Source organism: Adelges cooleyi, unplaced genomic scaffold (assembly GCF_023614345.1).
Source record: "Adelges cooleyi isolate 19-005CV unplaced genomic scaffold, UGA_ACOO_1.1 ACOO_flye_CR_arks_rails_tigmint_CR_PRNA_30, whole genome shotgun sequence".
Lineage (NCBI taxonomy): Eukaryota > Metazoa > Arthropoda > Insecta > Hemiptera > Adelgidae > Adelges > Adelges cooleyi.
Genome location: NW_026095971.1, coordinates 4,919,500 through 5,041,395, shown reverse-complemented (window position 1 = coordinate 5,041,395; position 121,896 = coordinate 4,919,500). Strand labels below are relative to the sequence as shown.

General features: G+C 30.1%; 1 protein-coding gene across 2 annotated transcripts; it reads right to left on the bottom strand.

Moving 5' to 3' along the window:
- Positions 1-3,547: 3,547 nt before the first annotated feature.
- LOC126838332 (acid sphingomyelinase-like phosphodiesterase 3a) lies at positions 3,548-119,718 on the bottom strand. Of its 2 annotated transcripts, XM_050572672.1 has the most exons (11): positions 119,481-119,718; positions 84,041-84,090; positions 69,227-69,330; positions 55,910-55,981; positions 51,488-51,668; positions 40,131-40,351; positions 14,532-14,692; positions 13,904-14,087; positions 11,804-11,916; positions 11,545-11,720; positions 3,548-5,583 (listed from the first exon to the last, which is right to left on the bottom strand). In XM_050572672.1, the coding sequence occupies exons 3-11, from the start codon at positions 69,285-69,287 to the stop codon at positions 5,352-5,354; spliced, it is 1,401 nt and encodes a 466-aa protein (XP_050428629.1). In that variant the 5' UTR covers positions 69,288-69,330; positions 84,041-84,090; positions 119,481-119,718; the 3' UTR covers positions 3,548-5,351. The 2 variants fall into 2 exon arrangements, with proteins under 2 accessions (XP_050428629.1, XP_050428631.1); XM_050572674.1 differs by lacking the exons at positions 55,910-55,981; positions 69,227-69,330; positions 84,041-84,090; positions 119,481-119,718 and adding an exon at positions 51,776-51,884.
- Positions 119,719-121,896: the final 2,178 nt, after the last annotated feature.

Sequence of the window (121,896 nt, the reverse complement as noted above, 5' to 3'; positions counted from 1 at the left end):
TGTTAGCCTTGATACTGAAAAGATATTGGCTATACACTAATGTGTTGTTTGTTTATTTACTCGTTGTTGATGTAACTTATATCTTGACGTAACGCAACAGTACTTGGTTCTATTTGAAATATGTTAAAATTTACATATTCCATGAAGCCGTTAGAATACAATTTATTATTGTTATATTACTTAATATTTATACTTGTATAGGTATTACAACGTTTCGTACTCAAAACTCTAATAGCGATTACTAAATGGAAAACAAAATTGTTATAGTACAACATTATTCATAATAATTGTTATTGTTTGATATCCGAAAGGTTTTAAATATTAATCGCGTTGCTGGCATTTAAAAAACAACATCTCAAATTTAAATTATAAATGATTTATGAAAGAGCGGGGCATATAAATATTTAAATATTTTTTCTCGGTACGATAAATGCAATAAACTCAAAATAGAGAAATTTTGTTTAGCACATTATAAATAAATTAAGGCAAAAAATGTCAAATAATTGAAAAGACATTTATTAGAATTATTTTAGTCAGCATGACCAAATTTGTAAAATAAATATAGTTTATTAAATACTATAAAATATAGTATGTATTTATTAGCATAAACTACAGTTTCACAAGACCTAAAAATAAAAACGTTTTAAAAATATTTTGATATGGCTTCCTTTTAAAGTTTTTCGACGGTTTTATTTTCGAAAATTGTTTTTAGGTTCTTTATAATTTTTGCAAGGAAACTAATAAAAATAAAGATCAAAACAACTTAATTAAAACTATTACATTGAATGTTAATATGTATTAGAATTATTTTCTGGCATAAATTCGATAAAAAAGTGGTACTATATTTTATTCTATTAATGTTGGATTAATAATACTTTATGATACTAATGTAATAAACCATTAATGCATTATAATAATATTTAACCACTCGAAGTTTTACAACATAATTTAATGAATGCAAATGTAATTATTTTCCGTTACATTATTATAGCGCTTGCTATTGATTTTCAAATAGTGCCTACCTAAGTGTATACGATTTAAAAAATATGTTTGCATATTCTGTAAATTAACTAAAACATTTTATACAATAATATGTTTAAACCATAATTAAAAATATATTTTTTTTAAATTACTAATAGAAAGATAATATTTAATTTTAATGTTAGATAAATTCTTGGATTTATTATTAAAATATTAAGCAAATGTTTGACACAAATATGTTGAAAACCCTTACATGTTTTTATCATGTAATTAAAAGATGTAGTCAGTAGTATAATCATTTCATTTTATAATATGTTTTTTAAAAGATTCTATTAGGGTTTAGGGAATTCATATTAATTAATAATATTATACTCTGCAATAGGGTATTATAAGCTTAGCCATAGTTTAAATGATTTGTACCATTCATTGTCAGTTTAGGGATAATGAACTTGGCAATATCTACTATACAAATCAAATAGTAAGATTATTAATTACTAAGGGTAAACTGTTTTCTATAGTTGCTAAAATACTTTACGTCAACATTAAGTATTAAGCATATAATTCCAAGAATAAGGCATCTTGTTATAATCTCCACGTTGAGATTCCTGATTGACAAACAAATAATTATTAGTTGTTTCGCTTGATCAAGGTTTTTAAACTCATAATCGGCAAATAATTGCAAGTTGTAACTAATAATTAATAAATAATTAATTATAATTATATATATAATATAATTATATTAACTATAATTAATAAAAAAAAAAATCAAATAAACCAAACAACCAATGGAAACAGAATAGTAACATATGCTCTTACAGATTGGTAGTAGAAGTTACATTGTATATTTTATTTTTAGTTCTTTGATATTCTCTTCTAAAAAACAATGTCAAATATATTTAAAAATTAGGTCGGTTTCTTCGGCAGCTGTTGTAATATTAACATAAGAATTTCTGTTGGCGAGAGATACTTTTGTAAAATTGTTTCCAGGTGGTGGTGTCTATTATGACTGTTGCTTGTTCGGAATTTGGACCATTAACAATCTCGCTTTTTAGGGAGTTATAAAAAAGGTGCGTTAATCGGACGATAAAAAATCCAATAATTTATTGTAAGTTTCTTTATTTTAAATTGTTATCATAGTGGCTAGTTCAAAAATGTATAACACATATATCTTAATAGGAACGTATATGTTTAATTACCTTTAAATAATACACTCACATTATTTTTTAAGAAAATGAATGTCTTATATAAAATAGACCACCTGGTATATTAAATAAATTAATTTTGCTAATATTTTATGTAATCATATTGTACTTCCTCACTCAAGAGTTTTTTATGGTTTTTTTAGGTGTAATTTTAGAACTGTGGTCAAACTTTTGAAACTATACTTTAACTGTAATAAGTTTCTAAGTTGCTAAAAGACAATCAACACTCAACAGGTATCCCAAAAATATTTTCATTATTTTTTAATTTTCCCTTTGGTAAACAGAGCAACGAAAATTTAGGGAAGACAAATGATCAAGCATAATAATAGAGAAATACGCATTTTTGCCTTCATAAAACTTTAAACAATTTTTAAATCACAGATCATCTACAGATTTGCATAAAAAAGTTTATTTGAAAGTAATTTTATCACGTTCTGTTACAATAAATCCAAAAAAAACCTTTGACCTCTACGGAAGTTATATGTAATAGGTCATATGTTATACTTGTAGATTTGTTATGTATTGGTCCAATTTTGAAAAATATATGTACAATATTTTACAATACACTACATAATAATAATATAAACATTTATTTTGCATGTTTCTTACCTCATTGTCGAATTTTTATTAATATACTACTAAAAATAAACTACAACCAGACGGGGATTTAAGGGTAGACTCTAGAGGGTTTAACCTTCTTTCTGGGACAATATAGTTTTTTTAAAATTTTAACGTTTATCTAGATGCTTATAAAATGTACCTACTTTTCTGTTGAGTCAAAACTACGAAGATACTCGTATAAAGAATGGTTAGCAATGTCCATGTTTAATGTCCAATTTGGAAATGTTCATGAAAGAAGTAATGACATTAATCGTCCTGGTAAATCGATATATTTGTTTAAAAGTAGTTCATAAAAAGCACAATAATATATTATACACAAAACAATATAAACATTAATAAAAAAAGATCACTCTTGAATAAGACAATGTTTATTTAAATATAATATATTAAATACAACTAATAACAACGGAAAGAATAAATATACAATAAAATAGTTTTATGACATTTGTTTGTAGTCCTTAATAAGAAAAGTACTGGCTTTATACACAAACATATTATTTGTATGAATAAATATTCTATCCGTTGTTCTGCGTCAGATTACTTCATATAGTAATAATAATATTATTATTTGTTATTATTAAAAGTTTTCAAAATTATTTTACATTATAATATATTTAATACTTCTAAAGAAAAATACACTATTACTGAATCAAAATTATTATAGTATTATTTTATTACAATTTACATTTCTTTTTAACACTAATAATATACATAATATTCTTTAAAATATAAAATTGGTATGGGCAACGATCAATTTATCAAACACATAGGGTTCGGTTAAATATGAATATAATATGGCTAAACTTCTTAAAAGTACAAATGGTAAACTATTTACATATTATAATATGTTGACTGCATTTCAAGTTAAAATGTCAGTTTGCAAGTAAATGTACATGAGTAACGTCTAAATAACTTTAAATTATTTTATAAACCAAAGACATATTTAGTTTACAATCCTAAGTATTTTGGCCTTAAATAATAAATTGTTAGGTTAGGTTTTGTATCGCAATACATTTTTTGTATGTTGTTATAAAGTAAGAAATTAAATTAGTTTGCTCCGGAGAGGAATGTTATAAATGTTTAAAAGGGAAGACTGTAGAAAAATTTTGATTTGTTGGATTATCGTGTACATACATTTTAGTTTTAATTAATTTGAATACTAACTAACTATACTAAATAATGGGACAATAATAACAAGGTGACATATATATTTATATAATATATTTGATAATATAGAGGTTGCTATAGTAAAAATACAGATTCGCTAACTATAGTATTGTAATATAGTGTCTCAATCTCAATCTGTGTCACAAAATGTTTAACATTATACCTTCACAAAAGTTTGCAAGTTATTAAATAAGTATAATTTGAAATTTTTATCAAAAAATTACGATTTTATTTTTACTATCCAATTTTGAAAGTTCATTGATTATTCTCTACTCGTTGGAAATTTAAAAAATATGATTTATTACGTATATAGTAATATACATTAAAATTGCTACGCGGATTCCGGTTAGGTTTGCAAAATTAAAAGTTTGCATTTTTACGAATTGTAAAATTCGTTACAAACGTATTTTGAGCTCTCAAATGGTAAATTTGAATTTTTAACTAGAGAGTAGAAATATATCCAGTCGTAATTATTATTTAATATATATATTATTATTATATATTTTATATAATAGGTCTGAAAAAAAATACCTGAACATTCATTTTTTATTTACTTGAGGTCTAAATGAATTCGCTTAACATAATATTATGTAGAAAAAGTTTTTGGATTTCTTTCGATTAAGTTGTTGGGAATTAATTTAAGTTTGCCTACAGCCGGTTTTTTTAATTGAAAAGTACAAAATTGTATTAATTCAATAGCACGACGTGCTTGTCAAAAGTAAAGGGTGTTCTTGAACCATCTTCGGACTTGTATTTTTTTTGTGGTATAAATAATGTTATCCTTTATAAATAACAAAAATAAGACTATTTTTTTGAATATTGCTACAATAACATAATTATTAATAAACCAAAAATTTTTGTTGTCATTTATTGTTTGGAAAAACACCTAATTAATGTGCCATGAACAACTATAAAAGCACCATTCTTTGAAACGTTTATAATTTACTGTAAAACTTGCAAGTAACTACATGTGTTTTAAAGACATTGGTTAGATAAAAAAAAAGGTTCTTCGTTTATTTGATTATTTTTTTAAATAAATAGTTTACTATTATTAATCGGGACAAATTGAACCATTCAAAATGACGTCTGTTTTAAATTTTATGTAGAGCAAGAAAAAAATAGCTTGTAAACCTCGTAGAATATTTGATATTTATCAAGCAATTATTAAAAAAATGCCAAGCATACACTTGACGAAGAATAGAATCTTTTAAAAACAACAATGAGTCGTAAGCAAACAAAAACGGGATGTCCGGACGGACAAAGTGTGAGCTTGTTCTCTTCGAGATCCATTTCACTGGTTGCTTACATAATTGTTTTCGCTGTTGTTGTTGTGTACTTATATTATTTTTTGACTTTAAAAAGGAAATGGTCGGGTGACAGTTAGTTGTGTTGACGGCGGTGAGCCAACGCAATGGCGACCAACAAAACCGCTGTAAACAGAGCGTGACCGTGTGGCGGCGACGCTGACACGGAAAGTGCTTCGGCTGCCGTTTCTACACAACTATGGAACCTACTATAGTCTAGCTCGGTTACTGCACAAAAGTGCATCCGCCGGCACTCTAAGTTGCAATCTTTCGATGGGCGTAATCGCACCGAGTTAGCCTCGAAGTATCTGAAACCAAAACGCGAATGTATCATTAATATTGAAAATCAATCAAACAAAGAAGGTCAACAAGGAATACATTTTATTTGGGTAAAAAAAAATAAACAATTTTATTTTTTATTCTCTCAACTCTTTTTTATTCTTCAATAAGGTATACTCATCGGTTGTCAATTTAATATAAATCATATGCTCTCGTACAAAATTACCCTTCGTAAAGAAGTTTCACTTCAATAAAAACTTTATGTCAATCGACAAAAGTTGCTAAACGTAATATTGTTCGTCAAAATAAAATTAAAAAAATACCATAAAAATATTATTAGATGGCCAATAATAATATACCAATTGGTAACACTGTAGTGATTAATAATAAATCCAATATAGTAATGGCGAATTCAAACGTTTGCATTTCCATCCAATAACAGCGATTCATTTAAAGTGAAACTGTTTTATTTTTGCATAATTTAATTAGTTAAGGAAACAACTTATGGTTTGAAACACAATAGAATATAAATTAATTGTAAAATATATTATGGTTTTGTACGTATCATTTTCAAAAAGCTAACATCAATCATGAACAGCACATTATAATACTATTGATCTTGTCGTCAAAAGATGAGGTCGATTTTCATTGTACGCAGGCACATTGCAAATAATGTTCAATTATTGATGTATCTGATAGATGGGAATACCATCGCTCACATTCTGTTAATGGCCCTTCATTACTATTTAACCAGGTGTATCCCAGAGTACTATTTGGTGTATGTAATCCTATCTCATAAATAAAACACCTTTTTTAAAATATTTAGAATTATTATCCTATCTCATAAAGATCTCCTATTGTCCCTTGCCATAATATGTTTACACTATTTGGAATTTTATGAATTTAAATTTTTGAATGGCTTATGTTTTGTCATTATTTTCTATGAACTATTAATTCAGTAATATCTATATTTTCGCGCTAATAAAATAAACAAAAATAATTACAAACTAAAGCATTTGGGGTAAAAAAATATCGTACAATTAAAATACAAACGAGCATAATATTACTCATACAATAGAAGTATTCCAAGACGCGTAGAGTTGGAATTATGCACAGTGAACAAAGATGCCTCTTTTAGGAGTACAATAACAATAATAATGTGAACTCGGTAAGGGCGTCAAGTATTTTTTTCAAAACTCACTAGCATATTTTATGCAGTTCACCCCAGCATTATTGATATAATATAACTAGAAGTAATAGAATTTGAAATACTCTTTTCCAATTGCTACTCGACTTATTGTTGGACGTTACAATAGGCTTTGTTTTTTTTTAATTAAAAATATATCTATTGAATACAAATTTAGTTTTAATACAAAGCAAGTTTGCTGCAGTTTAGTATACATAAAATGTTATTGATAAAAGTTGTATTTGTAATACACGCGATGCAAACTAATTATAAATAAATTACCTTAACCTTGTTTTTATATTTGTGATTTTTTTTGTATATGAATTTCTACCTTTTTACTAAGTATTGTCAGGATCGAAATTATTTTATTTTGTGTACAGTTTAACAATAAGGTAATACATATTATATTAGAATTTAATGTTAAATAAATATCACATAAGTATAGTATAAGCATAGTAAATATGTGTCAAAGTTTCAAGATTGCTATTTAAATACTTTGAGAGTTACAGGCTTCATAAGTAAAACAAATAGTGTATTTCTCGTATGACATTTTGGTCACATTTTTTTTGGTTAATTTTTATTATTATTTTATGGTTATGATAAAATATTATAAAGGAATACAGTTGCTTATAACTATTTTTTTTTTTAATAGCCTTTATTAATAAAAAATATTTGGCTAAATTTATAACTATTAATATTTATAATTTGTAAAATAAATACTTTTACACATATTTACTATCATTATACCAATATATGTTTTTAAAATTGTTTAAAACAACGGGTTTTTAGCATAAACGTCCAAAGTTCATAGAATGAAAAGCTCAAATGTATTATTTATGAATATACTTTTTCCTATAACTAGAAATTATAAGAAAACAAATCGTGAAGTTATAGCGTTTTAAGTAATTTAGAATGAGTTATAAGAGTTATGATTTTTTACAAATTATACCATATTTATTTTTATATAAATCATATATTATTCAATTATGTTCCTTTCAGACTGTCCCAGCTTAGTCGGTCGTTAGCGCTGATGACAACATTGCTGCCGAAATATGTGTACCCATATAGTGTATAATTTTTATGGTTAAGGGTTTAATTATTCAATTATTTACTATGTACATATTATTCTCATAACATTTTGATATTTTTCTTGAAATCGATATATTTGATTTTCTATGTCAGTAAAAAAAAAAATTACTATAAAATGTTTCGTCAAAAACGATGAAATGTGTATGGAATATAAAGAGAGAGATTATTGTCTCTTACTCAACAGTCCAATACAATGTGGTATGTGAAACATGTAAGCTGAATATTTTGTATAGTATATTCTTCTCCCGGAAAAACGTCCTGTAGAGATAAAAAATTAAAGTAAAAACAAAACAAAATGGTGAAACAAGATGGCTGGAATTTTAGTCGATAATTGAAATTGTGTCTTATTGTTAAGTTTACAAATAAAACTAAAGTCTGTTTTTATGTTCGCTAATATAAATAACTGCGTTTCGAAGATTGACGTTTTGTCGTGATAAAAAACCTTGGAAAGCTTATTTTTAGATAATATATTGGAAACTCGCATCATATGCGAATTCGTAAAAAGTTGTTTGTTAAAAACAGATATTCTCGAGATAATAGTATGGAGTTTACCATGAAATCAGAATATGTATTATTATTGTAGGACCTGAAATTTAAGGAACAATACGGGTAACGTCATTATGCTATCCAAAAATTGTTAGAATAAGTCAGTATTGAAAAATTGAGCATAAAGCACACTAAACGATATTTTTCTTACTTCTAAGTGTACAGCACAATAGAATTGTTGAAAGTTTAAACTATAAAGCATAATAATAATAGTTCTATTGAAAAACTTTCTTGATATATAGTGATATACGTTTTGTAACATGATTTGTAATAGACAAATATACTTGTATAAATAAAAAAAATAATATCGTGCTTTAATTTATTTCTAATAAATTTGGTTTGTTAATTTATATTTTTCATTATTTAGTTATAGTTTTTTGAAACGGTACTTTATTCAACACTAGTATTAAATAATAACAAACCTCGTAATAACAGCATACAAATCCGAGTATTGCGTTCATTCATTTTCAAAAACATGAACCCGAATAAATAATTAGGGTGTAAGGCCTGGTTTTATTATTGGTTCTCACGCTGATAAACCTATTCGTATAAAATATACAATATTTTATATTTTCGTCCATAAATAAAATAAAACTCCCGTTATTTAGATGTGTTTACTGTTCTATAGAATACAACTATTAGTTTTAGTATTTAATGTTGTCTGCCATTTAATTGTGTTAATAATTGCTACATTCAAATATTAAATCATCTTATTAAAAAGAAACAGTCGCGAGATGCATTAAGAGTCTACTGAAAAGTTCCGTTGATGGTTTTTTTTTTAAATTTAAAAATAAACTAATAAGTTGTTACGACGTTTGGAAACTTGATTCGAAGTCAACAATGAAATGTTCTTTAAATCGGTGGTGACATTTTCAGTAAACTGCGCAACGGAATGTATAAAGTTACAGGTAATGAATAAATCGATTTCAGTTAGCTTTACATATTTTAAGATGAAACTTGAATGCAAATAAAAGTTCGGATTTCGTTAGGATAATCTTCGCCTTGTTTATGTAAACGTCCAAAAACATAAACTACACTTTAAAAAATAAATAAATATGTACCTACACGCATTAGTGCGGCAAGCTTAATTTTAATTACCTTGCTTCTCCTAAAATTGTTGAGAAAAAATACCCATGTTTTTCCCTGTACTCTTTTATTTAAAGTTTTAGTTCAGTTTTATTTCATAATCATAATATATTTATTTAATACTAATTTTCTCAACAAATATGTTTTATAATTTTTTTAAAGTCCTGGCGTTTAAAAAAATCTATCCTAATAAAATTGATAAAATACTATTGAAACGCTGTTTTAGAATATAAGAGAATTTATTTGTTTATACTTGAATCATATATTTTTATCGTTTTATTTATCATTATCTTTCATTATTATTAATGTCTACCTTTAAAACCATAATTTTATATACTTAAAATGTTAAAATTAATATGTAAGTTGTGTCGACAAACAATACTTGATTGTAGACAGGTCATCAATTTGATTGTCAATACTTTGTTTTTGTACTATATTTTCAATAGCTAAGTGAGTATCTGATGTTGTTATAACATATGTTTTCTATTTAGTTGATGGATTACTGTAGAGCTTTTGGTCGGGTACTGAGAATTCGACAAGATCCTCCGGACAGCGAAAAGCCCTAGCGGAAAGCTTTACTTTGAATTGCATATTTCAAAAATTAAAAGATAGATAAATGTTCATAATTATTATTTTCATCAACATAAAAACCGAAAAACATAAAATTTAATATTATGTTAGTAAACTGTTATTAGCTTTTCATCGGTTGTCCAAAAATTACGACGCTATTATGTACAGTGTGTGTTACTCTTCGACGATATTTTTTAGTAGGTTTTTGCTTCATGTATGTAAATCAAATTTATACACAATTAGAGATTTATTTTTCATGCCTTAAATAATAATAAGCCTCTTGCTAAATAGTGTCTTTTGTAGAGTACGAGTAAAATACATGTTGCCAACGTTTAAATGCCATGGCCTTATATCAGAATTATATTTGTTCAGAAATATAGCAGTGGAGTTAGTATGTTTGCCATAAATGCATGTATGGCGTGCGTTTTTATGATGAGTATAAATTATGAAAGTTGTTAACAATATGTTTATTACCCGTGAAAAACACGAAGCACTTTTCTTTTCACTGCCGGTAGTAAGTGCACTAGTGAATGGTCAAGGTCGCATGAGATTGAAGTGGGTATCCAACTCTAATGGAGATTACATTGTATTCGTAATCGATTGGGCTGACAGTAAATACAAATAACAATAACGGGTTTTGACCGTTTATTCCGCATAGACCCTCGAAACAAGTGTCTAATATTTATATGGAACCATATCGCTGTAAGTTGCTTTACACACAATAAAAATACTGATCTACAACGATCAACGAGAAAAGCTCCACTGAAGCTTTGCCACAAAATTTGTCAGTACAAGCTCTATTTGACAATGATTTCTTCTTCTTCGTATTACATACAAACATGGTAGGTCAACTAATTTTTCTCTCTTTCTACACATTAGAATAGGTTTTCTGTCTCCTCCTCAAATATTCTCATTACTACACTTAAACTTTTAGTACTCTGTTATAAACATGCTATTTCTCAAACTATTGTTCTCTGATTCCTCCTTCCATTGCTCTAATTTAACTCGTTCAACTTTTGTATCCACTAAAACTACATCAATCGCAAAAAAACAAAGACACCAAAGTATATCTAGTATCTATATGACTTCCGAAAAAATGTTTTAATGTCTAATGGTAGTATTTCTTACTAAGTATTAAGTTCATAAGTATCAACGATTTGTCAATTTTTTAATCAAACAGAGTTGAATTTTTTCTAGTGTGGGGAAGCCGCGCTACAGCCATGAGCGTGTATTGCAAATGTCACCGCGCTAATCGCATGCTATTAGTATTGTCCAGTTCTTTGGACGAGAAATTATTGCGGTTGTATACAAAATAACAATTCATAGTAGCAGTAGTGATTTATTTCACTATTCAAAAAGCCTTTGTAAATAATCTGACGATGTAACATTATATTTAAATGGGTCTCTATTTAAATTCATCTTCCGTGTTATTATTAATAGCTAAACAAGCAAAATATTTAAATAAAACATGGAAACGCTTTTTGAAATGATCGATTATTAGTTAAGATTTTACCTGTCGAATTCCGGAGAATCACTCAACTGGAACGTTTCTGCTACTTGGTGCAAAGACCTGGCTGTGATCTCATGCAATCCATAGTAATGTGTTAAGTTATATTCGACCCTCCAGTCGTCCGGGTCCCCATTGGCCGATGTCTCCAGGTCAATGTAGTACTGTGTGTAATCTAGAATCTACAAGCAATATTTCCGGACATAAGTGGCTGCTGCCTAAAATGCGAAAATCTATATTAGTTATTTTGGGTAAGCGTTCTTACGTGGCCAGTGTTGGTGTTGAATTTATAGAGCCGCAGACCGGGGTTGTTGGATACACCTGGCGACTTGCTAGGCGTCAACGAAGGCGCCATCATCATCCACGATAACGGTCTCTCTGAAAACAAAAATAATTGTTTATTTGTTTAGTCCGAATTTTTACTATCACAAATAACTTAGGTTTAAATTTATCACTATCTCATTAAGTAATACCGCTGGATGCATATAACAAAAGTATAATATTATTAATGACCGATGAATGATGTAGACAAAAATAGTACTGGATATTAGGCATGACTGGTTTTAAATTATGAATTCAGGAGTTAGTTAAAGTGAGCATTATTCAACAACAAAATTACTTATGAAATGTCGAAAGAAAACTAAATAATTGATTTAAAGAACTACGAATTTTGCCTTTGCAGTTAGGTAAAGAACACGAAAACCACTTTGACTTCTATGCAAACCTGAGGAGTTATTGATTTTATGACGATGTATGCTGTGTTGACACTAATTTAAACGTATGAGTTGGTGTATAAGACCTGAGTTATAGGGTGTTTTAATATTATGTTGTTGTATCATTGTAGATTACAAAATAAACTTCTAATAATTCTTAGTTTCAAAGAAATGATATACTTAAAAAAAAAAAAAAAATTACAGATCATTCCAAATTAAATGCTATACAACAAATGTAGTCACGGTTTTACACGGGTTTCATTAGGAAAGAAATCATTCCTTTAAATGGTAAAAATATTAGGAAGTTATCCTACTATTTTGATAATTTAACAAGAGAGTAGAAACCTAACTGGAAAAATGTTGAAATAATACAGAATGTTTAAGACATTTCTTGTATTATATGACATTTAAACATTAGTTTTTAGGGTAAATATAAGTAAAATGAAACACAGATGTTATTTGTTCAAGGCATCTATCCTACAACGAAGTCAAATAGCCTAAAAAATAACATCTTACTCGTACTGATATTTATTATGTGTGTTTTATTGATTACAGCAAATAAATATTAAAATAAAATCGGAAGTAAAATAAAATAAATCCGTTGTTATTATTATGCGCTTATAAAACAATATCTATATTACACAATTGTATACCTCATATGGTGTCGTTTGTAATTCAATTCGGTTTAGTGAATGTATGTGGGTCCGAAAGGATCATGGACCGATATTAGTTATTTACAGTTGACATGTGAAACTTAATATCGACCGGGTTGGTTAAGCACATATATTATGGTTACTACTATAATAAATCTGTCGTATAACATATTATGGTATTAGTTTTGACCTTATTGTTAATTAACAGATGTAAAAAAAAATGAAAGAAGGTAGTAGTATTATTTAAGGGACAATTGAATGTATAAAAATATGAATGTATCGTCAAATAAAAAAGTATTACCACACAACTTTAATTAGTTAATCCGCGTTTACACAAAAAAAAACCTGTGTCGATTTTTATCAGAAGTTAGCAATTTGAAATGGGTTTTCTTTTATAGAGCAATATGGTTTATTTATACCAACCTAACCTAAAAAAAATAACAGCACCGATTATAGTTGTTAGTACGCTATTTACAGTAACTATTAATACATTTTTAATAAAAATATTTTCCCTCATATACATTAAAAAAAAAATAGTTTTGTAGAGTTATACTGTTACTGTAATGTTTAAACAGAAACTTGTCTAGAATATCAAAATAACTTTTTTCTGAAGAAAAATAAGTGTTAATTTGGTATTGTTATTTCATATTGTTAATTTCATAATTTCATAATGTTATTTACATTTCCATAAATCTGTGTATACTTTGATTATATCAATGCTTTGCGAATAAACATTGATACACTAAACTAACGTTATAACTTAAGTTATACTATGAAGGGTTTATAGTTCGAAGATACTCTAATTAATTTGGTTTTTACATTTATTGGTAAATAAAATAAAAGGTTAGAGATAACCTTTTATATTATGTCAAAATAAGTTTTAACCTATCGATAGAATATTCATTTTTACGACTTTTAAACAGAGCAAGCAAATGTAAATCTATACTATTGTATTATCTACTACTTATTATTATAACAATAATATTACAATTTACTTACTGTTGTGGTCGTAGACAATTCGAAATGTGTCCGAATGCAAATGACCGCAAAACTGACCGACGATTATGTTGGCGTATTTCCTTATCATTTGTAAATACTTAGCACTGTATTTGTCATGAAATTGTGGTGCCTCGTCTGGGTCTCTTTCGTTGGCTCCCGGACACATGTGACTAACAAGGTAAACCTGTACAATAAAATAACAATTAAACACTATGTTATGTTGACGGTTCAACACCTAAGTAATTGAAGAGCTACGGGGGAAGACGATCATTGTAAATTATACGTAAAATCGAGTTAAAAATCTATCCATGAATTGAGTTAGGGAGAAAAGATCACGATCCCCGGTAGTGATTTCAAAATACCTGTAACAGCGGCAAAGTAAGTGGAGTTCTGAAACTTTCAATTGCATTACCGAAAATTTGGAAGTATTGACTATTATTGTTTTCCTCCAAAAATAAACTGTTATTTACGATTTTTATGAGCTGGGCGAAAATTCAAATTTAGTTAAAAATTAAAATGTTATACGAATTTGAAGTATATGAAGATAAAATAGGTGAGATTTAGTATTGTTTTTATCCGTGGGCGTTTTTCGTATTTGATTATTTTAACGTTTGAGTTGGTTTTTTACCGTCTCTTTGTTTTTAGATGACTTCACGAGAATTCTATCTAGCCACGCTAACTGTTCATTAGGGTCGACATTTTGGCTTTCATCCGTGGTGGAGAATGCGTTTGAGTTAAGTGCAATTATCCTGAGCTTGTTGCCTTTTTGCTCGATAGTGTAATAGCCACCTGCAAACATTAAGCAAATTACATAGTAAATACAATCTGCTAGTGAATTAATAAATTATGCATTACACCAATATTGAGTCAATATATATATTATTAATATAATAAGACAAAGTATAAAAACAATAATTTAAAATTATTCTTCTTACGCGTTTTTAAAGAACTTTTATGCAATCAGACACTAGTGTTTAAAATTATATGCAAGACCATGCTCAACTTGTTTCCTTATCATAACCACCGACGGGAGGTTCGTAATATACCTATGCATTTTACAATGATCATGTCGTTAAATATACAGTATACGGTTTGTGGGGTGATGTTTTTATGACCGGTGCATTAAGGAAGAAACGTCAAAGAAACCGGTAGTATTTTAAAGACATGGCGTCCCCTAATATTTTTTATGTATAGGTAAATTATACCTATGCGTCGGACGCTACTTTGGTAGGCACGTTATTTACGAGCAGTATAAATATACTGCGGCCTAAATAGGCCGCCGCCGCTAAAGTGGTATCTTGTTTTTTTTTAGCAAAACCACTGGGTCAGTTTGGTTTGCTCAACTATACTATACTGTACAGTACGTTGAACCTACATTTCGTCCAGCTCGAGACGAAAACATAAAACCCTCGATGAGACCGTCTATCCGAAGGATCCTATTCGGTCTGTGTATATCCGTGTAAACCGTTGGTCTGAGCCGTCGAGGAGAGCAAAATAAGAAAATTACATGTTGTCATTGAAATGGGTTTGCGGCAATGACGTTCAATTGATATGAAATCCGCTCGTGACCCAATAAAGATTATTGTCACGAAGACTTGTCAGCAAATAAGTAATTCGTTGACAACGTTTTTATATTTGCCCATCATATTCAGACGGCCAATTTCCCCTAGGGTCGAATGCCTTTTTTCCCTGGGCGAAAAGTATAAATCACTTTAAAACGACATCTCTACCGCCGTCTGACGACAAACGGACAAGGTTTTCTCTTTATTTTTACACAAGAACTCACACATGACGTTTATATATATAAATATATCATCATATATATATAGGCAGCATACATACACACAGCAAAAAACCCAGAAGGAATATTCGACAATTTCCGAAAATGATTTATTTTTTGTAATCGTTTTTACGTTTTATCTTTATTTTAAACAATTGTTTTAATTTATATAGAGTTGGAATCAGGGTGATTTTTAAAGTGATCCACTCAATAGCTTGCAGGATTCAATTGGTAATTACATTTTTTACTTTTTATAGTGTTTTTACACAACGTGATCTCAATTTTTCACATTTTGTTTTCAACCCACTCCCAAATTAATTATTTTTATATGAACTTTTAAAACCTAAATGGTAACATAAATATTTAATCAAAGTTTAAAATAAAGATTAATTTACTAAAAATGTTGACTGTCGATGTTCAGTTATAACTTTTAAACTGTAATAATTTTAAAAGTAAAGACTCAAAACTGGTTACTGACCAGTCAAAATTTCTAGTAAGTTATTGTTAATTTAAATAGTTGATAAAATATATACATCACCATTTACGTTTAAAAAGTTGATATCAAAATAATAATTAATTTAAGAGGGGGTCTAAAACAAAAAAGTTTGTAAGCATTTGAGATTACGCTGTATAAAAAGACTACGGAAAAAAATTAATTAATTAATTAAATCCTCTGAGATATTGAGTGGATCACTTAAAAAAAGTACCTTGTATTACCAAGAAAATCGTGGAGGCAAACAAAATTACCAATAAACAGTTTTGTAAATAAACACGTATATTCACACAGCGTTATCTTATGTACCTATATCTTATGTTTACTTGAATATAATTTCCGAGTAAAAAAATGTATTCTGAAACAGTTTTTTTTAAAAATTTATATAAGTTTTGATGATAAGGCTTAACTGTTTTTTGCCTTACATTTTTATCTTTATTTAATGTTTATACCATCATTGATTTGTATCGAAGCGATGTCATCTAGTAAAATCATTCTAAGCTATAATAATTTCTATAGCCTTGTGGACTACATCCACTTCAATATGCTTCGTCCCCATTATGTCCTGACTCCACTGTACTGGTTTTTTTTATTTGTGAGATTTTACATGAGCAATAATACATTTCACGAATTAAAATAAAGAAACACTATTTCTATCATTGTAAAATTATAAATTTATATTACAGCTGTTGTTTTATTTCATAGTATCGTCAGTTTTTTGTTTGTTCCAAAAAGTTAAGAGAACTGACTACTTCGATAATCATTTTACCTAGGATCCATTAATGAAAATCGTTCTTACTTGAGAATTACGTTTTTAATATAATTTCGGACGTGCTTGAAACATGAAAAGAATTCGAGATTCCATCTTAAGTGCTGGAGGGTCGTGAAATGTATACACAGACTGATAGAAACGGATACTTTCCTTATCTGCGGCAAAGCTAAATAATTGAACCATATTTTAACGGAAATCACGTGCCGGTTTATAATAATGAGAACCCCCGAAACGGTTACTGAGCCGTTTTTAATGTGTTTCCGACGAGAAATATCGTTGTAACGCAATCTAAGGATTCAATTGTTGTGTACTCTTAATGTTTTCTCAGGCAACACAATAGAATATCCTTGCAGAAGGACAATGTATGATTTGCTCATGAGATTATGATAATTGAATGTATTCTTTTTTGTGTCTAACTTTTATTTCATCTAGGGCCATTGGTTATTGTTCACTAAATGTGTATAGTATAATACATGATAATGTAAAAAAAAAAAAAATTATATTTAACCATTTTTTTTCATTTCGAAATGAATAACATGTGTACTTTATACAAACACTAATCAATTTTATTTTTTAAAACAACTTAAAATATTAATTAAATACAACGTAGAGGACTATATATGGACTATTTAGAACTCCAACACGGCGTCTCGGTTATGCAATTTAGCATCACGAAGGAATTGCTTCTATCAGAACGTATAAGTACTTGCATTACATACTGGTTTACCATTAGGATAAAAATACTAAAAAGTAGCTTATTCTTTTTGACAAAATATGCACACTTAAACAAGAATTAAAAACCCGTATATATTACATCACCTTGATTTACCTAAAATGTAATAATAATATATCAAACCAAATGAACTGTTACAAATCTCTTGGGTGTAGTTTATAATTTTTTATTTGGTGGAGGGGCCAGTTTTTTAAAACTCGTTTATTTTAAATATTGTTATTGCGGTTAAACGCAAAACCATTTGTGACATTTTAGTTCACCCCTTTTTTTTTCAAATACAATATTATTAATGTGACATACTAAACAAATTTATAATTATTATATTACGACTTAGTGCATTTGTTCAAAAACAAATGAAAACTAATATTAACCTGATTAGCTTTAAAGGGTTTTCGAATAACTTACGCATGTAGCTCTTAAATTTTGGTAAATCATTTGACTAAATAATTGTTTATAATAAATTACGGAGGCACAGTGATATCTAATAATTGTATGTAGGTCAAAAGTAGAAATATAAAAGTTATGACGGTGTACCGACGATAGGGGTGGTTATTAGAGATTATCTTACAGTTTCGAGATTTAGAATAGTTACGGGTAATATGGAAAGGTGGTTTAGTATATAACCCCACGATAAACAGTGGTTTCGCAGTGCCACACGCAAGACGAATAAAACGCTCTAGTTTTGAAAACACCTTTCTGTGGATTTCGTGCTATTGGCAGATTGATAGAATTAGTTTCGTTCGGCGTTTAGCTGTATCGACCGATCGTATTGTAAAGCGTGTGCCAGGTGGCGAAAAATCCGTTTTCCGTTAAACGCGCCGCCGACAAATAATAATAACCCTCCCGTTTGTTATGCTCGGCATTGCGTTGAAGCTGCTAACAGCTGTCGGTGTTTAAAAAAAAAAATGTGTACACACAAGTATAATAAGCGTAGTACCCAAAGTACGGTCGTTGATGAGTTTCGAACACGGACAACAGATAAAGGTGCGAGAATATAATGGCATTACGTACGACCAGGCACCGGCACGGTTATATTATTGTATTGACAATGTGTTTTTAAGACACAAAGAGGAGGGGGGCGGCAACTGTGCTAGTCAAGAATATAGCGTTCGCAGGTGAACGTCGTTGCTTACTTCACACAAAATGCGAAATCGTTTACACTCTACCATGTTACCCGTTCCGTCTGTCAGGCGATAACTTTTTCTTTTCTTTTTACAATACATAAAAATAGTAAAAAGGCATGGTTGTTCAAACGCATGATGTTTCGACCAACATCGCTTTTCCGTAGTTAAAAAACAAAGGCATATGTGTATACAAATCGGTTTACCGTTGTTTACTGGCTAAAATCCGAAAAATAAAACATTAACATACGCTGTAGAATATAATGTAAGTAGCGCATAGATCGAGTCTTATGATTGAAATATTATTATATTACTGAAACAGTATAAAGACTTTTATAAAATAGTATTGAAAAAAATCTACTTACTAAAATATTATAATGCTGATCAAAGTTTACTTGATTTTGTATCAATAAACAAAAAAAATGGGTAAATAAAATAATAACTTGAAAAAAATGACAACTCCTGTGGAGGGGGGGGGGGTGGGGAGGTGCCTACAGGGCGGTCGAATTTTAAATTTGAGACGATTTGTGGATAAGAGCATGCCTAATAAATATTCAATAAATATTTTAACTAGACTCGACTGTTTTTTGCCAAGTTGTTGTAAGTCAAAGTTGACACTTTTCTCGAGTTTTCCCGGGTTTGGAGTTTAAATTGTGTTTTTTAACTTCTGACCTTCTCGAGGTCCAGAGGAAAAAGTGATCGTGTTTCCAAACACATATCATTGTAAAACCAATATTATTTTACCTTAGAATCGAACTTATCGAAGCTAAAAAATGCAGAAAAAATACGGTAAATTAGAAATAAATTTGCCATATTTTAGTTTAAAATAACTATTATAACTCATATCAACATTATATTGCAAACAATTTAATTCATTTCAGATCAAAAGTAAATACTATTTTTGGTTTAGTAACGTTTTTGTTACTTGATATTTATTGTGATTCTCGGTAAAGATAAAGTAGACAGTCAATTTTATGATAAAGCTAAACTTTAAACTTTTCAATGCAATTAATTGCAAAGAGGTCACACTGACTTCAAAGATAAATCGTATTCTTCCTTAAACTTCCAGAAACTAAAACATTTTAGAAACAGAGATTAAAAACTTGACAAGAATTCAGTCAATTTGATGAATAAAAAGACAGATGAGAGAATATTTAAGCATTTCTCAAGTTAAAACGAGTGGTCCTTTAATTCAGAAGATTGAAAATATTTTGGAATGTGTAATGATCACTAAATGTGCTTTCAATATATTTTCTGATTGGTTGTTTGTTTGGTTTTACAGTGTAATGTATATATGTTCAATGTGTGTAGTATGTATTTAACCTTTATACAACAACTCAATTACTTATTTATTATATCTACATTGATACAATATTTATCAAAATATATATTTGTGATAATGGTGTCCACAAATATTCATGGCAATCTTTATTACTGATGATGTATAAATTCTGAGTATAATCAATATTGTATATTTTACTTTAAAACAAGTACCTATTGTTAATTATTGTGTAATAGTTTTTCACGCCAATATATTCGCAATGTATGTCAATTAATGTGTTTTGTTAGTGAACTAAGTTTTCGTCCTTTCTAGAGGAAAGTGCCTTTTTTATTATATTTTTTTATCAAAATATATAATAAGTACTATGTATAAAGAATATTCTGTACAAATTTGCAACTATTTCGACTGGTTTTAAAGAGTAATGGCGTGCTGCAATTTTAAGTTGCAAAATATTATGTAAATACTATTTTGATTTTTTTTCGGTTTTGTATGGGAAAGAGAGAACTTTTTTAATTTTTGGTCACTTAAGCTATCTTTCAGGTACAATTTCTAATCTGTATAGTTGAACTTACACTAGCAAAAAAAAAATCAATGTAAAACAATACTTCCTTAGCTCTCTGTACCGAGAAAATTGCATGAAACACGATATGTATTTATGTTGTTAGTAGATATTTTAGAGCATGATTTTTTTATTCACTTGGCAGACTTGGAAATAGTGTTAATATCACGAGCGCACATCATGGCTGTAATCTTTTTTAACGCACCAATGAATACACCCCATTTAGAAAACATATTTTCAATCCAATTTGTTTGCTTTCATATAAAACCATACACATAGAGATACATTCATATACAGCTCTAATACACGTCATAGACATATCCGTTACTTTCTAAGAACTCCGATAGACAATGTATAACGTTATATGTCATCTTTGTATACACATAAAAAAAAGTATCCCTTTATCGTAGTTTGAACTTTTCATTTATTTTCGTATTGAAAACTGCGCATTCAAATATAAATTCTCGGATATCAATAGTACGCAGATATAAAGCTTTTATTAGAAATTCTATTTGAACAACAAAAAACAATAATTATAAAAGTGTTATGCGAGAAGCCTTAATTTTATTTTTTAATTTAGAGCAGTTATTTTATATTAAGGGAATTGCATGCGGTCGGTATTTTCAGTCAAAACACATAATTTGTATTCTATTGCACAGGCCGAACCTGTGATCCGATAAGAAATTTAAAAACAGATTTGAATTCACCATGAAGTTTACTTAGGATCGGTTAGGGGACTTTTTCAAATTTTAATTTTAACCCTTTCCAAATTTCATTTTAAAATTTGAAATTTTATTTAATGTTCAAACGTGTTTTATACATAGTAGGAATAAGATATCAAAAAAATATGCTAGCCGATCTCAAGTAAACTTCATGACAAATTTGAATCTGTTTTCAGATTACTTATCGCTGGTTCAGCCTGTGCGATGGAACAAAAAATGTATATTGTATAAACTAAAATGGCTTTTACTCATAGACAAAATTATTCGAATTAAAAATAATACCATGAAGCTTATACAAATTAACCGGTAAATTAATTGACATGGTCGAAATTTATTAAAACCACTGTTTTCTTAAATATTGCCTATACAAAACTCCTTAAAAACCAACCGCATGCAATCCCCTTAAATGTATTTTATTGTTAGTATAATTAGATAAAACTTCAAACTTGTTCGTGCTAAGTTTGGCCACGGTTTTAGTTGATGATGTTGTCTAAGTGGATGTCCAATTCATATTTTGAGTATCTAATCAGTACTTACATTCGGTGTAACGTGAAATTCACTTGCACATTTAGTGATTATTTAGATAGTTTGTATTATTATAGTTTATAGTTTACGTGGCGAATAACCGTGATTTGGACGCGCGTTCCGTAAACTAGCGTTGTTATAATTTGTCTAACGTTGCACGTTGTATTTCTTGTGGATAGTCTACGTGTAAACACATTACTTCCTATACCAAGACGTTGTGAACGGTAAACCCCTCATAAATTTCGTTACGAGCTTACTGTCATGAGATCTAGCGCGCCTCAGGAAAAGCATCCTCTTTGGTCTGTCGCGGTATTTCGCTACCTATGGTGATAAATGGGCACAGGCACAGTTTATTTACATCGGTACGTACCATATACACTTACCATGTTTACCCTAGGAACGTGTTCTACTATTATGTACATTGCACTCCGAGCTATACCTTTTACATTGGATGGACCTTTGAACGGCGTGATCGGAAAACTGGATAGAAGATTGCGCGTCAGTGCACATAACCGATGAGTCAAAGGGTTGGCCTAGCTGGCCTTGTGAACGCAATATTTAGATTAGTAAACCCGAGTGGGGGTTCGGTGCCGGGTGATGATTGCAAGTTAATTGTAAGCGATGCACGGTACGCCGGTTTTTAAATTTTGTCAAAAGGGTAGTCATAAACGAATTCAGCTAACAAAATATTTAGCTGAATTCAATGGCGCACGCGTTGTTTAAAAGATTGGTGTGACTCGGGCAACAATAAAACAATTATTTCTGAAATTACATTATTGTTCTGATCACCGTCATCGTTACAAATAATTGTTCGAAGGGTGCTAGGCGATAGCCAAAGGACAATGGTTCATCTGGTTCTGTTCTAAAAACTTGGTTATTTTTAGCTTCTCAAAATATTCATAATACTATGGTAATATACTAGTAGAGTTCAAATAATGCATTTATAACTAACCAATACTTGACAAAATCTTCAAAATACTTCCCTAATATTAGATAACGAGATTTTTTACATGAGCAACTTTGTATGTGCACAAAATGATAACTTGTACAAATCAAATATAGTCAAAAACGGCTAAATCATAAGTGTAGTATAGGATAAAACTTGGTAAATGATCGAAACATGAAGTACTTTTAAAATACCATTGTAAATAGTTTTTTCTTCGGTCTCGTCATATGATCATTATCGTCACCGTTGATTTTTTATTATAGTTTGGAAACTTCAAAGATAGTTTGCATCAAAAGTGCTGTATTATTATATTATCACTAACGCAAGGTAGTGTTCGTTTTTCGTGCAACTGACTCGCTTTAGCTTTTGTTTGCTCGTGCGTGAACAATGTTTTTTCGCTCTCACGACCGAATAATTGCGATAAAAGGGTCCCATTTTCCATTCTTGAATTGCCCTGTAATTGTGTGCATAAGGACCGAAACTTACCTGTTGGGCAAACAATTATTTCGGTGCGTACGACCGTGTATGCCATTGAGGTATGATCCTTCAAAGCAGGGTTAATGTCACCCCAAATAGTAAGTCCCGGTTGTGGATCCCGCGTAGAATGTACTTACAAGGTAAAGTAATAATAATTTAATTTCAAAAAAGTTTTGTTTCAACTTTCAAAAAGGGCCAAATGTTATTCCAAAAATATGAATTGCCAAACGAGCTTTAGATTGTTTACTCTCTACAATACATGTAAACACAAACATTACTTCAAATTGAATTGTAATTTGTTAAAAAAAAAATCTTGTTTTACATGACAAACATTTTTTTGTCGATGTGTTCTTGTATATAAACAGTCATGTACATTGTTCTGCATTATTATGGTTCGCCATAACGTTAAAAACTTGTGACAGTAAATCACCGCGTAATATAGCTATTATTAGTGTTTTACCTACTGCGTCAGTCGTGGCCTTCGTGAACTATAATTATCACAGTTAATTTGTCGTTGACGATAAACAACTAAATACGCCAACACGCGTAACTTGTGCAATCATGATTTGTTGTACTTGAACGACATGTTATGTACCCATTAACAATACACCGCAGCGGTCGGCTTGATGAACACCGCAACGTTGCCGGCCAAATAAACACCGATATAACTCCACTTGCCCGCCTGACAAATTACACACTACTCCGAACATGATAATAAGAACAATTTTTAGTATGACAAATACATTTCTGCCGAGTGAGTCCTTTTGGCAAATCTCACTTTTTCACTCACACTTAAACTAATTCCGCCGTTCAGTCGTAAGCATGTGTATTAAGATATTTGCGTTCTCGTTAAGGAAGTGTCAGATGTGTCGTTAATTTTCCATACTTCGAGCATAATACTAATTGTACACGCTTGCATATATACTGTTACACCATATTCGGCGGCTTGGCAATCATTAAGGACGCGACGCCGTGCTTGTTCAGGCGGTATTATCTTAACACGGTTTTTGGCGTCTTTCAAAAACACCAAACGCTTGTTATGAACACATCGGATCAACGTTAATGTAGCGGATATAAGTTTCGCGTTATTCACTAGACAATACTTATTAGATTTTACAACCGATCGTCTAGTTATTATCAGGTGAGATGTGTTAAGGGAAAAAATGTATACAAGTACAGGGGAAAACTACGTATTTGTCTCCACCCTTTGTGGTTTGGCAGGCATGTTGTAGAGCAGGTATAATAAGCACGGAATGGACTAAGTCCGAAAATAAATGAATACATTTTAAAGTGTTACGTGTAACATATCTTTCTTTTATTAAAAAGGGGTGAATGAGTTTCGTTAACAATAAGGTAAAAAAGTGAGTTGCATGAAAATAAAGCAACTGCAGTATATTTCGATTTAGTTTTTTTTTTAAATACGTACTTCGTTTAAGATGTTAACAATCGGTTTTGTTAGTCTTGTTGTTATGACATTAAGTTATAGTTAATTATGAGAAGTTGGTGGAAAATTGTTTACAAATGTTTTATAAAACCGAGTATAATACATCTTTAGTACAGCTGCATTTTTAGCGCGGAGCTGTTTGTTTATTTCATATTATTATAATAATTTTTTTTTTTTTGGCAAATCGAAAAACGTAAAAACAGGTACATTTTTACCAATCGAAATAGCCCTATCAGATTTATAAAGTAATTTAGCTGATAGCTTCCCATATTTGCTTTTTAGGTGATTTATTTTGTGTTGCTTTAGTCAAAACTGATAGCATCAAATGCATGTTGTATTATTTGTATTTCACAGAGTTTTGCTAAATGATAAATTGCTAATGTTTGTTTACTCGACTGTCGCATTGGAATTATGGTTATGTTCATGTGAATGAGATATGAATTACCATTAACTGTTGCGCACATAAGCTTCGTTCGGAGTTATCTTTCTGCATGGATTTTTTTAAATAAATGTAAATCTACACTTCAGTGAACGCGCACTGTAGGTAAAATAGAATTTCACGTAACACGATGAAACCAATTCACATATATTGTACTTTCTGTTTACTTAATTGAATTTTGTTGACAATTTAAGGCTTTTCAGTTTTATTCATTAAACAATAATTATTAAATTGGAAATTAAACGTAGGAATGCTAGAAGAGTATCAAATTTTGATTATTTAGTACCGTGACGAAAATAAAGAAGGAGTTACAACCGGAGAGTAGCTTCTCTTTACCGAAAATATAAAAGAAACTAAACTGACTGTTTTATACAATTCTGAGAAATAGACCGGAAGATAATTAGAAAATCATCCTGGCATTTCAACCATATAAACAGGATGAAAGTAAAACAAAAATTTAAACCTGTAATTTAAAGGTTTTGTTGTTATTGAGTGTAGTTGAAGTTTTTATGATATTTTATGTTTACAGTATAATAATAATGGTTTACTTTTACTATTTAAATTCAATTTCCGTTTAACGGGCTTGAAATCTAAGAATTGGCGCACGCTGTTAAATCATGATGATCTTGGTAGTATGAACTTTGAGTAGTTCATGATGATGTTTAATTAAGTTATTATAATAAAATGGTGTTTAATTATAATATGAATTAACATTAAAAGTTGTTGTTGATAACCTTGCTTTTATTGCCTATAAAAAAAAGTTATTTATCCGTCATTGTTAAAGTTTTAATGGACTATTGTGATAGCTCGTAATAAAACCCTTGATGATTTTTATGTGCGAATTCTTATAAGAGGTGTTTCGAGTGTTATTCAATAATGGTTTTTTGTCCTACGTAAGGTTTTATAGAGGCGTTTGAAATTAAAAGGGCTCGGCGGATATATAAAACTGCTATATTCTTCACATCGAATGTGTTTCTTTTGTATTGGTGAGATATGGTATAACCGTGAGATCGGCCTTTGGAACAAAATAAATAGGTTCTATGAATAAATGTATATTATATAAAATGTTGACACACGCAATGTTTTCTAACAAATTGTGCGCGAAGACCATATTATCCATGGACGGTTTGTGTGAGTGTGTTATTGGTGAAAAATTGCTATAACAAACGACTAATCCTGACCATAACTCGGATCGGACATTTTGAGTTCCAGATTCATTTCGATTCCAGGCCACGGATACTACTACTACTACTACTACGCGTGTAAGTTAATTCTATGTTTTATTATATCTGACCGGGGACGGTATGTAGGTACAATTCGGTGGAGAATCAAGTGAAATCTGACCGACGGACACGTGCGGCAGTCCAACGGTGCATTCGAAACGTGTCTAATCCAGAGTTAATACTGCGGTGCACCGGAAGGTTTAAGTCGGCCAAAGGATTAACGTTATTACCATCATTAGGGAGGTGAATTCCGCGAAATTCCTAGTAGGACCTACAGATGGAGTCGATTTCAGAACACGTAAACTCCCAAACCGATTGCAAATCCTATAAACACTACCGAGTTTATCGTATTCACCCCGCTCTGTTTTCATCTATCTATCTTCCGAAAGGTGGTGCCCCGTTAAAGGACAATACAGTCATGATTTCAAAATGATAGTTTTTCGATAAAATAATATAATACTGTTATTTGTCACACCCGAACAATAAGTATTCGTGTGTCACTAAATCATATTATAGTGGCTTATCCGAACAAAAGTACAAGCTGAAAATAATAAAATCTAATCGCAAAACATGTATTTTTCATTTAAATATAATCGTGTACTGTGTAAATTTGATGCATGTAAATTATAATTGTCATAAGATTCTTGCTTTGGCGAATTTGTTCGATAGCACTGTAACATATAAAGCTATATTTTTAACGAATTCATTAACATTAAAATATACATTCATATAAAGTTAAGTACACGTTTTAATGTTAATTCGTTAAAAATAAAACTTTACATGCTACGAGTGTAGTAAATTATTATAATCTTACAGTACTGGGTGAAGCGTAAAAAAAGTCAAAATGTAAATAGTTTTATCTATTTTTGATAAGATTCAATTGTAATGTATAAGTTGTGCATTGAAAGTGTACGGTTCAGTTATTTATTACAAAAGAATTTTTCGGTGTTATCAGCTGTACTGGGATTTAGTAAGCCGTAAAATTAACCAGAGAGTAATCCACAAAGATGCTTTAGTGTACCATGATGGATGATACTATTCTGAAATAGACTCTTATCTTTTATTGTGTTGGCAGATTATAAGCGCACAACTAATGATTACACTGTATATTCATCGAGTTTGTTAAACAGACCAATTAAATTCACTATCCATAGTTTAGTATTTCCAGCGAATATGATATTTTGCAATTAAATGTTGAACAAAACATTTCAATCTGTTTCAGAGAATGCATTTTTATTCCAGCATTATACGTTTTATGCCTTTTTAAGTTAACGTTTCAAACACTTTTATTTGAATAGTCATAAATCTTATGTCGAGAAAATCAACCGCACGTGCAAAAGTTCTAAAATAATAATAATAAAACAAATAATCTAATCAAAAAACTCTCTAGCTTCTTTCATATCTATATAATATATGGTAAATTAAAACTATAACATAAATCATTATTTCAATAGAGTAATAGCTGTTACTAAACTCAGTTTTACAAAATATTTAACTAGGGCTGAGCAAAATATTTACAAATAAGATGAAAGAAACTCAGTACTCCAGGTTGTATACAGGGTGATTCTTTTATCATGAACCACTCAATATATCATAGGGTTTAATAAGAAATTAAAATATGTTTTTTTCATATTGTTTTTATACTATGTGGTCTCAATTTTTCACTATTTTTTTTGTTTTTACCCACCTACCAACTTAATTTTTTTGATAGCAACTTTTGAAACTTAAATGGTAACGTATATATTTTATTAACTTTTTAAGTTGAGAATAATGTAATAAAAATGTTGACTGGTCGAAAAACCAGTTTCGGATAATTATTTTTAAAGTTATAAGAGTTTTAAAGTTAGGATGGGAGGGGAAGTGCGGTTGGGAAATGCGCGCAGATAAAAATAATACAACACTCCACCTTTCCTCCTGCCCTAAACTTGAATCTCCAATAACTTTAAAAATAGTTATCCAAAACTGGTTAACGACCAGTCAAAATTTTTAGTACATTATTTTCAACTTTAAAAGTTAATAAAATATATACGTTACTATTTAAGTTTCAAAAGTTGCTATCAAAAAAACTAAGTTGGGAGGGGGATAAAAACAAACAAAATTGTGAAAAATTGAGAACATATTATATAACAACAGTATGAAAAAAAATATTTTAATTTCTTATTAAACCCTATGAGATATTGATAAGAGAATCACCCTGTATTGTAGAGCTTTAGCATACCCCGTCTCGGCTTTTTTTTGGATCTACATAATATGTACATTACATTATATTGATGATGTCCCCCTCTTACTTAAGGGTCCCAGTCTCAGTCCAGATCCAGATTCATCACCTACCATTCGCTCGAGTACCGTGGTTACTATGGTCACAAACAAAATGTTTATTTTGAGTTAGCAACGAAAAATATTTCGTATTTAAAGTACAAAATTCGTGTTTGAGGCCACCCTTACGGGTGGAATTTTCGAAAAGTATTATGCCAGTATACCTTTGCGGGAGTGTACTCAACAACTTCCCAAAGTTTCATGACGATCGGATGAATGGTGTACTAGGACATGCATAAAGGACAAACAGACAAACATTCATTTTTATATATATATATAGAAGACTATTATCGATTGATGACTTTTAATTTTATAGTATTAAAATATATTATATACGGGGATTTCAAGTATGATACATAAGAATTGAACAGTACTTAAAAAACTTATACCCCGTACACGCCAGTTTCGTCAAGTACGAAACCGAAATGGAGTCATTTTACCGCAATGTAAATTGCTAACGAGAATACGTGTTATTATTTTTGCAAATGTTTTGTGTTTGCTTAGTGTGTTGTTCCCAAGTACACTTGAACTTTCTATAATATTTGAACATTATCCTTCTCTTCTCATCTTAACACATATACTAAATATGTTCGTTTTATACACAAAAACAAACCAGACTATAATAATAATTTATAATTCTCGATACTCATTAAATTTATGCGTTAACACACGATTGGTTATGATAAAAAAAGCGAAAAATTATTGATTCTATTTAAAAAAAAAAAATGTAGATTTTAAATTACGTTTATAATCAAATTGATAACTATATAGTATATATTTAGTTATTTATCAAAAACAACAGCTAATGGTTACTATTTTGTTTTTCGAAAACGTTTGATTGTTTATGGATGTGACTACAATGAGTTAAAATTGATTTTGTGTCTAAATAAAATATAAGGATTAGGATATAAGTCCGTTAATTCTTGTAGCAACGATTTTAATTTAACCTAAAAATCTTGCAGAGGTATGATTGTGGTTTTTTTGATTATAGATTGTTCTACTTATAATAACACCTACAGAAGTTAAGTTCATATCTATGCTGTTATTTTTATAAAACAAGTTTATAAACCGTAATGTGTCAAAAAATCATAATTGGCCAAACACTCGGTGGACGTAAACGACTTTCGATATTTAGAAAAAAGTTTGCCGGTGTCGTAATGCACGTGCCATAATGATTTTTAGAAAGCTGTGATTGTCATTGCAAATGACTTGGAAAGTTATATCTTGCAAACTTGTCCGACGTTCCACTTTTCACTTGTCACCGCTGACGCAGGACGCTGTTGTCGGTAATGACATAAAAGTGGTAGGGAAACGGTTCCTGTCGCTGCAAAAATCCCAAGAGATTCGTGTAAATTTTATCCAAAGACAATAGTTAAATGTCGAAAAATTTAAATAAACATGGTCCTTGGCACTCGTTGTAACGGATTTCTATTGTACCGTATTTTGTATATTAGACATTTAGAGAAAATTGATTACGCAACTAAGCTACCTTATAATAAAAGTACACTGTAAACTTTCATATGGTACTAATGAATATGATTGGACAAATATGTTTATAAATTAAATACACTTTTAAGTCATAAGTTAAAATACACGAAATATTTGACAATTATTATAAAGCTGAATTATATAATTTTTCAGTTTGAACAGATTTTTGCTTTATATAATATGAATATTGTGTTCTGAAATCGCCTGTTTTTTTTAATTTAACTCGTGCATTATTATTACTTTTTTAGAATTCATTATAACTACATACGGTTAATAAAATATGTTGTATTCACTTTAACCGGTATTATATAATGTATGCACATGATTGCAAATGGGCTTCCATCATACGAAGTGAAACATGTCATACCGGTAAAGCACCTGCGTCTCAAAATCCCAAAAGTTTCCATTGTTTGGCTTTGTGTTTACAGACTAAAAATATAGGTCGTTTAAAATTTACTCATCGCCCGTTGCCATACGCACAAAACCAAGTACATCATACAGGCAAACACTCTTAAGCAATGACGTGTCTGTCCAATGTGTCAACGTTTTAAAGTTATTCTTAAGACATATGTATACGTTTAGCTTGATTTTGTTACTATTGTAGTTGCTGAGCGTTTGTAAGCGCTCACTGCCGTTGAACTAAATACAAAATAATCGGTTGCTCTTTTTACATAAAATATATTACTCTATATTCCGGGTGACGAATTATAAAATTAACATATATTCACAGTATATTTTATATACCGTGCAAATAGTTTAAAAAATGCATTGTTGTGCTCTAAGCGGTATATAATTGTTTATTTGACAGGCAGTGTTAAATTTGTTCTTTCATTGGACGCTAAACGATTAAATCGAATAATAAAATATTACTATGTAGTTTCTCTTAAGACCTAAGTCTGTTTAATTATCTCAAAATTCGTATCATCACAGTGGTTTTTGAACCAAGCCATTGAATAGTCTCTTTTAATGTTTAATATTATTTGTATTTAGTTTCTCAGCTACTATTTTATTTTTCTAATTAAAGTGAACTTGACGTCGTACATCAAAATTATAGATGACAGAACACTGACTGCGCAAATCGCTGCCTTTCTTATTTGGGACAAAATATAATAAAATGATAGAATTGAAAACAAAATTTAAGAAGTACGTGCATCTGGTTTGAACCCAAGCGGTTCGCTTCAATTATCGAATTTATCAATTGGACAAGACGTGTCCGTCTCTTAAATTATTATGATGCAAGTGTTTAGATGGAAAATACTAAACAGTAAACGAGGTTTCTTTTCACCGAGCGGTGTAAAAAAAAAGTACTGAGAACTGGAAAAAATAAATCGTTAAAGACGCCCTTGATAATAATGTACGGCTAGGTAATGGTCAATGCGTCGATGGCAAGGCCGATGCGACGAAAATGGGTGGCGATATCAAAGGTTCAGCGGTGCATTGAAGTATCGACCATATAAATGTGTACTTGATAATTCGCAGATAGCGACGTTTGAATATTTTTCCAACGCTATTTTTTCTTTCTCTACGCGTTTCTTACATCTCGTTAACCGTAATTTCATTATTTCTCCGCCAGTCCTCTCCTATACTGTCCTGCCCTGCACTGTTCACCCATAACAGTTAGAGGTCTATTCACGACGTGCTATAACGAATGCGGAGAAGATAAACGCGTAGGGAAGGAGATTTGGGTAAACTTTGCGGAGGTCATGAAAAGGCAAGGCGGCAGAGAGGGTTAAGCGGCCATGCATATACAGCGATGGGGGTGCACACGCTACACAACTTGCGGCTTATTCACCTCAATGGTTACACCGCGTGTGTGTGGGGTTAGGACATTCAACGCTAAACTATGCGAGAGGATCACATGCCGATTATTTTTCGGGGCACCGTGGGCCATTAGGACACTGTAACGATAGCCTTGTCGAGCATTTACCGTCGACCATCTAACCGCATCCTGGTGGTCGAATAAATGTTTCAAACTTCCTTTCAAAAATCTAACTAGTGTGGGTTTTTGGTTGGCGCTTTTGGGTACTTTCGTTATTTTAGCTAAAAAATGGTTATGATAACCTATATCAACAATTGGAACCTACAACATTTCAAAATCCTTTTGTTACAATGTATCGACACAAGGTGTCCCACGACCTTTGCAATAACTCCTAGGAATCAAGGTTTTTTTTTTTTTTTTTAATATTGTTAAAATAGCTTAATTTTTAAAATAAAGTATCGATTTTGTAGAGTAGAGTAAATTTTTTTATATTGTTCTGTCTGGTTGATAACACGTTTTGAATAAATATTTTAGTAGTTATGATCTTTTTAATGGGTAATAGTTTAGCTAAGCCGGTGGATTATTGTCAACTAATAAAAATTATATTTCTCAGAAACTCACCATCTCACCTACTCTTTAATATGTTATATTGTTCAAAAGAATTTGGAGTTTAATAACTCCAAACGAATTTATTAAAGAACTTTGTCGACAAAGCTCATGATTTTTATTGAAATGTTTTTTTTTCATTCAAAATGAATTTCTTTCTTTATGTTTAGTTGAATACCTACTGTATATTTTTTTTATGACGAAGAGTTAAATAGTGTATGTTTTAAGATTTGAAAAATGTGGTTGAGTAATGTGCTTGGTTTAGCGAAAAAAAATATTCTTAAATATAATTACTATGGAACATACTTCTCGTAAATAGATTAATTAAAAACGTTGATTTCCATGTGATTTACGAGTATAATACAGATTACAGGATTTAGACTGTATATTAATAATAGTTGTCACCCAGTTTGGAGTGTAATGCATTTAACCGAAGTAAATTAAATCAAGCAAATGATTCGTGAATCCAATTTTTATTTCATAAACCCTTTAATTCCGGGGACTAGTGTATTGCGTTTTGCTGTTAGGTGCTTGAAATTTATTTACCCTTCCAGTTGGTATTCCAAATAACTCTTTGGTGTTCCGCTAACGTAGCTTTGGAGGATAAAGATAATTCGTTTATTTACACGGGCATTAGTCAGCTGCACACGGGGAAAACCACAAATCAGCGATCTCGAATCAAAGGTTATAAGGAGTTGTATTAGGAAAAGGACCGCTTCCGGGCCGTTAAGGACAAAATGATCCCACCGTACTTCGATACACACACAGCCACTAGAAGATTAATAGGAAAAGGGACTTATCGGGTTTCTACCCCAGTAAGAAAGTAATTCCAAATCAAGCAACCATGGCCGGACCTCTTAAGAGGCCAACTTAACATTTTCCTGGACCGTGGCGTTTTCTCTAGGTGTGCAGGTTGTGTGTTGACGCCCTACGTAATTTATGTGTCTAATACTGTAATGTATATTACATATTTTTATTTAAAATATATGTAAATAAGGTGAGCTTACCAAACAAATACATTTTTTTAAACTCAAAACGTGACCGCGCGCCGACTGCTACCACGACAGCGATCAGCGTGATCGTCTAGCATGTCATCTAAGACAGCGGATCCCAACCTTTTTGAGACTATTACCCATAAATCAGGTTAGATATTAATAAATACCCCTCCCTCCCAAAAAAAAGTTGAGTAAAAAAAAGAATAAATTATCAGTGTCATTGGGACATAAGATAAGGTAATACACATGTACCCAGGTATACATGACTGATTCGGAGTTAATAATAATAGATATAAAGTACATAAAATAAAAAAAGTAGTTTAGTCTTTACCCCTCAAAAAATCGTGTTACCCCTTTGGGGGGTAATTCCCCCAGGTTGGGAACCGCTGATCTAAGGCGTTCGATTTTTCATAAACGACTCGTAGTACCTAATATAACCGTAATCGTAAGTTGTCGTATTTCTATTAGTTAATACTAGACCAAGACATGGAAAATGGAATTAACAACTAACCGATAGTGGCCGCCAGTCGCCGGTGCCGGTCGTCATGCAAATTTAATAATTAGGTATAAGTGCCCGCATAGGTTGTGTTCTATTTTTTTCCACAAAGAGGGGTTTCCATAACTATAACACACTAACGCCTAGTGCTCTAAGTCACGAATCGCTATTATCTTGGACCATTGGTCACACCGGTACGCCAGTACGTTTCTTCTATTCTAAATACATTTTCTCACAGTTTTTTATTTATCAAAGTCGCGCATGTCATGATTTATTTATCACTCTATTTTTTGTAAGCTAAAGAAAATATCGCTATTTCCAAATTACTTTCAAAGGTTTTCAAAAATTTCGTAAGTAATACAAATATGATTATTATAATATTTGAGAACATCATTGAAATTTCAACCCTTATTGGACCGTTTCGAAATCTGTGGTGAAACGTTTCACATATTTTCCTATGTACAAATATCCATCATAACGGATAGACTATACTATTCAGTTTATTATAAACTATACTAGACACTTAATTGTTAAAATGTTTAAATTTTCACTTTACAAACTACATAATATATAACATACCACGGGAGAATAATATGTGTGTGTTTAATTGCTGTGGCAAATCATGAGTTGCGATTTTTAAGGACGCATTTTGTTTGTTTTGAAAGACAATGTTAGTATAACTAAAATATTATTTAAAAATCTATTACCAAAATTCAATTGTGTCGGTAGACATAGTTGATCAGATACTACCTACTATAATTTTTATCTATTTGTTTATGTTAGCTTGTAAACCTGAAATTTGAAACCTGGATATTATATGCAAAGGTGGTATATGACCTAATTATCTCATTTTTATTTAGGTTAAATATATAAAGTATGTTAAATAAATAACCTCAAAGTTAAGTCTTCAACTTTAAATCTTTATCAAGAAACTATTTATTATTATCTTTATTATACTATTTAATGATACCGGGTAGCATAAAAAAATTGATCAAAATGATAATACATGCAATTTTAGTGGATTGATCATGGGCCACTAACCTTTAATAAATGAGCATGCAACCCAAAATAAGTATTGTATTATTTATAACCTTGAAGTTTTGAGGTTGGTATCGTTATTAGTTGTTATTATTATTTTAATAAAAACTAAAGAGTCTAGAAAAAATATGTAGATGTATATATTATGTTATCAATTTGCGTGATATATTAGGTTTTTGTTTTTTTTTTAAATATCAGACTTATCATATTTTATACTATGCATAAATATGACGTGTCTTTATTATTATTATTCGATTTTATGGAGGACCATTTTCAATTATAAACTTCATTCTCATCTATATAAATAAAAATGAAATGTTGTTTGTTAATAAGCGTATCATTTGAGAAGGGCTGGACCAATTTGGCTCATTTTTAATATGCGTTATAAGTTATGACCTATGAGTAATTTTCTTAGAAATCAGATACTGTAATTGTATTTATTGACCTGGGTGAAGCCGGTTACATAAGAAGCTAGTTGTATATAAAATAAGCCCGCACAAGATATAATATCGGGAGGAATGTATTTATAGCAATATAGTGTTTCATTAGTGGGTTCTTCTTACAGAGGCCGTATCGACACTGAGAGAAGTATTCAAAATTCTTGTGAAAATTATGCTTCAGGAAATGTAAGATAGTGGCTATATTAATTTGAATTAATGAGGTTATACACGTATAGCCTCATTACGCACGCTTTTGCAGGTACCTATATAATAAATGGTTTGCTATCGTCATAAAACCGATATTAAAATAAAAAAATATCTTAAAAGGCTATGTGTATATAACGCACGGACTTTTATCTCAACCAACAGTCGTTTTCCTCGGGTCCTGTAATTTTTTTTTTACTCTTTTTTTTGTTTGCCCTTTCTTCATCGTCATATGATGTTTTAGCAGAGCTCCATACCATTTATTCTGAGTAAAAAATGAAAAATCAATTTTTAAAATTGACTGTACATAAATAAAGCAAAGGCCGTCCGCAGCGCATATAGCCTTATAAAAAATTCCATTATAGGGTGATTGGAAAATATTTTTGATACGCTTGCAGTGTAAAATTAATATTAAATTATTAAAATCATAACGTGCAGCAACGACGAAGTTCACGACCTCCACATTTCCCGGTCTCGGTTTATCATTATTTCGGTGTACGATTATGAAACGATAACACATTATTATGACTAAGTTTTTAATAAACAAAATTAAGAGTGATACTTCTGAAACTTTCAAGTTGATCACCGATTAGAAGACATACAGCTCGAGATGTACGCAAAAGTATAGAAAATAATTTGTGCGTAAACCATAGTAAAAACGATAAAGTCAACGGTGGACGCGTTTTTATTGATTTTAAGCGAAACCGTGTGCAATCGTCGGCATTCTTAGCCAACACACAGGCCGCCATTTGCCGACGATTTACAATAATTATGAAAGTCTAGCGTCTAATAGTTTATACCATTATCCGATGTCCGTCATTAGTCATTGGAAATTAATATTATTTACTATTATAGTGTTGTAAGTGTAACCGTTGTCGTTTTGTTGTGGTGTATACAAATAAGTAATACAATATATAAAAATGGATTCCAACAATTTTTTTTTAAAAAGTATTCAACAGCCGGTTCATTTGGTCGATATAGTTTTAAAAAATGACTTGCTTGAAACAAAAATCAAAATCTACTAAGGATATAAAAAAAAATATTACGTAAAAAGTATACTTAGTCTAATAGTACAAAACTATTGTTTTGAATGTTTTTTTTGGACCTTTAAAGGTAAAAAATAATTTAATATACAAAACTGCAACAAGCTATAACTTTTTACAAATAGTCTCTTAGAATTTTACCAACAAATTCTTCAGATAGAGCACTATCGATTAATCTAAAAATTATTCCCCTAAGGACTTTTTTTTATTTATATTTTTTAAAGGAAAAACCAAAAAAAAAACGGGAAAATCACACTGATTAAGTTTTCTGGTTGCTACGCGTAAACAAAACAACAGTCAACAGGTCTCTGAAAAATATTTTCATTATACTGTTGCCAATTGGTAACGTCAACGAACTATTAAAAAAGACGAACAATGAACTATATATATATATGTTGTTATTTATATATATATATATATATATATATTTGAGGCTAAATGTAGTTCATATTGACGAGAAATATGTTAGCTTCTATGCAAAATTGTCATATAATTGCTAAAATTAATTTTTAAAAATAATTTAATATATATTATATTATCATACCTCCTAATATAAATCTATATATGATTTAATAAAAACGATTAATAGCTTATTTGTATTTCATTCGTTTTAAAAATGCAATTTTTTTTTTAAAATTACAGGTAGACGAAATGTTTAGGTTAAACTTGTTTGATGATAAGAAAAATAGATTACAAACATCAATGGCTGTAGTTTTTTAATGGAATAGAATTAATGTAAGTAAGACATAGACTTTAAGGGGCTTCTACACTAGCATTTACTAAAGCGCATTGTACAGGCAATTTTCCGCTAAAACATAACATTAAGTTAACATTTTTAAACATACATACTACTATAGGCAAGAAGTACCTATCTTTTTTGATAATTTTTTTTTTAAAACTTTTATAACGCATATAGGATCTATTTTTGTACAAAAACACATGTTTCTACTACAAACGTACTGTCTTTAAAAATACATCGATTTAAGTTTTTAAATACATTTGAATTCTTCACAACATTTTCAAGGCATCGGTCGTGGCACAATTTTTAAAATTATTTTTAGTTAGTTAATTATTCAATATAAAAAAATGTACAACTTTTTGCAAATTAACTGAAAATAATTTTTAAATTGTGCCACGATCGATGCCTTGAAAATGTTGTGGAGAACTCAAATATTTTTTGAAAACTTAAATCGGAGTATTCTTAGGAACAGTACGTTTGAATTAGAATGAGTGGTTTTCGACCAAAAATAAGCAGGTGTAGAGGCCCCTTAACATAATCCAAAAGTATTGTACAAAGAAAAGTTTTCTCTAAATACTTCTTTAAAACTGTAGATTTATTATATTTTTCTGTTGTTTAATGCACTATTATATTTTTAAATAAAACATCTATACTCGATTTGTTTCAAACTATTGTTATTAATCAAATAATTTCATGTACAACTTCAAGTAAATAAAAAGATTTTTACCTTTAATTGTAAAAAGATAAATTGCTTACAAATAGTCATTATAATTAATTTAATAATAAATTAAGAAAATCGTGCAATAGCATTAGTTTAGTTTTGTTTAATACGAAATTATTAAGTTATACAGTAGGTCTTAAAACTTTTTTAGGCTTTTAAGAGTTGTATAAAACGAAATATAATTGAATACAGTAATGTAATTAAAACTAAGAAAATTATAAAGAATGTGTATTTACAGAATTTGCCTGAACTAAAATATTTCAAAGCTTTAACAAAAACCAGTGATTTTTATACTGAACGTATGAAATTAAAAAGTTATTGAGTAAATTAATTGAATGAAATTCCGCATGACTTTTTATTCATATTCAAAACCAACCAAAATACAGATAAACTCCGGTAAGTCCTTAAAAAAGTATAAGGAACTTTTATTTCACCGAAATGGTTTCTTTTGTTTTTTTAATACTTTATTTATAATAATTAAAAACGAAAAAATACATTTCCTGGTAAAATACAAACGTTATAATAAATAAAATAATTATGATACCTAATATTTTTTAAAATATTACTTTAGTAAATATATTAGCGTTAGATTTTATTCAGACGTTTTAATTGCTTTTGGAACCCCTTTACAAAATTAGTATAAATAATAAATAAATTGTTTTCCACTCAGAAGTTTACATTTTTTTTACGCTTTTACGGTTAACAATGGTGTCTTCGTTAGCCGCCGAACTGAGCAATAGGATTTAGAGGATTTTGATGCTGACGTTATCTAATTTGCCACGAGGGACTTTTTTTGGTAAAATATAGTGGTCGTAAAAAACAGGTTGTATTTTAATGAAATGTAGACACGGGTGTTATATAGATTTGTTTCAAACTACAATTCAAATTGATATTGATTAAAAATTGCATTATCCGTACTGAAACCCACACAATCTGTACCTATAAATACTATTTATACTTTTATAAGTATATTATTAAAAATAAACAATATTTTAATTGTTTTATCGGATATTCCCTTAAAAATATTAAGTGAATCTATAATATAGTATATAGTTATAATTTTTAGTTACATAATATATTATTATAACAACAGTAATAAAAAAATATAGTATTCGTGAAACACCCTTTACGTTATGTTAACTAGCGTGTAGTTGTTTAAGTTTGTTAAGTACATAGTAATATACTTGGAATTAAAGGAGTTAAACAAAAATTATATTTTATTCTTGAAGAAAAAAACATTAACGAATTAATGCTAATTGATAATTTTTCAATTAGTTTTTATTTCAAATCAATCTATGTAAAGGTTTTAAAAAAACATTTGTTTTGAATTAAAGGCTTATCTGGTTGTAAAATAATAGTTATCAATCATTATATTAAATTGTACATTTACGGAATGGCAAGATTTATGTAAGCTAACTGTGATTAACAAGTCTTTAATTATTATATTATTGTATTAGTCGTAGTGAAATATTTCTTTATCATTATTACTATACAACTTGTGTTAATTCTTATCTTGTCTAAATTCACTCAACACCAAAGTCCAACAGTAATATTATTTAAAATTAGATTGCAATGGTAAAGTCCAGTGTTCATAGATAAAAATACAAATATCGATAAAAGCACTATACCTAATGACAAAATAATATGCTTAAAAATTAATTTATAATGATGGGTGAGTACGATTAGTTTTTATATAGCAGCTCAGTTTAATTTTAAGTTGATTGATGTTTAGTATGACTTTTAGCAATGTTCTCAACTTAACTTATTTACACTTCTGAATTTTGGATTTAGAAATAAGTCGATATTTGATAAAATTATACTCGCTAATAAAATGTAAATTACATATTATATATTATTGGTTGTTACCTTTGTTAAATGTTTGAATAGCATCTGTAGGCAACCACTGTCGCCATAAATATCCCAATTCGGTATATCCAATTTGCTGACCAAGTAGAGCACCAGGGTCATCATGCCCTAAAACCGGGAAGACAAATTGGCTACTGAAGAAATGGCTGAGTAGATTGGTAACGTTCTGAATAGCTATCACTCGAGCTGCTGCATCTCTTACATCCAGTGATACAGAATCTCTGAAAATATAATAACTATATTATTTTTCAATATACGATTAATTTTTAACAGCCATTTTATCAAGAGCGTAAAAGACAACATGACAATACAAACGTAGAACATTTAAAAAAAAGATTTTATGCAGAAAATGTATCTAATAAAGGCAGCAATAAGTATCTAAACATTTTGTTTATAAAAAAAAATTGTTAAATAATAATAATTATATTACTTTAATTATTTGGTTGATACTAATTTGTTCTCGTATATAAAAAAAGGTAAGTTATACATATGCATTATTTGTACATGCATGTCAATAGTTTTTAATTTAATTTATAAGTGTATAAATTATGTTGAATAATTGTTATGTCTTCTCTTCGTCTTTATCTTTGCATTACACTCCCAACTACACGGTATCGGCCACCCCAGTCCTACACCTCCACAGAGCTCGATCTTCTGCATCAAGTTCAATCTCCTCAGCTATCAATATCCATTCCATCTATCCATCTTGTCTTCGATCTTCTTCTTTTTCCCTCTACATTAATCTTCATAACACCTCTCACTGCTGTTAAATATTTTTTATGCATATACGTAAAATTTAATACAAAAATATTAATCGATAATAATTATTTATTTCTGTGAAAAATATTTTATTTATATTACCACATTTTTAAAATTATCATCTTCTTTGATCCTAAATTTGTTAAATGTTTGTGATTTTTTATTTTTTAATATTTACAATTTACATATATTATTGCGCATTGGGATGGTCGTTGAGAAGTCGATTTTCGAATTTTATAGGATTTTAGATTTATAGGATAACATAGGATTTCGACAATTGTGCACAATCAAAACATTTTTTCTACTCGTTAGATTGAGCTGAAGTTTTGATGGTATTATAGCTTGAGGTATACATTTTTGTGATTCGTCCATTACTATCATAGACAATGGATAAAAATTAAAAATAGAACAGTTATGTATATTTTTACTAGTAGTTGTCGATATGGCACGTATACCGACGGATGATTAGACAAACCACCGCATTGTTAAAACAAAATCAGAACTTTCTAAAACGTGAAAGGTATTTATTCCGTATTGTACACTATACATTTTATCCAAAGCGTTATCATTGTTGTATTGACGTGCATTACGTTGTGCACGGTCAGCTGTCAAGCAGGGAATCTGTTTCGACCAAACTCTGAAGATGGTGCCAAACATTTTAAGTCTTATACCAAAAGAGGAACAGGATAAAACAATGTTAATAATACTAGAAATAAATTGAGAAATATGGTAAGGAAGCACTCAGAAGAGATGAAATGTTATGTACATGTCATATATTCGTAATAATGTTTCTTTGGAGAGAATACCTAAATTATTAGAGTTCATTGAAATTATTACAAATCAAACTCGAATGGCAGCCGAAAGTATTTAAATTTTTGTTTTTGATTACGAATTGTTATTAAATGTAAAATGTAGAATGATCTTATGTATTATACGTATTTATGTCACTAATGCATATAACACTCATATGCTATTTATTTATGTTAGTATTTGTCCTTTTTTGCAGATACTATTCACGCTTTACTGTACTTGACATAGTAGCTTGGAATAAGCAATAGTGGATACAGTTATCCTATAAATGTATTTTTTTTTTGTCTCGTGTAATTGTATTACATTTTTACACAGGAAAACATAAATTGTTGACAAGTAAGATAACATAACTAATTTACAAAAGAAAATCAGCAGGACGTGTTCTAAAAATGAAGTTTACAAAAAATTGTTTGGTCTGATTGCCTTCTGAACAACTAGGTACATAAATAAAGCAAATGTGTGCCCAATTATTATTGTAATAACAAATTAAGTTATTAAAGACATTGATTAAATGTACATAGATAGACCACGGAGTGAAATTTTATAGATAGCGAATAGATCATAAAAATGTTTGACTTTAACAGCGTCGTGTTAAAATAGCGTTACTAAAATACCATACATCATGGTCTATATATGCTTGAACTAGGGCCGTTGGTACAAACAATTTTTTGCCATCGATTTCGTATTGTTTTTATTTGGAATAATAGTAATGCTAGAAGTATACAGAACTGCAACATACGAAAATAATCAAGAATTTTGTTACGATTAATTATCACAGCACTTAGAAGCTATTACGTTTTATCGTTTGGTACTGTTTAATGTTTATTTTAGAAACACCGTGTGTTCGTGAAAAGCTAATTTATTGTCAGTGAACACAAACGTCGCGGGATATTTAGATATAAATTTACGAAAATCGTCAGTGCCTTATAATAAATCGTGCCGTCGTAAATCAGATATAAGGAAATCCCCGATCGTCTTCGAAGGGTTAAAAATATATTAATATATTACCCTTTAATTAACGGTTTGTCGTTTTAGCGAGGCGCACTCAATGGGTGCCCGGTTGTTGTGCGGATGATCGCTTGTTTTTGGCATTGTCCACATCTGTCAAATGGGCGGCAAAAGGGAACGCACGTTAAATATATATATGGCTGACTTTCGGTTCGATGAACAAAACTAGGGTTTCAATTGCTCGGTAAACCACGGCCGAATCGCATGTACTTAAATGCGTGTATTCGGTCATCGCCTACCGAGGGTTATCACTATTGCTGGCCGGTTCAACGGTTGTGACTTGTGTGTGTGTGTGTGTGTGCTTAAAAAAACAATGTAAGCGGTACGCACTTTACTGTTGTACATACGGCAAATAAATAACCGTGGAGTCCGCGGGTCTCACGAATAACTTATGCAAATGTATGCAAACAACCACGTGGAGTTGTAAGGTGAGAGCCGTCCGTAGACGCCCATCTGCGTGACCGCTGTTGTTTGATCGCGATAAAGACGATGATGTTATATCAGGTCTCTTCTTTCCTTGTCCGCCTACCTCTAGTACCGTGTCCAACTAATTGAAAATGGATATGGGACGGTTGAACGAGAACGACAAGTTGAATGAAAACGCTAACTTCCTTTGCATGTACTAAGACAACCGTATGAGATTCGGTAACGCATTATTCATTTTTGACAACAGGCCCGGTGCAATTGCCCGAGGGGTACTGTGAGAACAATGTAAATATCTTGTGTAAAAATCACAATTTAATGTAATCTAAATTATTTATTGTGTGCGATATTATTGTTAATAAAAAAATTCCTTTCTTATAACTGGAACTACTTTTTTTGTGTTCATTTTTTTTCTCAAGCTTGAATAATTACCAAATTATTCAAATCAGATTGAAGATACATGATATATTATAGATATACAAGAGAGATTTTGAAGTTTTGTCTAAGTGATCAATATAATAAATTACGATAAATAAATTGATACCGGTTACAGAAATCATTAACATGATAGTGATAATAAGCTTATTGAATATCAACTGATTTTACCATAAGGAATTACAAATTTGTCTTTTATAAGACTAATATTATTGTATTTGTTTTCATGGGTTTAAAATATCATCGGTCTAGGGTTAGTTTACTCGAAAGGGTGAGACTTTCTATGAGCTTAAATGGAATTCAGAACAAAGAAGTTTTAAGCTGGCTTTATACTTTAGCGGTTTGTATAAAACTATTATCTCTCTATAGATGATACCACGTTACAATATTTTTTATGTTAAAAGTTGTATTATTTTGAAGATGATTATCTATCTATAGTACATATTGGTTTTTATTATTAACTAATATTATTGTATCTAATATTTTTAAGTTTAACTTCTGATCTATAATTTAGTGTTATATTAGTTAAAAGACTATGTGTTACCATCCTATAGGAAATTTACACATAAGTATGAAATACATTTATCTATTTACAATAAATACTATTATAAATAATAATATAAACTTAATTGTACAAGCATTAACCTAAAAATTGTTAACTCAAAAATATAGTTATTTATTTTCTGAAGTTTCCAATTAAAATTATTATAATACGGGAGTTTTCTAATTTATAAATCGGTATACTCCCTTTGATTCGGTTCACTAGTATTAAATCCGGATTTCCTGGATTACATTACTTACTTTATTTTTTAAAATTATTTTTATATACCACGCATCTCTGAATATATTGAATTGAACAGCATTTCTTTACTATAAGCCCAATATTCTGATGGAAATTCAATTTCCGTCTTGGCACACAATACGTCATCTGTTTTATTATTAGTACCGGATGATTGACATCAATGTAGGAAGGTACACTCAACATAAGATTTATTTTTGAATTTATAACTAAGTATATTTTTTAAATCCAGTTTTCCTGTGCCGTCTGAATAAATGATTGCCATTTTTTTGCTAAAACTTTATGAAACATTGAGCAAATATTGTATGAAAACAAACTAGGTATCTAACAAATACCAAAGCGAATGAATAAAATATTTGTCAAGAAAAAAAGAGCTTCTTTAATAATTCAACTCTTTTTGTATAATAACTAATCAAATATTTGTTAATAAAATACGAGTATACGTTTTTACTTATGTTTTAGCTAGGACAAGTGAAATAGGGTGTGTGCAAACATAATAGGCCCTAAATATATAAGCTTTTAAGACTAGGTAGAGTAAACTAGTTAGGAGACTCAAGACAAAACGAATAAAAAAATTCAAGAAAAATTAGATGTTAATCTTAATCTACATAGTTTGCCGAAAGTCCAAAAGAAGATCTAAAACATAGCACTATCAGAACATAAGTGTAGTATCTCAAAAATTGTCAATTTTCAGTTACACCTAAATTCGTATGGAAAAATAACGTTCTCAAAAATAAACCAACATATAAAAAAAACCTAAAAAAAAAAAGTTAAAAATTAAAAAAAATGTTTTCTTCGTCAACAAAAAACATTTACTAATATAACATTTATTAATAAAAAAAAAGTAAATAATATGTAGTTTCTTAGCCAGAAGCTTGAGCATATAAAATAAAAATAATAAAAATTCTATTAACTATTAACTTATACTATTAATATAAAATGATTCATCTACAGTCGGTTTGGGTCGAGTAAACTACATTTTAATTATTATTGCAAGAGTATTTCTAATTTTGATTTTTATGATGATGTTTACTTAGTTTCGATTTTAAAACTGATATAAATATTCCTTGTTTATTATACTTGTACTTAGAGACTTTTCACATCAATATTATTGTTGGGATATATATATAATAACTACTCGTTAACTAAATGTATGAAAATTGAAATACAAATAAATGGTTTCTAATTTGCCCTATTTCAAAGTATTATATAATAGCATGTTTTATTAAAGTAGATTTTATTCCAAGTTAGTTAATGTCAGATAACGCCTATATGATCTACTTACTGTCGTAATTTTTGTATCGAAAATTGGTATATTACTTATCAAACTTTAATATTGTTAATTATTTGAAACATTTAAACATTTTACTAAAACCATCTAAGTAAAGTTAATGTTTTATTTAAATAGCTATTCAGTATTGTTACATTACAAAAAATAGATTAAATATTCGTTTACATTTTAGAGTACAAAACATGGTGGAAATAAAAATGGCATTATAGACATTTTAAAATAAAAATATATTTTATCATACTTGTGTCCTTAGAAAAAATTATAGATAATTAAATAAAGTGAAGCATTAGGTTTATATTAATAGCAGTATTTACTCTGTTAGCTTATCTTTAAACAAATACTATAAACAAATAAATGTTATGTTTAACAAATAGTAAAAACTAACTATACTTGAGACCTCTGGGCGTTTATATTAAATTATATATTATAATAATTAATTAATTGATTAATCAATAGAAGACTAACGAGTAGTTGTTTTGATAACGTGGCACAAGAGTGTTGGGCACCCGTTATAATTCGGGTACTCGTTAAGACTTAGTTTTTGCAATGTGTAAATATTATCAATAAACTAATTTTTAAAGAATCTAAGTTATGAACATTATAATTTATAAAATGCAGTCGTATATATATATGTTATTTTTGGTTTTTCATTATTCATTGGTAAATAAAAAAAAATTCTGAATAAAAATACTTTTTGAAATTATAAATAAAATGTATAAATACAGTTAAGAGAGCGCTACACAACCGTAATTTATCCACGAAAAATGGTTTTGCGGGGGACAAGTACCTACATATGTGAGGGCGGTATTTACAGTAACAATATACAATTTGTACAATACAAAAGAGAAGAACTTTATCTATGCCAAAGAGTTTTTATTTATTTTTTGATAACTTAACAAAATTAAAATTATTGATTTGTAAAGATTTATTTCCCCTCCTTTTTTTTCATTTGTTTATTGCATATATATATATGTATATATATGGTGGGGATTACCCACCATAAGCGATAGCTATACCGGCACAACATGTCATTCGTGTAATTTGAGTTTCACAATAAACGTCAGCGAATATCATTACTAATATTCGGTTGTCTAATTGTACAAGCATTACCCGCTAAAAATCAAGAGATCTACTAACAAGATACAAGATGACAAGTGTCATTATTTTATCATCTACAGCGCGTCTGAATGATACATACGTAAAATTATTATCGTCAAGAAATATCGTTTCGTCAACGGATCTGGCGGCAGACGTTTAGAATTGCGATAGTTAAATGAAAACTGTCCGATTTATCGTCGCAACGCTGTTACGTCGTACTGTTGTTAATTTTATAGCAGACAAAAATAAAACATAAGATTCACATTGAAATATTGATGTGAATAACCGAGATTTCAAAGGATAAGTTATCGCTCGAGGCTGTGGTGGTCGTAGTATAATGCATTGTTATTAAAAAGGCAAAAAAGTAACGCGCACGAACGAAAACTTTTCGAAATTGGCACTCGGATGTGACGGGATTCTTATCTCAAGACCGACCGAATCGGACGACTGTACTCTTTGTCACCCCGTATCTCTATCTCTCTCCCTCTACGGTTTTCACTGTCTCGCTCACACCGTCTCGTTTTCTATAATATGGCACGAGGAATAAAGTTTGCCGTGCCAAATGGAAATAAAGCTAAATACCTACACAACGTCGCGTCGGAACGTTGAGTAAGATATTAAGAGTAAAAAAGGTTTTAAGCAAAATATGAGAGAACAGTATTTAGCGTGCCGTAAAGCGGAAAGACGGATGCCACAGGGCGTAGAGATAATTATTTACCGCGTTATTATGAATATACACATTAAATGTATTTCCTACGATAACAAGACGGAGGAAATTTCTTTTATATATTGTGTCGTTTAAACGGCAGAGAGTGTATCGTTGCGCTATCCAGCCGGCCTTATTTTTTTACTCATCGATATGGCCGTAGGGATTTAAGAGCGCCACTGTTAAAGCACAAAATGGCTGTTACCGTTTCTAGGTATTCCGACCGACTTGCTCCCCTACAAACATTTCTGTGTTAACTGCAGTCGTAAACTAACATATAAATATAAAACACACATACGCATGAGATGATATCAATTTTTTTTTATTTTCTTTGTAATGAGTTTCTGAAACACTGAATAAATCCCCTCGCGCAGTTATGACACAACTTTAATATCAACCTCGTATTCATACCATGCTACCGAGTATAACCTCTATGCCTACGTTCGAATAATAATATTCATCGTTAGACTAGAATATTATAGTTAAATTATGCTTGCACTTTATAGTGTACAATGTTTACTGCAGATTTACTTATGAATATATAACATTTTTTTTTTTTTGGTACATCCAAAGCAGGGCCGTAACCTAATGGCCATTTGGGACTTGTGGTCTTTTCTAAAAGTACACTAATAAACGATAAATGTGCCAAAGATTTGGGATTTTCCAGTTTTTCTAAAAGTTCATTCCCATTGGGCAGTATCACTAGTGATATTAAGTAGCCTTTTCAAAAAGATTTGCCAGTACTGTATGGCCAAACTATTTAGGACTTGAATACATTGAATAATTTATTACTTTTAGTTTTTCAGACGGAAAAAAGTAATTAGTCCGCAGCTCGATGTACCATACAAAAGAATCATAAAAAGTAAAATTTACATTTCATGATCATGTTTAGAGTAGGTGTATTCACAAGAAGATAATAATTTGTTGAAAGGTAGAACTAATTATGTTTAGATACTTGTCACTATTTTCAGTGAAAATACAATAAGTTCTGTAGGTAACACAATATGTTTGTTGTAAATAAGTTTATTTTGTTTTGAAAATAGATTTTATTTTTTCGTAAAGTTTTCTCGCACTTATTTATTGAAAAAAATACCCAAAGCACAGGTTGCACTACGCTGGTGAATTATCAGAACATAACACCTAAACAATTTTTCCAAAACTCCCACACTCATCGTTGTTTATCGCCAGTGTTATATATTTTTTTATTTTATTTTCACTGGACCCGCTATATAGGCTTGGGCAGTATCTTTTCTTGCGCGTTGAATTCCGCATTTTTTCGGACGCATTCAGCAGGTGTATGGAAAACATATAGATATTATATTGGAGTTAGAGTGTACCGTGTATGGGTCTCTATAGGCAATCAATAAATACACAGGCGGTTTCATGGCACGAAAACAACTATTACAAGTGTTTAATGGCATTGTATATAGCGTTCAGACTCATGTCGGAACTACGATTTTTTTTTGCTATTTCCCTTTTTTGTAAGAGTAAGAGGAACTATAAAATGTTTATTGTTATTAATTCAACTATGTGGTTAGCCGAGTTGGAACGAATTTTATATTGAGCTAGTATTAATAAAAGTGAACTTTTATTAGTGTTTTTGTTTCATTTGGAAAACTACCATCAACTAAAACCACAGAACCATTGAGCGGCAAAGCAGATGTAGATTCGTTTGGTTACTCGGTGTATACATTTAAAACGTTTGATCAAACTCGCCCTTTATCAATTCGTCCTTTATCAATTCGTAGAATACGTTCATGATCATGGAAAATGTTACATTATTCCAATGAAAACCTATTTATTCGATACCAATGAAAATTACTTTCTATAGAAAAATGTGTACATCTAATAGTTGTTTATATAGTTGTTTAATACTACCTCAGCCGGCTTTTACCTGATGGGAATACTGCACAATAGTTATATTACTGACAGCTTCAGACTAAATATAATGATTAGTTATTTAAATATACAGCAGGTTTAATGTAGAAAATTAGGTAATATTATATTATGTATATCATATTTGATTGTATACTGTACGTACCAGGTATTAAAATTGTTAATCAAGTTTTAAAAGTCTCATTATCGTTAAATCTTGAAATTTTGTGTGTTAGTACTGAATACATAAAAAATTAAACGATGTACAAGATTTTGAAGAAACGCCCGGTTTTTATTAAATATGTTTAAAATATATTTTAGTAGTCCAATTTCAGGTAATACGTATTTTTAAGGCAGCTCTTTTATGATGTATGCAGCTCGTAAAAGTTTTAAATAATTTTCAAAACTCGGGTATAAATTATAATATGGCGTTGCAGTGATTTTTTTTTTTAACTACCTCCGTATGTTCTGTTGTTTATGTCCATCAAGCTGCGAATAGTGTTTAACCTAGAGTACAATAAGCATGGGTAAACATAAATCTTTGCATTGTGCTCCTTCCGCGCTTTGTTGACCTATTGAGCCACATGAGGCTTTTGTAAGCTCAAACGCAGAACTATAGTTTATGTATACGTCGAATTTTCGGATTACTGTTCATTTTTTATATAAACAAGAAAAGTAGGCATACAACCATTGCAATTCTGCGTCATATAATTGTTTTCGTAGCATTAATGAGTATTATAAATATAAATAATCGGTACATAATAGTAAAATTATTTTTTTCAGATAATTTTTTTAATTAACCTCGCTATTGGTGAATAACAAAAATATAAGCAAACACCAAAGTTTATAATTACTTAACAGTCATAAATAATGTTGGCGATAGTTTGTAGCAAACAAATTAAATGCATTAAATAAAAATATGCTCTTTTAAGAATATTGAAAAGAAATAGTTGTAAAAAAGGAATCCTTTTTAGAGCTATTTTTAAAACTATAAATACTTATTAACTTGATCATGTAAAATTGACTAATTGGAAATACACAAATATTTATCCAATTTGAACTAAATCAAACGCAAATCATGTACAACAGAACCACCGCAATATTAAGTTTAAACTTTCATATAGCTATTTATGTTCGTATTTGTCAGTCGAATTTAATGTCTAAAACTTTACATCATAACTTGCTAGTTTCACTCGTTGCCAAATATGTATACTAGTCTCAGTTTTCTACCATCTCTCGGATGTAATTTACATTAACGAAAAGTAGATATATTAAGAGGAAATTAATGAGATATAGTTGATAAGCGAAGTTTACCTTAATTGTTATTTGTAATAATACGATTTGCATCACTTATTTAATAACATGAACACATTTAATTTACGGAATGGTTTCGGTCAACTAAAATTGCATCATCTCGTTCCGTGAATTCTCATTAAAATCTGCCGTAATTCTGGTTTATTCGGTTTATACTAATATAAATTCAATCTTCGGAGACCTCTTTTGGATATTATGAGTTCTTGTCACCTGTATAATGTAGTGTACATTTCGTATCCGATTAGATTAATATACTAGTATATATATTTAATCATAATAAACTTAACCTTGTATATTTTACAATTAAAAATGTTGATATATTTAATTGAAATAATACTTTTAATTGATTATACATAGGAGAAGTATACGCACATGTTATTAAACTAAATAATGATTTTTGTTTTTATTGATTTGTTATACACCTACATACCTATATATACCTACATATTTTTTCTATCAAATATTAGCTTTTAATGGGACAAACAAAAAAGTATATAATATCACCCCAGAAGTGAACTATGACTGTTTAACATTTTAGATTGTCACACAATGACAACAAATCATAACACTAAAGATATTGGCTATAGCATCATAAAACGTGATATATTATTATGCCCGGACTAAGCGATCATAAGTGTAAAATAAAAATAAATGTACTACAATAGCAAATCAATTGAAGATATTGAAGCGTGCATTTATTTTATCGCCCTATAAAAACAACATATTTTTAGGGTTTTCCTAAAACTTGTATTTAATTTGAGCAGCTGTTGAAGTTTAGTTGATCGCTTTTACTCGTCTCGTCTGTTTGGATATGAGTTCTAAAACTATATAACACTTACCCGGACCACAGGATAAATTCGATGTTTTCGCCATGTTTGTCTTTCATGGCCCTGACAGCCGATTGGACTAGTGACCATGGCGAGTCGCATCCATAGTCACCTAATCTGCCGTTGCCGCCTGTTTGCTTTCGCTGCTCGACGGTTTCAATGAGTTCCGGATTGATCACCGTTTGTTTGCAACCTATTCAATATGACAGTCGATTAGTTATAACTTACAATGGTATCTTGTTTTCTGTTATAAAAATAATCAAATTCGCTATTTTGATCGTAAGAAAAAAAAGAAATTACAAAAACGGCAACTGTTATATGGGTTTCGAAGGCTTTATGGCAATCGATATAGAGCTAATTAAAAACAGAAACTGATTATTATCGAATGAAACTAACTCGTAGCCGTAGCTGAACGCAGAATACAATAATTTATTGTTAAACCGAAGAGAAATGGTTCTTGTTTGGAATCGACCAATCCATTGTAAAACGAACTCTAACGAACGATATGGCGAGTTAAAATTATTCACTTGGCCAGTGGCCCGTTTTCGAGTCACTGGCAAATCCACGTACAGAATATATTTTCATTAGGATTTATTATTGTCTTTGTTAAAATAAAAAACAACTATATCTTTCACAGGACTTAAGCGTGACTCTCCGTGACTTTTTACTCGGCAATGTTTTTGAATATTCAAACAATATTTAATTGCCCTATCTGTCTGTAACAGATATTTATTTAGGCCACACCACGATTCATTTGAATTGTTTTAAGTTAAGATACGTCTTAGCTTTATAATTTAAACAGAAAAAACATCTGCTCGTTGACAATTTATATATTATTATAAGTAATGGAAAATTCAATTTTTTTTTTTTTACCTAACTTGCAAATATACGGCTGAACATTTCGTAGAAAATAATATTATTGAGTTCTAACATTAGATTATTCTCTAGACGTGTATTAATTATTATACACATATTATTGCACATACAACAAAATATATTGTAATATGGGTGATATTGTTTGTATTGCGAAATTAATTTTTTTGTTGATTTCCCGGTATGTTTGTTTAAGTAACAAAATTTAATTCAATTTCATTAAACAATATTATAATTTTTAACGTTTCAACGCGTTTGACATATTTACAATGTATGATCGAAACTTGACGGTATACTATGCATAATAAATGAATTTTAGGTGCGTGTAGGCCGGCTATTTCGGCCGCAAATAATTTCTATGCCTTAATAATTTGCGGTTGTCGTAATGATATTAGTGCTATTATTATTTGTATTTTTATTATTATTGTTATGGGACGGTCGTTGTTTATTCACAGGCATTTGACTGGTTCGAAAATGAATCGTTTTAAGCTTGTATATGAAAAAAAAACACATTAAAAAGTTTTTTTTTATAAGTGTATTTTTTTTTTTTAATGAAAGGCGGTGGCGTTAAATATTTTTATTTTTGTTACTTAAATATACGATTTCTCCGTACCGACAATACAACGTGTGTCCGTTTCTCACGTGACGGTTTAAAGTTAACGACAAGTTTTGCGCTCTTGTCGTTATTTATTGGCCGTGCCGACGACGAGTGTAATCCAAATAAACGCACCGCAAATGCCAGTATTGTATTTGTGTGTGTATGTGTGTTTTCCTCCCTTACAATATCGAGGAAACCTTTACTATAGCCCCAGAGCTTTTGTTAGTTGTTGTTGTAATTCGTCTTTAGCTGGCAAAGGTTTAAGCAAAAAAAAAAAAAAAAAAATGGTACGAGTGTCCCTTACCCATTCCAACAACAAAAGTCTTATATGTAAATTTGAGAATTTATCGGTTAAAGTTCGATAACTTATCGGAGATCTCAACAAGAGCAACTCGAACGCAATCACATATTTGCACACATATAAATATATATATATATATATATATAATAATAATAGAAAAAATGAGAATGTAAACAAAAGTTTGAAACGAATATTGAACATGTGGTTTTCGAAAATAAAATAATAAACGAATAAAGTGCGTTAAAACGTTTTACTTGAATAGAACAGATGCGATTGATATATTTTGTTGGAATCTTCTTGCCGATCCTTAATGTATGTTGTTAATTATGAAATGAGCACAATTTGTGATAGAAAAGTTGTTAAATTAGAACCTAACAAACTGTATAATTATACTGGTAGTTAGATTATATTAGATAATATTTGAGGACAGGTTTAGTTGAGAATCTGATAGTAACAAAATTCTGATGTATTGAATATTTTACATATACATACATTTATTTTTAGATTAATTTGTATAAGCTTTAGGATGTTATTTTACTTGTATACAATTTACAGGTATTAAGGTGGTAAAAAAATGTCTTCAAAGGAACAAGAAAATGACTTTACAGAGTTCTCAGACTTGATAACTTTTTTTTTTTGAAGAGGAAGACTTTCTACTATGTATATTTTGCCTATGATTTTGCATTAAATTACAACAAAATTATTATTCGTTAATAATTGTACTGTTCAAACATTTATTATATAATATTATGCAAATTAAAATTTTACGTAATGGCACCAATGCCATAACGAGTTACTAATGTTATAAATTAGATAAAACGTGACATTCTTTATTTTTCCTTAAATTTGTACTTAAAAAAACACTATTTTTTATTAGTTCTAAAACATATATTTACGTACATTTTTTTGTTTTGTTAAAACACATTAGTGGAATTTTTGTCTTATATCGAAAAATAAAATATTATTTTTAAACTGAAAGGTGAAAAGAACAGATAATAAAATGTCTACAACTCTAAACTTAAGTACCTACAAATAGTGTCATTAATACTGCATTTATTTGAAAAGATTCGCAAATGCTTGTAACACCATAAAATGAATATTGGCTTTGTTTTTAAAGTAGTAACTAAAATACATATTATAGGATTTTAAATTTAATGGCTTTTCACAGAATTGAAACCTGGTGTGGTATTTTTGTTAGAGCGTTAACTTTATTTTACTTTGTTTATGAAAAAAAGTAGATTTTATCGACTCTTAACAACAAAACACAATAATGTGGAAAATATTTTTAGATTTCATTTTGTTAAAAAAAAAAAAATAATAATAATAATAAGCATAACGTTCTACAAATTATAAGAGGTGAATCAACCTTAAGAGGACGTTTACCCTTTAAAAATAATCGTAAAAAAGGGGTTTACGGTAAAGAGTGTAGGTCAAAGCGAACTGGTCATAGAATAAAAATGTTGGTACCGTTAAAAAGAGGAGAACTTTAACTAGTTCCTCTCGTCGGTTTTATGGAAAACTTTAATTTTACCCTAAATACAAGCACTTAAAAAAGTTTTAAAAATGTCAGAATTAAAATATAAATTGTGAATGTTGAGTTAATAGTATAAAAAAAAAGCCGATAAGAGAACCTAGATAAAGTTCTTATTATTTTAAATATGTAAAAAAAAATGTCTACGTTTGTTATTTAGTTGATAAGAAAGAATATGCGTAGCCAGTTTAAATTAATATTTTTTTTAAATCGTTGTCAAGGACGCTGTGACATTTCGAAAAATAAATAAACTACCAAAAAAGAGTCAAGATTACTTAGCTAGTCATTAAACATCACAGTTTAGCCTTTAAATTACGATTTTACAAAAAATGCCTATACCTAACTCCTTAATAAATAGGGGGTATAACGTCATTATAAGAAACCTAACCGTTTTGAAAAAATAAAATGATCCTAATTTAATTCAAGATTTAATTTTGAACTCAAATCATTAGCTTTGTTTAATACTAAAATATTTGTATTAATATAAGAAGCCAATTTATTAATTTAAACCTTGGATTTATATTGTCGTCTGTACGGTTTGTCAAATATTTTTTAATATTACGACTTGATAAAATATATATTTTTTAAATGTAATTCGCAATGCGTCAACTAGACGTAATTTTTTTCCATGTTGTTTTTTTCTTTTGGTTTTTGTATTTAAACTATACAATTTATACAACGTAACGTAGGTTGTATCGCAAGCGTGGAGTGGTTGTCTCGAAAAGAGAAACCGCCTACCCTTATTGTTTGAATTATTATTTGTTATGAAGGGACAAGATCTCTGCACTACTTCCTTTTTAGCCTTCTAGGAAGATTAGTGGTCTTCATGACATTAATAAGAATTATTTCGAAAAAGAAAATTTGTTTAAAAATCCATATTATAATGAAAGCAATATAATAATATAATATTGTAGTATATATAAATAAATTCAAACCTCGTTCGAAATCTCTAGAGATTTCCGGAAGTTTAATCATATCATATCATATTATTATTATTATTATAAGTACTGGGTCGATATTTCATGATGTCAGTGGATAATAATAATATTAGTTCTTACAAGGCGTATCGTTTCCCCTCGCTGCACTCTACCGCTTCCGGTCCTATTGAAATAATGATTTACGTATACTTACTTTTTGCGTAATCGCCGGTCGCCGTTACATAATTTGCGTCATACTGTAAGTCGGTGATGTGCCAAAAGTATCCTGAAACAAGAGGATATTAATTGTCATCCGTTCTGTGCTGTAGCTGCGACATAAAACTTTGGAATCCTTTGAGATTTATTCCCAGCATAATGGCGGGAAGGGAATATGGCGATACAAAGGAAATAACAGCGCTGGGAGAAGCTTCGGTATGGTTTTCCCCGGGGATAACCGGACGAGGGGCTTACAATGTGTCAAGGATTAGAGCAAATTAGTATTAATAACTTTACGGGCAATGTATATTGAACGCGCCTGGGACACACATGCTGGAAGAGCAGTCCGAGCATTGTGCTATGGAAACGGTGCATGAGAGATAGGGAGGGGGGGGGGTAGAGAGATTGCAGGAGAAGTGTGTTGCCGGGACGTTAAAGGCGTACTGTAGGGCTTTTGGCTCTAAACAATTTATAAATATCAATTATTTCGGTCCCATTTAGGCGAGAGGCGTCCGGTATTAAGTTTCGGTCGGTATATCCGCATACCTACGCTAACGATTGTCATCCCAACGACATAGAACGATAACCTACCTAGTTTTTTTATTTTATGTTTGACTAATAGTCATTTTTTTCAAAATGGTGATTTCGGTGTCAAAAAATCGTTTTGACGTACTACATTTTTGAACAAGTTCTTTTACAATTTTTTTTTAAAAATTATGTAAAAATATATTTTTTATTTAGATTTATAAAAATAGTGATCCTAGTTTTTTCCTGTACCCTCCATTTGTATAAATATAAACCACAGTCCGGAATCGTTGACACACGCATTGTTGCGTTTTGACAATTTATCACATTAGTAAATTAATGAATATGTACTCGAATAAATCCATGTAGATTAAAAATGAACGAGCCGGCGTGTTGGCCGATTACAATAATGATGAATGTATATTTTTACCCAACTGTGTAAATTGTCTCCATCACATTTACCTATAATAACCGTCCAACATGACAAATTGTTTTCAATAACAATTATCATTCAAAATGAAGAATCGACATCAATTAAACATGGTGATACCAGTTACACTGTTCTCAAGTCGGTATCAAATTAAAAAAATTGTATAAATTTAAATAGTTAATATTGGGTTTGCTTTATTTGAATTTGTTTTTACTATAAAATGACTACTTTTGCCGAGAATAAAAAAATATGTAATATTAAACAATTAATTAGTTTAACAGGAAAATATTTATCAACTTTTTTTATTGATAAACACTTGTCCGATTAGATTTTGGATAAAATTAAGCGATGTGTTAATGTATATATAATTTAAAAAGTAATGTAACAATTCCAAAATTTCAGTTTTAGAGTTAGAATAACTATGACTCAGGACCAACCAACATTTTTTTTGTAACTAAGATACTTTAACATGATAACCGACTATATTATCACAGATTAGATAATATCTATTATGGCTTGTTATGTTTGACTCTGCGGTCACACTGATTTCATAAGTGTCACGTGTCGTCTTGGTTTTTGTTTACATGCTGAATGAGCTATCTGTTTTCATATAGCTGTGACCTGTGTACTTACGTTAACATGACTACTTTACCAACGAGCGAGTGAACAACAGTATCATGATATTTTATTCATAGGGTAAGTATTGTTTCAAGTATAAGCCTGAAAACTGTACTATTGCGTTTGTATTATTGTTATAAATTATAATGTTCAAAAGTATACTAAATAATATGTCACGAATATATGGTTGAAAGAAAAGATCATAATATTATTACACCTACCGCGGAATAATATTACCGTCATTATAATTCGAAGTTTAGGGTATCGGGGCATAACAATGTGATTTTCATAGCTACAACTTTGTTGATACTCTTAGTTTTAACATAAAGTGTACTTAATCGAACCCGCATTAGTTTTAGTTATAGTGTTAGTGACAATATTATTATGCACATATTAGTACCAAGTGTTACAAAAATAAAAATTGCTACTTTCTTTTGCTCGTTCAATTATGCAAATATGCCTATAATTCATAATTATTTATTTTCAATTCTTTACATATCTAATTATAAAAAGCTACTATTTAAAAAAAATAAATGTTTTCTAAATAACTTGGTTCAATGAAAAAAGACACAAAAAGTGGAACGAGTTTTTTTTTTTAATTAAACGGGAAACAAAACGAGTTCCTTTGTAAAGGAACTTTTCCAATATCAAGTTGTAATAGTTCCTACACTTCCTTTTTAAAAAAAGTTCATAAGGATTAGGGTTTTTGAAAGTCGAAGTGATAGCAATAAGTAAAGACGGACGTAGAGCAACTGAAGTGGTTGGATCTGAACGGCCATGTTTAAGGCGCGAAATAAGAGCAATAAAGTTATTTCCGGAATTAAATTGTGCTCGATGGGGATTAGCCAAAACGCTGTCAATTCATATGGACGGTTTAATCAACAGGCACTGGAGGAATTTCGACGGAAGTGGCGACGCAATAAAAATCAAACTCGCTTAAATTTATTAAATTCCCTCAACGTATTTTATCCCACAACCAATTTCTTATCGGCGCCCGTGACTAGATTCGGTAATCGCAATACCTTTCCCTGTAGACGGAAAACTTAACGGGGATATATATTTACCACGCGTGCAAAATATAGAAAAAAACGCGCACTTACACAAACGCGAGTGTGTATAATGTACATATATTAAACATACATTTATTGACGTTTTCTTTTATCCAGGAAAATGTTTAATATGTCTTTAAGCGCCAAAATCGTTTGAGCGGTTTGGTTTTAATATTTCCAAAAAATTTGTAGTATACGCACCCGTTGAAATTTACATATATTGTACTCTTTTGTACACGAGCGGCAAGTGTAGAGGTTCTCCCCCTTTAATATACGTTTTCAATTCTTCGGGGGATTTTTTTTTTTTTGTATGGATAAAAATCGATTGTACGTGTCAAAAATAATACGACGCCCGATTTTGCTTATTCGTTTTATATTGTTTTATTATTATTATTATTTTTACTCGAAGAAAATGCGGCATTATTGTGGTTGGGCTATATACACACACAGCGGCTGAACTTGTGTTGGCTGACAAAATATTGATGATTAAATGACAATTATGAATTTTTAAATTTTCATTATAACACAATGGGCCGATGTGTTGGCCGGTCGACACATTAATGACAAAGACGGATAACGCAATAATGGGCCGTACTTTTACCGCGCGCTGTATTGCCCGAGTAATATTTCATAGTCAATAGCTTGTTTGTTTCAGAACAATTTGTCCGTAACTATAATGTAGAGTAATGTTTTTTATGATTAAATTTAGGAAACCGTCAAGAAAGTCGAGCAGAAAACGTTGATAACGTAGGTATAGTCGTCACAGGCATGATTGATGGTAACAACGGAACGTATAAATTAAGTTCTCCCCAGCAAATCTTAAAAAAGGGTTTGCACATAATAATACTCCGTACGATTTTATGCGTCAACCCATATGGGGATTTTTGTTTGTTTTACTTGTATTAAAATGTAACTAAGTGTTTTGTTTTATAATTTTTTCTCTCGACTCAAATAAAACATTGTTGAAATAAATAGTCACATTTTTTAGATGAACTAAGAAGGATTTTTTAGATGATCTGCTGCCGCACAATATCTATTTGTTTTACACTCAATTTTACTTAGAACTATGTTGGAAATGTTCGGCACTATTATGATACCTAATCTTTACTTTATGTTGGCTTTAAATATGTAAGACGTTAATTACTTTTGACGGGCTTTCTAATTAGAGTATAATAAACACAGTTATTGACCAAGACATCTGAGAAGTTTGCTTGTCCATAATGAAATTATAATCGGTATTGTTTTCCTATTTTCTATTATCGTTAAAAATGTCTTATCTTCAAATTGCACTAAACTCGCAGGAACTCGATATGGTTTTTATAGGCGTGTTTACTGCGAATTTTAATTGTGGTATCTTTTTGAAACTAAATAAATATGTTTATACTATTAAAGTTGGCCCTTAAATGTATCCATACATTTATGTCATACATAAGAATTATTGAACATGACAAAATGTTAGCTATTTTTAGTTTATAGCTGGTATACTATAGTTTATAAACGATTGAGCCAATAAAAATTACCCAGATAATTTAGTTACCCGATTTAACTAGATTTTCAACTTATTTATACTATTTATTATTAGTTGGTAAATCAAAAGAATATTGGTTTTTCAAATAAAAAAAAAATATAAAAGAATGGCTGTTAAATAAAAAAAAGCCGATTGCTTAAAAGCAAAACATCCTCCAAGACTTAGAATCTATGCTTTTTCAATGGGCTTACATAATATTAGACGGTTATTTTATGCTATGTAAAACGTTTAATAAATTTTCTTTTGCAACTATTCCATCGTTTCGTTACGGTCACAACGCATTTTTATGTTGTTTGGCCCTTTACGTTTACCGTGCTGTATAACCTTTAGGGCATTTTATTGCTGACATAAAATTTCTCGATAGTTACCTAGTAAAAATAATAATCGTATATTTTGTTTGATGTAAATTGAATTTTATATATTTCTAGTAGTGTTTCAGTGAAAGTATACAGCTCATGCCTCATACCTATATGAATTGTACTGTTTAGGTTTCATAATGAATAAAAAAAGCTAGTTAATAACTTAAAAGTTGCTTTATCTGTATATATTATATAGTATAATCCAAATTATACATAACAAGTATTTATACAACAAGTATAAATATTTTTACTTATTGATGAAAATATAGTCATAATTTATAAATACAGATATAACATATATAAGGTATTAACCATTTTGCTGTACTTTTGAATATTTTAATAAATATCATAATACTAACTACCAAACATCAATGGATAACTAGAAGTAGTTATACAACTCTGAGCCGGCATTAGACATAACTTCATTCATATTATGCTAGTAATTATGCCTATATGGTTTTTATTAAATTGTGCACTTAAAACCAGATAGAGGCTTAGTGAGAACAGGCTAGAGTTCAACACTTTTTGATATTAAAATTGTGCGTCAGCATTATTAACAGTTGTATTTTTCCTGTTTTATCTTTTCTGCTTAAAGGAAAAAATATATAAAAATGATATTACTGTGCATTCAGGAGGCATCAAAAACATATCGACGAAGCTGGAAAGTATTTTTCCCTGTCTTCCTTTATAGGTTAAATAGTGAAAACAAAATATTCAATATGTGGAGGACTACGCCGGCGACAGGAACATAGTTGAAAATACATTTCCCAGGTTGTTTTTACAACGTTGATGGAACGTGTTTAGAATGCATATTGCGTTTTAGGTATTGTATTTTTTGCAATCGACACAAAAGGTTAATCTTATCGGGTCTCGTCGACTTTAAGATCATGTTGACTACCGACGTTTCTCAGAGGTCGGCTACGTGCATATTTAAAATAGATAAACTGTAATGCCGATGTAAATTGATTTGCAAAGCTGATCTGTGATCGTCCGGTGAAAAGGAACCGCCATGCCCTCCCTTTCTCGGACTGACGACCCGTTCCGGACGGCGAATTCGTCTAGAAACCATCATTTCACGATGGCAGCGTTGGGCTTTGAAGGTCCGTTAAAGCTTGAAGATGATGATCTGTGCATGTGAGCTATTGTGTGAAAATATAATATTTAAAAAAAAATATGGATGTCCTCTATCGCATGAAAATTTGTGTGACAACAAAACAATTATTGTTTACAGTCCGCAATAGTAATTTATCGTTACACACACTCTATCCTTTCGCATTTCTATCGTTATTGTTAAGATAGTTAATATTTCAGAAAATTGTTCACATGTTAATGAACTCTCATCAATCGTTGTTTTCTTTAATCAAACTCACCCCATGTTCAGTACGAAAAACTTCGTGTTAGCGTTTCCAATTCATTAGATTTTAATCAATTAACTCCCCAGGAGGCCTTTTACTATGGAAAATCGTCAGCTAGCATATTGTACGCCACCTATACGTCAATTTGATGTTTGCATTTTATTGTGCTTAATTACAAAATGTTGTGTAAAAATATGCATTACATTTTTAAAAATATTTAAATAAATTAAAAATACCAATTAAGAAGTGCTTTGAATCATATAAAAACTTCTATAAACTATTTGTATTCTGTTATATGCCTGGCAATAAATACCTTAATATCTAACTAACGTAAATTACTTTTTTTTTATGATACCCCATAATTAAATTATATCATTCTAAAATCCATTTTGTATCCAATACTTTTTTCATTAACATCAATCACAATATGTTTGCACGTAAAATACGTACGAAGGGTCTATTGGGAACAGGTTAATGCTCCTTTTTTCCATCATTGCATACCAGTTAATATTATAGATATATATTTTGAATATATACGTATAAAATTATTTTATATTCATAAATGTATTCGACATATAAAAATTAGTATTTCATTGGAACTACGAGTATGATTTTTTGCGGGTTTGAAGTACAAATGATTTCTAATCAACGTAAAAATATTAACAGCGAAATAAATGTAATTATCGCCATTAAGCACTCTATTGTGTGGTAATATACATTTATATTCTCGGTTATTAGTTGGTATTTCCATGAAAGCCTTTGAAAATTTATAAGCGCGAGATTGTTTCAATAGCGTCGGACCTTCATTACATTTATATTTAATGTAATACCTTATATCCTTGAATAAATATGTTACTGACGGCTGAACCCTTTGATATTTGAAATCTTTAATTATTTACATAGCGCAATGCAAATTAACATTACCCGACTGGTTTTTAGATTATATTTTATTGGCTAGCTTTGGTTTCTACTCACCAAAGTATACTGTTAATTAAGAAACAATAATAAAGGTCTCGTTTGATTCAGTTAATTGTCATACTTCAAAGTAGTTGTACATCTGATTTGAGACAGTTATATTAATTAGATAACTATTGTAATACGCTCATAATTACATCGGCGTTTTGTTTTTCAAGCATTTCATAAACATGTTTTTGACGATAATCTGAATCCGTTATTTTTTAAATAACGGTCCATATATTTTAGCAAAAGTCAGCACTAGGCCATCAAAAACTATCAAAACGTTACTAACATCACAACAATAATTATCATAACCACTGTTAGAACATTTTTGTGCTTTGGATTTTACATAATATTAATATTTAATTATATTAAAATTTGATTTAGGATATTGTGATTATTAAATATGTACAAATTATTTATCTATAAGTATTTTAAAAATAATTATGAACAATAATTTAAGGTTTTCGATTACACTGCTGTGGTATTGTTGGAATTGCCATTTTCTCTTATTGTAGTGTTTTAAATCAGCGAGAAACACCACTCGTTAATTTTTATGAACATTTTTATATTGTTAATTCATGCATTTTACTAACGGAATCGTAGTAAGTGTACTACTTTTACAGATATAAAATAAATTCGTCAAATAGCTTTGACAAAATACATTATATAATATGCATAAAATTATGCATTCATTCGACGATAAAATCAATTTAAAATGTCTGCGAGACATTATGATAGCGGTATTGTACATTTTCCATTTTAAACTCGCATAAAACTTAAACGATAAAATGTGTCATTTAAATTTTCTGGAAAGCCGTATAGCGCAAAAAGAATGGCTCTCGAGTGCGTTTTACAACGATTATGTTGTCAATTTAACAACAATATTGCTATCGAATTCCTCCATTTGAATAACGGTACGCGCGTTCATAGTAGTTCATTTCACTTAATTGTCTTTTGAAAAAAAAGGATTGTTAAAAAAAAAAAAAGTTTTATTCGTATTTCAGGTTTCCGTAGAACGTTTTCATTCGGCAGTTTCCAAACTAGCTATTGAATTTCAAAGGGATCCGGATGTAATAAATAAACAAATTAAACGATAAATTAAAAAAAAAGTTACGTCGCAGTGTGAAACGCACGCACCCTCAATTTTTCAACGCACGGGTAAAACTTCTGCAACATTATTTTCCGAAACGTACAAGTCAATGAGTGGGGTACATATATTTTACTATCAAATAACCAACCACGTTTAATCTCACGGGTAGTTGTTTGCACAATATACGCTGAGTATGAAATAACCAAGCAACGCGCTACAGTTATGCTATACCGCAGAAAAACGATGAAAGAAAAACACATCATTCCGTTCGTTTTAAGTTGCTTTGTCGAATAACTCGACTCGAATTCAATCATTGAAAATGTCAATATATAATATTTTCAAAGAATATTAGTAGTTTACATAAATACGTTTGGCCCGCCACCCTTACAGTAGCAGTTCCCTTGACGGCTTTAAGAAACAAAGAGTTTATAGGAGTTATTTACCGTCCTACTAATTTTGAACCATTAGTATGTAATATATTATAGTACATATATATATATATATGTACATTTCTTGTTGAACTAAACGTAGGTGTATTTTTAAAAATATGTTCACATTGATTGATCGCCAAACTGGAGTTCTAAGATACCTGAAGTATTCTGAATAGATATTATTCAAGTAGATTATTATTTATTAATGCATATACAATATAATTTTACGAAGTGTATTTATAATTAAACAGGACTGACGGTAATTCGAGGGTTAATGATTGGAAAATAAATAGATTACTTTTATTAAATTTGAATACAACTATTTTAGTTGAAGTATCTAAATAGTTGGGAAATGATTCGAGAAGTATATGAAAAAAGAGAATCTCGTGAACGCAAGCAAATATATAACAAAAAGCATAACAGTTTATAAAGGAACGATAAAATAATGTTGTTTGTTTGTGTGGTAAAAAAAGATAAATTTCTAGTGAGAGTAAACATTTTTCAACAGTGGCACAATTATGTCCATACTGGATTTGGATTTCTAAGTAATAGATAAACTTACAAATGACATACAGGACGAGGTATCTGTTGTTATGCTTATTGTTCGTATATGATGGAGACAAATAAGTTGAAAATGAATTGGTTCAAACAGATAACTTAGAGTTTAACTTTAGTAATAAAGAAGTTTAAAACAAGTACATTTGGAGAGCAAATAGTGAATAATGTGTAACAATTAAGTATTGGTAAGTAATGTATAATGTTTAAGTATCTGGGAGAAAATATATAACAAAGTAGAGGGTTTGAAAAAAAGTTGCGAGTATAACAGTGTTTTTTTTATAAAGATGAAAAGAGGCAACGGGAAGGTTGTGGGATTTGTGTGGCTCCTCTTGAAAGGAAAATTACATACAACTACTTTGATGAGTGGAAGTAATTGTTTGACAATCAGAGAGGCAAAATGAGAATGTTCAAATGGATGTGCGTAAAGTGACTAAACAGAATTCTGACAAAACTTAAGTCACTACAGAAACGGTGAATTATCTTCTGATTACTATATTATAATGGATTTTGTATGCCCGACCCACACAAACACACCACTGCAACTTGAACGAGATATTGAAATTATAAATTTATTTAAAGCACTCGATGTCCATCGATATGATTACGTCCATTTCGAAAAATGTTTTACAATAGTGCTCATTAAATTTTCAAGTATGTCAAAACCAATTTCAGTTAAGAACCCATTAACTTCAGAGTTTCGTCTCGTTTAACATTATTAATGTTATCCGCTTGCTCGTCCAATTTTCTTTGACGAATTTCTCATGGAACTTTATCCTTTGTCTCGATTCAAGCACATAGCACGTGCAGCCATTTCACGTTATTCCATTACTGTAAACCAATTCACGTACTGTATTTCATTAATATTATCATATTATTACGTGAATTTGTACTAGCTTACTGTTTGTACCGAGGCAGTGTATTTGTCTGCCGTTCGAACCAGTCTTCAAATTAAACTCAATACTGTAGTGTGTAAATTCCGTAACCGTTAGGCTTTATGTGTAAGTGACATTGCTATTTTATCGTTGGCTACCGTTTATTGACAGCACCGGACAAAATGACTTTTGGTTTTCAAATTCCCATAGCTAACGGCCACCGCGCTGTCATCGCCACCCGTACAATCCTCTGAGGCTACTTTGATTTATCGGTAGGACCCAAACGAGGCGACGACGAGCCGACACATTGACGCCCGCCGGCGAAGGCGACTCGACTTGTTTACCACGAGCTTTTCTCATTTCCTCGTTTGTGGCGATTACTTTTTTTTTGGTCTAGTCGAAGACAATTTTTTCTCATTATCGTCACACTCCTTACCTCTAGCCTGCTGCTTAATTTCGATCAATACAATACCAGGACACAGCCAGAAAACAGCCCGACGTAGAACGTAGAGAATACATTTATTGAACAAATCAAGAGGTTTATATGATTTATTATTCTAATAAATTTGTCGTTATATCTATTCAACGGTTAGCCTTATGTGTATATAAATTGTGTAGGCGTATAATATCATATTAAGACGGTGTGAAAAAATCACCCATAAATCACCGAACGACATTTTGTTTCTATTGCTGGAATAAAAAGCGACTTCTCGCTCGTATGGAATCGGCAGCTAATAATAACTGCCTTTTTTTTGTCGTTTTAGAAGCTAAAAATGTACACTAGTGTTTTCCTTAGCTCACTTCACACAAATACTATTCCTACACGTCGTTATTTTAGATTTGCGTCAAACAATAAAAATAATATTGTTATTGTTACCGTGAAACATAATATTGTATTATGTAAACACGGTTCTAGGTAGTCGGCGACATCGAATTTCTCCGAAATACAATACTCGGACGTTGTTATTTTGCATAACCAACGCGCCGTGTCAATTGAAAAGCTTTATTAAGTAATAATGTAATGGTGTAGTGTTTTACAAGTAAATTATTTTTCAAACTAATTTCGTAATGTATTTGTGTTTTTCATAAACAAAATTTAAGCTATACAACGAATCGGCAATGCTCATGCTACCGGTGAACATTGTTTAAAATAATATAATTCTTCATGACCCCACACATTTTCCCTCACTTTTCTTATTTTTCGAGAAAAAAATACATTGACTCTCGAACACTCGCGTTTTTGGTTGACAAGCGTTTACTTCGAATTAATTATGAAATAAAAAACAAACTCATTTCTTTTATTTTGAATAATACTTATATAGTAATAACAATAATTTAAAAGAAAGTACTTTTCCGTGAATGTTTCAAATGACGTTAAGTTTTTCGCAAGGCATATAATTTGGCGTTCAACGTCGTAGTCGACAAAGAGGCTGTTTCAAAAGTGTGTATTTGGAAAAGTCCAACGAAAAGAGACGTCATAAGGGATTCAAAGCGCGTCTATAGCGCGATAGCAACTTTCACTCCATTAAAGTTCTCGTCCAAAATTTGTCAGACTCGAGGTGTCTTCTTTCTAATGTGCTTAATATGTCGCGTTGATTTTGTATACAGGACGTGCGAGTACATGGAGCCCCTCGCATTGCCTTCTTAAAATACAGCAAGTAAGTCGAAAGATTTCGTACAAAAGTTGTATAGTCTGACGGCTTGGTAAACACGCCACGACTAAACCTAAGAAAGTTAGTTGTACGGCTACAAAATTAAAATTGCAGCATTACCGAAAATTCGTATTATTATGATAATTACTGTTATCACTGTTTATTTATGATTTTTTTTTTGTCTGAGGTATCTTTAGAAGTCTGACTTTAACTGATTGAATTAAAGTACTTTATTGTAGTGTTACGTTTATTTAGATAATAAGGGGGCTGTATTTTTATTTATAAAATCTCAAAGCATTTATTATATTTAGATGCTAATTTTGTGCCAAGGAAAGTTTCCGCCACTAAATTGTTTTGTTGTAATGCGTAACTCACAGGGTTGAAACGGTTCAACAATCAAGTAACATAAACATGTGTAGTCACGCTGTCGATTAAGACACAAGACATTTTGATTAGATGATTGGATTTTTCTTAATAAAAACGTCATATGGTGTCAGTACAATATTTTTCCTCATACTATACCCGGTAAGTTTCTATACTTTAATTAATAATATCCTATTGTACTGTTTTTTTATGTTTTTTAACTAAAAACAAATGTTTTTCTTATAAAATATCTCTACGACGTATTTTTAAAATTTAAAATTGTGTTTGATAAGTATATGGAATAACAATTTTGAAAAATCTATTCGAGTCATACCGGTGAATCAGGACAACCGTGTCAACTGTAGTTCCCTGAATTTTGTCAAGGACGCAGCGTTATACCATTTTAATATTATCATGAGATAATTTGCATGGAATCACCGACAGGCGGGTCCGTTAGTCACCCCGTCGTGCCATTTCTGACACTTCACAGTGAGATGAAAAATTGTAACTTCTCTCGCAGAAGGCAAATGATTCTGGTGACATATTAAATCAGAATATTATGCCACATAATATATGCATGCTGGTCTCGAATACAACGATTAACTAATTAGTTATGTTTTTTTGTTAAGCGTTCTCCCAATGAAATTTGAGTTGCCATAATATCATCTTCTCATTTTCATTATCATCAATCTAATTTATATTCTTGTTCATAATATATTATGTATACATTAAAGTGAATAATACCAATATTCTGAATTCGTTGCGAATGTTTTAAAACTATTGTAATTTTTTCAGTGTTATTTAATATGGATTCAGTGAATTATTTTCTTGTGCGCAAGAATAAGAATATTTTAATAGTATCACTTCAAACTGTTTCTTTGTTAATAAACAAATAACTCGTCAAATTAAAATTAAGTTTGAATTATTTTGGGTAGGAATATTTTTGGTTCATATTCTGCAATTCTGGTTGTGTGATATTTCTTGAGAACACGTTTTGGATATAATACGCTTACATACCGTGCACGTATTTATTACAATAAGCCCAAATTAATTTATGCAAAAAGATTTCAGGTCGAATTTTCTTCAAATTCAATTTCTGTTTTACGAATAAATTCGGGTTTTACTCGAAATTACTTTTATAATAAGGATATAAAATAGTTTATAATATATAATTAATTGTTTATATATCTATGTACAAATATATATTTGCTATACAAAAATAATATAATATATTATACCATTCCATGCTTATGTTTAATACGGCAAGAGCGATTTTATTTTTATGAAATCTACTAAAAAAAAATGTTATTGCGTCGTCCTTCATTATAATAACCGTATGCATAGATTTTTTTATGTTAAATAAATATATAAACATTGCATTGTTTTATTTCCAATAACTTCCCGGCAACGTACAGAGGGTGACAAGTCATTGTGCAGGATATTGTTTAGCGCCAGCAAATGAATGTTAACAAAATGTATACATAATTCTAATTACAAAAAACGAAAAATTTGCTTTCCGGCTTACCTATTTTCGACGAAACTGTGTTAATGGCTGCTGTGAAGACTATTAACCCAAAAAACAGCATCACTGCCGTATAACCACCTACAGAGGTCGCATTTTATCCTTTCCTGTAACAAACAAAAACAATCAAATTGAAATAACGGCAAATTCAGGGGAAGGTATTTTCGTTTCGAGTTAATAAACGTCTGCCCTCTCTACAGCTACCTGCCATACCATTTTAGTGAACCGTGAATAAAATAAAAACGACGCCAAAAAATCTTTTATATAACATCCTATCCTCGTTCTACGCACATGCTGTACAGCTAACGTTAATGCAAAAATAATAATATAAATAAGTGTAATGAATATTTGGCGTTCGCGTTAGACTGAGGTAGAATATGGATTTTCGCAATTATTCTCTAACAAATGATTATCGCTATAACAATACTAATAATTATTATTCTGTATTGAAATATAACTTGCAGTCGGGTACATAAGATATTGTATTATGTTTTGTTACAATGGCGAGAGGGAGGAGTAATACAATTATATCTATGAGGTTGCCAAAAGACAACTCTAAAACGTATATTATTGCAAGCAGTGTAATTTTCTCAATCCTAATGATGAATCCGCAAATGATAAAATGTCAAAATTCGAACAAATTACAATATCAGAAGTTTTATTCAACATTATACAAACTTGCAAGTTGGTTGCCGACCAACTCGAAATTTTTTCAATTACAAAACAAATCGATTTTGAAAAAAAATATTACCATAATAATATTTTATCATCGAGTAAACTTGGTCGCTGTTATCATAGTATATTCATTCTCCATCTGCCAACCTTCCTTAAAAATCTAGGTAATGGCCTAGGTGATGCAATTAGAAATACTAAAATGTCATAATTGCAGTTCAATGCCATACTTATTTAGATGCTGATTAGTTTGAAAAATTAGAAATGTTAGTAAATATTAATAAGTAGTTAAAATTAAAAACTGGTGTAGACGTCATCGTAGAATGAGGAGTTTTATTATATCGCTGAAGTAAATTTGTAAAATGAAAAAATAAAAATAATGAATATAAGAGATATAATTATGTTTTCTTAGTCGTGCAAAAATGTGCGAACCTGAAAATGTAGGCAAGGAAAAGTTTAATTAAAATGTCGTCGAATATTAAATCGGTATGATAATCAGACCGTTTGTATTTGTTCTGCTAAAACGGTCAATGGAATATTAATTAACAAACCTCGCGACTCGTGCACTGAAGCGTTTAGTATGGAGTTTCAATTCCTCTGAAAGTATTATTAGTGCTGGAGGAATAGTCATGGCGCAGAGGCGTTGAAGAGATGGTGGCAGTGGTAATTAAGGTTCGAGAGAAAAAAAATGTATACGACGAATAATAATAAACCCTTGCAGCAAGAGAAGACTTAATTTTTAGCGCTCGGATAGCGCAATTTAATAAAATATTATTCTTGGCCAGTATCGTTTGTCGGTATATACAAGGGATAATGTCATGGTAGGATACTCCCCGTTCATCCGTCTATTCTTATAACCATACAGAATAATAATAATAATAAAATACATTTTTCGTCAGATTTTTATTCATTCAGCTTGAGTCGCTACTTGATGGATGCTTGACCTCAAAACACCGCAGTTAAGATACATTGAAAATAAAATATATAAACCGTTTTATTTCCCTTCCTCTAGACCTCCAACTATTTTGTTAAAACTTTTTTTTCAAACAAAAAATACCGTGACACTTGAATAGTTATTATCTCGGATGGCCTTCTGTAGAGCGTAATCGTCTGGAATAAATTGAGCGTGTTTAATAAGATAAAATAAGATTAACCGGTGATAGACGAGAAGAAATACATTCGATAAAAAAATATAGTACAACGATTACACTTAGGAGTTAAGACAGTATTGTACTTGTAACTGCTAAAACTTGTTGTCTGAAATCCCTAAAGAAAATGTTGAGGACAAAACAAAAACACTTTTACCAACGGTAAATCAACTTGAGTAAATAAATTAAATTTACGGAAATTGTTTTGGAATTCATTGTTATATTTTTATTTGAAAATAATTTTCACTGTCGAAATTGTACACTTTGTATTTTCTAAAAAAATGAAATATTATATATGTTACCATATAAGTTTCGATTGGTAAAGCTCTAGAAAATATTATAAAAGATAAAAATTGTATTATTGTCTAATATTGTAGTACAATAGATTTCGCTTATAAGACTCAGTTTTGGGGTAGGGCGTTAAAATAATCACTTGGTCTATATTATATGAAACCATATTAAATTATTTTCGGTAAATTCATATGACATTTTCTTCATTCTTTTTATTTAACTATTTATAGTAGTTTACATTTATTTTAATAAAATTAATTTTAATTTTTTAAGCTTGCTATTTTTTATTTCATAGTTTAATTTGTGTAATAACGATGTGTAAGGTTTAAATTAAAACAGTAATACATTTACTAAAAATAAAATACAATCAGTAATAGTATACTAGTTTTGTGTGGTTTTCTATAATTATATTATAACTTATTTATGTGCTAGAATTTATCAAAACAATAGTAAACATCGTTATAATAATTAATTATTTCATTTGGACTACTTATCAACGGCATCTTAAGGATTCTCCTTATTCGTGTACAATAGTCAATATACCGAAACAATAAACCTTGTACCTGTCTATATGAAATACTTGGGATTACATCCAGACAATGATTAAGTATTTTGAGATCGACATTGTTTAATGAATATTCGCAAACACTACCAAAATCTAACTATATAAATCATCAGCAGACGCAGTAAATATTATTATTTATGTAGAATATTAATAATAATATAATATAACGCAGCTCGTTGTTATTGGTTCTCGAATGAATTTAAGTAAAATTATAGTTCAATGAAGTATGCTCTTGAATATATAATATCTACAACATGGATCCAAACTCTGTAATGTCAATGAACTACAATTATTGGCTTTTATGGAATTTCATTTTACGATTCTAGTATTTTACTGCGACCCAACAAAATTATTTTGAGGATTTCCATCGTGATTCGTGTACTTCGGTGCGTTAAATTCAACTTTTTCTATCCTCGGCCAAATCCAATAACGTTTCTAGGTTACATAAAATGTTTATACCAAATACATTTATAACAGCAAAATATTAGCTACAAAAAGAACGATATTTGACAGTTTATTAGATGTAACGAGAATAAAATATTTATTTTACCTAGACGGCTCAAATGTCAAAGAAAAGCAATAAATATTTAATCAATTTTATTAAGGAGAAGCGAGTAATTGAAACGCATTAAAAATGTAGTAACTAATGAATAGGCACACACCCCGATTGAAAAACTTGTTAAGCTTAAGGTTGGTTCCAAGAAATAAGTTCTTAATTTACTCTAACAGTACGTATAAAACGGTGTAAAATACTTTAAAATTATTCTTCGTGTCTGAAATATTTATTCGTTCTGTGAATTTGTGCATCGTAACTGTTTTATAACAGAATCTATTGAATAGGTAGAATGGCCTATATTTTCCAGTCTCTAATGATTGGATCGTTATGGCCGGTTTGTTATAGTATCCGATGACATCCAGCTTCATTTATCAAGTCAGGAAAGCACGGCGTAAAGCCTCTTCAAGAATGCGTAGTTACTACATACCTACACCCCAAAACTTTCCTATCGGTCCATTCTGCTATACAGCGGAAGCAAAGTTTTTAAATTACATTTTATTGTCATTTCATGACTGAAACTTTTTTTTATTAATATATATCATTCGTGTATTATAATATGATTTCAAGGCTAAAGCCGCATGGTATTTACTTATTAGTAAATACCATGTTAATTAAATAATATTATACAAATGTTATATTACTTTACATAGTTCCCATAGTGTACTGCATCTCTTAAGCCTTATGTTAAAACATAACTGTTTTTTTTTTAATTAGCGATCATTTACACTAAGGTCACCAAGTATTTTTGTTAGGATATCAGCACTCAGTAGTTTTAGATAGCAAATATTATATTAAATAGAAATGACACGGAGAATTACTCCACTATTGAATTATTACAGAATATAGAACAAATTACCCTGTAAATTACAAATTATCCGTATAATATACAAATATATTGTAAAATAATATAAAAAAATGGTTTTCAAAAAGAAAATCTACGAAATTGCAATTATTTTAAGAAAAATGTAGTGTCATATTCTTAACGAATCATCCTGTACATAAACACAGTCGTGAGTGCTACGCTTTTTTATTTATTTTTTACCGCCACCGTGTAGCTGGATATTTTAGTTCCTCATAAGTGTTCATTCGATATTATATCAGACCCAATATATCCTTTAAAATGCATAGTAATTATGACACAACCCGTGACACATACTACTGATAGGACAACTAGTAATGTGCCACGGCCTGCGACACTCTTCTCGCCATCATCCGTCGACCGTCAGGTAGCTACAAACTGACCGCTGGCCATCACTGTTTACATTAACCCCGTCCGCCCTCGTATTCCCTAGTTATTCCCGACCCAACGGTACACGATCGCTTGAATGAAATAACTAGCCTGACCAAAATATTATATTCTCTTAATGTGTTTCGTTGTTTGTAAAATATAAAACAGATGTGAGGTTAATTTGCAGACTTGAAATATTACTCTGTTTCGATATTGAATTACAAACGTGTTTTGCTCATCATCCCGGACGAATTTTTCGAGCGCAGAGCGAAAAAGAAATAAACTATTTTCTCTAACCTGCGCCGTGCCCCGTTAAACCTAAATACAGTTCAAACATAGTCAACGACGCGTGTACGTATTTTCTGTATATATTTAAAAGAACCGAAGGTCATGGCGTGTATGTACATATCTTTTTCGTTATCGTTATGTCTGTAAAAGAGGAAAGAGACAAACGCGCTATGCACTATTCCCACTGTTATGTATTACACCAATGTGTATTGTGTGTACTATGTATTTTTATGATGCCAACCTTGTCGCTGGGGGATTCGACTTCAGTTGTAACATTGATAATTTAACACCAAAAAAAAAACAAACTTTTGAGTACGCATATATGTGTATAGAATATATAAGAAAGAAAATATGTAAATTGATATTTTTTCAAAGAATTGCAAAATGACGTTTACTGTAGTATCACGCTATAGTAACCATAAAGTATTAGATTATTATAATAAAAGCTTATCAGGTTTCGATAATATTATTTACAAGTTATTACTGTATTAGATAATACAATAATAAATTATAAATGGAGTGTCAAGTAACTGTAGACACAGGGGGCATATTTGAATGTAATTTGTAAATATAAAATTAGGTATTTTTTTCTTAAAAGAAATTAATTCAATATGATAATTTGTATTTTAATATTGTTATTTTTTAAATGCATAATCATAATAAATCTAAAATATAATATGCAATTTAATGTTGTCTTAATTGTCTATTGATCGAATTTCTTATATTGTCTCGCATACTTTCACATATTGCATGTTTTCTGTAAATTGTAAAATGCAGACAAAAGTTAAACGCTTGTATACATTTATTTTCAAACAATGTGCACGTGATCTTATCTTTATCACCGAATTACCAAAATATACGTCTTTTGCATTATTCAGTCAACTGTTGTTATATTGCCTTCCGAAGGAAGCTATGCGGAGTACTCCTTGTAAATTCGCATTTACATTATTATTCTCTCTAGTGGAATAAGTTACGGTATTAAACCTCTTGATGTTAAATATAACAACGTTGCTCATTAAAATGAGCGTTATGTTTTCAAGTAGAAAACATTTAAAATCTTCACCATATTGAACACATTACATTGACTATTCGTTTTCAACGGCGATAAAACTAAAGACATTTTAATAATTGTATCTCAACCACTTGAAAGATTTTATTTACTAAAAATTATAATCGAAAATTATTATGCGTATCGAGATTTAATAATAGAGGAGGAGTGGTCGAGTGGGTAAGGCGGAAGTGTGTAAGCGCCGCTCACTGTCGCCGGTTCGACACTTGGTCACGGGCGCTCCGTTTACCGGGCGAGCAATCGTCCAGTGTAAAGGAACTACCATCCCCCGCTCCGATGACAGACTGACGACCCGTCCCAGACAGGGAATCCGTCTAGAAACCATCATCTCATGATGGCAGCATTAGGCCTTAAAGACCCGTTAAGCGTGATGTTGATGATTTCGACTTAATGTTGATAAATATATAGGCCATATTTAAATATGTACTTATAAGAAAATGATTAAATATGAATATATTATAAACAATACACGTTCAACATGAAGAAATATTCATATTTAATGTATTATAATATCCAGGCATTAGTATAATTTATACAGTTTGTGTACGTCACAGTACTGTTATAACTTTAAAGTTATGCATAAACTTTGAAGTGTTGATAAATAAACATTTAAATCAAAATATAATTATGATATGGTTCAATAAGTACTTGAATATGTATTGTTTTTTTGGAGAAATAAAAGTAATAACGTTTAACCAACTTTCTCGTCATGAAATAAAATGTTGCTAGTTTTGACATTTTTTATTTATATAAGATAATAATAATACCATCTTCAACGTACACTTCTTTGTATTTTTTTATTAAAAATAAGAAAACTCTTATCTATATTAATCATTGAATGTAACATTTTCAAAAGGGCGATAGCTCAAACATTTTACATAAGCGGTTTTTTTTTTGCCGTTGAAGTTAAATACTAAATGCGGTTTCTTTATTTTTTTATCAAGTGTCATAATGTTTTCCGGTAACGGCACGCTGTCATATTTAAAAATTTCATCAAGTAACCAAGATCATTAACCATGGATATGGTTTTAAAACGAAAGGCCGCTTAAACGGCTGAGCTGTGGATCCCGACGATTGTCGTTATCGAGTGATCCTTTGGGTATTTATGTGGTATCTGCGAAATGAGTAAGTCTCCCGCGGGTGTGTTTTGCAGAGTTCACCATGGAAGCTGGCTGTCACAATAACGACGACGGCGCGCCCCGGTTAAGGGTTGAGCATCCAGCAGATCGCCATTCTTAACGCTATAAACAGACATGTATGTATATTGTATATGATATGCGCGGATGTATGACAATATTCGCGGACGGCGCATAGTGTGTTTCCATTAAATTTCTTGCAGTCGAATATAATTTAGAGGGTTGACGAATGCTGTGTTTCAGCAAAATGGTTATTCGGTCATAAATTATTTGCAGTAACCCGTTTCGGGGTTAGACGTTGCCGCCGTGCCGAGACCTTTTTACTTCCATACAGAAAATACTTGTGCACCGTCACCGTCATAGTCACAAACAAAACGCGTTCGCACACAGATATATTATTATTATTATTATTATTGTATGGAACGTTTTTCGGGCAAAAATAGTCGCGAAGCAAGAGTAACGTTGAATTGTTCCATTTTGTTGTTTGTGGTTGGTATTTATTTTTATTTGGTGTGTGCGACCGATTTTGGTTCGGCGCATTCTCAAGACCGCCCGAAAAAGGCATTTTCCAAATCACAAAATATAAAAAAAGTCCTTAGCGGTCCCTAAAATAACAACGATAAAAATAACTAGACGCTCTTTTTATAAAAAAAAAAAAGAGTTTAAAAACATACTACAAACGCCGTAGTCCATAATACATATGTTATATTCTTAGTTTTACTATTGTATTTTCTTTGTAAATAATAATATAATATATATTCGCCGTATTTCACTGTACTTATTCATTATTGATAAATGATAATAAATATGAATAGTACCTTTTTGCCATCAACCTTTTGTTGATTCAATATTAGCCATTCAAGAGTTATATTTTAAAATGTTCGGATTGTTTTTATTGACAAATAATATTCAATACACGTAAAAGCTAAAAATGCATTTATCACATATAAAGACTTATGCGATTTATAGTAAAATAAGTATTCTTTGCTTATTTCTTTTCGTTATTACAATAATTAATAGCTAGTTAACGTATAGGTGAAATTTAAATTTAAATTACTTAGCGTGTCGTTGTAATAGAGCATAAATTGTTTTAAGCATATCAAATAATTTATAGTATTATAGATAATAAAATTTGATTTGCTGATAACCGAATAACTATACTAATTCTTTGATAACAACTTTCTTAGTCTCTCATTTGAAGTTCAAAGTATTTATAAAACTAGTTTATTTCAAACAATAATCATGAATAACGATAAGCGTGGTCTCCGGAAAGTTATTGAATTTGTGAACTCTTAAATATATTCTAAGCTCATCCAACCAAACCACTTGCCATCTTTCAAAATATTTATAAAACTAATTAAAGTTATATAAAATAAGTCTATTTAATTACAGTTCTCCTTAGCTCAACATTATAAAAAATATGAAAGAGATAATATTTATTTTTGTTCGCAGTACAAAAAGTTGATGAAAATAGTGGATATGAAAAAAGTCTATTATATTGTACCGAGGATTTGACGATAAGTTAACCAGCATTTATTTTATTTTACCAAGTCAATCTATGCGTGCAAAAAATAATTTGACATGAATAAAATAACAAAATTATAAATTCTATTTCTTACATTTGAACTATTTACAAAATAGTTGACGTAATTTTATAGAGTGCAAAGAATAAAATGTTTGATATATTGATAATTTTTTACATAATATTGCAATAACTTGCTTATTTGTATTTCCAACATTTCAGTTGTTTACTCAGATTCTAATCAAATACATCGAGCCAACAAATTTAATTTCGACATAATCTGAAATATTTTTTGTGAAAAAGATTCGCCCCTTCACTACATAAAACGATTATTCGATGAGTATTATTAATCGGATTAAAATGTTGATTTGATTTTTTAATTTTTATTATATGATTTTACATTATATTTTCAAATGTATAAAACAAACAAAATAAACATATTTTAAGAAGAAAAATAAATAAATCATATATTTTTATAAGAGTACATTGTTATGTTAAAAAAGTGCAAGTGCTTCAAGAGGGTTATTTAGTTTCAAAGTGAATTAATCACTGTTAAATGTTTCGATGCGAAAGTGAGATCCAGTATTTACAGAGTCACATCGAAATGCTTTCTTTAATATTACAGGAATTTTGCAGCCGATGACTACAATTACTTTAGTGTGTTGGCTTCTAATTATTTAGACTATAAATTATGCTATCTTCCACAAATTTAGATATTTTATAGGCAAACGAGTTGTATAATTACTAAAGTACCAATCGCATTCGATTCAGGATCTTTGGAAGTCCTACTCAAGTAAGTCGATCTAGAGGAAAAAAAATTATCGTGTATCCAGACCAAAAAAAAAATAGCAAACATCGTTGTAAAACTAATATAAACCGTTTCTTAAATGGTAGAGTACAAAACATAGGAGGCGTAATTGTCTAAAGCGGTTTCTTTATCGTAAAAGTAAATATAGAAATACCAATTGAAGATCGAGAACTTATCTAAATTTTATCATGGACCACGTTTGGTAATGTTTTTTTTTTGGAAACTGGGTTATGGATTATTGAATTCACTAGTTTAAATGTTGTATAAATGTACTTTTAAGCTAAAACAGTTTAGTTTGTTTGAAAACCCGTATCCTGAGATGTGTTTTACACACAAACAAAAACAAGGATTTGGCGCCTTTTAAAACATTCATCTATTCCGTTTTTAAGTGTTAACCGTGAACCTTATTTACCATCTGAATAGCATGGTACTGACACGGACGGGTTAAAACTATTTGCCAAGATTCAAGTGCCGTCGTCATATTATACTTATATTTTTACTTGTAGGGATACCGGTCATATTGTATTAGTGTTTATTTTTCCATTTTGCTTAAGTTGCGGTACGGGTACAATGTTGAACTGTACTTTTTTCTCTTTTAATCGCCGTGCTAAAACTGTGTGTGAACGGCGTTCGTTCTTAGAGGTAGTTTTTATAATTATACGCCATTAAAACTGAAACGTTGGCAGTTATTTTTAAGTGGCGAGTGGAGAATTCTTTTCCGCTGTAGTCCCAACGCAAATACGATCCTCCCCTTCTCAATGCAATTTACCTTTTGCGCGTCTTATCCAACAACTGTCTTCCTCTCCATTAAAACGGTTGGCTCGCGATTCTATATAAATATAGAACACTACCGGCGCTAATGTCGACAATTTTGTAGTTGACGGTAAGAAGCTTTAAACGTATGGCCCATCAGACATTTGAGTTATTTAACCGTTAGTCACTCGATGATGTTGCTCGACATGAATGTTTTTTTCATCTGTCCTTTGTGTAATTTGAAGAAAAAAAACCAGGAACTTATGACTTATGCTAATTCCAAATTACATCCTGCTTTAACCTTGTGTTTCGTTCAATCCAAGAAAAATTTAACATTGACATAGTTTCGGTTTACAATCGACATTAATCACAAGACAATATGCGGGTAATGACCAGCTCACCAACATTCGTTTTGCCGATTACTGGTCTGGTCTACACTCAAATCGGGTTTGTATAATAAATTATTATCTATATATTATAAACATACAAATATATGCACCTCGTTAAAATACATATACTTGATTCTAGTTAGTATTAATACTAGTACGGAAAGAGAATACACTATTCCATCTTGTTCAAGTATCTGAAGATTAGTAAACAGATAAAGTACGTTAGTAATGTGTAGCATCTTTGTGAATAACTGTGTACATTCCAAGTGTAGACTTGAATGTCTGTAATTGCTCACACAAGTTGTTTTTTCAAAATTTCATATTTTTTATATGTATTTATAAAGCCTTTGGATGTGAACAAATAAAACATCTGTATGCACAAATCATATTGTAGTGTGTCCATTTTGAAAAACTTGTCAAATTATAATTTATAACAACCTATGAGTTTTTAATATAAAAATTTATATTGTTAAGTACACGCTAAAACAATAATACACAATTTGATAAATTAGTACATTATTTTATGGTTTGATCGACATACGTACAAATACTTAATGAAGGTTCAAAACATATGTAGGATCGGAACATAGATCATATTATTTATACAAAAAAAATACAGATTATCTAATGTTCACAAATCCTAAATAGTATACTCTTTAGTATAGCTAGTATAATAGTTCCTCTGTTTCGAGAAAATGGTCGACTTATGATACATTATATACATTGTATGTATTATAACCTTGGAATATTCACAATACAAGCTCACTATAATATTCTCTACCTATATGCAAGTGTTTTTTTATTGGTACATTATTAAGTTTCAATAAAATAAAAAAAAGTCACGTGCCAGCAATTCAAAAAATCTATAAGTAATAAAATAAATTGTATTATTACTAAGTAACAACTTTGAATTTGAACGTATTCAGATTAAACGCCGTATTGAAAATGTTTTATGAACATCACATTTTTGTAGTTCTTAAACTGTTAGACAACGGTTCGTAAAAATGTTTAAACAGTCACTGTTTAGTTGTAAATAGTAATAAAATACCACTGCACTTGATTAGTAAAGATAATAATAAAATATGTTAACATACATATTTACATAAGCGTAAAATTATTGTTATTATTGTTTCGCAATAATTGTCAACTTATGATTTATTAAAACCTATGAATTTCAAATTTAAAAATGTATATTAATGAATGCACACACAAAAACAAAATAGGATGAGAGCAATAGTGTTAGAAACTGGAAATTTTATAAATATAATAGAAATCAATTTCTAATATTAAAATAATTCAAAAATTGACTGATACTCATATTAATTTTTTATTGGATCGGCGCATGTAGAAATACTGATGTAATAATAATAATAGGTTCAACAAATTTAGCATAGTAGTTTGATATTCTTAGTTATTGAAAATTATTAGAAACATTTGATAATATACCGAATCGAATGTTCAGTAGTTACAACTTTTATTTTGAGTTCGGACAAAAAAAAATCTCAAGACGAAAATATGCTTGGCTTCGCTTAGCGAAGTTAAAATTATTGTAAGTCAATAATTATTATTAAAAACTAAATTTTTCATAAAAAAATTATTTTTTATTATATATTTATTATTTGTTAACAATTCTATAAATATTAAAATAGTCTTGCCTGTCATTATATACAATTAAATATGTATTTAAATTTAATAACATATATAAGAAAATAGGTACCAACCGCCGAACGGATGTGACTACTCGCTCTTTATTGGTCTTCCAAAGTTGTATCATACGTTATAAGTTAACATCAAACTCAATTTTTAATATGGTTATGTTGACATTTATCGTACCGTAACGGTTACCAGAAAAACCATAATGACAGAGAAGTCGTTCAAGAAAAGACATTTACATTGAGACCCTTCGGTTTTTTAATGTCCAGGCCTCCGATAATTTAAAATATCCCACCGAAGTTAACCTGTATAATATGTATATTCGAGTATAATATCTATACACGGTAATATCTATAGATGATATTATCATCCTTCATCCTCGAAATTGGGAAAGACAAAAAAAACTGTACAAGTTTTCAATTTTCAACTTTTACTAGCTATAATTTCGAGTAAGTAATATTTATTTGGGGTCCGTTATCACTATGCTTCAACCCCACTGCACTTTTTTTAAAATTATTTTATAAAAATGTTATTTTTATAACGCAAAAGCAACATTGTTAAATGTATAAAATATGAACGACTAACGCCGAATTCAAATATGTCTTTGTTTGCTGATAATACTAAGACACCGTATAAATCAACAAGTTTCACTTGAGTTGTTATTTTGTAAAATGGTAATATTTACCTTCTCGCACGAAAACCACGATTTATTGATTTTTAACATTAAAAACAATGAAGGCGATCCATCAGAATCGAAGCCCATTCCTTCAATTTTTTTATTATTTTTTTTTACTTTTGTATTTAATTTTTGTTTTAATATTTCATTGACAGTGTATCCCATTTTAATTGCTTTTGGCGTGAGATTTTTTTTTTTGTTGTATACATTCAAAATTCTACAAATTTTTTTAAACATAAAGTGATCTCATCCCAATTTTAGTTCAATGGGGAATCTTTTCGTGTTTAGATTTATACATTTTTGAAAATAAAGAAAAATCTTTTTTTTCTCATCTTCTTGTCACGTGCCATGCGAGATAGATGTATAAAATGTAGATCGCATCAATAGAAAAATGTCGATTGTGGTATAACAAAGCATAATTCAATTTTCATTTATTTTTTATTTATATAATTATACTACACATAAATGAACTGAGTTTTATTAAATTTAATTTTTGGAACGATCGCAACGAGCTCGAGTTACGGACAGCGAGATCCTTTTTTTTTTGGTCTTTATATTATTATCAAATTCAACGGACTGTACCTTTTTTTTCACCCTTCATCTGTTCACTTCTCTAATTGTGTTTCTTCAGTCGTTAACGAAAAAAAAAAGTTATTATTTTAATATTCTTTTTACAACTATATGTAAAACTAAAAACAATAACCCGGTACAAAAATATGTAAGCAAATTAAAGCATTGTTTTATTCGTTGTTGTTGTTTTTAAGTTAGATTTTTTTTATCTCTTGCCAACACAGCAGCATTATTATAATTAAGACAATAATAATTATACTCCTATTAAAAAAAAAGAAGAAACTCATTGCTATTCAAACGAATATTATTGTTAAAACGACAAAGTTCAGTACTTTTTTTATAAAATAAAATACAAATTGTTAGCTATAATAACATAATTTTTTGTAAAAAAATCAATATTTCTGAACTGGGTTTTAAGTAATTTAATAAAACATACTTGGGATAATACACATAGCTATAAAATGAATACGTTTAAGATCAAATTTTCGAACACCAAATTTAATGATGATATTTAAAACATTAATTACACTGTAAAACTGAAAAAAAACAGGTAAGCTGAAATATTTAATGTCATGAAAATAAATGTTAAGAAAACCAGCCTACCTATTATATATTATATTAAGTATTAAGGAACTATAAGTAGCTAAATTGAGGCATCTAGTTTCAAAACCAGCCCTAAGACATTTTGATAACGTGTTTGTTTATTAAGTGACCACAATGTATTACATGTTATGTAAATCTGTTATTGAATATCAAATAAAGATTACAACTAATTCAAACTGTGTTTGTTTGAAAATCTTGGTTGGTTCTATCTAAAGAAATTATTTGTTGTTTTGTGAAAATTTTCAAAAATTGTATAGCTGGTTTTGAAACTAGGCGCCTCAATTATGTAAATATAAGCATGTGTATTAGTGGCACGGAATATATGCCGCCATATTCTAATTGACGTACCTTGAAGACTTGAAAACACTGTTGTCATAAGTTTAAAAGTTAATCTGGTGGTTTAATAAAAGTCTACCAGAGCCAAGTAGAAAATAGATAGTAGAACTATAGTCTATAAAATGTATTAGTGACAGGCGACAGCTGATATAATAGATGAGTTTAGCTGTATTACAGGTTAACAAAACATGTCAAATATCAAGGACACTTCTTGAACATTTTGGCTAGTTACGGGCCTCTGTCTAAAACTACCAAAACTCAAAATATTTTGGACTCAATTAAAATATCCATTCATGTGTACTTATTTTTATTTGAATACAAAATTAATGCTTGATTAGCTGTTAAGTGAATAATATATGATAGCCATAGTATTTTATAAACTTTTTTTGTATAATTAAATATTAACTTATGAATTTGAATTAGTTTTAAAGAGCAATAAGGCTAACTCTATTTTTTCTCCTAAATTTTTTTTATTGATTTTGTTTATATTTTAATTTAAAAAACAATATACAATACAATATGTCGATTAATTGAAAATAATTGTTGGTACTTACGACTTTTTAGTAACTGGTGTTCGGTACACCTTATTTTGTGCATAAACAATCTGTAAAAAATAAATAAACAATAAATATTAATGGCAATAGTCAATTTAACAAACAACGTTTGTACAAAGTATTAATTAATGTACTCGTAGATTGCATTGTACAATACTCCTGTTTAGAAATTATTATTTTATTATTGCGAGGCACAATTCGGGTGGCAGCCTATAATACTTTTGGCGTCGGCGGCAGTTGTGGCTAGGGTGGCTTATTTATCATTTTGGGTTGTGGTTTTCTAATTTTTTATCGCACTCCTGTGTCAAATCACCACGAGCCGCCACTGGTAAATGGGCGATAAAACTGTACATTATAATATTATACACGATACTATTATTGCGGTTTTCTAATATTTTCAACACTTGGGTAAGCTCATTGCTCAGTTGTCTGTTGACTAGTTATATGTTAAATTCTTTAATAATAAATTTTGCCTTAACGATGTGGCATGTAAATTAAGTGGTTCACAAAGGAGAAAATTAAAAAAAGAAAAAGATAATAAACATAATAATGTAATGGGAAAAGTGAAAAAGCTTGACATTTTGTTTAATGTTCTGCCATCTAATGTATAAAAAATATCACAATTAAGTGAAACAATCCCATCGTCTATCATCAGTCACAGAAAGCGAAGATTCAAACGTAGCAGGTATTTTTTTTTTTAATAAAATTGAAATATTATTAGGTTTTAGTATAAGTGACGGACGCAGTCAAGGATTTGACCAGGGTTGCCACTTTTCTTTTCAAAATAAAGAACATACCTTGGGGAAAGGACTATTTTTTTTGCTTAAACAAATAATTTGCAACAAATATATAACATACATAATTAACATACAATATATTATATACAATATACAACATATAATAGGAATTAATTATTTTTTAACAATAAACAAATTTTAAACAATTTTTTTTTATTTTGCTGAAACCAACTAACTGCCATGCCATCTCTAGTTTATAGTTTTTTTTTTATATAATTCATTAATTATATAATTATTATACAGGATTTTTTTATTTAATAATATATTAAATATAATTTCGTATTATCATCACAACAAAATATCTTTCTTTTTTGGCCCTTCTAGTATCTTACCCTACACAATTTCAATACTTATTTTTTTTAGGTTGTCTTTAAAATAATTTTAAATTCATCCATTTTACATTGACATAGACATAAAAATTGGTAAATAAATTTGGAGGGGGCTCTCAGGTCTTATTTCATCTATGTTTTAAGAAGTAGGGGCGTTTGTTCTTTATTAGCCTAGGGGCGCCGTTTAGGTAAATCCGGTCAATGCGAGGCAAACATGGTCACAAAATGTCGCTATCTAAATTCTAAAAGGATGCGTCTACAAAATGTTTCCTCCTCTTTTAATCATGTCATTTAAGCGTATCATGTTTTATAGGTTGCCTTAACATAAAATTCGCTTATTACCAGATTTTAACGAACGCTTGTGCGCCAACCTATAACAGGCTTTATCTGTTAATTTAGACCTTCCAATCTATCTAACTTGTGCGTTGAACACGTAAATACATATGTGCCCCAAGTTACTTACTTCGCGTGCAAACAGTGTCTTTAGATGTAACAGATTATTTAACTTATCACCACCCAACACCAACAAGCGGCCGGCGGTATATTATGCACACATTGAGCGTATATCTTAATTAATTTCGCAGGATCTCAGATGGTCTGGTAATGATCGCATTAATATAGTTAGCGCATACATTACTAGTGGCGGACAAAAGGGTCGCAGGTCGTTAGAACGGCATTTTGGATAAACGATGAATTAATTTTAAACAGGCCGTCGACAATGTTGACTCAAAAAATACTGAGCTATGCAAAAAACACACACATTTAAGAAAAAAGCTCAAATACAAATAATGACTTGCGCACTTCTATGTAGTTTACATACGCTTAAAGCACGCTTAATGGCGTTGTTTTCATTTTCAGTAATGACAATAAACGTTTTGTAAATGAAGAAAAGACAATGAAATAAACGAAGTGGACACATTTTTTTTCGTGCCAAAAATTAACTTTTATCTTCATTTAAAACTATTTTTGTAGGAAGACCAATAATAAAATATTTCTCTCCAACGCACTTGTCTTTTTTTTGAAACTGTAAGTATTTAAAAATACTAGATATGTTTAGTACTAATTACAGTCAAATGCTGTACTTTTCTCTTGACTCTTATGTAATAATATAATATATAGAAACCTCTCAAACAGTTATTTTGTATTTACATTTTTTTTGTATTAGTGTTTTGTATTATATTTTCAATATGTTCAATTCTCAAAGGGGGATACCGGCAAGTGTAATTTGAAGCAATCAATATGAATTATAACTAGGAATGCATTGTTAATTTACGTTTATAAATTCGTGGCTTAAGGTTTTTATAGAAAGAATTTTGAACATATTATTTGTACCGATTGGTGTAAGTACCTCCTTATTTGAGGTGTCTTGCTTTAAAACCAGCTAAAAGCAATTTTTGAAAATGTTCACAAACAACAAATAATTTCTTCAAATGGGCGATTTAAAAACCGACCATGATTTTCCAACACAGTTTGAGTTTGTTATAATCTTTATTTGATATTCAATTATAGTTTTACATATCATGTAATACAGTGTGGCCTCTTAAAAAATTAAAACACGTTCCCAAAATGTCTTTTAGCTGGTTTTGAAACTAGACGCCTCATTTTAATTATGAATAATCGTCGATCGGATCGCAATAGAATTGAATATAAACATTAACGTTTGGGACTGTTCGCTATCGGGATAGAGGTAGATAATGTATATTATGTAAAAGCATAATCATATATTATGTACTGTGTTGATGTTACTTAGTTTTAACAGACAAATTGTTTAATCGCACTACATACGCGTGACAAGTGTTTCGATCGTCGCACTCGGATTTCGCAATGAAGTTGAGCTCAGTGTAATATTTCATGCAGTCTAACAAATAAAGTGTTTTTCGTTTTACCGTGCCGTTCAACTGCCGGATTTAGTACGACTTGAAAAGACTTTGTAAGACTTCGGGCCTTGTAGACGAGCGGTGTAACGAAAAACCCTAAAGCCACACATGCGAGTTGTACCACAGTACACGGCAACAATACAACATACACGAATCGAGTTAACTTAGTTTTCGCTTTAATCAAATAGGTGCGCTGCCGACGTATACAGAAGAAATACTGTGCCTAACCAAGTTTAGCATTTCTATCTAGTTTCCTCTGTAGCGAAAAACATGTCACATTTGTAATTTGAAACACGAAAAGCAGCATAATAATACAACATTACGTTCGCCTCCGGAGTGGTAAAGTGGTACAGTAGTTAATTTTTGTAATAGAAAAAAAAATTATGATCATTTTTGTCCAGCGAAAAAGTACAACCTCTTGAAAGCGAACAACAAAAGATAAATTGAATATTACATTATTTAAAACAATTTAATAAAATGTCCATATTATTTTACGAGTGAAATAAAATATACTTTATGTTTTCATAATTTATTACAATTTATATACCATTAATTTTAATAATTTGTTTTTTCTTTTATTAATTCCGTTTATTAAACATAAAAGTTCGACTATTTCAACTTGATATTATTATTATGTTACATAGTTTTTTTTTTTATAAATGTTTGATTATAAAATGAATACTGGAGTTTTATTTTTATTTGCAGTTTCATGGTCGGTATTAAAATATTTTATGTGTAAGTAAGTACAGACAAAATATATTTTATACCTATATAACTACGGCCATTTTTGCCATTTAAAAAATCACAAACTGTTCTAATTAAATGTACAGTATTTTATTTTTTTGTAATACATAAAAAACCAGCCACTAAATGTAACATTTCTTAACGTCGAACAGTATTATGAGCTCTAAACGATGAAATGAGTTTCAACGGGAGTGTTAAATTCGATACCTACATCCTACTTAATTTAATGTTTTCAATGCATAACGAGAAAATAGCGACTTGGTCAACCGTGTTGAAGGACATTAATGCCTAGTTTACTTTAAGGAAAGGAAAATCTTGCACTACACCGGTTTCGGGTCAACCGCAGGCGTCTAATTAGCTTATCTCCTATCCCTAATACCCTTTTGCCGAATTATGCTTTTCTCGACGCTTCAAGATAATGAATTTGGCGAGACCTTCGTTTCGCGACGCTGATTGAAAACGCGAGTAGAGCGCATTAGGGTTTTAAACGAGGTGTACGGCCACCACGGTGAAACTAATCGATTCAAATCAAACCCGAGACCGAATTTGATTAAATACCCGAGTACAATAGTGTTAATAATAAAGATAATAACAAATATCCCGGTGACAATAATAATACAGCGACAGATGTGAAACTCTTCAGTAAGAAGCAAACCACATAAGTTTGTTGTACGACGAACTTTTAATCACAAAAATAATGCTTTACAGCCTATACAGCCTATTTCGACATGTTTTATAATACCACAAGTGTCGCTTGAGTTTTTTCTAGAATAATGTTTCCCAGAAAAATGATAATATTTTATAATAATTATTGTCACGATATTTTCTAATATTAGGTACAACATGTCACAGCAGAAACGAACCATTAATAACAAAAATGGTTGAAATACTATTGATTTCTCAATTTGTGTGTATTTGTATTTGTTAAGGAGTAACGTATACACTCAATACGTTTCTTATATTATTTCACATGAGTAAAACATGTATTATTTGTTCACTACAAGGGGTATGATGCCGTCTAGAGCAATATTCGATCGACGTAAACCTTTTATAATTAATTATTATACGATTTTCTTCGTTATTAGTATAGCAATGTCGAAATCCGATTATTCGTTTTCGAGCGACTTAAACAGAAGACCTGCGTTAAATATTTGTATCGATGGATTATTTTGTTTTGCTGACAAACGGTTCTTATAATGCATATTATATTATTACATAATACGTATAATGTATTATGTAATTTACATTATATATAAACATTATTACGTATAATATGGTATATTATTTTGTACGAAGATGGTTGGCCATTGACAAACCCGTACTATAAAGTACAAAACATATTTTTGTATATAAGACAAAGTAATGTTGTTAATACAAATCCGTTACATTGTGCCGCCAACGAGAGCACGAGGTGGTGCAAGGGATTTGTATCATAACGAGGCGAGTCTTACATTTTGGCGCACTTGCAAACATTTTCTCTTTTACATGACTTTTATTTTAATTTCTATGTAAATCCAATAATCCCGACTGATTGTCCTGCATGCTTTTGTATGAGCAACACTTTTTGTGCAAATGCAAAACATTGGTTTTATGTAAATAAGTGTACAATAATGCATCACGCTCATAACACATAGAGTCAAATATTAAGTGTGGATGTACACAGTATAATTACAACGTATGTGCGCAAGAGCCACTCGAACTAATGGTGGTTTTAAAAATATGTGTTCACAGAGTAAAAAAATTATGTACATTAAAAAAAAGGTAACCATATAAACGGTATATGATACTCAAGAGTACCTACTTAATAAACGTTTTTATTTTTAACTCCGTCGTTAGATTTTATTTCCGGTAGATTCTTACTTTGTAAACGCCAAGCCAATCGAATAAATAAAATCCTTAGTCCAAACGAAATACCTTTATTCTCATTTCAATTTAGAAAAATAAATATATTCAGTTGAATTGACAATGGTTTATTATCGTAAAAAACCCGTTTTGCGAATTGAGTTTAAACTTAATTTTTGTTTAGTTTTACAGTTTGTTGATAGTTTTTAAAAAAGGCGCCACGTTTTATTCGTAGCCCAACCGAAACACACAAGGACTTTCACTGTATATGTCACGTGCCACATACACATAAAATGACGCTTCTTGAATAAAAAAACGACTCTCGGTTCGCACTATTCAACTGAAATTTTCAAAACAACATACGGCTTGCCATAATTATTGTCCACTAATATAACGATTATCAGAATAGCATTTAGATTCACGCAAATGGCTTGTTTATAAAATTCCGATTTTATTTTTCATACTTATTTTTTATGTCAAGCATTGTCTACACAATTTCAAACATTTTCCCTTTATGCTTTATGTACAACCTTTTTTTTAAAAGGGCAAAAAAATGAATTACCGTTATTTTTTTAGCTACACAACTATTTTGCGAAGGTCAACGGAAGCCAATCGTTACGGTCCACCTTTTACGCTATTACATTTATTGTTCTGAATTGACTATTTTTTAAAAAGTTATAAAGCACCGTAATTTTATGTTGAAAACTACGTAAACTTTTTGGATTTTTATCGATTTCGGAAGGAAAGGGTTTATTTTTTTAAAGTATTTCCGACCAATAGTCAGATGATGTACTACTTAATAAGCATATTTGGGCTAATGGTAACGGGGATCAAAATGGCACCCGTTACATTATTGCGAGGCTTTACTGTATTTTTGACTCGCAATAAAATATGCACAGTACTAAATAATTGAAAGAATTATAAACTTGCTTTTTTCATTGCGTTTGTTTAACACTAATTTAAATTTATTGTTCAATATCTTATAAGATTACTGTTGAATACAAGCATAAATGTTAATTAAACAGAACTGGCCATTAAACTTTGATCTTAATTATTTTTTGAAAGCTTCAAAATAATAACAGCGGAACTATTTTGTAATGCCCTTAAAAACAAACGCATTCGTGAATTAAAAAAAATAATATCCCAAAACATTTATCTCATAGTACCTAGAAAATTAAAATGTATTAACAAGACATTAATAAGACCGCGAAAAAGTTGCGATAATTAAAAGGAAAACTAAAGAAAAATATGTGGTCCCGTGTTTTATGGTGCTATACATTTTTTAATTTTATTAAACTACACTATAGTTATTAAATAAATATAATATAAAATATATAGATACAACATAACTCATAAGGCTTTTATTTAGTATGAGACTGTAGTTGATACAGTAAACATCATCATCACGCGACTTCATCGCTAATTACCTATCCATTTTTAATTCTATGCGAAACAACTAGATAACTATGCGATTATCGATCTTATAAGATCAAGCTCATTAAAATTACATTTTAATAATAATAACTTAAACGCGCAATTACGTAGAAATAGCAAAGATAAATTTGACGATATATTTGTATATTATAGTAGTTTGGGCGCCACGATAAATAACATATTTTGTAGATATTGATATAGTCGGATGATATACTTAACGGTTTGTTTTGTGTGTTTTGGATATTCATGAGCTGATATTAAATGGCCGGAAAACGCAAACAAACAAACACACAGCACAATGCAAACAACTGCTTATTCGTATGCTGACCATCCGGCACTATTGCTGTGAATAACTGCACAACAGATTTTGTTGATACGACACCACAGGGATTGTAGGGTCTACAGTAGCTGATACCCGCACACATAGATGTATCTCCCGCGGGAACAGACCCTCGTCAAAACTTCATAGCCATCCGAAGGAACACACAGTGGGCACGTATACCAGTTTTCTCCAACATTACAAATAGGTATTAACTCTGAATTTGTTTTAATTTGTAATCTTCCATCAAACACCAAATTATTTATATTGAGGAGCGCTTGATGAAACCGTTAATGAAAGTCTACAGTATGATTATGTTGAGTTATTGACAATAATGCATTCACCGACCGTAAAAACCATTGTGTTTTATCATGTACATATAGATACTTAAATAGTTAAAATTAATAATTCACATTTGATACCAATGTCAATCCTGTGGTGTTAAAATAATCCTGTGGTGTCAATACTGTGTCTCAAATTTTGTTGTTAATTTTTTTTTTAGTAATTTGTATATATATATATATATATATATGTATTAAATTTAATTAAATTGTGTATTTAAAGTTACATTTTCAAAACTTTAGAGGCCTACAGGTTTAAAAATCGTATCTATAAATCAATGACTTCAGTCTTGCATCGTAAAATTCCGCGCGCATGTGAAGTTACGTGCTTTTTTTTTCTTCCTCTAAATGTTTTAGCGGCTATAAAATACAAAGCTGATAATCCGTATACGAAGGTGACTCGCATAAAATATTGACTGTGCAAACAATTCATTATTCAGAATCCATTAAACTTTTCTTTAGCCGTCACGAATGAGTGTTTTGTGTAAAAAAAATTTAATGAAAATATATTTGCGCACATTTTTTTTTAAATTAACAGTAATGTTTTATTTGAGTATTAAATGGTCATAATTAAATTAACATTAATAAGCATCTAACTTATTTTAGGTTATAGTTTTTCTAGTAAATGATGATATACTGATTTTATGAAATATATTTATGTATTTTTAATACAATGAAATGTACATTTTTATTGGTGTGTAAAGTAGTTTTATTTTAACTCCTACGCAATAAATCATCAAACGATGTGAAATTTCCAAACAGATTTTATTAAAAAAAAAAGAAAACGATATTATCTTGGGGTGGTACACTTATGTTACTTTATGAGGGATATATACAAAATATTTTGCATTTAGCATTGTTCGCGATATCCTATTCAATACAACCCACGGTCTTGGATAAAATATGTTGGACTATAATACAAGCGAAAAAACTGCGAGAAAGTACGGTGGCTACATATGCGTCTCAAAAATAAACGTCGAGGACATTTAAAATTTTACTCTGACATTGTCTAAAAAACGACAACGTAATGTCAAACAATCTAATATGTATGTAATCCGATAAGATACCTCGTTACCATGGGTCGGGGTTTTTTTTTACAGCAAAAGAAAACGGACGATTCTTTTATTTAAGTTTCAAACTTTTTAACTCCGGAAACTTTTTTTCCTCTCTACTTTTTCTTTTTACTTTCATCTCAAAAAACCGAAATTTTCACTAGCGGACGTTGAAAGCTTGTATCCGGTGATTGTCAGCGGTTGTGGTACAGGGTGGTCCATAACCCGGGTGGACCCTGAGGAGGAGGGGGGGGGCGTACGATTTGCCTGTTCGACTTATAAACAGACGCACACATACAGACTAAAATCGTTCTCGCGTATTGATTAACGTAGACATGAATACTTACAAAATAAGGTCGGCGAAGAACGCAGTGTGCCGTACATGCCGTACATAACGAAAATTGTTTTGCAGGAAAAGTACACTAAGATACGGCGGATACGACAATGGAGTGTACGAAAGGTATCTACTAGGTTAGCGGCGACGGGATCGAATGAAACGGCGGCTGGTGGAATTCGTGTCAGGTTGCCAAATCTCGCGACCCATCGAGTACGGGCAACCGCTTATTTCCCATTGCACACATATATTATACCTATACACAATGTATACATACTACATTAAATAGGTGGTACACTACACCTTCGCGTCCGTCCCGATCCCTGTCCCCCTAACCCAAAGTATTGGCGGCCCCTTTGGTGGCGGTAGCGACGACGATCACCCTTTTGCCGAGATAATTCTTAGTGCTCACGCCTATTCTTTCCCCTTGTGCGGTTTTATGTCTGTTTTGCCATTCAAGTCGCCGACGGGCCGCTGCCTAAGTATACGCTAAGCAAACCGAAATTGTATTGATAAACAACGACCAAACGAAATCGACCGTAAACGCGGACATTGAACCAGTTGAATTAATAATAAAATAGGCGGAGCAATGGGGTCTGAGAGGTGTCAAGTCTCCAGGAACTACAACTGAAAGTGCGATAAAATTTTACTTTTAACTAAATAATTCTATGCAAAACTCCGTAGACGATTAAGACTAATATAAATACTTTTAAGTATAGACAATCAATGTGTCATTAAATTCTTTTGGGCACTCTTCAGTAAAACAAAAGTATGACAATAGATGTTTTGAATTTTTTAAAACAAGTCGGACTTATGTACTCTATTACAATTTTTAAGCGGATGATCAATTTCACGACGAATGATTCCCCGTCTCGATTTTAAACAATAAGTGAGAAACATTTTAAACAATTTCTCTTCGTTAATATTTTGAAGAAAAAAAAATATCCAATAGTTAAAAAGTTACCGCGAGTCCAGACACAAATAAAAAATGGAAAAGTACAACAGAATTTTATAAAAACAATACCTTCTCAGCTTTACAACGAAACTGTAAACAATTGTTATAATAAACAGGGTACATTCAAATTAGATAATAGAAATACAAAATGTTGGCCAACCCTTTATGTTTGCCGGATATGGTGCCGGACACGCGTGGGTACTAAATTTTTCTGCAAGATGAAGTATTTGTTTTTTCACGGATAAAATCCGATCATTTTTGGGCGCCGTCCAGACGTTTAATACAAATGTTACACGTTTATATTATTAAATTAAAAACGCGGAAACCAATCGGTGCGACAGTTGACCAGAACGAGTTCTTTCAATTGGTCACGCGATCCAAAAATAAAATAAACCCAAGTACGTGTTAATTTTTTAAAGGCCTCTGTCGCGGGCTAGTAAATTACACATATAATAATAATATCGTTATCAACTAGTCGACAGCGGCGTACATGGTGCTTTGGCATGCAACGTTGTAAACTAAATAACACAAAATTAAACCTGGACTAATACTAACCGACTCCTCGCCAGCATGGTGCCCATTGTACACGCCTATTTTAGAAAAATAATTATTTTTTTTCCTTAATGAAAGCGGGGATGAAAAAACTTTAATTAATGCAGACAGTTACAAATTGCCGAAACTACTTTTGATAAATTAATATTCTAAAATAGTGTTTACCCCGCTGCTTTAAATCTATGATCGTTGTTGTGTTTGTTTTTTTCAACTGTTTAGTTTTTAACTGGAAAGAAAAGGTATAGACGAATGTAAAGCGTTTATCGCGTCAACCACATAAATATTTTTACTAGAATGTCATATTTTAGATAACTATTTTCAAATGTTCAAAGGCATGTATTCTGTATAAATAATTCGACTTTGTACTACAGATTTTTTCAAACCTACAATATTTTTGAAAATAAAGCAAGTAATGACAATTAAAAAGTGTAAAGCTTGACACTCGGTTGGACTTTCTTAATTATGCAAAACAAATTCGTTCAAAATACAATTCGCAAGAAAATCAAATTGACATTTATTTTTATTTTTTACAAATTGGTTTTTGTAAATTGATTTCCTGTAGAATAAATCAATGAAGTTGAACTCATTTGATGATGAGTTATAAAAATATAGAAACTAGTATAATACTATCATATATGAACATAATAATATTATAGATTTCTTCGAATTCATTCAAATCCATCTGCAAATTCGTGATAATTGTTCAGGATAGAACTATTAAACTTTTGCCATTATCCTAAGCAACATTAGCAAAAAAGAAAGAAAAGTTTCAAAGCCCATTTTTCTCAAACGTGTGACACTTACGCTTCTGATCGAATTCTTCAATAATGAACTTATTTACTAACGGCCAAAATAGTTTTAAAATTCGATACACGTCCGAACCTCCAAAATCCAATCACTATTTTTTCAGTTAAAGCCACTTAATACATCTTTATGCGATTCACGTGTATTTAGTAACAATAATAAGCATTACATAAAATATAAACCAATAAATAATAGGTTTATTAGTATTACGTATTCAAACTTCAAGGAAGCAGATAAATAGGCTCTTACAGACCAGCTAATCAGAATAGGTTTGCAGTGTACTTTACATGAAAGTTGAAAACCTAGAAAAAAACTTTTATAATACACAAATGCCGTAAAAGTCTTAGCCATTAATAAATTGTATACTCACAAGCGGACGCTACACAAACATTTTTTTATTAATGAAATTGTTTTTATCATTTTTTGAAAGTTTTATTTATTTGATCAATGCATCGTATTACCAGAATTTAAGTTTAAAAATAATCATCATCAATTAAATTTATTTAATATTTTTTCTGCATACCAAAGAAATATATTTATTAAAAATCATTTTTCAAGTTATCTAGATTGTTCTAATCATTTTTAACCTTTTAAGTTTTATTAGTCACTTTTTATAAAATACAATAATATTCCGATAACCTGGTTGGTATACAGGTGTGTTAAATCCTATTGTTACCGTTTTGTGTTAGCAATCCCCTAATATTATTTCTTACAGTCTAATTTCATTGATAGCATTCAAGTTTAACTTACAGTCATATTTTTCGTGACAGATTCATTTGCTGTTTACAGATGAACTAACAGTCATAAGCGAAATAGTTTTACGATAAGTGCCATGAGAGTTTTTGATATATAAACTGTAAGCTTGAAGATAATCAAAAATTGATACACCGGAATCTACGGTCGAGTGCTATCAGGTTTGTGTACAGTCTTGGTTGATTTTTGTCGACTTTCTTCAGCAAGTTTACCTTAAATAATTTAATATTATACACCTCACTTTCGAAACATTTTCTAGTTACGCAATTTATCGTCCAAGTAATTTTCGAGATCTGTTTAGTTGGACTATTAGAGTTTTGACTCGGGACGTTTCCTCCAAACAGAAGTTGGAAAACTATTCTTTGGCCGCGCTCAGTAAACTTTTTACGAGCAGAGAGCTGATTCTCGTTACTGGACTGTTGTCGTGCTGTCTTCTCATCGTATTATCCGTCGTGGTTTTAAAATTTATCGAAAACAGCCAATCAGACTTGCCTGAAGTGGTCTCGCGTCTAAACGATGATACAGATTTGTACATCTTTCCATCACCAGTAGAAGAAAATATCCGTCTTTCTCCGAATGATAAACTCTTTCGTTATTGTTGTTTGCTGAATCGACCCTACTATCAATGGATTAGAGGTAAATTATAATATATATATATATATATCAAACGAGAAATAAGATCAGAGTATTCAAAGTTTGTCGGTAGGTTGCGCAAATTGTATTCAAACAAATGGGGAAAACAATCGCGATTAAATCCCTTAATAATATCGATTTTTACTATTCTGATTTTGAATTTGAAGGAAACCTTTGGAATTATAGTTCTAATGAGATTTTTATTGATTATCATTACACCCTTTTGTTATTAGCCACTAACATGGTAGCATGATTATTATATAGATATATCTCGTGTGAAAAACAAATTTTAACATGTATATCGCGAACTACGAAATTAAAAATTAAAACAAACGAACCTACACTAGAAATAATACGAGAAAAACAAAAATTGAAGAGAATTAAGTATGGAAGTTTTTTTTTGGTATTATAAAATTCGAAGTAAATAGAAAATATGGATGCTGTTAAGATCACACACAGATACGATAAAGGAAATAACACACAACTGACAACAGTAAAACTGAGAGAAGAAATAATGAAAATAAGTTTATTGTATTTGATTTTTATATATTTGATATACTTCTAGTAAAATATGTAGTAAACAAAAGATTTAGCTTTGTTGTAATATTTCTAGATACTTCCACGCCGAATCAATATGCTCGTATCCATTGAATACATCTTTACACTATTTTGTTCAACTGGAAAGCGTTATAATATTACTTCAACATTATAATATTACTCATAATACATCTTCTCGTTTTAGTTTTAAATTAAATCGTCGTTTAATATTATAAGTACAACAATGGTAACGCGAGATAGTACTAAGAGTTTATGGAGTTTTTAGTATTACACTAATCTTGAAGGAGTTAATTTGTATTAACAACACCTACACATTGTGTTAATCTACTGATCAAAAGTACCCGTTACACTTTTGATATATTATCATGAGACAATGCCAGTCTTTTTGAAAGAAAAATGTGGTATTCATGATGATTATGAAAAGAACAATAATTTGAAAAGTGCAACGAATGTAGCTACAGATAGCAATCTTCGCATTTGAGGTTATTTTTTTATAGTATGTTCAGCAACAAAAATTCGCTTTGTAATACATTAACAATATTGCGACTGGAACATTTCTTTTTATAGTCTACTCCTGTCTTCTATAAATAAAAATGAAAATGTTTTCAAAAAATCATTTGGTTATTGTATAATAGCCACTGTTTAACTGTCTGTTGTTTATTTGTACTTCAGTCTCAAATTGCTTTGGTCATTTTTCAAATTTACTTTGCTAAAAACATTAATTTATCTTTTTATTGTTGCGGCGTATGAACATTACGCCAATATATCTTTCTATGTTTATATTATATTCTGATAACATTATATTATATTCGATTGGGCTCATCGGTGAACTCGTTTAAATACAATAATAACCACTTATCATTATAGCATTAATTTTAAACAACTGACACGCGCTAATATTAGAACAGTGACATTGACACCTCCAATTATGTATTTAATGTTATCGCTTTACTTAAATGTCTTAAATAATTTTAACTCCAGTGAAACGTTATTATGACGCATCTAATGTATTAAAAATGTCTCTGGACTCTTAACGCTGTGATGCCTCATCATTTTAAATATTAGTAATTTTATTATTAACCTTGGGTCTATTAGTCTTAAAAGTCCAAAGGTATAGTTAAATAAAAACACTTTAGTTCATATTACAAAAAATAATAACGAGATATATATTATTGTATTTTTTAATAATTAATATTTAAAAAAGGCTCGTAAATACTTTTCTGTAAACATTTAATTAAATGAAAAATAAAATTGTATGATAATGATGATTCAGTAAATAGTATAATTATGTGTTTCTTCTTCATTCGCGCAAGGAAGTTAGTAAGGTTATTAATTTTCATTATTTGATAAAATGTTTCAAATTTAATTTCTCAAACTTTTTATGAAATGTGTGTAAATAAAATATTATAAGATCTAGGTAGTTCTTGGTGACGGCACTTATTTGATGACTGCTAGTTCAAAAATGAGAAAAAAATAAATATACTCGAATTATGCAGAAACCATCCACTTTTCACATTGTATGCTACCTACGTAAAAAAATAAAACTTTCAAAATTTACCTTAATATTGATACTTTATACTTCATTACAGAAAAATATAATTTATTATTTGTTATGCGATAAGGTTTTCTTTGATGATCACTGTAATTTGCGTATTTCATTAAAGGCACGTCAAATGATATTTTATCGTTGGGGTGTTTTAAAGTTCCACATACATTAGCCACACGCACACGATAAAAATCGTTGGATTTCAAAATACGTACATAATATTTTATTTGTTGTAATTCAATGCATTTTTAATATTTGATGCGCTATCGTGCTATCAATATTGTGTTACAAGCGAAACATGACAAACCTATATTGACTTAACGGATTTTAACTTCACTGTTATTATTATTCGTGTGGTACCTAGAAAAAAGTTTCCTGTTTTTGTTTTATTTTATTATTTGTGGTTTAACTCTGTAGCTGTCAGAACCTTACGCTCATTAATTTAAAATAAATTTATTTATTTTTTATTTCGATTAATTTTATAAAACAAATAAAATGTGGGACGTATTAGACTTTTTGCTGCAAATGTAATATTCAACAACGTTGAACTTACTTGAAATCCGTAAAAGAAGAACAATATTTTGTATAAATATATTATTATATGTATATGTATATTGTATGTATAAGATAATATGAAACTAGCTAACTAATACAATTGTTACACAAATATAATGTTTACAATATTATATATTTTTAACATTATGCCTATCAGAAAAAGTACAAAGTTTCAATAAAATAACTTATATGTATGAAAAATTATGCTAGATTGCGCCTCTGTATTAAAAAAAGATACGTTTAAGTGGTTTAGTATTACTCTAGAGCTAGACGCAAAGCGTTTTGAATTTATAGAATTATTTGTTGATCTAATAGACAATTGTTAATGACAATTAAGTTAGCTCCGCAGCGAAGCTAAAATCCATGATAAATCACTAAAAAACAAATAAGAAAACAAAGAGCAAACAATTATCGTTTTGAAAAGTAACATCTTCTACTAAAGTGTTGCTAAGGGACTCGCCACGAGAACAAAATAATATTAAATAAAAAAAAGATAATGATCTTAAATGAGTTATTATTGTGGAACGAAAAATAACACTCCTCATTATAAAACTTTACTTAGAATTATTGATATTATACTCTTCAGAATTAAAGCGCGTTTGGATAACAAGTAAATTCATGGTTATTATTTTAACAGAGTAATACTATTTTGTTTAATTTATTAATTGTTTTCATACAAATATATGAACGGTATTTTTAATATAAATTATCATGTATTATAACTCGGTAAATATTAGTCTAAAGATAATCTAGAGTCACCAAAAGCTCAAATATTTATATATTATTATTAAAGTTTCAGATCCAGTTCCAATCGTGAAAAGCGTCTCCAGAATCGTACTGTTCCTTTAATCATCACCTATCATTCGCTCGAGTATCGTGGTTACCATGGTTACAAACCAAGTGTTTGTTTTGGGTTAGCAATTAAAAATATTTTGTATTCAAAGTACAAAATTTGTGTTTGAGGCCACCCTTAGGAGTGGAATTTTCGAAAAGTACTATACCAGTTATCTTCGCGGGAGTGTACTTAACAACTTCCCAAAGTTTCATGGCGATCGGATGAATGGTGTACTAATGCATAAAGGACAAACACACATACATTCATTTTTATATATATATAGATACCTATATAAGTAACGTGTAGGTACAATTTTTAGATATTATTACGAAAACGTATGTTTTTGGTATGAATTCCCCGAAGAGAATTTTAAAACAATAATAATTATTTGATTTGTTTTGGTCTTATTAAAACTTTACATTTATTTTTGACAAGTCTGATTGACCAATGTTCATTTTAAATTAACTGTGATCACCTTTACTGAAAGCTTATCTAACTTAGGTTCCCTTCACTAGTATTTATCTATTTTTGGCTTAAAAGGAATCTGAATTTAGTGGAAAGGAGGATCGTGTTTTAGGAAAAAGTTTACTTTAGTTAATTGTACTAGTATGTTAATTTGTATTGTATTGAGTAATTAACTCACCAAGAGTGAAAACGAGTTCCCGTCGAACGGTGCATAATACGTTCGAATAGAATTTTCAGGGATTAACAGTTACATTTTCTCTTAATTATTATAACGTTAACATTTACATTGACGATTGTATGCACATTGCACATCGAGAGGCTTACGAGTTAAATGTATTTCGAGAGAAATGGGGATTTGAACTTTTAACTTAATAACACTACAATTCTATTTACTCAAGGTAACGATTGTAATTCATTTCGAAGCATTACATTTGTATACGGCTTTTAACGTACTGAAAACCTGTATACATAACACATTTAAATACCCAACACATGTGGACTAAATTTTTGGAAAAAGTTGAGTGTTTTAAATTGATAAATAATATGTTTTTTTAGTGTTCTACTTGATTTTAAGAAGGGGGAATAGTTTAAATGTATAGCCCAATGAAGAACCTTCGAAGTACTATGTCTGGTGTACAAAAAAAAACATAAATAATTATAAGCACAGAATTGTAACGCATCGGAACTAATAAGTAATAATATTTAAATGACCGACTTAATGTTTACAAAATCTAAAAACGTTCGCTCTAATAATTGTATCGTTTATTGTAAAAAATTATCTCCTTTTAATTGAACTTTGAAACAACGAGCTTTTTGTAAATTAATGTGTATCAAAAACCATACAAATATTCATTCAGTGTTTTCTACGTTTTATTTACTTTTGCATTTATTGAAGTTGTTTCTCCTTTATATTGAAAGATAACTAAATGTGATTCCATTACCCAAGTATATGTGTATTTTAAAAATTTGAAGTTACACCACTTTTACAATAAACGACCCAGTTAATACTAAGATTTAAAATAATGTGTAAAATATAAACACTTCCTAAATGAAATTTCATTAACTACTAGCATACAATAATGTGTACTACCTATGTATTATTCTAAGTACTGCAATACTCCAGTACATTATTAATCATAATAAACAAAAATAGAACAAATTCTTATTTTAAATGAAATTTGTAGTATCTTTTTTTGTACAAATCAATGTGCTACTATTTTTCATTTATTCACTTACGTTATTAATGTTATTAATCAACACGTTCGCTCCAGTAAAACAAACAATAATCCTATATCATTATCATTAGCCATGCTATGTTACAAGGATTTTCTGACTGAACGTTATTAAATTACACACTAAACTAATTTGTAAAATTAATTTAGACAACGCGACAGTTTATAATCAATATAATGTAGTCACAGCTTTCAGTAAATCGCATTTATACAAGTTATGATGCATGTGCTTCGATGTAACTTACTAAAAAGAAGAGAATGAGGCTTCGGAAGTAAAACCCCCAAACCCCTTCAGAGCCCCCACACAATTTCTTTCGATGAAGTATTTTATTATAAAACAATACAAGCATATTTTTTTACAGTTAATCGACAATATTTAATTTTATTTATAAATGTTTTTATCATAATGTATCATCGATACAATATGTTTTAGTTATTTTAATACCAAGAGGATTTTAAAGATTTTTATAGTGCCCATATATAATTTAATTTCAAGTTTAACATAATTTGCATATCTTAGATTAAGTTTAATTAGAATCTTTCAAAAAGGAAAAAATAGACATCACTTATATTTTTAAAATATTTTACTTGTTAGTACAGAAATTAAATTAAAAAAAAATTCTATATTAGCGATCCTTGAACACTCACAATAAACTCGGTGGATTATGTTTCAAGTAATAACACATATACACACGATTCAAACGTTAGGTAACACATGGCTTATATTATATAAAAATATACAAATAAGAAAAGATGTTTGTTTCTTTACTTGTAAAGCACAGAAAGGTGTCTGTATGCAGCACCTGTGTCGTCTGTAATAACTTTTCACATTTTGTCTTGCTCAGATCGTTTTAACAAAATGATGTCTATAAAATATATCTATATATTTATATAATAGTAGATGTCTGTATTTGACTAATAGTAAAAATTACCAGGTCTTAACGAATTTATTGTCATCACTGGAAACATGATATTATGGCACTTAACATTTGTGGAGTGTAATTTTTTTAGATTGAATAAAAAATGATACGTCATCTTTATAAGTATCAAGTATCACCAATTTTAATCTTCGCAAACATTAAAAATATAATCATAAAACAACGTTTGAAATTTAATAATATTTATTTTTAATTTATACAAAAAACTGGTGTTATAATATTTTATAATTTGTCTTAACGGTTTTTAAAAATATCAGTTTCTTTTTAATAAATTATCTTTTGCTTATAGTTAAAACTGTTAAATATGTATAGAAACTGTGAGTTGAATAAAAGTAAACATACAAAACCCATAAGAACCTCTTGGTATAAGTATATTTTTCTTGGATATTGCTAAAGCTTTTTAAAATTTTAATCATAAAAGTAATTTCTTACATAACGATTTATAGAGGGGTTTAAGTTTATAATAGATAAATGATTAGCAGGTACTTAATATATATAGTAAAATACTATTGTATTGCACTATCGTTTTCACATAAACTATCAAATTGTTACCACTCATAAACTCAAATTTAATTATTATCGGGCTTTCTGTTCTGTTAAGAGTTGTTTACATTAATCACACAAAAAACTTCATTACTCCAGAAATTCAACTTATTTTGCACTTACACCTATTTACTAATTTATTTTTAAAATTTCTGATATTCATAATCTATAGTTTTAAATAGTCTAACTTTGACCATAATTCATTAAATTGAGAAAAAACATATTTGATTTGCGTTGTTTTTACAGGGAATAGAAATTTATCACATAAATAAAATGAATGAACACAGAAATGTTATTAATATTATTGCACAAACTGATATTATTTTTTTAAATAAAATAAAATATAATAAAAAAATGTAGTTTTTACACAGAATACGTAACTAAATATATATTATTATCAAAATTGACAAAAAATAATTTTTGAAAAATCGGTGACATGTCGTTTTTGAAACGACCGATTCAATTTATAACTATAGATAAATCCATTACAATCTAAAAAGTAAGTGCATGAGTCATTCTTAACTTGTTTTTAATGACAATATTATTTGTGTATCAAACGCATAGTCTACGTGGTCCGAATTCCAATATGTTCTGCTTTTAAAACATTACGACTAAATTTAATATTGTCATAACCCAGGTCAATCTAAGTTATTAAGTGAGTAAATCGAGTCGAACAAATATTAAAAGGAACTTTTATTAAATAAGTAAAAATAAAATATTTTAGAAACTCTTTTCGTTATTAATTACTTTTTTAAAAGAAACTAAAATAACATTTCTGAAAATTCGGTAAGTATTTTTTTTTAAAAATTAATTAAATTTCTTCTAACAAAAAGTTCAGATATTGATGAGTGGAAAAATAACATTATTTTTTAAAGGAGGCTCTGCTTGGGATATAATACAATATGTAACAAACTAATCATGTAAACGTACCAAACGAAAATATAATTAAAGAACACTACTTGGGTCTCACAAATTCACAAAAGTATAAATATAATTTATTATATGTTTGGTTTTACAATATCAGAATGCTTTTGTTGAATATCGCTGATATGTATTGAATATCGAACTCGACTTCGGTACAAAATCAGTAATTGAAAAGAATATAAATATAATTGGATACTTCAATGACTTCTCAATAAATGAAAACATTCATCAAGTACTTAAAACGAAACTCTAACATACTAATTTCAAAAGCCAAAACCCAGGCAAAATAATATTGTGTTCTTGAATTTCAAACAAAACATTTTGAAAAATCTTTTTTAGCTATCTTTCAAGATAAAATGTTTTTAGGGACCAAATCAACGTAGAAATACAAATGAAATTATGTCATTTCATAGTAAGTTTAGTATTTCAGTAGATAATAATCATTTAATGAAGCCATCTAAATACCTGTAGTGTAATATTACAGGTGTTTTCGCCATTTTCCATACATTTTAGATGTAATTATTTATATTTGTATTTTCTGCTATTTCTAACACTGAAAAATGCATTTCCGAGAGTGCAAGATAAGGTATATTATATACTATTCATCGAGCTTCCTGGAAATCCCATATTCTCATCGAAAATGTATCATGACAAAATAGTGTTTCTCGAAGGAAATCTAGGGGTCAGTATATGATTAGTTAAATTTATTATAACTGTACGTCAATTTTGCGCGTTTCAGTTATTACCAATGAGATAAGGTGTATATAATATTATTGGGTCATTATTTATTTTTATTTTTAAATAAGTATGCTTTATGGATTTATTTTTCTCTCACGGTTACAATGATAAGTTGTTAGCAATTCCAGTGGGTATTATAATATATGATAAGAAAGTCGCAAGTTCTTTATGTGTGATTGTGACTCTTTAGTTAACTCTGCGTCGATTCAAGTACATGTATGTGAGTTTAGATACTACAAAAAAAAAAAAAAATAATACTTATCAATTTTACAACTTTTACTGTAAAATTGTATGATTTTCAATTTACACAGGAGAGTGTATATGTGACGGTTGCTGGTAAAAAAAGAACGAAAGAGACACCGAGGTACGAGACACATCCGAATTCAATTTGCCACTATGTCTTTAACGACAGTCAGCCTAAAATAGGTAAAAAGAAAGACGACGGTGGCGTATAGGAAAAAAAGAATAAGAAAATAATAATGTCACCGTGAAAAGATTGTTGCGTCGCGGGACAAGACCTGAATAAAAGTCGCCTAATAGTTTTTTTCCACTATTCAATTCCTTCCACGACAGCGGCCGAAAAGCGATGTGCCGGATTTCCGTATTATATTTCCATAACCCCCCTCTCCCCATTCTGCCCTCCTCTAGCTCACTATCATTGTTGCTGCTATACCTTTTGTCGCCGGTCTGGCTACATCCAAAGTGCATACGCATATATTATTATTACTGTTATATCAATTCCATTGCTCAGGTCAGGGAGTCAACTGAGAGGAGAAAAAAAAAATTCGAACGGAAAATGAAAAACATCCAAAGTGAAAAATGACGCGATTTGTTTCCATTGCCGGGAAAATAAATAGGGTCGAGGATTATTGTTTTTAACCTAGGGACGCTCTACACTCTTCAGTGATCCCAGTAAACGTTTTTACTGCTGCGGAACCGACTATAATCGCAAAACGCATTTAAAAAATGGGGAAAAACTGCTTCCATACCCGTTAGAGTTGTATTTTATGTTCGGTAATAGTTTAATTTAACTCCACGTGTCTGATTTAATAAAATCTAAAATACAAAAGGTAAGAGGATACGAGCTGGCTAGACCAAAATAAACAAAGAGTATAGTACCACTTTTGGCGACCAAATAGTCTAGACTTTTTATTTTTCAACGGATTAACGGTCCATTAGGGATCGGCGCTGTGACTAGTAAGCCTCTCCATCTATCTCCATTCAATGCCCATTCTATTATTGCATTGTCTTCTACCAGTCTTATATCTTTTACCACAGTGTCTTTCCATCTGGTCCTTGGTCTACCGAGCAGTCGTCTCTTGTTTATTAGTCCTATCACATCATTCGTTAACACATCCCCATTCGCTATCTAGACTCCACAAATGCCTCAACCATTCCAATCGTTTACATCTTACTAATGTGAGAATATTTAGTTTTCTATAAAGGCGATGTAGCTCTTCTTTATATTGGCTCCTTTCGTATCTTCCTAGGTCACCATTGTATACAGAGTCAAAAATGTTTCGTAAAATTTTCCTTTCGATACCGCAAGTTTTCTATAATCTTCTTCTTTTGTCGTGGACCAGGTTTCACACACATATGCCACTATTGATCTAATATAGGTTGCATATAGGGTACTTTTTGATTTTCTTGATAGTAGTTTAGTTTTTAGCAACTTATTTATGCTATGATGGCATTAATTTCCATTTGATATTTTTTCGTTTATTTCCTTATGAATGTTATTACTATTACTTATATAAATACCCATGTACAGCGTGTATTTAAACTCTTTACCTTTTGTAACGGATGGTACACTTTTAAAATACTCAGATTTCCCACTTTTTGATTAGATTGGTTTACATCTCTTCTAGACAATACCATAATTTTAGTCTTTTTCTCATTGGTGTATAATTCCATGTTTTAACTGGCTTATATTATTTTGATATGTGAAAATGTAACTTCCGGTTTTGTGTTAAAAATAATTATATTATCATCTTACGCTAAAACAGTTTCCTTGCCTATTATTTCGATTCTTCGAATTACTTAAGAACATCGTTTAACTTTTCCAAGTCTCGGTTAAATAAAGTTGGGGAGAGCTCATCTCCTTGATTTAAACCACAGTTGACTTTTAAAGCTGACGTTGTCCTTAAGAAGAGTACTTTAAAAATTATCATATTGCTTCACATTTTTACAATATGGATATTTTAAGTTTAGATTGGGTTCAGATTCCTAACTAATATTATAACTATCGTTGTACCCTAAACTCGTACTAAATTTCCTGCTATTCATGATCCGTGTTTCGGCAGTATAAAAATATATAACATAATCAGTATTTTCTGCATAACAACACTATTTATGTTTACTTTTTTTGATATTTTTTTTATAACTTTTCATATTAAAGTACAAATTTACCGAATAAAAAATGTAGAGCACACGAGAATTGAGCCGAGTGTTGACTCAATGTAATAATGCATTATTATTAAATAATGATATTGCATAAAATGCGTGGTTGTTACGACAAAAAAAAAATAAGCTTAACTTTGTTAGACGACGCATACATTTCTCAAGCAGTAACAGGTATTTATGTTTTCTTGACGGAAGAGTAAGCAATTTATTTGCAAATATGAACGTAAGCTATTATATTTTAGATGACAAGTAAGTTGGAAGAGCGTACTGCACTTAATACCCGTATATATGTGTCCTTAACTCCCAATTTGCAACTTCGGTCTAGAACTGTTTTGACTTTTCCCACATAATTTTCTTAGAACAATAATACTTTACCGTGTTCGTAGTATACACATGTTTAACTAACGTTTTATTTATAAAACATTATTTAACTATGTACTTTACTGCATAATATTACTATCTATACTTATCGTGTAATTTATATTTATGACTGCAAGATAAAAATTTGATTCACGTCAAGCATTAAACAACTACTCAAAAATATAACTTAGCTGCTTAATATTTGTTAGATATTAAACTTTTAATCGAAACGTCATGATAAAAAAATGTTTATTATGAAAAAAAGGGCAAGAAAACTATTCAATAGATGCGTATGTAATGCTCCAACCATCGAGCAGTGAGTATAATTATTAGTATTGTTTATAACATTGATGCTGCTTCTTATGGTTTATACTCATAATACATTCTGTAAAACTATTTGAAACTTGTGTATGACTTTTTTTATTTTTAGGTTTATGATAAATACAGTAACAATGCATTTCGCATACAATGTAATAATGATAATGATTAATGACTACACATAAATATGAGATCACAATGATTTAGTTACGAGTAAAATAATAGTTACTTTGTATGGTATATAATAACAATAAAATATATAACACAAATATTGTTACTCGATGTACAGGCTTGTACACGACAGCTCAACGTTCAAGATAAATGTTTGAAACAGGTGAAAATGTTTTTTATAATATTCGTTTTGCCGTTTCCGTTTTCATTTTTTTGCTGTTTGTGTACGTTTTTCTCGGAACACCTAAATTATATTGTGCGTACAGTGCATTTATTTGAGTGTCAGAGACCTTCTTTTCTATATAATGTAAAACGGGCGTGCTACGCAATGACGGTATAACAGAGACTTCATAAAAGGTTATCCCTAAAATAGGTTAAGGCGTAGTAATATTTGTAAATAATTTGTACATTGCCTTAAAACGTCTAGCGTATGCTAAAAAAAAAAGTTTTACCACCGTGCAAATTTACCAAGTATACTGACTTTTTATTGCTGACCCTTTACTTTAGAGTTTTCCCATCGTTTTCTACTATCAGTGAAGATTTCTTTAAGTGTAGGTGTATAACAATGAAACGTGAATAGTGGAAAATACTCAGTAAAATCTGTTTATCTAAATCATGGCAAATATATTTTAACGAATACTGCGTAAGTACCAAAGTAATACATAATCATCTTACCGAATTCTGCGTAGGAGATTTATAACATTTTCACTTATACTCGAACATTATAAAAGATTTTAGGCTTTTAACAACATTAGCTATTACTAGCAGCATCGAAACAATTTTATATTTTATACAAAATGTAATCTCACCTACAGTAGTGTAACATTTATTTTTTTTACTTTAAAAACAAAATCTGTATTATACTTAAATTTTATTTTGATTAAAAATATTATATTTGATGGATCTGTTTGGGAACTTTTTGCTTATCATTTTTACTATATTGTTGTAATTTATATCGGTAACCATGGTAACGAAGTACTACTAAGTTAGACGGACGAACACAACATCTAATTCGATTTTACTGTGTCATATGCATTACATTTTTTACGTATACACTTTAAACCTTTATTGAAGCCGTAAAAGTTTATTACTATGTTTGCATAAGTAAAAAAATAACGTTGTATGTACTTAAATAATTTTTTTTTTTCTAAATGTGATACTTAAGATGAGTAATAGTATTGTTTGAGATGAAATATCGGTAATAGTCAAACCGAAAATCCGTGAACGAGCATTAAACAAGAAAAAAAAAACACTGAACTGAATGCCTATATCGGTTGATGGATAAAAATGACTGCTCAAACCAATTTCTCATGTCTGTAATCCTATACCCATGACAAGGTATGACGGTCATATTTACTTGGGTGGCGCGCGCGGGGTAGCACACAAGAGTTAAATTATGATTTACAGCGCCTCGCGCTGAATACCCTTTTTGTCGTTCACGTTAGACTTGAGCACTTTAAGTCCTCCTTGTTTAAAAATGATCGAAATCGCTGAAGATTATGTTGCATTAGTCCTTAATAATATATATATATATATATATATATATATATGTATGAACTGTCGAACAATATGAAACTAATCCTTTCGGTCTATTCACAACCGCACATCTACTACACACGTGACACGACTGTTTTAAACACAAACCTCGGGCACCAGATGCAGTATACGGAATCTCGCCTTATAATTTATAACCAAAAATATTATTATCAATGTGTAAAACTTTATTGGTTGACATGTGTGGAGTGCTTTATCACGCGATCTTGTCAGTACCTAATAACGTTTTATTACGAAGTTAGCAGAATAGCAAACCAAACACAATGGCGTTAGGTCCAGCCAAGAGTTTGGGATGTACAAACGTGGTCGGCAGAGACAAACATGGTTTTTATATAATATATATATATATATATATATATATATATAAAATGTATAATAGAGTTATATTTATGAATAAGGTTGCTTAAGGAAGTTTGCGGCGTGGGAACGGTGGTCGGCCAATGATACGTGACGCGACTTCGTTTTGCGTTTAGGTCAAGGGACAGTGCAGCCGTTTCTGGATACATAATAGTATAAATACATATACATATAAAAAGTATACTATAATATAAATAAAAGAGCACGGAGACAGTTGAAACGACATGGGAACGGCACGGAGGGAGGGCTGTGTACCGTGGAAACGCGGAAAAAAATGGAATAGGTGTAGTCGCCAAAGGAGTGAAATAGCGAAACTCTGACAAAACTTTAATAAAGCCCAATATGAAAGTTTTGAGTAATTTCTCGGATGGCGGCCGGGAAGAGGGTACGGGTGGCCGGGTAGGGTGTACCGGAGACGAGCGGAGACTGGATATGACTGTGGGATAGCATGGCTTTACGATGGTCCCACAATATTGAAACACCTCGACTAATAGGAAAAGTTATGGCCACGTTATTGGGAGATGTCCTTTAATAGCTTCGAACTTTCTTTTGCGCCTTAATTTCTTTCGGTTTTTTTTTGGGGGGGGGAGGGGGGATTTGTTTTTATTTTTCCTGTATCCGCCCCGTCTATTGTGTACACTCGACACTGTCTGAAAAGAAAGTTTTCACTTTGAATAAAACACGATATCTCTATCGCAACTTTTGTACTCAGTTTATTACAACATGACACGGCCGTACGTAAAACACGGTAAATGTCAAAATATTTTTTAAGCGTCAATTTCGCAGCAAAAAGAAACTCTGTTACGGCCGTCGTTGTATTGAGTTTTCCGACAACGCGGATCCGACCGAAAGACTCCGCCGAGTGTTTTCCAAGTTCAAACGTGCAGTGTTTTTGATACGTGACAATTCAAAGATGTTCGTTCCTCGCTCCAATCGAATGTCATATTCGATACGTACTCGAGTCAATACAATTTTTTCTCCTCCGGTTCGACTGAAAATCGTACAAGACACTATGCGTTTCATCGTAAAACTGTCTGGTGCATTTACTAAGTGACGAGAAAGCCAGTCGACCAAGTTCACCATACTGCAAACGGTTATTTCTTTTGCACGAGGTGAATGCACGCGTACCTCGTCAATTATATGTCACGTTGTTGTTAAAACGGTGGAAAAAGCAATGGCCGAGCGTTAAACGTATGCAAATTGCTATTGTTCGGCCTCCGAGAAGGGATCATCGGACCGCGACCCTCTTAATTGCTGATTCGCGTTCGAATGCTGTTGATAGAGATAGTTATAGCTGTCGGTTATCGAGAGTAAGTAGGCCTTTTTGCGGAATAACCGGCCAAACGTGGTATTTGCTTTGAATAACTGATCACACCCAAGGGTCGGTGAATGCAACTGACCCGAGAAAATAAAACATGCATGGTCGCGCCACCATTCGTGTTCTTGAGACACGCGCGCAAAAATGTTAAAAATGCCCGAGTAGAGACCGTCGTCCGCGATAATGGATACGTTGGGCGAAAGTGCTCCCAGATAACATTTCCAGTATATTTACGGCCATAGTAATCGATTCAACGAACCGTCCAAATCATGATGGTCCCTTTGCCGCAACGTACTAACAAACGCGCATACGTTAAGTGCTGTGGCATTTTACATAGATTCGACCATATGTTTATGCGGTTAATGGTGCGAAGGTACGAGGGTCGGCTAACTGGACTTGAGTTGTAAATCACTATACGTGATCAGTTGACGGTACTGTGTTCAACGAGATATATTTCGGAGTCTTAGAGATGATCGATTAAAATTCGCCGTAAATTAAATAGTTTATACATATTCTTAACTTTAGCAATTTGACGTCGGGCTCCGTAAATATGTAGAAAGTATATCATTAAAATAATTTAGAGTAGCGGATATTGACTCCAAAATTAAGATCACTGGAATCGTTAAGATTGTTGCGCGATACGGGTTTAATAAATTTATCTTTATCTATTGCACGGAAAACTTGGTTTGCTGACTTTAAAGTGCCACAAACTATATTGTTTAATGAGTAAATAGTGTAAGAATAATTGTTAAAATTCTGCCTCAATTAATTCAAACAAAATTTAAGTTTGAATGTAGGTAAAGTGGTAATGTCCTATACAATATAAATGAGAATTTGAATATGTGTGTGTCAACTACAGAAAATGTAGAAAAGTACGTAAATAATTTATCGAAATAGTATTTACTTGTTTTATTAAGGTATTTTAATCATAATATACATTTAAGAATATAAACATTTTAAAGTAGTAAACTAACTCCATTTTGCTTCCCGAGGGTATTTAGCTTGAAAATTAAGTGTTCGAGGTTGACATTGAATAATATTCGAAATTTTATGCTAATATACTCGTTAAAAATGTATTCTATTAAAGATGCGAAATGAAAGAGTCAACATCTCTTATAAAGTTTGAGAGTCCTCGTAAACTAATTCCATAATTAAGAGAAGAAACAAATGATTTTAAAAAGTACTTCGTCGTAGTTACGCAAATGATAAGTCATATAAAAAAGTTAATCCTATTAAAAAAGTTTCAGTTGTATAGAAAGAGTACTTACATTAGTAGTAGATATAGTACCACACATGTGTTTTAAAGTACAATGAATGTCAACCGCATAAAATATTTTATTTTAGTCAAAAGAAACGGAACGTAACGTAGGTACACGGTTGTATAATTTGTATTCAACGCATATTTTCTTCCATTAAACACATTTTTCGCACCCTCTGACAAACTGAAATATTAAAGTTTTATTGTATATATTATTACAAAAAACCTCAAGAATTTAATGACACTAAAAGCTAAAACAAAAAATTCAATACTCGTTTTTTGGAGTGGCCTCGAACAGAATACAAATTATATGTAAACACCAAATAATGTATTTTCGTTCTCTTCAATCAACTAAACGGTTGTTTATACATATGTTTTTTTTTTATTCTTACTTGAACTAGTTATTCAACGCCAATCAATAAAGTTTCGTATGTACCTAATAGCAATAAAGTGTGCCGATCATAACCCGCTTTAAATCAATAACTACTAATGAATATCGTAAAACAATATTTTCGTTTTCAAAAAATAAATCACCTCTATAATAATAATAGCAATTAACAAACAGAGGTATAAAAAACAATCGTTTAGTTTCTTAAAGTATTGCATTTTTTTCCAAAAATAATCTAGTTTTTAAAGTAAATTTAAACATTATTTTTTGTTTCTTACACTTTATACTTCAATCAACAATTATTACATATTATATTTATAAATATATGTATGTATATATATATATTCAGTATTTAGTATTTTATATCAACGTAAATTTAAAAGTAAGTGTTTAATAGTGGTATTTTTAAATAGCAAGCTGTTGATTCCTGTCGGTATGTTACTCGACTATTCAAGATCTTCTATACATCGTTCTTCAACTAACTATGATCTATAAGAGTCAACAAAACCGTTATTATAGATACAATAAAAAATTCTAAGTGCATAAATATATATTATATATATACACATTATAATTAATAAACTTTGAGAAGTAATAATTTAAACTACAGCAAAACTAATAAATCACCGGTATAAGTTGAAGGTTGGATACATCTGAAAATTATCCACATAAAGTTAAAGGTTTTCAAGAAATTAATCTATTTTAATGAAAGCAATTTCCTTTTCATTTTCTCCGAAGCTTCTAGTGCTACTACTAAAGGATTAGGCTGCGAACTCTCAGTGATAAACATGTTTTGATTTTATTTTCTCGTGTGTTTGATTTCCTTTTACTCCATTCCGAGTATAACATTATCCGAGTAGACCTATTTAATATTTTGTCTAAAGATTAAACCGAATTGTATTTCGACCTTCACCTCGACTACACGTGAGAGTTTCGTTATGCGTCGTCAAAAGGCGTTTCACATTAGCCTTTTAGCTATACTATAACGTCTAGTCTTCACCGCAAAGCTCACAATGCCCGATAAAGTACAGACGATACAAGCCGCCAACAAAAGCGTAGTGCTTAATGTATGTACATTGTATTCTTGCCATTTCTACAAACCATTCAATCATCTACAACCCTTCAATCCTCAATGACAAAAAAAAAAAGTGTAAAACATAAGTTTTGCATCGCCTCTTATCATCACTCTAACATGTTTTATGCATAAAAACCATGATATGGGCTATTAGTCGCGAATGGCTGTTAATTGAACGGGCAATTAACAACTGAAGATTGGAGACAATACAATCAAATGAAATGAATCAAAATAACAACTATGTCGTATTTCCATTACACCGGACAAGTAATTAACGCAATCGCATGAGTTCCATAAAATCATCAGCATCCGACATAGAAAAACAAAAGATTTTAGAAATATTCCGACTAGCCTCATGAGTCTAAAAGTTTCAGCTCACCTAGTCATATTTTATTGTACGAGCCAACTGTCTAGTTTATCATGACCGAATAATAGAGCAAACACAGAAATGGAATTCTGCGCTTGACCCTTCCAAACCCTCCGCCTTTGCGAAGAAGTGCTACGCCATATTTTACAACAAAACAAAACCAAAACCACAATTTATTATTGTTATTATATCAGAACGCTTTATTCACATATTTGATTTCAAAGCCAAATCTATTGATTTACACAAAATAATATGATACTTAATGTATTCTATACCGGTTTAATTATTCTGAGATATTTTTTAATTGCCCACATGTTTTATTGAGTAATTAACGTCGTCATTAAAGACCGCTAGCTTTGACTAAGGACTTTACGCAATATCAGCCATATTTCATAAAACCGTACGCAGTGACAATCATAAGTCACGAAAAAATAACACAGAACATAGATAGATTTTAATTATTCTATTTTATTGTTGCCACATCATGTATTATTTTCCATCTTTGGTTATTTTTATTTTATTTAGGAAAAATATTATATTTCAACAATCACTATATAATAATGCAATTTATAAATAAAATCACAAAACATAAGCGAGACAAATACAGAGAAATATGAGAGGAGTTAACAGGAAGAAGGTTTTGGCCAAAGCAGAGTCGGAAAAAGGAAATAGTGAGAAAACAGATAAATCAAGACCCCGTGTCAAAAAACAAAATTATGAGGAAAGGAGAATCTCCAAGCATTTCACGTACGGTCATTACATTTAAGAAGATGGTCGGAAAAACGAACATAAGAAAAAGAAGAAAGAATATCAAATTATATTTAGTAGTCACTACATCTAAAAAAAAAAATTGATGTACCACTATTAAACGTTCTATATAAGTCGTTAAAATATTTTGGAAACTTTTAATCCTAATGTAACTTACATACAATTCATTACATTATACTTTCAAGCTCAAACATTTTTTTAAATTTCATCAAAAATTTCCTTTATTGTAATATTTAGTTTTAGCGATTTACGGGTATCTTTAATAAACAAACGTCGAATTCAAGTTTTGTTTAAAAGATATTTTGTGAATATATTTTATACCTACGTTCTGACTACTTTTATTTTTTAAGTCTCAAAATTAGTTCATGGTAATTAAACTGAACGATTTTTCTCTTATGGAGCAGAAGCGATGAAGTTGAAATTTGGTTTTTAGGCCATTGTTAGATAGAAGCATGTATAATAAATGCCCCGCGCGAATTACGATTTAATTTAAAAACTTTGTATTAAAATACAAAATATATTGTTTTATATGTCATTGAAGAACGAACGAAACTACAGAGTAAAATAACAAAAGTTGTTTTGGAAATATATTCATAAGTAATGTTAACCTGATGTTGGACGCTACTCAGAATAGTTAAAACTTGGATGTATAAATCGGTTAAGAAACATGAAAAAAAGTTATGAAACTTCAGTCGCCTCGCAACGTTTTTAAAGTATCTAGAATAATTTTTAAATATACATTCAATAAATTGTTATTATAGTTCTCAAAAAGTTGTACGCACTAAAAACAAGAAGTTTGTGGTATAAAAATAAAGAAAAAATAATTATTATGGTGCACCTAAACGATAATAGTCACAATAATTACGAATAACTACTATTATTTACACTTATCATAACTTTTTACATTTATTTACCAATGTTAAGTAGAAAAAGATAATACTTTACTGTAATATTTTTACTTTTATTTTAACTTTACTAAGCAATATGATAGTCTAGTTAAGTATAAAATAACAGCATGAACAAAAATGTAATAAGCTTTTGCGGCTAATGGTTAGGGAAATGATAATAAAATAATTAGCTATTATATTTTTTAATCATATTATTTCTGTCCGGACTAAATTAAAAAAATACGCTGGAAATGTGGTTTTAATTAACGAATGAATTTATTTTGAGCATGGCAACGTCTGAGGTTAATAAGAAATAACCGTTATATTTTCGTGTCCGTTACAACCAATATAATAAAATGATCTTCCTACACGTTTGCAAACTGTTTCTCCTACTTCTCCTAAATATGCACAATTCGTTAAGCAATTAATTGGATATCAACGCGTTATTGGCATTCTACTTAGTTTATTCATTTAAATTGTATATTATAGAACCTTAAAATGTATTCTTTGTATAATAAAATCAAAATAATTATTTAGAATATCCGTATTGATTTATCGTTAAAAATTGAATAGAATAATTTTTCTTACGAAGAAATATAATACTTACTTGGAGCAGTTCTCGGTAAAAAGCTATAGTTTAATTAAATATTGTTTTAATTCATACATAATATTATATTATTTAATGCGATTTTAAGTGTTCCTCAATTAATATGAATTCGTAAAAAAATAAACCCTTGTTTACAAATGACGCCAATGAGTTCTGTATTTATCCACTTTAAAATCTAGTACGCATATTATTATTCATTTATCATTATAATATATATATATAAAATAAAATTATAAATTGTCATAAATAAATTGAGAGTTGAAAGTACAAAATTCTAAGAATGGCAAACAAAAATTTTAATTCCTTTTAAAAAAATATTAGGAGAAGTCACGTGATTAACAGTCACCTCCCCAATTGGTTCTGTATAAAACAAATTATAAAAAAATATTAACAGCTATACTCACGAATAACTAATCATTTTTAATTGTGATAATATGATTCTGAGATTTAAATTGTGAGCTGACAAGAATGGGCAAATCAAGAATTAAAAAAAAAAAAAATTTTTCCTTTAATTACGAGACAAGCTAAAAAAAAATAAAAGTATTAATAAAAACCTTATATAAGTTTATTTAATATTTTACACTGCGTATAGTAAAATAACGGTTAAAACAGGTAAAACGGAGTTGTGTAAATATTATATTATACATAGTAAAATCATAATAATATTATGCTTATTTATTTTTTATAAGGCAAATCTGGCATCAAGCATAGTTTATCCTTCTGCATTTTTTAACCCTATTTTCTCTTGTTTACTCGTAGATTATTATACGGGATGCTATTTGAATAAGTGGTATATTCCGAATTAGTATATTATGGTAAATTACTTACATAGGGTTTTGGAAAAATATTTATAGCGGAATAAAAAAAATATTATTAAGCATGATTATATTTTAATCTTTAAAATAAGTTTTAATACATTATATAACTCATCTAGACAATAGAGTTGCCGTGCAATTTAGTATAATATGGGTATTTATTTTTCACCATATCATAAGAGGATAAATACGTAAAGATGTCCAAGGATTGAAAAGAAACTTGAAATAATCGAGAAGTATATTTAAAAAAAATTATATATATATTTTACCATTCGTTCTCTTATAAAATTCAAATAATAAGTTCTAAGATTAAAAAATTACTAAAACATAATATTAAAAACAAATTTGGATTTTTTCAACCGCATTCAGCAAAGTTATTATGTGCTAAACATGAAACTATAAATACCTGTTAGGTTTTTTTGAGGTTTCGCGGGCTTAGAGATAAATATAAGATTTTTTTATCTTGTTATCTCATAAAACTAATACTCGACACTATTCGGTTTAGAGGTCTTGAGTTTTCGTGACCATTGGCAAACCAAAAGGTAACATTAGAACTAATGGCTTTTATAGCCGTACCGAATATATTATATAAGTATACGACTAAAGGTAAATCATATTTTAATGTTTTTTTTTGTGTTTTTTTACTCGATATTGTTTACACTGCGCGGGTAAATATTGTTGAAGCGCTGTATACAATAATGTCAATGGATACATTATTATAAACACACATATAACTGTTACGGTCCTTTGTGAATCGTGTGTTGTCGTAGGCTATATTAATGTCATACACATTTTAATATTTATAATGACCGGTTCAGGTAAACGTATAAACTATATGCGTAGGTTTCTGCAAAAGCAGACCAACAAAATATAAACCAACACGAGGGAAATCAGTCGGCGGGAAGGTAATTTTCGCGGGTGATAAATCAGTAGAGCAAAAATTCCATAATGTAAAATAAAAATATTTTTTTAAAAATGTACCCTGTGAAACAATACACGTTGCGCGGATTATTCTCGTTATCTTTAAAATGTTTGTTCGTTTGGGTTTTTCGATAATTTTACAAAATATATGGGATGTGACGACGACGGCGGGAACACACGAGTACATACACATATAAAATAATGTAATAGTAATTGGAAAACGGTCTGGATCTTATATTACAATATGCACGTGCACGCTCGCCGACTATAATATACTACATAAGATGGCGATCTGCAAAAGTATAAAGTACCCATGTATAATATTTTAATATGTTGCATAACACTACACTAACGTCATATTATGTAACGCGTTTAAGAAACAAAATGCGCGGAAAATAAGAAATTGATAGCAACACGGGGCGGCGAAGCTTAAGGTCCGGCGGCGTAATGGGTTTTTAATGGTCGGCGCATTAGAATGTGGTACGAACAAGAAGAAAAAAATTAAGCGCCAAAACCTTAAGTACACGACAATATGGACTCGACGTGATGAAATCGATCACGGTCTATAAGTAGTAAACCACCGTAAATAATTATAATAACAGAGGTGGACATTGATGCGAAATCTTGCATACTTTACCTGTATGCATTTACATCTTAATACAATAAATTTGGACGTAGATAAATCCTGTATAATTATCTAATTTTAACACTTATTGATAGTTTGGATAGTTTTTGTCCATCTCTGAATAATATTGCAAGTAATAATATCGTACCTCGGTGCGTTGTTGCCAATAAGTCTGGCGGGCCTTACCGCGACCCAATAACGTCTGTACCGGTAGGTATCCTCGCAGTAAGCAGGCGATTGGCGCGGGAAAGCGGCTCTGCAATAAGCGACTGATCGAAAATACAACGTACGGACGATCTCGACTATCGACTGGCGGTCGCGTAACTCGCGAGTTATGGTGTCGGCGGGGACCAATGAGCTATTACAGGGAACGTACGCGGACGATCACGAGGGTAACGCAACTGCGGTGGTCGCACGCGCATCGCTTTGAATCCGCCAAACGTTATGGCCACGCAACAACAACCGCCACCGCAACCGGCCGGCGCTAAGAGCGCCTCATCTATAATGACGATAATAATAATAAAACACTCACAGGCCTAGGCTTAGGTATTCGGTTAACACTAGCCGTTGCCTTTGAAACGGTCGCCTTTTGGGTATTACATTAATATTTATAATGATAACGAGAAAATCACGATTCAGGTTCGAGCTGAAGAAGCGTGCGATATCAATTCTCCATTAGAGAAATCCCAATCGACCATTCCGACTCGAACTTACCAAGCAATATATTTACAACTATCACGTGTATAATATTCTAGACGTGGCCCAAAAGCGTCGAACCCGTAATTCTGTAATTTTAGCATTTTTTCCCCTATGTTACAGCGCCTGTATAATATTAATACGTTTTCAAATCAATTGTCAAACGTCATAAGTGATGTTAATTATGCCATACGTTAATAGTAACACACATTTTGGAGTATAGATTGTTTGTGTTCAATTGGAAATTAAGACTCTTAACATGAGTAAAAATCCATACATAGATATGCAATACTAATGTGACAACTGGTCACACTAATTTTACCAGTATTTCAAAATTTTTGAAATACATAAAAAGGAGCGTCAAATCCATATAAGAGCGTTTATATCTATACTCCTCCAATTAATTAATGGTTTTAAAATCACTAAACATTTAAAGTACATACATTGTTTGCTCGACTTTTAAATTTTATAAATGAATTTTTTGATTTAATTTTCAGTATTTAAAAATTTAAACCTAACTTGTAATCATTGTGTATTAATTATATATTAACTCTGCATTCCCAACCCAAGCATACAATACTACTTGAATACAACAGTAAATTCTTTTGATAAATATTATTTTTAATAAACTGTAAATTTCGTTGTTTAAAAATATTTTGTATTAATCTATTAAACGATCGAAGTGATCAAAATACAAACATTTTAGTTAAATTGTTAGATACTACAATAAAATAATTTTACAAATAATTGTTCACTCAAAAACCGTTAAATTTGGATAAGATTTTCATAAAAAAATGAATATGTTTTTTCGAAACGTGTTAGATGTGAAAAGTATTAATGACATTGTTTATTTAAAACAAATTAATTTAGACTTTCTTTAACGAATATTGTTTTTAATTAAACCTCCATTTTTAATGTTCACGGAAGCTAAATTAAATGTTAAACCTAGTAAACATTTATGAAAATATATATTATAAAATAAGTTATTTGAAGAGCTTATCATCACATGGTTGTGTTTGTTATATTATTAAGATTTTGCGAAAACAAGTGTTTTAGGTATAGTATGTTGTTTATACGCGTGGTCTTTGCTCTCCCGAACATGGCATGTCAAACAACTCGTGTTAACAAGGTTAGTTTAAACACGTTTGTATAAAAACATAATTTGGTACATAATAAAACCTATATATTATATGAGTATTCATTTTGTTATAATGTTAACAGCCGTCGACAGTTATTAAAAGTTAATAAAATATGTTTTCTCGTTGTACTCTTTTTTTTTCAATCCGAAGATTGGTTAAATGATTATTGATGTCTCTCTCCACTTATCTCTGTCATTTATAATCCTCTTCAGCTCCCAGTATGTTCCTATTCCAGTATCTTCCATCACCTGCTTCAGAAATGGAGTTCTAGGCCTTCCGTTAATATTAAAAACCCTAAAATTTAACTTTACACTATAATATTACCATGTATAATTATCATGTTGTATTTTCGCGTTATCGGCTATTATTTAGCTGTGCACCAACTCATTAGTGTAGCTGAAAAGCCTATACCAGACGCCGTCTATGGAAAATAAACGTTTCAATTTTATCTTCTATGCGTAGCTGAAAAGGTATTTTAAACATTTATTTTATTTTTGTGTGATTTTTGTTAGAAGACAAATTTTACGAGACATTTAATTGAGTTTACTTAAAATGTACAAAAAATTACATTTGAGTGTCAAGACTGTTAAAAAATATATTTTCTTTTACTAACGCTTTAGAAAACAAACTCTAAAAAGTTATAATCATTTTTTATGAGACAACTCGAAAATTAGTTTCGGTAAAAACGTTAAAAAAGTTATGAAAAAGAAAGTTGAAGTGGTTACTTTT

Excerpts from the sequence above, each read along its gene's own strand:
- LOC126838332 (XM_050572672.1), bottom strand. The coding sequence starts at position 69,287 with ATGCTGTTTTTTGGGTTAATAGTCTTCACAGCAGCCATTAACACAGTT. Across the intron at positions 40,352-51,487 it reads GAATTTATCCTGTGGTCCGG|AGATTCTGTATCACTGGATG; the intron begins GTAAGTGTTATA and ends TTATATTTTCAG. Across the intron at positions 11,917-13,903 it reads AATTGTCTACGACCACAACA|AGAGACCGTTATCGTGGATG; the intron begins GTAAGTAAATTG and ends TTTTGTTTTCAG.